Here is a 143,559-nt window from a genome sequence, read left to right as displayed (position 1 = left end):
GTTATTGACATAATGGCGAGTTGTTCAGGTCTGTTTATCAATAGCGCGGTGCCAGAAAACTTCATGGATGCGTGGATATGAGTCAGTGTTGTGTCTGCGCTGCGCCACGCATGTATGAGTGGGACAACATGGCTGTGTCTCCAAACCTAGTCACCTGCCTTCCAAGACAGCATTTGTGGGCATGGTGCGTGCAGCATTATGGGCATCATAGAGAACTGCAGTAACGTTGGGGCATTAGGTGCATAGAGCATTTTTGGCCAACATTGACTCAAAGCATTTTTGGGCATATGTGCTTGCAACCGGTTTGGGAATCATGAATTTTTGAATGGTTTAATTGGGCTTTTTTTTTTTTTTTTTTTTGCATTAGGTGCATGTGCAGCTTGCTGTGAGCACCATAAGCATATTTTAGACATATTTTATAGCTAATTTTCACAGAAGTGTGCAGAATTTGCGGCCGTCATTCACAAGTGAGTAGAGCATTTTTAAGAATCATAGACTATTTTTTTTGGATATCATATGTGCTTGCAGCTTTTTTGGACACTTTCGTTGGGAAGCATTTTCGACATTATACACTTGTGCAGCTTGCGCATCATACAGCATATTTTAGGCATATTCCATGGATAATTTTCTGAGCATCATAAATTTATGCGGCGTTTTTGAGTATTATAGACACATGCCACATTTTTTTGGCATCATAGACATGCAGAATTGTTTGTGCATCATAGGCCCTTGCAGAATTTTTTGGCATCGCAAGCTCATGTCATTTTTTAGTCATGTAGAGATTTTTAGGGATCAGGCACAGTGCCATTCTATCACTGATATACCAGTTTTTATTAATATTATTTAATTGTAACTGTTTTCATTTTAATTTTGTTAAAGTTTTAGTAATGATGTTGTCATTTTAATTAGTTTTTGTGTTTAAAAAAAATGTCTAGGCCTTTATAATAATTTTTATTTCAGTTTTAGTTATTTTAGTACATTGTTCAACTAGAATTTAACTATTGAAATTAGATTTGTAAACAATCTGCATATAACCTGAAGTTAGATAAATAATTGACTGCTCTTTGAGTGCTCTGTTCACTGGTCACCAAGTGCTCACCATTGAACTGTCACTAAAATGATCAGCAGCGAGTTGTGAGAGCATCGGCTTGTTGGCACCACGTTTGTTTGCATCCATGCTGCCGTTTGGACGGGCCTGCGAGTGGCCGTGAAGCCTCAGTGAGCTCAGTATGTCTCACGGCCACTGCTCATTAAGCTCAAATAATGAATGGATGCAGATGTGATTATGTACGCTCAGATGAAACACGGCAGAGGGCTTGAGGGATGTGGGATGGTTTAATGATGAGAAGAGCGGAGGTCCACGGCCGCATCACTTCGTCTGACCATGACACACTTCATTTGCTGAAGTGCAGGGCGATTGTCTAATATAGTTTAGTTTGAAACATCTGAAAAGGTGTCCTGTTGTGGAAGGAGCTTTGTCCTTTAAACCTGTAAAGCCTGACGTATGAATAAGTCATTTTTTTATGGAAGAGTTTATTGAAGCTTTAGACAAAATATAAAAAAAACACATCTAAACTAAAGTTTGCAGAGTGTCATATTTGATACAGCAGGCAATTATAACTCATATTGCAGGCTATTATCTAGGAGAATATGGATATCGAGAAGGAAAAAAACACCTCAACTTAGTTCAGAGGCCAAAATTGAGCAAAAATATAAAATTTAGTGCAGTAGTGCTGATATTTATGGTCAAAATGTAAGATGAAATTCTGATAGCTTTTAAAGTAAACCAATGAAACAAGTATTGCAGACTAATGCCTTTGGCTTGCTCAGTTGGGGATATTTGGGATATTTAATTTAATTAATCAATCAACAATACTATTGATCAGCATTACCAAACGTGGACATTTTCCACTAGAAACAAGCATTGATGTATTATTTTAATTTAATACTGTGAAGCTGCTTTGATACAATCTGTATTGTGAAAAACGCTATATAAATAAACTTGACTTGACTTGACTTAATGCATATAAATATCAGTTGTCACTCTATATCTCCCAATAATGTCTTAGTAAAATGCTTATTTAATGACCAAAGCTCTGTAATTTTAATTATGGGGGCAATACATACAATACAACTATGATTGAGAGATAGACATCCCTCAAAAGTCTGACGTATCATATTTAAGTCACATTTTATTTTAACATGATTTTTCTAAAAAGAAAATGCATGGATAATCAAGTAAACCTCAGTTGCTTTAATCCAGTTAGTGTTCATCTTGAAATATTACTAAAAATATAAAAAGTTATTCTTAAATCAGTAAAGATTTCACAGCAAAAAGACAAGTGTACCACAACCTGAAGTGGGACTTACACTAAAAGGGCTTTCACTTGCTAAAAAAAAGTGTAAACTGTCAATAAGATGACAGAGGCATAGAAGATAAGAGGCCTTAGATATTTGCGTATCAACTATGGTACAGTAGGTTTTTTTAGTGAACTAGCCTAAAAGATATTAGACTGTGGACGGGTCATAGGGTCAGCACATGTATACACGTCCGACCGTCCCCTTGATTTTGTCCCCAACAAGAGCATTGGCTAGTATCGCACTACGCTCACACGGATGGCCGACTGCCTGATTACCCGTGTCACATGCTCTGGTTTTCATGGAGATGGATGGCAGATTTAAAATGGCTGAGTTCTGGAAGCCACACACAGTTGTCAGCTTTTTGGCGGGACCGATATATGACCTCTGGTGGTCAGCTCGACATGGAAAAACAAAGGAATGGCTGCTTGGAAGAACGAATGATGACGATTTTGTATAATTGTTCCCCCCTCAGATAGGATCCTGTTAATATTGTGCATGTTTGTCATGTCAAACAGAAGCGCTCTGGCTTGTTTCCTTTCTGTTAATCTTTTTTCGCTGGCGTTGTTGTTGTTGTTCTTTGCTCTGCTTCCTGTTCTGAATTTGAATGAGAGGCAAGTACAGTGTCATAACGGAGGGATGCTGTCAGATACATTTAGCAGCTGGAGTTATCGGATGACGCCCTGGGGTGTTAGAAACAAATTGTTCAATGCGCTTACCCAACATGGTACAGCATTTAGATAAGGCATCAAGTACAAACCATGATAAGGCTGATTTTGAGAAACAGGACTGACAGTTCCATGGCAAAAAATAGTGTTGGCATAGAATGACGCCCACTGTGTATCCAATCTATAGATAGTATGGTACAGCACATCCTTTAGCATCTGACTGCTTGTGTGTTTCCAGCTTATTGATTTGAACACAAACTGATTTTACATTGAACTGATATTTGCACCTCCCGGGAGATAGAATTTCAAACTTTTGGGGCCTCATTTATAAAATGTTTTGTAAAAACAATCTTACATTTGATCTTACTATCATTTCTCAAATGTGCATCCGTGTGATTCAGAGAACATGCGTACGCCTCTATCTCGGATGTGAAATTTATAAATCACAAATGATCTTGAAATTGTGCGCAGCTGAATGGATCTCTGCCTTGTAAATGGCACATAATTCATGTAATTAACATATAAAGAGCAACCGTCAACGTCCAAACGCTTTACTTGTGAATGGTCAAAGACCGCTTTTATAAATATGATAATTGGCGTGGATTTTAGCGTATGCATCAAATCTGTGCAAATAGGCACATTTTATAAATAAGGCCATGGATGTTTACAACTGATTTGCAAATTTTTTCAGAGGAAACAGATTTAATTCGCCAATGTAGTGCACTTCTTTCAGAGGTATTACAGTGCACTACATCGACAGCCCAGACTGGTCATCACCACATTTCATAATCCCATTTATTTCCCCCCCAATGTGCCATCCTTGAGAGGGCACAGTTCAAATACCGCCTGCCAAGCCACTTAAATCAAATGCAGCACAATAAAATGATCACAGAAAGACTGTGCACCTGTGTGACACGCCGTTCTGAATACTAAATACTGATTGTGCTGTTGTATTATTCCAGCATCTGGAACAGCCGTTTAATGGTACAATATTTTGTTCTGCCTAACAGAGACGGATGGCATACGCTTATTAAAATAACTGTTTAAAATGTTGTTGTTTTGTACTCTAACAGAAGCTTTAAAACTTTGTTTCCTACACCACAAACCATAATGATTTTATAATATTTTATTTAGCTGGTTAGATTATCTACTGACATTATCTTTTTTTCTCAGTAATATAAGGAAATGAAGTGAATGACTTCAAATTTATATTATATTGATTAAATTGATTATATTATCAATATAATATAATCAATAAAATTATATTGAATATTCTATTATTTATATCAGATTTAACAAGATATTTTTTCTGAAGTACTGTATGTGAGTTGTGAATGCCCATGCAAAACGTGCCACCACAATTTTGGTGTTGTGGTTGTCGTATAGTTTTATCTTTATTGTTGTTGTGTGTTGCTAGGGTATTGCTAGATGGTTTCTAAGATGATCTGAGTGGTAGCTTACTGGCCAAGTGAAATGAGTTTACTCTCAAGTGTCCGACATATTTAGGTTTCGCTTAAATGCCATGTAACTATATGGTATTTTCTCATGAGATCTGACATGTGAATTGGCTAAAAAGTCGTAAAAAGTGGTTGGTTCAAATCAATAATATGAGCAATAGTAACAGTGTTGCTTGCCTTAGCAATAACTACTGATTGGTATAGTATCATTAAGCCTTTTTTTTTACTCATTGCACAGAATTACCTCAAATACAAAACATAATTGGATTCTGAAGAAGCATTAGGGAGTTCCATTGTATTCTGTGGAGTGGAACTCGTGCTGTTAGGTTCCTCAAAATACACCATTATGCTACATTGTATATCCTGCCGTCAACAGCCGCAGTGTTGCATTAGCAGATACAAATGACAGTACTTTGTACATACAATATTTTGAGAGGTAGAGAGCAGGTGCAGTGACCTTCATTGGGTTGCCCTCTCCTCCTGAGAGAGGACAATATGTTTCTTCAGCACTGGATTGGGGAAACATCACTATAGAAACACCAAATGGTCTAATTTAACCCGATGCAGTGGGACTCGTTTAGAGCCAGTAAACATAGCTGTTTATCCAAGAGAAAAATGTTATTGCTCGGGGGTTGCTCTATAGCTCAGGAGACAGGATTCTCAGCTATGTTTCATTCATCAACTTTGTCTGAGATGTTTCTCCTAAATAAAAAGAGAAATTAGTCTTGACATTGTAAAGAGCTAAACATTTTTTTAAAAATTTTTATTAGAAATGTTCATATTGAAATTTCTGAATCTGATTGCAGAATTTGACATCTTTGATATCAAACTCTATAGGAGACGGAGCGTTTGTCTGAAAAAGCAGGTTACTTTCACCCTAAGGATAGTTCACCAAAAGAAAAAAAATTATTTACTCACCCTTATTTTGTTCTAAACCTGTATGACTTTCTTCTGTAGAACAAAAAAATATATATTTTGAAGAATTATTTGAACTGTATCTGTCCATGCAGTGGAAGTCAATGGGGTCCAAATCAATGCTGGACTACACTGACTTTCATATATAGACCAAAACACACACACACACACACACAACCATTTTCAAAATAGCGTCTTTAAAAATCAAGGTACATTTACAAAAATAATTCATGCTGTTTTTTAATTGCAGGCCTTTAATTGCATCCTTTTAGAAGATCCTAAATTTAGCATCGAAGCCCAAGTCGAGACTATTCTGTAGCTACAGTCCTGCAGTTGCTAAGTGATTTGTTTGCCTTTGCCCCATACCCCACATGGGACACAGCAGCACCTTGCCTACAGCAACTATCTTAAATTACTGCCCTGAACCATCTGCCACCATGCCCTGTGTGTGTGAGTGTTGTGCATTAGTAGTTGTGAGAAAAAGTACAGTTAGGGACAGAGAGGTTTGTTGTCACTGACAGAGACAGGGGAAAATAAAGGGACTAGCTTATATATTTTTCCCCACTGATCTGTTTATGTATAATTGAAGAATCACCTTTATGTTGACTCTTTTGCTCACAAAAGCTCCTTTGGCTGATTGACTGACAGTTTTGGATGTGCCCCTTTCACTCCAGATAAGCATGGTTGACCTTTAGGCTGCATATCTCCAAACAGCTGCATTATTTATGCCCACTATTGGTTGTTATGCCACATGAGTCAGTGGAGATGGAGAATTTTATGACTCACCTGTAATTGAACTGCAGTGAAGAGAAGGTGGCATAAAAAAGCTTCAGGAGTGACGTACACATCCATAAATCATTCGTAGACTGAGAGAAGGATCATAATATTTGCAATTGCTCATCAGGTTTGCACTTTTTCAACTGTAAAATATTAATGTTACTTTGAGTGAAAAGTTAATTAGAGATGTATCTAACTTATTTAAAGGTCCCGTTCTTCGTGATCCCATGTTTCAAACTTTAGTTAGTGTGTAATGTTGTTGTTAGAGTATAAATAATATCTGTAAAATTATAAAGCTCAAAGTTCAATGCCAAGCGAGATATTTTATTTAAAGGGGACATATCATGCCAAATGCACTTTTTTAGCCCTTAAATGCATTTTGTTGTATATTTGGAGTGTTTAGAAGTACAGAAAATATGAAATTATTCTCTTCAGGTGCTTCGTTGATATCTTTATATTCTGTTTTGGTCATATTTTTCAACCTGTTCCGATTTTTCTGTTATCTATGACGTTTTTTGAACTATTACGTCACAGTATTTGCAGTGGAACTGCCAAATAAGGACATTGACTTCCGGCCCAACACTTCGAGCAATCCGCCATTTTTATTTCTCGCTGCAATTTTGTAGTCCAAGCTAAAGGATGCAGAAGTTACGAGAGGGTAAGTTAAAATGTTCGGTTGTTGGATGTAGTAACCCACACACTTCATTACACCGTTTAATGTAGATGAACTGCCGCGCTTGTTACAGGACGCATGTTTAACTGAAAGAACGAGCAGAGAGAGAGACCCGGTCGCGCGCGCGCTCACTCTCTCTCTTCAGAGCCAGGCGAAAGTGTAAACAAGACATCACCGTCTCCAAACTAGACGCTGTCTTGCTCTCTCGCACATATTAATCAAAATAAATCGACACGGTGGTAAAAGGTCGGAAGACCAAAGTTTCATGTGTAAATACAGTACACACCATTGCGATACATCCATATGAAGACGTTGTTCTACAGGTTCGTCGTCTTCATTTTCATCTCGCTCCTGCTCCGACTCTGGCTCGAACATGTAAGGCTGGCTGGACAAGTCTTCCGTTGTTGACATTTTGTTAATAACGTGTGAATAAAAAGTTTCTGTGCCGCTAGATAATCGTATCTCTGCTATCAAACTACAAAAATGGCCGAACGGGGTGGAGTTGAACCGAGTGTGGGCGGGGTATGAAGTGTCTCAATTGTATTTAAAGAGACCGCACCAAAACGAGTTGCTCTCAGATGCACATCAGAAAATGGGTAGAAAAGGGGCCTGTGGAGCTATAATAATGAGGAATTCAAACCCAAGCATTGCAGTTCCGCTTTATATAGACTGCAAATGTATGATTTATATGTAAAAAGGAACAATTTAAAAGTATGATATGTCTCCTTTAACAGAAGTCGCCTACATACATCGAACGGCCCGTTTGGACTACATCCCTCTACTTCCTTCTTTAATGACGTCACTAGAACCGTTTTTTGACTAACCTCCGCCCACAGGAATGCTCCCTCAACTCTACCGAAATTCGTTTATGTACTTGCGCACTTCTTATAACTTACTGTGTTTACTCAGCTCTTACGGTGATTTTCTGAAGTAAAACTGACGCTTCATCTTTTGTGTGATGTACAATAAACTTTATTAAACTCATCAGTATATGTTTGATCATCATTCGGACGGTAGACTTGTAGGCTATTAATAAATAATGGATACATACAAGCAGATGACAAATACGTTATAATAACCGTAATTAAACTACTAAACTATACCTGTTTCATCTCTATACAGCACTCTGACTCTGTAGGCATTATTGTCCGACTCGAAATGAACACCGTTACTGAGAGTTTCTGATATTATTATCATCATTCCGTGAGATGAAATTGTCCTGAGAGACTGAGCGCAAGCTCATGAAGCTCCGCCCCCTGGGTCATCCAGCAGCAGCTTATTTGCATTTAAAGGGCACACACTAAAACAGCGCGTTTTTCTGAGCCCCAAAAAATGACAATTGAAACATGCTGTAAAAAATGATCTGTTGGGTATTTTGAGCTGAAACTTCACATACACACTCTGGGGACATCAGAGACTTATTTTACATCTTGTGAAAAGGGGCATAATACGGGACCTTTAATTTCAGAATAGTATGTGGTTTATCTTCCTTTTGCTTTAATGACAAATAATGGCTGAATAATAAATATGTTCTATTTTACTACTGAAAAAAAAATCTTGTATAAGTGAATTTAGTCATCACAACAATAATATAAAGTATGAAAGATAAAGATAAATATTTATTTCTATGGAAAGCAGTATGTTTGAATCAGCATAAATAAAATAAAAGATAATCTTTAGAGGAGGGACTTTAGATATTGGTTGATAGCTGGTATTGTGTTGTTATTTATCACACAATGCATTTTAATGTGACTGACACATTTGTATTACCTTCCAAAGAGCTCCGTTATCAGCCCCTCAGTGGAAAATGAAACTATATCCATACCAACTGGGCCAGATCGGCACGGAATGGAATGGTTAAGCAACGAGAACGGTTTGTCCCGATGGTGGAAAAGATTATTTAGTTATTTTTTGTCAAGTTAACTGAAAGTAAATGAATCTTGATAACTGAAATAGCTAACTTAAAATTGCAACCCAACCCTGAATAGAAAATCAAGTAAATCCACCATCCAACTTTAAGATGAATTGACTTTGCTGTTGCATATTAAGAAAGAGCCAAATTAAGACAAAGAAAGGATCCATCCATGGCAAAGCTTCTAACCAGTTGTTATTGGCTGAATTTCGCGAGACAAGGGTTGTGAAAGCTTCCTGGTCTGTTACCAGGACAACCAATTATTCACCAGTGGTATCATCCCAGGGTTTTGATAAAGCACACTTGTAACACGCCACTTTTGTCCAGAATAAAAGGGCCGGAACATTGTTGTGAAAAGGCTAGTGTCCTTATAGGGTACTTAAAACACCCTCCCTATTCAGGTCAGTGAACAAATAACATATTAAAATTTCAGCATATTAGAATGATTTCTGAAGGATCATGTGACACTGAAGACTGGAGTAAGGATGCTGAAAATTCAGGGAGCCTATAGAGACTTGTTAAAGACATTTAAAAAAATGACCAAACTTGACTGATTATGACAGGTTCTATGTGTTTCTAAAATCTAAAGCCTACTTCTCTTTCATCTCTCAGTTCCTTCTGCCATGTCAATCTTGAAAGAATTTGCAGAGGGTCACTGGGGTGAATAAAGTCTATAAGAGACTCAAATTGAGTCATCTCTTCTTTTCTTGTTCAATCTCCGACAGTTGCCAGTACAATGTTCAGCCCCTGAAAAAAAAAGTTTTTTTCCCACCTGGGATCCATTTAAGTGCCAGACCTGTATGGCTTTGTACGTGTGTGCATTTGAGTGTGTTTGTGCATGTGTGGAATTAATCCACTGCCAATGCCCCAGTGTCCAGCACATCTCGGCTCCAAGGGTTCTCATCTCATTTGGTGGCTCTTAAAAGGAACACACACAGACTGATCTGGCTGGAATGTCAAAGACATCAGCAGTGACCACACAGGCAATCACTGTCCATCGATCACTCTGAGTGACAATGGAGAACTGATGAAAAAGATAAAGTGATAGGAGAGGCCATGAAACAAGGCCACAAAAGACATTCACTCTGTTTTCTTACTGAAGGGAAGGTAACAGCTTTAGACATGACTCTGTAAAAGATCATGAAGCAGAATTAATGTGTGTGACCTTTTGGTTTCATCACAATAATTTTGTTAGAGTTTTTTATTTTTTTATAGTCTTTAAAGTCAACATAAAGGCAAAGTAGTTTCTATGTACTTTCTTAATACATGCACCTTGTCTTATTGTGACATTTTTTTGGCTGATGTCACCTTGGCACCAAGGGTATGGAAAATAATGTTAACCAGTAGCCAAAACAGCTGTATGTAATGCAGTCTTTCTGAAGTAAGAAATAAGGTATTTGCTCTCAATTGTAAGTTTGCATTAATCTGCAAATCCTCATAGATAAGGATAAGCATCACTTCTGCTCAAGGAATAGAGAAACGGCATAGTGACAGCAGCACCTTTGCAATGTCTCCCACATTTCTTCCCTCAGCACTGCTAGACTAATCCGCAAACAGCCACATAAAAGCTACCATTCGTTGATAAGCAGAAACGTCCTCTTGGGTGGTAAATGAAGCAGGAACTGACTAATCGGACAGAAACTCAGGAGAGATTATATTCCACAGTAAACAACTGGGAAAAGAAGATACTATAAAACTATTATTTCTGAACTCAAGCCAAAGATTAAAAGTATTTTTTTGGTGTACTTTGTATTTTTCATTAATTTTAAGACTGTCTGCCCATATTTCTTATCGGCTGAGGTGCTTTTGGAAGCCCAGTTTTCTGCAACATGCTTTTGCTCTCCTGACTGGCATTAAATTGGGCCTTGTCGGAGGTTCAGGATGGGGCAGTTCTGTCCAACTTCACATTTGTACACCAAACACAGTTGGTCTCTCCCCCTCTTGAAACCCCTCTCCACTCCCACTCTCCCTCTTTAACATTTCCCTTGCCTTCCAGACTTCAAAGTCTCTATACTTCAGGGGCGTTTCCTCCGGGGAGGCAAGAGAGGCAGTGCCTCCTCAAACAATTAGATGAGAAAATAACCCTTGTTACAAAAATAATATAATCCAAATATGACAAAATGTGACATTAAAAAGGTGTATAAATCACTTGTTTTTCTAACATAACAGTGTCCAACAGGGACCCCCACAGGTAAAGTTACAGCGGGACGCCACGTCTCTCTTTGCCTCCCCTGAGCCCATTGACTTTTACAGACCCCCTAAAGCATGCAGTGGGTTTGGTGGGGGTAATTGACAATGAATAGGGGGAAGTCACCTGAGAGGAGGCAATGCCTCCAATCATATGATTGGATATGATTTGTTATGATTGGATATGATTGGTTCGTGCTATAAATCCTGCATTTTGTTGTCGTGCGCATTCGTGAATTGGTCTGAATTAACAAAATGATGGTGTTAATGGGAAGTCTAATTAAAAAGTAAGTAAATAACTCAGCCACTTAGGTATAACTGCTTTATGCCATGCCAAAATTAAACTTGAAAAGGACTGAAAACATGATGAACGTGGGGTTTTTTAGTGAGCAATCAGCTTGGTGAAATTAAAGGTACATCATACCAGTTTAACAAGCTTGATGACTGATGAAATTAAGTTGACTATTAAAAAGAACAATTGACCATCAGTTCATAAAAAATATATATTGTTTAAATTGTAACTCCAGTTAGTTATTATTTTGGAATAAATGTAAAAATGCTTAAAAACACTATGATGAGATTTATACTTGTTTTCAAAAAGATTAATTACAGAGTATTAATGAGTACAAAATAGAATTATCTTTGGTTTCACTCTCTCTCTCACTCTCTCTCTCTCTCTTTCTCTCTCTTTTTTGATGTAATGTTTTTTTAACCAGGAAAATTGTGACAACATTAAGTGTAAAGGCCCTTGCACACTGAGTTCGGAATTCGCATCCGAAATTTTCGCACGTTAAAAAATAAATACGACCTCACGTTATGTCAATCACGCTTGCACGCTGTCTCCGAAACTTTCATCCGTCATAACATTTTTTGGATCAGGTTTGATTTTCTGCCTTTTTCGCAATCGTAGCAAGCATTTTGAATGGTGTTTTGACAGTTCAGAGCCACCGAATCACGAATACGATAAAATGCATACTAAAATTTTGGACTCAGTGTGCAAGGACCTTTAGTGGGATATGAATTTACATTTGATTTATATATAAAAAAAGCCTCCTCATTTAAGAACACCACTGCTATACAGATCTACTTATTCACTTTGAACTCCTTACCACCCTTCTCTCCATCTCACACTGTGTTCCTGATGGCCTCATTGTGTGCTGTGAAGACAGAAGTTGAATGAGAGATACATGCTGGTAGACCTGATCTGTTGGTCTTAATTGAATTGTAGACATGTCAGGAGTAAAAGGAATAGGTCAAGGACGCACGTCCTGCTTACATTTAAAGCCTAATAGATTCTTTTTTTCTGTGATGTTGGTTACAAGAGCTTTACAAGATCATATTCCTCTCTGACTCTAGGTACGATCCCAGAATGCATTGTAAAACAAACTTAGCAATATGACTATGTATGTCATCAAACATCATTTTTGATTTGTATTGAGACCAGATTTCCTGATTTGATTTGCTCTTTTAATGATGTATAAGGCAGTGTAACAAGTACCTCTTCTTTTTGAAATAGCAGTCTAAAGAGTCATTGGTCACTGTATATTCTTTGTGTTATATTACCTTGGCAGTAAATTACAAAAAAACAAATTAACACTGCTGTTTGAGTGTTTCTAATACAACGGCTGAGGGAGTGATGGCATTGATCATTGCCATCATTCTCTCTTCTGACTGCTGTAATTAGTCTCTCTATATTTTTTCCCTTCTTTTGGAAAGTCGTGGAAAACGCAGTCATGATTTTCTTTTGTTTTTGGAGCAAATGGGAATACAGTTTGGGAACAAAATATTATATTTGCCATCATCTCCCATTCACCACTATAGAAGTTTACCCAACTATGACGACTTCCGCTTCTAAAAACCCTGTAAATGTGATTTTTTTTTACATCAGGGTCCAGACAACACGGTTTAGTAAGTGAGTTTATCTGAACACATTGACAGCTGTAGAACAGGAATTGACACAAATACATTTTCACGCAGCCACTGAAAATAGTGTAAAAATCAGTCTAGTGATTTCAAGAATCAATATTGGGATAGTTCAATTAATTGCAAAAATCTATATTTTTTACCAGCCCTACTGATTTGCACAAATCAGTAAATGAAGAAATAGTGATTATTTTCACACTGATTGAAATTTGGCACAGTGTGTCTCATAAGTGCATACACTATAAAACTCAGATGCATGGGCAGCAGAGCCGGACAGTAACTGAGTACATTTACTTGAGTACAGTACTTAAGTACAATTTTGAGGGATCTGTACTTTACTCGAGTATCATTTTTGGGGAGTACTCATGACTTTACTCAAGTACATTTGAGAGGCAAATATTGTACTCTTTACTCCACTACATTTCTATCCATAACTGTGAGTACCCGTTACTTCTTCTAAAAAAAAAATTAAAAAAAAGGAAAAAAGAAACATCTCGGAAACCCTCTCAAATGTGATTGGATTGTGCAGATTAGAGCATCTGATTGGGACAGCCTATCAGCAATCACCTTCAGCTTTCCGCCAAAGTCAACTCCATGGTCAGATTTAGATAAGAGACGAAACCATGGACGAAACAATGGATGAAGACGCAGCAGGTCCATCCCGGGAGCAATATTATTTTTCCCAGGATGGTAGGGGAAGACTAATGAATATTCATTAGGGAAGTCATCCCTGATTGGTCTTAACCCCAGTGACGGGTAGGTTTAGGGGCGGGGTTATGGAGGTCATAAGACCCCCAGTGACGGGTAGGTTTAGGGGTGGGGTTAGGGGTAGGTCATCAGACCAATCAGGGATGACTTCCCTAATGAATATTCATGAGTCTTCCCCTACCATCCTGAAAAAAAAAAATTCGCATCCCGGGAATGTGCCAAGCCGTGGCCCCACCTCGCCAGACTATTTCAATTTTCTGAACAAGTTAATGATAGTTTTCGCTTCAAGTGTTTGCTGTGTTTACCAATGTAAGCACTGTGGCAGTAGTAATGCAATATTTAGAAAATGTACTCTTGATACTCAAGTACTTTTAAAAACAAGTACTTTAGTACTTTTACTTAAGTAGACATCTGACTGTAGTACTTTTACTTGTACTTGAGTAAAATTTAGCAAGGGGTATCTGTACTTTTACTCAAGTAATGTAGCTGTGTACTCTGTCCGCCTCTGATGGGCAGGTGCTGCTAGTTGGATATAGTCCGGGCCTAACTAGTTTAAGATATAAAAAATAAAGGTACAATATGCTTCAGTCCTGTAGTGTAAGTTTGGCTTAAACAACAAGCCAAAAACTTGTTTATTATAGTGCCTGAAAAAAATAAGGTAGTGAGTGTCTGAATTTTCTAATAAAAAGAAATCCTTGCTTGAAGGATATTATGACATCGTGGCAAAAAACACAGTGTGTTCAACTTATTGATGTTACAACTCCCAGGTAATCACGACTCTCGCCACAGGTTCCAAAGCAATATGGGTGTAGATTAACTTCCATAAACAAACGTTGCTTTCCAATTTGAGTCGCTCTTCATTTCCTTTGCAGTTTCATGGAGGGCTCTGGAGTAATGATTGACAGATTTTGTTTCCTCTTGCACGCCGGCTCTTTGAGCAGTCACTTATTACAAAGCAGCTAACAAACGTTGGCCTGTGGGCAGGAGTGCTTGCAGAGTTTGATGGAAGCCTTTCGGATTTAAAACAATAGTGGATTGTCTCACCAGCCCCAAAGAATCAGCTTTCTAGAGCCTTGAGGCGAATGTTGTCTACCATACAGTTCATTAACCACTTAGATCTTTAATTAAACACCCCTGTCTAAAGTTAACTAATCAGAAAGATGCCAAGATTAGCAAAGCCGACAGACCACAGAATTCCAATAAAGGTCAGCGACAAAGAGGGAGTGAAATAGAGCAAGAGAAAATGAGAGTGAGAGAGAGAGAGGAGATGAATGCTCACCTCTGATTAGTCATCATGATCCCACTAAAATGACCTACCGTCAGAGGAGAAAATAGCTCTGTGGGCGACCGGGTCTCAGAATGTCTCAGATGAGTTCCTCTGAAAAGCTGCTGCTGTATTCCGTCATCATGTGCCCCTCGTCAACTATTTAGACCTGTTCAATATTTAATGAACTTTAATAACCCGAGAGCGGAGATAATGACTCATTAACACAGTGCCTCATTTGTCATTTGTGCACCCAAATATATCCATTTTCAAGGCCCTGGGCAATTTGGATTTGGTTTAATATATCTCGGATTTTGCCACAGGCAGACACATTATAAGACATAATGTCATGACAAAGTGTAAAACCCCAAAAGCATAGTGGACAACAGCTACTAAAAGACAAAGAAATGGAAACATCATTTGTCACAAAAAAATCAGTCCACTCTACACACTCTATATTGAAAAGTTTTTACTTGTTTTATTTTGTTTTATATTATGAATGAAAAATTTTAGATTAGTTTTAGTTAGTTTCATAAATAGTTGTTATATTATTTGTATCTTTAGAAAATGTTTAGTTTTATTTTGTTTTGCACTCTTTTTAGTTTTCACCCAAACAAGCTAACAGTCAGATGTTAGCTTCAAATAATAAAGAGAAACAGACCACATTTTCACTGGCCTTGGTTATGAAAGTATTCTTTAATTTTGAAAGTTTGTATATAGTTTGAATTGAATCTTTCTCTTCAGGGTTCATGGGTAATGTAGGTCTTCATCTGAATTTTTATTACTTACAATTTAACAAAAATGTGCAAAAAGCGCTGACTCCCTGCTAAAAATTCAGCATTGCTGGTCACCAGAATAAGGTATGTTTTGCATGCCGAGACCAGCTGCTGGTTTACTGGTCCCTAGCATGGTAAGCAGAATTGCTGTTGGACCAGCTACACTAGCTCAGTTTTGCTTGAGAAAAGCATGACTATGCTGGTCCACCAGCTAGAACAGCAATAAACCAGCTCTAACCAGCATTAACCCAGGACCTACATAAAATTCATGCTGGATTTTTCTGCAGGGCTGATGGCTTCAAATGAAGCATACACCATTGATTAATTAATAACCTCGGAGTTAAAAAAATAAGGCCTGTCTTGAACGTTTTACTATATCACTAGTCTCAGCCTCAGTTGTTTTTTTCTTTAAAAACAAACTTTTTTGACCATTGGACCGATTTTCACCAAAATCGTATCATATAATCTTCAGACCATGCCGGCAAAAAGTTATGGATTTTGTCTGGATAGACGAAATCGTTTTCGTATACTGCATAAACAAATTTTAAAATGCTTTGACCAATTGACACCAAACTTTGAATGCATCGGTGTCATCTTACTCTGACCACAACACATCAATTCGGTCACAGTGCCATCTATTGGTCGAAAGTGATAAACCTTTAAATCATTTTACTAGTGATGAATTTATGATTTTCAGCCATTTTGTCTAAAATCATATTAAAATGTCTTTAATTGCTTGTTGTTGCAGTTGGTCTGACGCTCCCAGCCATGTTGGCATGACTTATCGTGCCTTCTTTGTGCTTTGCCCCTTAATTGTTGCTTGCAGCTATATTTGATCATTGTTTTTCGTTAATGATAAAATCTTGCTCTGTACTCTTTATTTTGTATGGTATTTGAGGCAAACGTAATAAAAAAGGATGGAGACAGTGGTTGCCATTTGAATGGTGCGATTCACAGCTGCAGTTGCATTACATTACACCTTCGCATTAGTCTTGTCAAGAGAGCTGTTGTCCACAATACATTTCTGTTTTTGATTGCTGCTGCGAATCTATAAAGCATTAATGTATTTTATGGCTCTTTTCCCTCCTTGTCCACAGAGAGGTGTAAAAAGATGGGGAAACACAACAGCAAGCTTGCTCCTGAGGTGCTAGACGACTTGACCAAGAGTACAGAGTTCAATGAAGTTGAGCTGAAGCAGTGGTATAAGGGATTTCTGAAGGACTGTCCAACTGGCATCCTCAATCTGGAAGAATTCCAGCAACTTTATGTCAAGGTGAACGTTGTCTATACACCCAAAGGGATACTTTACTCAGACGATATAGTTACTTTATCCATATGACCCTAAGGTGCATAAAATAAATTACAAGCATAATTAAAAATAATCTCAAAACAATTGTTTAAAGGGATAGATCACCTAAATATGAAAATTCTGTCATGATTTACTGGCACTCATGCTGTTCCAAACCAGTATGAATTTGTGTTTAAAGTTTGCATTTGTGTTTTTTTTTTGTGTATCATATTTATTACATTTGGCTTTTATATAGTATGATATAAGGAGAACATGGAGCTCTAGCTCAAAGAGCAGGAAAAACACTCCATTTAATTCAGATGCCCAAACTAAAGGTTTTATAATTATACTGAAAGGCATTTTACTTGCAAAAAAAAAAAAAAGGTAAAAACTATCAACTGACAAAAAGCATGTAGTAGATTGTGTACAACAGGTTTTTCAGCAAAGTTTTGATCGTGTTAATTAAGAGGTCTTGGAAATGTGTTTATCAAATTCAATACAGTAGGCTTTATAGGGCGTATGATGAAATAATTATCATTTAAGGATCTCTATGTAGTTAGGTTACAAAAAAGTGTACTAAAAAGTCAGTTGCCATATCTGTTTTGTATCTTCCAGTTCTTCCCTTATGGCGATGCTTCAAAATTCGCTCAGCATGCCTTTCGGACATTTGACAAAAATGGTGACGGTACCATTGACTTCAGAGAGTTCATCTGCGCACTGTCCATCACTTCCAGGGGAAGTTTTGAGCAGAAACTCAACTGGGCCTTCAACATGTACGACCTAGACGGAGATGGCAAGATCACACGCATGGAGATGCTGGAGATCATTGAGGTGAGGTATTCAGAGAAGCAATTGCTTCACATACTCAAATATGTGTTTGCTTTAGAAATGTGTTCACCCCATCGATTCGGGATGTCTCTGATGTCCAGGCAATCTACAAGATGGTTGGAACGGTGATCATGATGCGTATGAACGAGGACGGGCTGACCCCACAGCAGCGTGTGGACAAAATCTTCAGCAAGATGGACAAGGACCACAACGATGAGATCACGCTGGAGGAGTTCAAAGAGGCGGCCAAGAGCGACCCCTCCATTGTTCTTTTACTGCAATGTGACATGCAGAAGTAAGAAAGGAGAGGAGGAAGATGAGTGAAGGGGGCTGGGGGGTGTAGGGAGGGGAGGAGAACCATGTACAGACTTCTAGAGAGATGTAGGTAATAGATGCTGAGAGAAAATATACTGTTGAACAGAAGTTAGACTGCATGGTAATCTTGGGAGTGCAAAGGCAATGATTATGGCCATTTGGAATGATTAGTGAAAGTAATGCAAGAGAGAGTATTTTCAATCCTGTATCACTTGTTACACATTCTGTCTGCTTTCCAGCCCATAGAGATAGTCAGAAAGTTTGAAAGCTTGAATCATTAATACAAGACATTTCTTTCCTCAGAAAAGTCACTTTTGAGCCAAAAGACAGGCATCCGTCTCTTTCAGAAGTTTAATTTAATAATTATAAATAAATAATAATAATAATAATAAATAATCAATTTTAACACATTTTAATCCAAGATAAAGATAAAAAAGGCAAAGGATGAAAATATGGATTAAGGATGCACAATATGTCTGTAGCTAGATATCTGCTGATATTATTTTTATTTATTTATTTGTTGATCGCCCATTATTTGTATATATAATTGTGCATGCTCATTTACCTCATTTTTACTTAATTTTTTCTGTCATCCAACACTCTTTAAAAACACTAATAATTTAATAAATGCAATATTTAGCAAATCTCAAAATGAATATCCATTACACATTATAATGTGATGTCCAGAATCTGTGTTTTACTTTTAATTTATTTAGACAAACTAGAACTGAATATTTATGTTCATTTATCTACTGAAGAAGTGTCAAGTTCACAAAAAAGGAAAAAAGAAAACTGCATGGCTTCTTAGGGCTTCCATATTTATTGTTTATTGGCCATAACAATAATTATTTGCTTACTGGTATCAGCCAAATATTTAAACCGTGCATACCTATTAAATATTATATAATCTTTGGAATTCATTTTTTCTGTACTGAAAATGTCAGAGCAGCAACATGCCTTGTGCCTGAGGAAGAGCATTAGAGAGGGGAAATGTAGAAAGCACAGAGTTCTGGGCAGGACTGAATCCTTTGACATTTGCGGGTGCCTTCATATACAGCGCTCTACCCCACTCGAGTAATACTGTTAGAAAAAACATTGCCATAATCTGATGATACCATCACAAAGCATAGCCATCTTCTAATCGTGTTATTGTCTGAGATAAAACTAAAAAGCCATGGCTCAGTAAAAGGGTGATATTTAGTGATGGATCATGCCAGAAAATGAGGAATAGCGTTTATTAGATAGAGAACTGACAATATATGTACATGAATACATTTTGTACATAATGCCTATACACATGCTTAATATGTACATGTAAATGTTTCTCTTAGAACTGCTTTCGTATTCTGACACAGCTGCAATGATTTGTGTGCTAACACAAAAAAACTTTACTGTACTTATGTATGTGGGTCTGTCTGTGAAAGAGGGAAACTAATGTGTGCATTTTTTTTTCTTTGCAATCTGGTGTGAAAGCCGCAGTGTGTGAGTGTGAGTTCACGTAAGAGAACACAAATGCCTCAACCTTTGTATTAATTCTTTCTTATGATCTTCACGCCAGTGCTAGGAGTATTACGCCGCCGTGTTTGTTGTCACCTGGTATGGCTGGTGAGCTGTTTTAGTTTAGTTCAGTCTTCATTAATTCATCTCCTATTTCACAAGCTTAGCAAAGTGTCAGCCAAAAGGATTTTAATTGTATGAATATTGTCAATGTTGAATTACCTTTCTTTACTCTTGTAATATAAGTGGACACAAATGTAAACCAGACACAGAATGTGTAGTACCTGTCAATGTTACTATTGCGCTATAACATGAGAATACTGTTGCACTACATTGTGAGTAGAGGCAATTCAGCTTTAGTTTTAGACTGCCTCCCTGTGGTGAAAGATGTTATTGTTGTTAACTTGCCTGGTTAACTTCAGCAGCAGACCCTCAAAAAGACTATTGCTGAATTTGAGCTACATAGCCTTACTATTTCTACCATAGAAAGATATGATAAGAGTAGTATGCTAGTATGTGGTTCTGATTTCAGCATATGTTTTTAATCAGAACTAGGGCTGTCTGGGCTTTCAGGGGGTCCAAATAAGATCCCCATGTGATATAGGTCCAGGGGGCACCCATTCAAATCTGTGAATTTTAGCAAGAATCCCTTTCAAAACCATTAAATACTTCTAGATCGCAATGAGGATGTCTTACTGGAACATTGTGCTACACAATAGCAATGATTATTCATGTTTAGATAATCATTTTAGCTTTATCTAAGTGACTTATTTTTCAATAGTGAAAGTAGTTTAGCAATAGATCACTTTAATCCTGCAGTTCATTTTGCAGCATATCTTGTGATGTTACATTTTCAGTAACAGGAGTTTCAGCAGTTTCTTTAATTACATTTTGTCACAACTACTACTCACAATATTGTGAAATCCACGTGGGATGCATTTCCTGTCACATTCGCATTCTGTCGCTGTTTTACGACAGTGTAATCTCTTTTATGTTATGTTACATTGTAGGTTTCTTGTGCTGAATGTGCCTTGTGAAAAAGTAGGCTATAAAATGTAAAGTTTTACTTTATAGTACATTTTAAATCACTGTGTTTTAATAATCTTTTAAAAGTACACTTCAACAGAAATTACATGTAGTGAATACATGCTTGTCAGCACTTTAAACAAATTTCAGACAAAAGAAGAAATTATGAAAATACATATAAAGATGTAGCCTACTTAAAGTGGGCCAAAAAGCACTGTACTTCAGCTAATTGCATTTAATTTCAACATGCAATTAAGAGTCCAAATCAATACATTCACTTTGCATTTAAGTACCTATTCTTTCCGTAATAATAAAGTATTCTAAAGTGTACTTCTTTTTCACAAGGGACAGTCATATTTAATGGCAGCACTTTTCAAGACATTGAATTTTATCTACTACCGCAGTTCAGATCTGTACCAGCGTGACTCAATGTATGGTCTGAAATCTTGACCATCTTAATGATCACTGTGATTAGATTACATAAACACAGTTATAGTCACGGGTAATGATTATGGGAAGTGCAAAATGGGCCTGGTGGATGTTGTGCAATGTGCACCACTAAAGTGACTATACATGCCACTGCTAAAGTCCAGTGAGAGATTTTTTTTTGTGTGCCAAAGACTTTATAAAGCATAAAATTGGATATAGGGTTAATAAGATGTAATTATATATATATATATATATATATATATATATATATATATACACACACACACACACACACACACATATATATATATATATATATATATATATATATATATATGCACACATTTATAATACAGCTTGAAAAATGTAATGTAAGTTCACATGTATAACCATCCAGTGCAGATTCTGATTATGTCCCCAAAAAAATACTATAAAGGGATTAATTGTGTCCAGTCATGCAATACAATTCGCTTTCTGTACTGTATGTGTTGATGTGCATTTCTAAATGTCTGGTTTTCTGTTCACTTTTTCAATATCGTAAAGCTCCTTGAACAAAGACGTGTACTTATTTTTGTTACATAGAGAATTAAATATGTGGATGTCTACTGAATCGTCTGGCTGTGTGTTGTTTGTCATCCTTACTGATTAGGTAAATGCTGTCAGACAAACGCATACATTTTTGTAATTTTCTCTCTCTCTCTCTCTCTCTCTCTCTCTCTCTCTCTCATTTTCATGCACACAAACCGTTCACTTTTTATGCAGACCTGTGCAGTATGAGTCACTCTAGGGAGGTGATGTCATGATAAATGCTGTTGTCATGGCAGCAGGGCAGTAGCACATCTGAAGTGTGATGGGAGAATTGTGTAAATGTAGACCTTCCATCAGGGACACACATTTTCACTAGTGCAATTTCCCAACAAATCGGTACACTTTAAGGCCACTCTGAGCTTTGTGCCAATCATTTCACCCCTGCTGAAAAATGACTTCAACCAGCCTAAACTGGTTTGTGGTTTTGCAGTAAGGTCAGTCTAGTCTGGGTTTTTGGTGTCCGACCACATAACAAATTATGAATGAAAGGTCATATTATTAATTTTCATTTTAGACAGAACTTAGATAATTATATTCTGGTAGTGGTGAGACATTGTCATTCACTGTTTTTGTGAAAAAGACTAAAAATAATGATATCCGGATATAACAACAGGGTAAAAGTTACTTAAATATTAAAATATTTTATTTGTTGAACAACATTACTCACAACAGTCAGGGATGAGTAGTCTTTTTTGATGACGTCGTCTTCCCTCTGGTATATTGCAAATTCATTGCCTTTTATATTAATCCGGCTGTTTGCGTTCACCCACAGTGATTTGCTGAAAACAAAACGACAGGTGTGCATTAGCCAATGGCATTAAAACTTGCACTTTAGCAAAGCAAAAGCAATCGGCTGGCAAGGCTTTCCGTTTTCAAATATTTTCCTCGATTTGTCACAAAATAAACTTCTTAAATGCAATTATTGTTCCACATTTGTCTCCCCAATTATAATTGTTGAGTGTTAGAGTAAGTAGATGAAAATATATACCAGTATCTGCCCTTTCATAAGAGATGCTGATCTCATTTTATGCCTGTCAGCAGTGCTGGGTAGTAAATCAGTAACTGATTACATGTAATCTGGATTACGTAATCAGATTCCAAAAATGAAGTACTTGTAATTAGATTATATTAAGTTTTAAAATACTCATAATCAGACTACAGTTACTTTTTTATTGATTATATGATTACATATTATTCAAACAATGGCAGTAAATCATTCATAATTTATTGATTCTCCCTAATTCTTCTTTGTCATGGCTTAAATTTTCCTTTCTAAAAAAGCATATCGCTTATACATCCAGAAAGTATTCTAGTTTTGTGAAATTGCACACACAGACCAGCCACTAGTCAGGTGGCTACATGGAAAATTGAGAGGCCACAAAACATTTGAACATTTATCTTTTAAGAAGCGTTTTTTTTCAACACTGCAACATTGCATATTGAATCAACTCGTGATGAACACATTAACTATTATTTGAATTAACCATCGATAAGTCATTTAACCATGCATTACTTTCTATGGAGTAATGCAAGCTTTTGTCTTTCAAACTATTTTATTATAATTTTTATAATTTTATTTATTTTAATTTATGTTTGTGTTTATGATTTAATTAAGATTTTCATTAACCCTAAGCCACCCAATTAGCTTCTATATATATATATATACACACACACACACACAAACCACATTGTATAATAAACAAACAACAAATAACAACAATTTGATAAACCAGAGGGTTGTTCCATAAAAGACGCTTAGAAAAGCGGGGATTAAACTCCAAAACCGGACTTGAATGAGCCTAACAAATAAGTTGGGGCTAAAGTGGTTCCATAAAAGGTAATTGAAGTTCACGCAATCTCACTAATTTGATCCAGGTTTATCTAGTCTAGATAATTGCGTGTGCACGCGTTTCTTAAGCAGCCCTAGAGGTCGATCGTGGATCAAATCGATCAAACAGCGTATATTTTGTGCTGTTTTATGCGTTTTGTGACATGTTTTTTTCCCCTCAGTGCAAAACTTACATTTTACAGTTATATTCTCCATCTGTAAATGTTATAAAGTCATGCAAATGTATCCATTTTGCTGCTAATCTTCATATTGAACGAGCGCTGCTGCGCGCATGCGCGCCAAATAGGAGCGCAATAATTCTGACTAAAATATACATTTTGCTTGGAAAATTAATATGCGATATTTAATAACACTAGAAATATCTTCTAATTATAATAATTTATCTTTAGGATGTTGGATAAGTTCAGGCCCGGCAGCAGGATGAAATGACTGAGGGGGCATGTGAAATTGTTAAGGGGGCTTAACTTTATACAGTGAGGAAAATAAGTATTTGAACACCCTGCTATTTTGCAAGTTCTCCCACTTGGAAATCATGGAGGGGTCTGAAATTGTCATCGTAGGTGCATGTCCACTGTGAGAGACATAATCGAAAAAAAATAATCCAGAAATCACAATATATGATTTTTTAACTATTTATTTGTATGATACAGCTGCAAATAAGTATTTGAACACCTGTCTATCAGCTAGAATTCTGACCCTCAAAGACCTGTTAGTCTGCCTTTAAAATGTCCACCTCCACTCCATTTATTATCCTAAATTAGATGCACCTGTTTGAGGTCGTTAGCTGCATAAAGACACCTGTCCACCCCATACAATCAGTAAGAATCCAACTACTAACATGGCCAAGACCAAAGAGCTGTCCAAAGACACTAGAGACAAAATTGTACACCTCCACAAGGCTGGAAAGGGCTACGGGGAAATTGCCAAGCAGCTTGGTGAAAAAAGGTCCACTGTTGGAGCAATCATTAGAAAATGGAAGAAGCTAAAGATGACTGTCAATCTCCCTTGGACTGGGGCTCCATGCAAGATCTCACCTCGTGGGGTCTCAATGATCCTAAGAAAGGTGAGAAATCAGCCCAGAAATACACGGGAGGAGCTGGTCAATGACCTGAAAAGAGCTGGGACCACCGTTTCCAAGTTTACTGTTGGTAATACACTAAGACGTCATGGTTTGAAATCATGCATGGCACGGAAGGTTCCCCTGCTTAAACCAGCACATGTCAAGGCCCGTCTTAAGTTTGCCAATGACCATTTGGATGATCCAGAGGAGTCATGGGAGAAAGTCATGTGGTCAGATGAGACCAAAATAGAACTTTTTGGTCATAATTCCACTAAACGTGTTTGGAGGAAGAAGAATGATGAGTACCATGCCAAGAACACCATCCCTACTGTGAAGCATGGGGGTGGTAGCATCATGCTTTGGGGGTGTTTTTCTGCACATGGGACAGGGCGACTGCACTGTATTAAGGAGAGGATGACCGGGGCCATGTATTGCGAGATTTTGGGGAACAACCTCCTTCCCTCAGTTAGAGCATTGAAGATGGGTCGAGGCTGGGTCTTCCAACATGACAATGACCCGAAGCACACAGCCAGGATAACCAAGGAGTGGCTCTGTAAGAAGCATATCAAGGTTCTGGCGTGGCCTAGCCAGTCTCCAGACCTAAACCCAATAGAGAATCTTTGGAGGGAGCTCAAACTCCGTGTTTCTCAGCGACAGCCCAGAAACCTGACTGATCTAGAGAAGATCTGTGTGGAGGAGTGGGCCAAAATCCCTCCTGCAGTGTGTGCAAACCTGGTGAAAAACTACAGGAAACGTTTGACCTCTGTAATTGCAAACAAAAGCTACTGTACCAAATATTAACATTGATTTTCTCAGGTGTTCAAATACTTATTTGCAGCTGTATCATACAAATAAATAGTTAAAAAATCATACATTGTGATTTCTGGATTTTTTTTTTAGATTATGTCTCTCACAGTGGACATGTACCTACGATGACAATTTCAGATCCCTCCATGATTTCTAAGTGGGAGAACTTGCAAAATAGCAGGGTGTTCAAATACTTATTTTCCTCACTGTACCATCAATGAACAATACACACTGATAACTTGCTTAGTAAAAAAGATAAGCCAGCGTCATTTATTATGCATATATTAACCCTTTCACGCTTAATTTTAATATTTTGGCTCCCCATAGTGTTTTTCAAGGCGACTGTTATTTTAGAACGTTCCCCCTTAATGTTTCCATGGCGACGCGTCATATTTGTCACGTGACACACCGCAGCCACAATAACACTGTTGACAGATGTATTGCTTTTATTTCCTTTTCACTTTTTATTCAAAATATTCACAAACTTGCTTACCATGTCATCAACTATCTGATATTCCGATTCTCAAAAATGTGTATGTGAGTGTGTTTGGTCATTTAAAAACCTTTATAAATAATCTTGATTTAATCTAATCTTGAAATGGCTGTTTCAATTGCGCCGCAGTTCAGAGAATCCTGTGAGTCATCAGTTTCTCCCGAAATACATGCAAGAAAGTGGCCGGTGAACTGTGAGAAGAATAGAGTAAACTTTATAGTTAACGTTACTTCCAATGTGTTTGTCTGATATATAACCCACGTCGGCAAATTATATTTGAATAGATTGTTATTGCTGCTTCCACAGGCATCGGTGTGTATTTTATAAACTCCAAATGTATTGTTTTACTAGTGCTTATGCGTATTTAAATGTCTGAAACCTAAAACAAACATTGTGAGGTTGAAAACACTGCATAATTGTGATATATGACAGCGCTGAGCGCGTCCGTCTCTGGCTCAGCGCCAAACAACGCGCGAACGCACAGTTTGAATCTGGCAGTTATGTCGTCATTGAACATTCTAAATCCCATATGTGGGACCGTCACCGTACTCTCAGGGGCACTGAAATAAAAATCCCATATATGGGACTGGACCGCTCAAAAGGTTAAACATTTCATTTGTAACCATGAATACAAAAATGAAACTGAGGGGGCACAAATCAGATCTGAGGGGGCAATGCCCCCTTTTGCCCCCTCGTGGCGCCGGGCCTGGATAAGTTGCAGTGAACTTCTAGCGAACAGAAGTACTTCAGTGAACATGAAGTAGCCTAATTCAGGGAAGATTTTTTTTAAGAAACTAAATATATAAAGATACAAAATATAGTTTTGGGTATAGGACCTATGCTACTTAATAAAGATGAGGTATACTTATTTAGAATGCTGAGAATTACAGCTTTTAATGCAATAATTTTTTGGAGAAAGCAAGAATCCCCAGTTTTAAATGAGTGGTTAGATTTAGTTTCTAAAGTACATTATGGAGAGGATAACATGAAATTAAGAGCAAATGTAGTGTAAATGTGCAACTCTAAAATCAAAGAATATTCCATAAAATAAAGGAATAAATATTAGCCTACATTAACTACATTTTTATATAACCCTCCCTCCCTTTTATTTCTAGTTATTTGTTATTTTATTGATTTACTTATTTAATATTAAATATTTGATATTCAAATAATATTACTTGAATAACTATTAGGAATTAAATATAAATATGTGAATGTTCAATTTTTATTAATATTTATTTCTTGTTTTTTGTCTTTCCCCCCTTAAATCATATGTAAGTGTCTAACTATGTACTTTTTGGTTATTGTTCTAATCATGTGCTTTTTAGGGGGAAAATATGATGTCTTTAAAGGAACTGTCAATTTGTATAATTGTGTTAAATGTGTTTGAATTGAAAGACATAATAAAGTATATATATATATATATATATATATATATGCTAAAATATTTGTTATTTGGACATTAGATGTCTCTTATTTAGAATTTTAAACCTACAAGTGTATTTTTATGATAGCAATAACTGTAAAGGGACTATTGTAATGGGGTAAATCAAATGTAGGCTAATATACTGTCAATTACTAAGCTCAGATTCATCTTACCAGTTAAAATTTATACTGTGCTTTTGTAATTATTTATTTTTTCATTTTGTGATTTTAACTTCTGCTTTACAAAGGTTTTTTTTAGATTGTGTTCTAATGTTCTTCTAATAATCATACACATGTACAACAGCTGCCAAACAAAACCAGAGAGAAAGGTATTCATAAATCTTTGAAACAATCTAATTAAATCTTAAAATATATATATATATAGGTCTATTGACTAATTTATTTATCATTGTAGCCTTATTTAAGTTAATTTTCTGTATACTGTGTATTTATTTTTTGACTAATAGTGGTTAATAAAGTCCAATAATGGTATGAGAGAGTGTCAGTGGTAGTGATGGGCGATACTGCAAATTTCGGTATCGATCCGATACCAAGTAAATACAGGGCCAGTATCACCGATATCGATACCGATACCAATACTTTTTTATTTTAAAAGCATGCACTTGAACTTGTATGCACTTTCCTGTGCTAGAGCCGTGTGTCATGATTTATGAGGTGAATGCATCATTAATATGCTAAATCTGAATACGTTTTCATAACTACTAGCCCTAAATATTTTGTGCTCTCAACTCGCCTGTAATTAGTCAGTGACTTTTACAAAACTACCCTAATTATAGTACTAGCCTACTACTAGCCTACTGTTCAAAAGTTTGGGGTCTGTAAGATTTTTAATTCTCTTCTGCATTTATTTGATCAAAAATAGCCTACAGTAAAAACTGTAATATTACAATTTAACATAGGCTATCTGTTTTCTATGCCATAGTAAACTGTAATTTATCCATGTGATCAAAGCTGAATTTTCGGCATCATTAATCCAGTCATGATGATATTTCATTTTAATATGCTGATTTGCTGCTCAGGAAACATTTCTTATTATTATCAATGTTGAAAACAGTTTCATAATTTTGTGGAAACCATGATACATTTATACAGAAATATTTGATGAACAAAGTTGAAAGAACAGCATTTATATGAAGTAGATTTTTTTTTAACAGTCTACCTTGACTGTCACTTTTGATCAAATTAATGCATCGATCCTTGTTGAATAAAAATATTAATTTCATTAAAAAAATCTTACTGACGTCAACATTTTGAACCGTTATGTACACTTTTGGCTTGTTTATTGCGAAATAACCCGATTGTTTCTCTGTCATCTAAGCAAGGCTTCGTTTCCCAAACGCACTGGGCCTGTGAGCTCAGCGAAGCACCAGCATCGAACGCTCTCTGTGATTGATTGGTTTCGTCTTGTATCCAGATGACTAGGAGAAAAAGTTCTATCCTACACATAGACAGTATATAAATGATCCTACACAATTATCCGCTAACATTCGATTATTTTTCCACTTAGAAGCTTATTTTATGCACTGAATTGCGTGCTAAATTAATAAAAAATTACTGGTAAAAAAACACATTTGGATCGATATTTTTATGTGAGGATCGATCCTTTTCGATACCACGTCAGTATCGAAGTATCGATACTTAAGGATCGATCCGCCCATCACTAGTCAGTGGTAATATCATTGTGTTCTTGTCGGTCAGTGTTAGAGGATCTGTGTAACAGCTGAGGCTTAGCCTGACAGTTAGCCTGCCCTGGACCAGGCTAGTTTCCCAGCATAAGTTGCCAGGGTAACTGAGTTTGAACTATTTTAAGTTTGCTTTATGAAACAGAATCCACCGACAATAAGTCTGACTAACCAAAATAAGCCTGGCTTGTATTCTAATCTTGTTTTATGGAACAACCCTCAGCTATGAACGCAACATTATTTTGAAATCGCAATTTATTTTGAGATTCTGAGAACATGACATCACTTCCTAGTAGCAAAGCACCGTTTTGGGATTAGCTAGCTGTTTAGCTAGCCATGTCCCTATAACCGGTGTGTGGGATAAAATAGCATAAATAACACTTAAGTCGCCGAACTACCACAGTTATCCGTTAAAAGTAAGGTGTTTAATCCTTTGCATTTCCTATGCACTGCTGCTATTCATATTTGGTGTTAGTTTTTTCCCTGGAATTATCAACCGATTAACAACTGTTGTTAGCCTGGTAACGTTAGCCTACATATTGTAGCAGTGGTGTTTAGTTTAACAACCGCAATAATGTATGACTAGTGTAAAATATTTTTGTTTTTAATAATAGGTGTGGTTATTTTTGCTTATACGCAGTATTAAAATGAAGTACGCCAATGTGGATTGTATTTATTATATGGGTGTTACGATGTTTGTTATTTTTCACCCATCTGTATTGATAGCATCTAGGTTTTAGCACTAGTACGTTAGCGCCCGACGTTACTATAGAGACACAATGAGAACTGAACCCTCCTATTAAATTCAACGAAGCTGCATTGCCAGCTTACGACGTTTCTATTGCGACAAAATACGTGTTAAAACTAGTAACGTCAGTCAGCTTCTTTGATTTAAATGGGTTCTGATTTTATCGCTAGCAGTGTAGATGATGTGTTACATAGCAGTTAATTGGTAATATAAAAGCTTGCGATCATTTTTGGAAACATTCTTCATCTTCTCGTCTTGTTAAAGAAACTTCAAGTCATGGAGGAACCAGGAGCCGTAGAGGTGACCGTGAAAACTCTAGATTCCCAGAGCAGGACGTTCACTGTCAGGGGAGAGGTGTGTGTTCTAGTTTAATCAGTCAATAGGAATTCATTTACGCTATGATTATTTTGTATGAGTAACCCAAATACCTTAGTTCACAAAGTGTCATTGTAGAGTATGAACCAATACTGCTGAAAAATACACTTTACATTGATAAATCATTTACGTTGAAGTTCACCATGTGATTGTCACCTCTCTTTCTTTCTCTCAGTGGACAGTGAAGCAGTTTAAAGAGCACATTGCTTCCTCAGTTGAAATCCCGGTGGATAAACAGAGGTTGATTTACCAGGGTAAAGTGCTGCAGGATGAAAGGACACTTGCAGAATACAGTGAGTCACGGCTTGATGTGTGTTTTCGCTCGTTGTGTGTTGATGTGTGTTTTCGCTCGTATTATATATTATAATATTTTCATTGACAAAATCAGACAAAGTATGGCTGCGTGATTAGTTGTATTTTAAACGTGGGTTGCTGCTGCTTTCAATTAATTAAGAATAATCATCTGTTATTATCATCTGCTGGTTATTTATCCTTTTTGGTTATTTTTTTCATTTGACATTTCCATGATCTTGCATTGGTTTAAAGTCGAAATCCCCAATAAGAGTTATTTTCTTTTTTGAATACCTTTTCCACCCAATTTTCCACAAATGTTTACTTAATCTTCCCAACCTTGAAACCATGAGCACATGCTCTCTCTGCACAGCAAAATTAAAAAAGCACTAATGATCTGAAAAAAGTTTAGTGATCCCTACTGTGATTATCTGTGTTCCTTCACATGGCTGCTTGTGCTCCAAACATGAATCTTGATTATATTGTTTGTGTTAGTGGTTGCTTATTAAATGCACTTACGTACTCTGTACAACAATACAAGCAATACTTTTTGATGTTATAATATAAAAATGTGAACATAATTCAGAATGATGGGAATTAGCCTAATATTAGGAATTTTGCTGTTTTAGCAGTTTTCATAATGTAGAGAGTGTGTTAATTCATGTGATAAAAATAATAAATCAGGAACTAGGTGAGGTTATATAAAACCTGCGTATGACTTTGTTCTCTTAAGGTGTGCTCATGTGAAAGTTCCATAATTATGCTCAAATGTAAAAAGAAACTTCTCAGCTTATAATTTTTGAGCAAAATTATCATGATTATCAGTTTTACTGTTATCGTACAGCCCTAAGACAAAGATCGGTATAGTTTTTTTTTTTTTCGTCTGTGTGCGAATAATTTTCTATCAAGCATGTTTCTATCACAGCCTTTCTGTTTTTCAGATGTTGATGGGAAGGTCATTCATCTTGTGGAGCGAGCACCTCCTCAGAGCAATCAGTCTGGGGGTGGAGGGGGTGGAGTTTCTGGCTCCTCGGGTGCAACGGATGGGGGATCCACCTCCTCTCAATCCACCACTTTTCCAGGAACTTCACATGACCGTAATGCAAACAACTATGTCATGCTGGGCACTTTTAACCTGCCTGTGAACATCATGGACTCACAGCAAATACAGGTTACAGTGCTTTCCTTACGTTAAGAGACACATGTTTGCAATACATGATCACTTAACCTCAGACATCCACTGTAATATATACATGAGTGATTCTGCTATCAAAGAAAATATACATTTCTTCACCCCTCTAGATGTCAATGCAGCAGATGTTGGCTGGTGTTGGAGAAATGGGACGTAATGTTAGAGTAAGCACTAGCACTGGAGTAAGTCATCCTAATTTCACCTATTATACACTGCCCTCTGCCCTGCCAAAAAAAAAATTAGCTGTTTGGATTTAAATAGGCAAATGCTTAAAGAGATCATGAACTGGCTTTTTAAATTTTTTTATATTGTTGTCTGAGGTCAACTTATGACGTTCGCTTGGTTTTTACATTCAAAAACATCAAAATGAATAAGTAATAGGCTATTTTCTACCCTGGTTTTGAGCCTAGCTCCTGAAACGCTCGGTTTTTATGGGCGTGCCGCATTGAAGACTTGGAAGTAAACGCCCACTGCTGTGATTGGATAACAGTTTTGCATATTATAATGAGTTTCATGTAAAGCGCGAATCGGTGGGCGGGGCTAAACAGGCAGTGTTGAAGTAGGCGTTGATCTTCTTCTTCGGCGGCGGTGTTTGATACCCTTTGACGTCATAGATCGTCGTTCGCTGTGCCTGGTGTCAATAAAAGCTTTTATTGGACTAACAAGGAAGTTTTCAGTTCTGAAACTTACAGGATATTCTTATAGTATGATGACCTCTTATATGTCAAAAGCTCAAGGAAAATTTGATTTCTCAGTTCATCACCCCTTTAAGAGTCTATGACTGGATCATTATTGCAGTGATGATTATGTTTCTAGCATGTTATATGTTTGGCAACAGTTCTTCTTTCTAACCCTAACTGATGGATCGTGTAGTTTTTCATTTCTGAAGTAGACTTTACAGAATGCTCGACTCCTGCATTGTCAGTACAAGATCTTTTAAAAACAATTGACACCTCTTGATGGAAATAAATGTTGTGATGTTATTTCCATCAAGAGGTGCATTCATTTTTGGTCAATATCTTGTATTGACAATGCAAGAGTACAGCATTCTGTAAAGTCTACTTCAGCACATCCCAAAGACTTTCAATGAATTTAAGGTCTGGACTCTGAGGTGCCAATTCATGTGTGAAAAATGATTCTTCATGCTCCCTCCCAACCATTCTTTCACAATTTGAGCCTGATGATTCTTGACATTGTTATTCTGGAATATGGCCATGATGTGTCTTCCTACATGGTTGTTTAAGAAATGAAAAGCTACACACTCCATCAATTAGGGTTAGAATAACTGTTGCCAAACATACAACATGCTAGAAACATAATAATCACAGCAAGAATGGGCCAGTCAGACTCTAAAGCATTTGCCTTTTTAAACCCAAACAGCGACTTTTTTGGCCGGGCAGTGTATATTTACATAATAATGAACGTTATAAGCAGTGTTCCTGAATGTTTGTCTCAGTAGCACTTGTGCTTTGTGTTGTCGCAGCCTATTGTTTAAAACAAAAGGTTATCTCTGGACACATCTACAGTCATTTATTTCCTCTCACAGAGCAGTGGCTCTGTGGATGTCCATATCAACGTGGACCAATCAGTGCAGAGCGAGCCTAGGATGAGGCTCCAGCTGGCTGAAAGCTTGCTGCGAGAGACTCAGGCTTTAATCCACAGACTTGAGGTACAGAACAAACATTTATATCAAGTAAAACAATCTTATTTGATTTCTTACTTGTACATAAATAATGTTTCAGGATGATGCTTATTTTCAGGGTCAATCAAATCAACCGTCATCTCAGCAGGAGACACCACCTTCTCAGCCATCATCATCATCATTCTCAGCACAACCAATGGACAGCTCCCCACCTCCACTCTCCTCCTCCTCCTCTCCTTCACAGACAGAAGGAGCAACTCATTCTGGACCCAAGTAAGAGAAGTATATTAGGGTCAAAGACAAATAAAGAGTGTTCATGATAAAGAACAGGAAAAAGACATACCAAGCGCTTAATGTACTTGTCGTATTCATGTTGTTTCGAATGCTGCTTAATGTTTTTGTGAAAACCGTGATGCATTGATTTCAGGACTCTTTGAATAGAAAGTTCAATAGAAAAGTGTTTATTTGAAATAGAAATCTTTTGTAACATTATTAAAGTCTTTACTTTTACTTTTGTCCTTGCTTAATGCATCATTGCTGAATGACAGTATTATCCATTTTTTGATTGTGTCAAAGATCACATGTCTCCAATACATTTTTATTTGTCTCAACAGTCACCCAAGCCCTTTAGAGTTGGTGGAGGTTCTTTCAGAGGTGCGAAGGGTGGAGGAGCGCCTTCGTCCTTTCATGGAAAGAACACATTCCATCCTTGGAGCGGCTAGTTCTGCTGACTACAATAACAATGTATGCTCTAGATAGTTAGAATGCTACATAATTGACATGTGCTATACAAATCAGTGTTCATGTTCTGAAAAGCTGTTTTCTCGGACAGACTCAAGAACGCGAGGAAGATCAGCGCACTCTTAATTTGATTGGAGAGTCACTCCATCTCCTTGGCAATACATTGGTGTCTCTGAGTGATCTTCGGTGCAATTTATCTGCTCAGCCTCCCCGCCACTTACATGTGGTGCGACCGATGTCTCACTACACCACCTCCCCTGTCGTGCTGCAGAGTGGACTGCCCCATATTCCCATTCCGGTGAGCTAACCACTATACGTTCAAAACTAATTTATAATGTTCATATCAAACAGTCAACCTTGCAAAATATGTCATCTTCCAGGTGAACCTAGGTTCCACTATGACCATGACTTCAAACAGCAGACAGACAAGCGAGGGTCAGGCCCAACCCTCACAGCCCAGCAACCAATCAGAGCCTCAGGGTCAGGCACCTCCTCCTCCTCCACCAAATGGAGCCAGTCAACAGGCAGGTCACGGTCAGGGGACTCCAAGAGTGATCAGAATCACTCACCAAACCATGGAGCCAGTGGTCATGATGCAGATGAACCTGGATGGTATGCCAACAAACCAACCCACACAATCAGACCCCAGTGACTTTAGCACTGTGTTTCAGCCATGCTGCCCATTCCTGATCTGCTTCACTTCTAAAGATCCCAAATAATTTTCTTCATCAATCTGATTTTTACGATTTAAAATAGTTGCTTTCAGAAAATGAATTTTTCAGACCTGGAATGGGTGGCTGTAGTGTAACTGCCAGCCACTGATCTGTGCATTTCTGTGCAGCAGATTCAGACAGTGGATCGCAGGGCCAAAGGCAACAGAACCCCAGCGCTGCTGGAGAGACTGGTTAGTTTCCACCTCTCTCTGTAGTCAGTAACCTGCTGTGCCAACATTAACATGTGATATGTAACATGTTATAACATGTCATAAGGAATAGTTCACTCAAAAAATTGCATTTTACCATCCTTTGCAGGCCCTCATGTTTTTTAAAACTCATTTCACTTCCTGTCTTCCATGGGACACAAAACAGGAAATATTTCCATAATTTCTAGTGTGCTTGTTGTCCATACAATAAAACTAAATCTGGACCGGGGCTGATGAGCTTACAAATGAGCTTCATTTGAAGAAGTAAAAGCTCTCTGTTATTTTAGTATTATTTATCTGTATTAAATATTAATATTATCTTTGATATCATTTCAGTTTTCATCTTCATTTAAAATGAAATAAAGCAATTGTGTTATGTGCCTTTTTCATTTTTATTATTTTTTGTTTATTTAAATATTCCTATTTAGCTTTGTTTTTTTTTTATTTTTATTTTTTTTTATTAGTTTTTGAGTAATTTTAGTGTTTTAAATTTAACTTTATTCCTATTTTCCAAGGTAACATTTCAAAGGTTTTTTAGGTGTAAGTTTTTGAACTAACATTTATATTTTATCTTTTCAATTAATGAACTCTTTTTAATAGTTTTAGTTAACAACACTGCTCTGGACATTCTTCAAAAGTCCTCCTTTAGTGTTCCATGGAAAAACGAAAGTCATAGAGGTTTGGAACAACATGAGGGTGAGAAAAGGATGTCAGTTTGAGTGGTGATTAAGCACTATTTGTGCACTGGGATGTAAAGCAGCTATTGTTAGTCAGTTGTCTGTAGTCTTGTGTGTAGAATTCAGACTTACAGCAGTTTCATTTGTCAGCATTGTTAATAGGATCTCTTCACTGAATTCTGTGTATCTGTTCTCTAAAGGCACCACGGCGCCAATGCACGTTCCAGGTCTGCCGCCAGAGTTCATGCAGGCCATCATGCATCAGATCTCCCAGCAGGCTGTCGCCATGGCAACTGCAGCCTCTGCTGGACATCAGGGGCAGCAGCAGGGCACTGCTGGCACAAATGCCCAGAGTGGAGAAAGCCATGCCCCTCCGCCACCTCAGGCCAGGGTGGTTATCACGCGCCCCTCCTTATCCCCACGCATCCCCCAACCCATGAACACCAGGGGGACCACCATCAACCTGCGCGCAACAGTGCCTCCCTCAGCAGGACAACAGACTAATCAAGTATGAACCTTTATGCTACATTACAGGGCTCAATTCTAATTATTTTTCTACTGGCCTAGTGGGAACAGTAGTTCAGATTTTTACTTGCACTTCCAAAATTTTCAATGGGCCCCACTGCAAAAAACAAATAAATAAATCAAATAAAAGAGTCACTGTTTACATTGTTTCAGACCCATGTAACTTTGCATTCTCATAAATAAGATTATGACACCAAAAGTTTAGATGCCAGTGAAATTCTCAATTCCAATTTCAATAACATAGCAAAAACTACAAGACCAATTAATATAAATTTCAAACATTATTAAAGACAAGGAAGCAGTCACCAATAAATTAAGAACAAATAAACAAATTAGAAGCAACATCACAAAGAAATATAACAGTAAAATAGTGCTTTAAGTTTTTCGGATTGGTCTAGTATTCAGGTTTAATTAAATAAAGTAATCAAATGTAAAATAACACTGCATCTTCACTTCACTTCTGCTGTCACTTTAATCCAATTCACACCATGCCGACAGTCACCAGATTACAGCACGTCACTTTACAGACATTCTAATTCCAATTCAGCATGTATAATCGGCGAAAAGGCGGCAACAGACTCCAAAAGGGGTAACGCACTGGTCCGACAAAACTCACCAAAGTGTCTGTTGCCGTCTATCAGTGCAGTGTGAATTGGCCTTAAGACCTAATGCACAGGTCCAATATAATATACACATGCATTTTCTTTCTCAACTGTTTATGTTCACTTATGACATAACTGACTGTGTTTATAATGGTACTCATTTTGACATAATTTTGTGGGTGTTTGTCCGTTCAAGTGCAAGAAGACACGAAAGAGAACTCATCGGGCTCAATCGGGCCAGTGACAATTCAGTCATGAGCGTCTTTCACGCTGACCAAGGGCCATCAGGCAGTCCTTATTGTCGAGTCCTGCATTATTGTATTTTGGAGACATGTAAAACTCATAGTTCCATTTTCATTCCTCAATCAAGGGCAACCCTATGATGTCCTCTCCTCTCACGCAGATGGTCAGTGGTTTGGTTGGGCAGCTTTTGATGCCATTGCACACAGGTAAGTTGTCCTTACCTATTCAGTTCCTGTGTTAAGCAACACCAAGCTTATAAACATATTATGTTTTCCATTGTCAGGGGACCAGACATCCTCTACCTCATCCTCCCAGTCTTTCTCTTTCTCTACTTCTGCATCTTCCTCGTCCTCTTCTTCCTCCTCTTCCTCCTCTTTCTCTTCTTCCACTGCTCCTCCAACCTCTGCCAACACGTCCGGTCAGACGTCCACCCATACCACCAGCACTGCGACTGTGGGTCAGTCCCAAGAGGGCAACCCAGGAGATAACCTAGCTCAGCTTCTGGGCTCTCTCCTGGGAGGAGTTGCGGGAGCTGGTGGAGGGGTGTCTGGAGGTGCTGCTCCCTCCATTACAGTGACTATTCCAGGTGTCCCTACGTTTATCCAAGGCTTGTCTGAGTTCATTCAGGTTGGTATTTTTTTTTGTGGTATACCGATATATCGGCAAATAGTACAGGGTTTTTCCTGCATAGAGAATTATGAGGCGGCCGCCTCCGTCAAATTTCGTGCCGCCTCCGGCTCTCGACAAAACTCGGACAGACAGTCACATGGTCAGATACACTTTTTCCACCGTGATGGTTCTGTTGCTGTTACCGCTTGTGTCCATTCTCAAACCGTATAGTGCTGCGCGGATAATCCGCGGGTCGGGCGGGCCGAGTAATACAAATATTCCATTCCAATTAATCGAGGGTGGATGACAGATAAATCATTATAATGTGTTGACTGAGTTTAATAAAGACATGGAACTCTCATCACTGTAAAACACAATGAACGTGTGTGACTCTTTTACTTTCGTTTTCAACAATGTAATTCTCTTCAGGGAAAACCAATCAAGGAAAACATATCAAGGCTCGAGTAACGCTTATCAGGGACCATAGACTGTGTCCGGGACACGTGTGGTTTTTTTTTTCTTTTTTTGAAGGGAAAAGTGAGAGAGAATTGTAGGCCTACTACTCGCCCAACCGGACAAATGCCCCGATTAAAACAATTTTTAATAAAAAATAAAAAAAATAACTAGGGAATCACCGAAAACGTGAGGATTATTCTGTTTTATTTAATTTAATGTAAGTGGCGATTGATAGCCTATAGTTGATAATAATATAGTCCTACCTAATGTACTGACGGTAACAATGTTGCGCTGTTGAGGCTCGCGCAGTTATTTATAACATATTATAGTTAAGAAACAATATATAGCCTAGGCTACACACGACCAGAGAGCTGTTTTCCTGAATGCCATCAAGATTGAAACCTTGACGGATTTCATAACAGTTCAATAAACAAATAGTTAAAATTAAGTCACTTACATTTTAGACGCAATGACTGTTTTTGTTCTGTTTCAGCAGCGAAAATAGTTCCAAACAAAGATCACAGCAGAACCATCGCGCATCTCACATTGCATCACTGAATGATTCGGCGTTTTGAACGAATCGGTTGAGTCACAGATTCAATTACCCATTCATAAACTGCCTCATTCTGAATAAATCAGTCGTTTGAACGAATCGTTTGAATGAATGACTCAATGACTCGCTCATTAAGACGGTCGCCTGCCGCCTCCTACTGGCGGTTTAGTTTCATAAAGTATCATTCTTTTCAACATTCCTTATTTGTATATTCAAAAATATTTAAAATAATCAAATTTAATACAGTTATAATTTTTCAATGTAAATTATTTAATTTGATTGGTAAAAGCCTAGTGTCTTATTATTTTAATTGAATATATTGATCAAATTTAAGAATTAAATTAATAAATGCCCTTTATAAAGGTACAAAAAAATATTCTGAGTGTTTTCAAACAGTGATGTAATTAAACATTGACAATTTAAGTTTGAAGGGAGTAAAGCCTCTGTTTAGGCTATTAAGGAAATGTAATTTTGCCAAAAGAGGAACTTTTATATTAAATAAATGTTCATTTTAAATCAGCCTACTTCAGTGTGATATGTTACCATATTGTGATGATCAGATGCAGATATCTAAATCAAAGAATATGGACGGTTTACGGGTGGATTATTTATTTTTAACAGCGGATTCGGGTGGCTCAAAGTGCACCAGATTAATGAATTTATCTTTAAAATGTACAAAATTTTCTTCTGGGGGGGCATGCCCACGGACCCCCCTAGAGGTACCAAGCTCCACCAACAAACAAAAAAAGTGGGAAACACATTAGGCTATATGATGATCTACAAAAAATACACATTTAATTATCTTATTATTAAAATACATTTTTAGGATTTTGCCACCTCTGCCTCATTTTGAGCCAGGAAAAACCCTGTAGTATATAGCATTTTTCAATTATTGGCATCGGCCGATAAGTTTTTCTGTTTGCACGATGTGATGGGAGCGGGATTTTTTTGACAACGCATCAGTTAAACAAAGAAATGTTTTTGAATATCTAATAAACATCTAGTTTTGCAAACTTTTGAGATCCAGCTGTGAGATCTTCTGAAGTGTGCAATTTTAGACTGCATAAAAATGTGTAATGGTCAGTCCGTGTGAATTGTATACAAAGAGGAGAGTTTAGCTGTCTCTGAACACACATGATCGACAAACTTTAAATCCTTGATTCAAACTATTCTGTGCTATATCCATTTGGCCGCTATGTTGTATTCATGTCAAATTCGCTGTGTACTGTCAGTAAAATGAGTCTTTATTTGAAAAAATAGGATTCCCAGTGCAACATAGACATACCAGATTATTGAGTACACTGTTGGTTACAGTGTTTACTTCCTTTTTACTCATTTGTGTTTTCTTTATTTGTGTAAAATACTATAATAGGATTACAGAATCAAGAATTTGCCATCTAAGGCATAAATCTGTTTATTTTACAGATTTTTTTTTTAAATCAAGTTCAAATGCTTTTTTTTCTTCATATAAATTTCAAATTATTTAGTAATTATGTAAAATAAATATAAATTTAATTTCAGAAATTATGCATGTGTTTTTACCATCTTTAAATTAAATATTGTATATCTGTTTTATATCAGCCATCTGCCACCCTGCTCTTTAAGATATCGGTATCGGCCATCAGAAAATCAATATCGGGGCGATGGATCACTAGTGCTTTTCTCTGTGTCTTTGCAGTCTGATCTTACCAAATGTGTCCATTTGAATGCCCTGTTTTCTTTCCAGTCTGGTCAGCCTGTGTTTCCTCCACCAAACCAGCAGCCTCCACCCTCACAAGCCACACCCCCTGCCCCTTCAGGAGCCGCCCCCACTACTGCCCCTCAGCCTCCCAGTGGAGGCGGAGAGACCCTCAGCCCCGAGCTTTTCACTGGTATCGTGCAGGGTGTCCTGTCCACCATGATGGGCTCTCTGGGGGCTGGCCAAGGCAACACTGAGAGCATCGCCCAGTTTATCCAGAGACTTTCTCAGACCAGCAACCTCTTCACGCCTGGAGCTGGAGATGCAGTGGGTAAGGGCTTCTGTGTTCCTGTAGTGCAACTCAAAGCACAGCACAATGCCACAATTTATGACTCACTGTCTGTGTTGGTTTGGTAGGGTTTTTTGGAGATCTGCTGTCTCTGGTTTGTCAGAGTTTCTCAATGGTGGACATGGTTCTGCTGCTGCATGGTAATCCTCAGCCTCTGAGCCGCATCCAGCCCCTACTCACAGCCTTCTTCACTGAGCACTATCTGCAGGGCCGAGAGCCCAATGATGCCAACATAGCTGTGAGTCTGAGCTCATGCCACTTTCATACGTGACCTTCATTACATCAGTTCTACATGAAGATCTCATATACTGTCAGATATGTTCAAACTTTTAGCGGTATTTACCTAAAGCCGTCTCCCAAATCAATTTAGCACTCCAGTCACGAGTGCATGAGTTTTTTTATGTAGTAATTTATACAATAGATTGCTTTAAAGCTTTGTCGCTTTCAATTATAATTACATTTTAAGTTTCTACTATAAAGCAGCTCTCCAGTGTGTTCATGTTTTCACTTATTACGTAATCGCCATGGACCAATGGTAGTTTGAAGGGGGGTTTTTTTTACCAGCTGGAGCAAACTTTTCTGGAAAGTTTGCTTTTGGCAAGCTGTTTCAAACTACTGTCATCATCTTTTATGTCAAATTTTTAAGTTCAAATTGAAGTTGCGCTGCGCAGAACGATTGGTCTATGATATCAAAGTACTGCGAGAGTAATTAGATAGCAGACAGCTCTGTATGCTTTAAAATCGCTCTTGGGATATTTTGATGTCATACGGTCTGTGCAGCGCCACTTCAAGTCGAACACACCTATTTATTCAAAAGATTTGTTCAAAACGGTTGATTCATTCAAAAACAAACCAAGTGAGCATTTTCATGAATGGGTTATTTGAAACATTCACTCAAAAGATTTGTTAAAAAAATGCAGATTCATTGAATAACGAAACACCAGTGTGTTGCTCGGAGATGCACAACAGTTCTGCTGTGGCTTTGTTTGGAACATTTTTCATTGCTTTCAAATGACTACATCACAGTGAATGTGTGCACTCTCAAGTGAGTGACATAGTCTGTAATGTCAGGTTGCACATTGTTAAAACAGTAATTATGATTTTATCCTTGATGATACATATCACAGCCCTAAAGGGGACATTTGAGTCATGATGCAAACAAATCATTCATACAGTCTTTTGATCCACTGATTCATTGAATTGGACACTTCGAAAGAACTGATCCATAAAAATGAATACAATTTCTTATCAGTATCACAAACAGAGTAAAACTGATCTTTACACTTATAAAACAACACTTCCCCATTGAATGAATGTTGCAAAGGCTGATGTTATTGTTTCTGTTATTTAGAGTGCTTCTGAGGATCTGATCAATGGACTAGAGGAGTACATTGCAGAGAGTTTTGTAAGTCTTGTTTGCTGATTTATCCTGTAACATTTTATTCATCAGACACTAACTGATTGTCCCTGTGCCTTATTTGTTTCAAGTCCACTGTGACTGTTCGAGAGAGGGTGGACATCATCCAAACCAACATGTCCTTCCTGAGACAACAGTTCACTCGCATAGCTACTCACGTTCTGCGCTGTACAGGTGACCACCACACTATACACACAAACACAGACCCAAAAACTGCTCTCACCCTAACATTCAAATTCCACTTCACAAACATTGTGTTTGAAACTTTCTCATCAGTGTTTAGTATTATTTATAAACAATTATAGTATTTATTAAAAATTTTAATTAGCATTTATTTTATGACTTTTTATGTCTTCATCATTTAATTTTTACTATTGATGTGCTTTTTCCATTTTTTTTTTATTAGTTTTAGTTTTAGTATTTTTAATATTCCTATATAGCTTTAAGGGGTCATTAGTTAAAAATCCAATTTCCCTTAATCTTTTGACATATAAGAGGTCATTGTACAATACAAATATCCTGTAAGTTTCAGAACTCAAAACTTCCTTGTTAGGCCAAAAACAGTTTTTATTGAAACCAAGCTCCCAAAATGACTCGTTTAAGATATTGCTTTGTCTGTTAGCCTTAAGATCGTTTGATATGAACTCACTTTACTTAAAATGATGAACGATGAATATAAGAACGATAGTGCATTCATTCATTATTCGTTTACATGAAGCACCACAAGTTATCCTGTCAGCTATAACATTGGTAACTTCAAGTACTTAAACTTTATTTGCCACAACCAAGACATACATATAAATGTTTTACAGTTGCCAAATGTTTCAACTTTGTAACAATAAAAATGCCTTTCTGGGCCATCTTCGTTTTAACACTAATATAATGCAATAAAATACAATACTACCTCACAAATACATAAGGAATGAATATAAATTAAGATGGCTAATGAATGACCATGATATCACAGACTGGAGTATCATTGGTATTTGAGGTGCAGGTTTGTCCTCTGATTCGAATCAGACTCTAGCTCAAACATGTATGGCAAACATCATTACAAATTATTTTATTATGCAAATCTGTTACCCAATCAAAGCAGTGGGCGTGTACTTCAAAGCGACCCTTCATGACCCCTTGCATTTATTTTTGTTTTAGTTTTAGTCATTTTAGCCAAGTTTTTCCAAATAATACTTCTATTATATTTTATTTCAGCTTGATTTTAAATGAACAAAAACAATTTGTAATAGTTTTGGTTAACAACAACACTGTTGCTAATGTGTTTCCAGATAACACGTTTGGCCAGCGCTTGCTGTACCTGTGCACTCAGGGTCTGTTTGAGTGTTTGGCCCTCAATCTGTTCTGCTTAAGAGGAGAGCAAAGAGCTTTAACCACTGTCATCAACCACCGAATTGTAAGATCCATTGATTCATCCACATGAAGATGGTTTGGTGTTGCATAAAATGCATATCTTTTGATGCATTCATGTTTTGTTCCTTGCTCATCAGAGGAGAATGTCAGCAGAAGTGAACCCCAGTCTGGTGAACTGGTTGACCAGTATGATGACCATGAGGCTGCATGTGATTTTAGAGCACAACCCAATCACTGAAGACCAGATCCAGAATTATGTCATCTATACACAGGTCCTTAATTTAGATCATGTGTGTCCAATTCTCCTCTTGGAGGGCCAACATCCAGCAAACCCACTTTCTTGAAAATTTCTAGGCTGTGTTCCAAATCGCCCCTATACCCTCAATCACTATTCCCTACATTACTCCACTAATATAGTCCACTTGAAGGAGTGAATGAAAACGAGTGAGCGAATTCAGACACAGTGCGCCGGAAGGGCTGCCACTTTTGCATAGTTTGTGCTTGCTGTTTAATAATCATTTGAAACTTTGCAAACTGTCCGCTCCAGTAGTATTGAAAAGATTTATGTTAAACTCTGTCATGGAAACTAGCATGTATAAACGTTAATTAAGCAATTTAATAATCAATTAAAAATAAATTTATACCTGTATGATGACACTACAAATGGCTGTCACAAATAGTGACCGACACATTTCAGATTTCAGACAGCCCTTGATTAGCTGATTCAGGTGTTTTTAGTTCATGTTGGAGTTGAACTCTGCAGGATAGTGGCCCTCCGGGAGCAGGTTTGGACATCTCTGATTTAGATGCACACCCTCATCAGGATTCACTCCCAAACTGAGCCACAGAATACAGAACTGAAAATGCTTCTGTTATCTTTTTCATGTACAGAGCGAGTCGTCTCAGAGAACAGAGTCAGATGCACAAGCAAGCCACCAGTCAGATGACATGAGTATTGAGGTATGTTTCAACAGGAGAGTAAGTCACAGAAAATTATTATGAGTGCAACATATGAAAATATATGCAACTTTATATACACACTTAATTATATACACTATATGACTTTATTGTGATTAAAAAAAAAGTTTGAAATCAGTAAGATTTTTTTGTAAGAATTTTTTTTTTTTTCAGCAAGAACACATTAAATAGACTAAAGGTGACAGTAAATGCATTTATAATGTTACAAAAGATGTGTTTCCACAAAAAAATTAACTAGCAAAACTGATTTAAACATTGATAATACATCTGGGTGTGGGTCTGCACTATTAACTGTACGATAGTAAAATGTAATTATATATTCCAGATGGAAGAGGGTCTGTCTCCTGCTCCTGCCACCACTGCAGAGGAAGTCATGGCATCCTCAGGAGACACTGCTGATGGTGATGAACCACCCGGCAGGCCATCGTTAGAAGAGCTGCGAGGAGCGGTAGCCATGGCAACCGCGGACAGGGAGGAGTCAACTGGAGAGGCGGAGCCATGGGCAGCAACTGTTCCACCCGTGAGACTCAATTGTCTACTGTGTCTATTGATTCAGTGTATCTGCTAAAAGTTTGTCAGCATTTGTTGTACACTAAATGACCTCAAAGATAACAGAGCTAGAATGCACTGATATACAAATTCTGGCTAATACCAATAATTATAAGAATAATCATGACTCTATTTTGTTTATTTGTTTATTATTCCTAGTCTATAAGTAATAATGAGAATGTTTGTATATTTGTGTTAATCAGGAGTGGGTACCCATCATAAGACATGACATGTTGACGCAGAGAAAGATGAAAGCACAGCCTCCTCTGTCTGATGCTTATTTTCATGGGATGCCAGCCAAGAGGAGGAAGGTCTGTACACCAACTGCATTCACTACAATAGTGAATGAATGAATGAACGAACAATTCATTGAAACTACATTGCACTGATCAGATATCCTTCCTTTGCATTCATGTGGCTCACAGACCGCACAGGGAGAGGGTCCTCACCTCTCTTTAGCCGAAGCCGTGAGTCGAGCTGCCAGGACAGCAGGTGTACGACCTGTTACTGCCCCAGACAGCCTACAGGGGGAGCTGGAGGCACCAGAGCTGCAGGAAGCATACACACAACAAGTAAGAAACTAAACCCACACCTAATCCATCCTGAGAACATTGTAGTATTTATTGATATTTTGAATTAGTTTTTATTTTTATAGTTTCATTTTCATTTTAGTTGAATTTTGGGTCATTTTGTTATGTGCTTTTGTCATTTTTATTCTTTTTTATTTATTTGTATTTAGAATACATTTTTAAAAGTTTTTCATCTAATATTTTTAATATTTTTTTATTTCAGTTACAAATTATTGTTATAGTTTTAGTCTTAGTCTTCTTCCATCCCGCTCCTGTGAGTTTCATCTTATTCCCATAGAATTTCATATCCACCCCATTCCCACAATTCCACATTATTAGTTCAGGATATTAAAGTGCCCTGTTTATGCTATTTTAAAGGTTCCTAATTTTGTTTTGTGGGTCTCTTACAATAGGTGCAACAAAGGTCAAAAATACTTTAATTTTCTCATTATATTCATTGCAGCATCACCTCTTTTCTCACAGTGTCTCTTTAAAAGGACTCAGTCTCTTAAAAACCCTTCTTTCTGAGATCATACTCTGCTTTGATTGGTCTACTGCTAACAGTGCATGTCGGAAACGAAACGTCCATCTGAATTTCAGCTCCGGATGCTTCCTCAGCACTTGTATACACAGTGATATGAACAGTAATTGTCCTCGTACATGCAAAGTTGATTTGCTCTTGCAGCGCAGAAAACGGCATTTTCTCAACATGTCGACAGCACAAACCAAACTCTTCCAGGCCTCAGCTACAACTACAGTGTTTGAGGGCGGGTCAAAGTAGATGTTGTTCGCGGGCAGCCAATAAAGTCCCACAGGCTGGCATTATGCAGATTTGTTAGAAACCTACATGGGTTTTTAACGGGAAGTGAGACTGGAATTACTGACGTCTCTTTTCAGGCAGTTTAGAATCTGTTCTTTCTTTTGTGAGACGGTAACTCAATTTATTGGGCACTTCTTTGAAACTTTACAGACCTTTTACATTAACAAACGGCGATATAACTCACTACATAGATCGAATCTGAAAAAAGCACAACGTGGCATTTTAAAGCTACAAATCTTGCAATTTGTCAGATCTTACGGGAAAGCAGACCATGCAGATTCATTGTGACCTTGCTCTCTGAATGTCCTTAAACCTTTAAAACCCTTTTCATCCTTAATTGTCTTCCAGGTGAAGAGTGATATAAAGAAAAGACTGAGTGAGGATCCAGACTACAACCACCAGCGCTTTCCCAACACCCACAGAGCTTTTTCTGAAGACTGTTAAACCGACTTCTCCGTTTACACATCTATCTTGTCATCTGTCAAGCTCACAGTCATGACCGTAACGTCTCGAATGGAACAGCCAATAGTGTCATGCCTTGAGGGAACCCAGTTGTTTTGAAATCGGTAATTGACACATAACTCGGATGTCTACCATAGTCAAATGTGTGGATAGTGACTAAATATAGAGCCGGTGAACTAGACCGGCCATAGAGGCAGAAGAAACTAGTCTTTCTTCCGTCTACATGGCGTCCATCTTATAGTCTTTGTAGATGTCACCAGTCATCACAGTCAGTTTCACACTGACGGGATTCATGGATGTCCATTGTATATTAGCTGTACATTGTTGTACTAAGTTGTTTTAATATTGACAATAATAGCAGTTGTATTAGACACATTTACATGAAGAAAGCCTAATTCATTCCAGCTTGACCTGCTCAATGTGTAGATAAAGAGGATGCCAAGATGAATGTTTACAAGGTGCAGACATGTTGATCATGATTAGATGTACAGCACTGCACATTCGTCACTGAGGACTGGAAGTGTTTTAGTCATAGTGATGACATAGAGCTGTTACTTGTTATTATTTTTTGCATGCCAAAAACATCATGTTGTCCATGAATGTGGCTGTTATGAATAAAATGATCCAAGTCTAGAATTACTTCTAGTTTTAAAAACAGCCGTGTCTGCCTCCATGTTTGGTCACTAATATTAAAGAAACACCTTTGCTATGGTTTAGTTTTTAAAACACACACAATGACTTTCAAGTGGTTTCTAGTTAGCATTGCATTACCTTTTTTAAGATGTAAAATTGTGGGATAATTTGGAGGGAGACTGTTTTGTCGATTTTTGCATATATTGTTTCATCTAGCTGAAACATTAAACTCTGATAAAATAAAATAAATAAATTAACAAACAAATGTTTTTCTTTAATTTATGGGAAACATAAGTTAATCAATAACTACAAACCAACATTTGGTCCCTACTGAACAACAACTTAATCTGGGCTTAATTTGTAACCCTGTTACCAATATTAAATTCATTTTCTAGCAATAAATGTACCATCAAAATCAAGAGATTTAAACTGTATAAAAATAAATAAAAACATAAAATAAAAAGTTTAAGGTGGGTACATTTTATGTTTTCATGTTCTTGAAAGAAGTTTCTTATGCTCATCAAGACTACATTTATTTCAACAAAAATATTTATTAAAATATTATTTTATTATACAATTTAATATATATATATATATATATATATATATATGTATTTTAATGCAATTTATTAAATGCAAAGCTGAATTTTCAGCAGCCATTACAATTACGTGATCCTTATTATCATTAAGGATATCTTACCAATACTGAAAACGTTGTGTGCGCTTTTTTTGTGTGGAAACTGTCATACATTTATTAATATTCTGTGATGAATAGAAAGTTCAAAAGAACAGTGTTTATTTTAAATAGTTTGTTTTAATAATGTAAAAGTCTTTACTAGCATTTTTGGTTAATTGAATGCATAGCTGAAAAAAAAAGTATTAATCAAAAAATGTTACCTTATGAAAAATGCCTTTATATGCAGCTAATTAAACTAATTATTTGGCAGTTAATCTAATTATCTAAATGAAACTGGGTGAGGCACAAGAACAGAGAGCAAAGATGACAGTATGTATTTTATTTGTCCCACAACATATTCAGGTTTTTGGGTAATTAGCGCAGAACTAATCACAGCAAAACAATGACTCAGCCATGTTTTTTATGGTTCTGTTTCAACCTTTGAATCTGAATTGCAGATTGCAGTGATAACGTTTCATGCTTTATTGTCCACTTAAAAGCGCAAGCACTTGAGAAAGATGAGTTCTGACTACTTTGTGATACAGGATAAGTTGATTAAAATGTTTGGTTTATGTCTTTACCACAGGATGTCAAAGCAGTTGAAAACATTTGTTAAAACACACAGTACTTTATGTGGGTGGACAGCATGTGTTATCACACCAAATGCACTGAAAGTCAAATATTGAACCAATGAAAGGACTCCTGAACTGAACCGACCAATTAACCTGGAGACAAATTTTGCATCTGCAAAACTCTGTTCTTAACAATGTATGGGTTATGCATTAAGGATAGAGTTTTGCATATGGAAATACACTCCTGAACTTATCTGAATGAAAAAGAATTTGAAAGCATCAACTGTGGACTTAAGAGTGTTTAAATTTACATGGACGGCATGACTTTTTAAGTAAGACCAGTGCAGATTTGGCAATGTTATTATGCAGGGAACTTGATAACTTATACAATTTGATTTGTGCATTGAAAACGATGAGCAAACAAGAACAAGTCCGGAACAACTAAACTCTACCCTCAAAAGGCAGTCCTTGGCATCACTTTCCCTCAAAGGTCATGAAAAAGGCAGCAACCCTGACGTCTTTCATTGGTTTTCGCTACTAAATGAAACCGCTGCAAGCAGGTACCAGTCTCTACAACATTTAAATCAATGCAACTGATGAAAACTCAATCAATATATAAATATAATAAAAAATATATAATTATTACCACAATGTACGCCGATCAAGAATAACCGTGTTAGTCCACCACCTCTACTGATTTATTACTGTCACTGAGAAGAACTTCATCATCCCCATGTACTTAAAAGCCATAAAGTTTTACAGCGTCAGTCCCAGCAGACTTATTTACAATGACCTTGAATTTACCTCTACAGTAATGTACTGGGTCATCAAAAACCTATTTGTTAAAGAGTTGTGCGTTTTAACCTCCTAATTAGTGATGGCTCAAATGATAGGCTAGTGGGTTATCCTGCCTTATAGTGGAGTACATATATTAGCCAGGCTCTGAAACCTGTTACAATGCAAACCATAGTGTAGAGGTAACTGATTCCAGTTTGGAGATATTTAAATAATGGAAAGAGCGCACACAGAAGATTGTTTCAAGTGAGAACAGTTTTAACTTATTTGTTCTTGTTCCTGCAAATATTCCACCATCTCATTCACTCAACCCACACAATACAGCGCTGCATCTTTTTCAGTCTTTTTAATGGTGTGACCAAACTTAAGTTCTTCTGAGCATACACGTCTAGCTCTGCGGCTCATGCTCGGGCCTGTCGGAGGGAAGACAGGAGGAGTGGGAGCAGGTTGAGGGCAGGCCGGTGTTCCTGAATGCCCAGGGCCACCAGAGCCCCGGCCAGCACTGATGTCACTTTGGGAAGCAAGGGGGGACGAGCCTCCATAACCTGCCAACATAGATAAACAGCAAGTTTAATGTTACGGTTTACCAGAGGCGACACAATAAAGCAGTGTTTCTCAACCAGAGGGCATAAGTAAACTTCTTTTGGGGCAGTTGTGGCCTAATGGTTAGAGAGTCAGACTTGCTCCCCGGGCGCCACTGTGAAATGGCTGCCCACTGCTCTGGGTGTGTGTGTGTGTGTCCACACTACTCACTGCTCCTAATATGTGTGCACTAAATTGGATGGGTTAAATGCAGAGGACAAATTCCAAGTATGGGTTACCATACGTAGCCTTCACTTAAATTCGGTAAGGGCAGGGGGTCCAATCCCGCTCCTGGAGGGCTACTATCCTGCAGAGTTTAGCTCCAACTTGCCTTTACACACCTGCCTGGAAGTTTCTAGTCTGCCTAGTAAGACACAGATTAGCTGGTTCAGGTGTGTTTGATTGGAGCTAAGCTCTGCAGAACAGTGGGCCTCCAGGAGCAGGATTGGACACCCCTGGGTTAGGGTTCGGGTTATTAGAATAATTTGACAGACAGACAAAGTTACTTAAAGTCAGTAGAATGTCAGTTGGGGGATTATCAAAATAAAGTGTTAACAGATATAAAGCAGACAGTCTACTAATGGCGCTTTTCCACTACACAGTACCAGCTCGCCTCGGCTCGACTTGACTCGGCTCTGTTTGGTTTTCCACTGTGTAAAAGTTGTACCTGTACCTGCTTCCAGGTACTTTTTTTCGTACCACCTCCGGCGAGGTTCCAAGCGGGCTGAGGCGAGCTGAGGCGATACTAAAATGTGACGTGAAAACACGACAGATTGCTGATTGGTCAGAAAGAATCGTCACTATTCACTGCGTCATCATTGCACGCGCCAGAAGGAGTATCCTGAATAAAAAAACAGCAAAAACAAAAATAAAAACATCCAAAAACAGCATACACTCGATTTCCTCCATTGTCCTGTGTGTGGGGGTAGCGGGTGTGTCTCGCGCGTCTCGCGTAAAAGATTAAGTCACGGCAGTTTCCTGCGGCGTCGCTATGACGACCAGGTACTATTGTGGAGGTACTATCTGCAATGGAAAACGGAGCGAAAAGCGAGCCGAGCCGAGCTGAGGCGAGTCGAGTCGAGTTGGTACTGGTAATGGAAAAGCGCCATAATACTCTAATGACATGACTGCTAGTTGACATGTAGTTGTAAAATGACTTGTAGCAAGTAGTATGTCTAACTATTTCGATAAGTCGACTATAGAAGTAAAGTGTTACCAAACATATAGTTCTTGAAACCTCTGGAATCATAACATGAATTGTGTTTGAAGTCATGATTAAACGGAGGTAGCAACAGATTTTTTTCATATTGTGACATACAGCCGAGTGTAATGGATTATCGAAAAAGAACAAAATGTGGGGCAGGGACTTAGTTCTATGCGTCGGTTGTTGATTGGAAGTTGAGATGTAGGCGTTGCACTCTAAAGTGGAGGCATATGAATGTGAGCTTGAAATTGATAAACGAACTGGTGTGACGTCATTTAGAACAAAATCAGGCCAAAACGAAGTTCGTGTGAAGTTTTTCCAGGAAGTCGAAACTTACTAGACTGGAAAAACTGGAAGATGCCGAGCCGCCTAAACAGAGGAACAACTACTCCCAGAGAAAACAAAGGATGTTTCTGGAAATTAACATTTGAACTCTCTCTTGCAAAAGTAGCATCCTCACCCAAGACGCAATCACCTCAGTATTGTCTTAATTTACATTTCATTTCCTTTCCCCCATCTCTTCTCTCCACATGCTGAAATTCACCCAAAAATCTATATGGTTTAATATGAACAATTATCATACAACACTATACATGTTTGGTATCATTTGAAATGTCTCAGTGCGACTGGTACAAAAGTCTCATTCCCACAGAAGTAAACCAAAAGGTAAAGGTTTTTTTTTTTTTTCATGCAAATTACTTTCTGTCCCCAAAAGGTGTAAACTACCCAGTCTGGGACCTTGAGTAATGCAGATTCCCATTGTTAGCTTGTGTTTTCCATTTGAAAGAGGTTTCTGTCTTGGTCTGAGTATTTAAGGAAAAGCTGCAAAGGGCTCAGGGAGATTTGTAGTCAGATCAGCCCGTAATGCTTAAGTGTCTTTCAGACACTCAGCATTAAGTATACTATTTTCCTGAGGTCAGGTATGCATCTTTTACTCTTTATTTCAGAGCATTTGATGTTATGTATTATTGATTATCTTTGAATTGGTTATGTAATTGGCATGATCCATTTACCTGACTAATAATAAATTGTTGCATTTTATTTTTATTCTGACTTACTCTGAAATTATTAACTCTAGTAGATTACGTTAAGTCCATAATGCCACAATTCTACGATCAGGTTAGTAAACGGACTGAAATTCAGCTTAGGTGGAGCAGAGAAGCACACTGACTGATGTTTTAGAGCTCCGCCTAACACACTGGCATTAGTCCTGTATACTTAAGCCCTATTCGGACGGGACTAATTTAACATGGAGAGGTGGAGTAAAGTAATAATTTTTTTTTGTCCCGTCCGAATTTGCCATCTCAGTAATCATTACGGACAATGTCAGTAAAGATTACGGCGACTTTTTACCTTCAGTAAAAAGGTCCGGAAAAATTACCTCAGGTAATACTAATCCCATGCGAATAGACCCGCTGTAAATATGTACGTAAATATCTTGTCATTTCGTGTTTACAAGTAGTTTCCTGCATTTTTTAAGTATGGAGGCGCTTGAAAAAGCATTCAGTTGTGTTCTAGACGCTGGGACAAGTCTGTGGCAAAACTCGAGTGTTTTCCGTTTAGAACAACAGAGTTTTGTTAGACGAATCTAAATAGGGTGAGCCTCAACCTCTGATTATTGTAATATTATTCTAAATAAGTGTATGTGGGAAACCATGGCATGATTATACAAAGTTACCATTAGAAGTAGTTAAAGGAACACTCCACCGTTTTTTGAAATAGGGCTTATTCACCGTCTTTCCTACATTTAGATAGGTGGGCAAAAGCATTTTTGTCTCAGTGCATGCATTGTTTTAGTTTGGCAGCGCCGCCGATAGCTTAGCTTAGCATAATGAATGGAATCCTTTGTTGCCAGCTAGCATGTCATGAGTAAAAGTGATAAGTGATAAAAAATAAAAAAATAAAAAAAACGAATTACTTCTTGTGGCCTGCGTATTCACAACGAGTACAAATAGCAATGCAGATTAAGACTAGGCGATTTCCTAGGCAGATATTGACTTGGGACTATATTGGGGGGAAGCACAGGCGAAGCACTGCTACTTGGGCGCCATAAGAATATGGATATTCTGAAAATATGGCATTACAAGCAAACCACACCTTTTCAACTTTATGGCGGTGTATTCGTCCATCAGAGCCAACATAAAAGGTGGAGAATGCATCATATGTTCTGAAAAGAAAAATAAATACAGTTACACAAAGAGGAGCACAGGGCATGGCTTTGACAGGCTATCACAGCATGACTCACCTGTAGAGATGGTTCTTGTCTTTCTTGTAGAAGAACACCAGAATGGAGTGGAAGGGCAGGCCTTTGATTCTCCAGCGAGCTTTGATTGAGCCATCTTCTGGATGCTTGGTCAGCTTCAGCACTTCCAGCTGAGCCTCCGCATAGTAACACAGACACATCAACCGCCAAACCGTCAGAGTCAGCTGGTACGCTATACGACCCCTTCAGATATAGAAATAGAGGCATACTAATCAGCAATGCTATTTCAAATGTACCAGTGCACTGGTAACAAGCCAAAACCAGTCAATTTGTTTGCAGTTAGCAAACAACAACACCAATTTGTTTAGTATTAAAGTCCAAACCAAAGCCATGTGCTGAAAATCGATTTTTTATGTTGTTTATGTGGTGTTTTTAATGTTTAAAAGTTTAAGAACACAGCTGCCAACTCTCACGCATTCACCGTAAGACACACGCAAGTTACACTTTTCACACGCTCTCATGCCACATAGATTTTCTCACGCACAGAAAAATCGCGGAGACCGACAGAATAGACAGACAGCAGGTTACTTATGATATAAAAAAATCTCAGCTCTCAGATTCTGTCACTTTTATTACGAAATTCAAACAATAAATACCTTTTTGGCGCTTGTAAATATGACGCGACAGATCCCTAGCAGCACGTGAACCGATCAGCTAATAGTAAATAAACACGAATGAACATTTGAAAGATACAGTACAACTTACAGAAATGTATATTCCTCATACATAATATCGACCAATCATTCAAACAAAGGGGTCAATAAAACCGCTGGAGAACAATTATGTCACATAACATTTACCTCAGGAAAGCCATTTAATGACTATAATAGGCTATAGCACGTTAGTTGGCTAGAAAAAAAAGAGCTATAGAGAGTATTTTGCTAAATATGTGTACTATATTACATATTTATTATATTTTTACTTATATCATTAAATAAAGTTGTTATTATAATAAAAAAACGCATTATATTTAATTTGAGTTATTTTTAACCTTAAATAATACTAGCAGCTGATAGGGCTCTCTGTATGTTTACAGCATTAGGTGAGTTGTTTTTTTCTTGAGAAAAATCAATGCCTATCTTGTGTAGCCTACCTAATATTTATCCAAATGAGTCAATATTAAATCAAATCACAATAATTGAATTGAATTGAAATAATAAAAAAGTGTAGCTTACCAGAAATTGTACCATGTAAACATTGTAACATGTTGTCACTAAACCTAATAAAATTCAGTTTAGTTACTAAAATCACTTATTACACAATACACTTATTGTGATGCAATATTTTTTTTTACCCCCCCCATGAAAAAAAAACATGAACAAATTCATAAGTCAACACCACTGCTGAGTATTTTCTCCTTAAAACTGTAGTGTACCCAAGACAGTCACAAAATCGCGGTTTGAAATCGCTGGCGTTTCTGACGTCTCAGACTACCTTGTAACCAATCACGTCAACGTGTGATCGTCAACGAGTGGATCTCTGAGCTGGTGTGAGTGAGTGGAGGCGGGGCTAATTTGCATATTCATAGAACCACATATTCTAAATGAAACAAGGGTGTAGTTATATTCAAGCTATTTTAAGGCATTAAGAATTTTAAGTGATAAAATTATTGACAACAGGGGGACTTTAGAACGTTTTGCTTGCAAATGTTTTTCTTTTGTATTTCAAAAAATTTTGCTTAAAGTATTTTGATGTGCTTGCAAACAAAACGTTATCCAACATAAAAGAAAAAGGTTCTGAAAACAAACTTGAGACAATCAAAACATCTTGATGGAACAGAAATGTATAAATTTATGTAATGTATAAAAAGTTGAGAACAAAACTTGAGACAATAAAAAAAGGGAACAAAAATTAATAGTTTTGCTTGCAAAACATTTTTTGATTATTTCTAGATTAGCCATGATTATTGTGATCTCATGATTTTTTTATTTTATTGTGTTGGCAATTAAGTCTTGTAGACCTATAAGCTGTTAACACAAGTTCATTACAGTTTACCACACCCATTTATTAGCAGTATGCAAACAACAGAGTTTGAAGAAGTCATAGGGGTTAAGTGACAGCAAGTAAAAGTGACCTAAAATTTATAATAACATGCATCTAGGAACTCTTTACCTTGTCTTTGTGTTCAGAAGACCATTGATGAACTCAACATCTTCAGAGTATATGCTGTAGTCATGACTTTTCACAAAGAAACTGGGCAACTGAAACACAATGTGGAGCCTAAACTATGAGTCAAGATTATATTGCATATTTAAAATCAATAATACAATACAAAAAATATATTGTTTAGCTTAAATAAAAAACTGTATTTTTCAGGATAATCCAAATATTGTGTGGGCCTCCATATTGAGCATTATCATTTCTCCCATTCATTTTTCTACAAGTGGTCCATCACATTCCCCTTAAACTCATCTTACCTCCACCCTCAGCTTTTCATACATCAGGGCCAGTTTCTCCTCATTCTCCATGTCTCCCTGGCTAGAGCTGTTGTCCACTCTCTCAGTCTCAGCATGGCTGCAATGTGTGACACGGAGGGCTGGATAGAAGCTCTGCTCGTCCAGTCCCTTTCCTGATTTGTCCCCAATCTCTGAGACAGACTTCATCCCGGGGCAGTGAAAGCAAAAGAAGCGAGATCCCAACATAAACGGCGCAGGGCATCCCTCAGTCTCAAACAGACTCCTGAAGGAACCTCTCTCCGTGTCTGTCCCTACCTTTCCGGTAATGCTAATATCATCCTCTCTGCTCCCATCGACAGTGGTTAAAGGAAAAAGTAAGTCAAAGGGTCTGTTGGGTCCCAAGGCAAGGAACTCGCTTAGTTTGGCCGGCCCAAAAAAGGGCACTTCCACCAGAGTGTGCTGCTCATCGGTCTCACAGGGTTTGAGCAGGATGCGCAAGCTGACAGCCTCTTCCCATTCCTCTTCCTCTAGGTTGGCCGCTTGGTTTGGCTGGCATGCGTGGTGGAAGGGATGGGACAGGGATGGCTGTTTAATAGACAGGTAACGTAGACTGTTTGGAGGAGCCAAGGCCCATGATGCACTGCTCAGGCTCCTACAGTTGTCATTCAAGTGGAACTCGGTTGTCTGCAAATCAGAAAAATAAGAGAAAAATAGACAGTGTAAAGATATTCACACATGGGTCAATGACCAATATGGGTATCCAAAGGATTTTTTTTTTTTTAATATATATAGTTTTGTTCCAAGTTTTTAGAAATGCACTTTTTATATTCATGTTGATTCCATATGGTTCTGAAATATTTTATAGCATTTAAGAATAAAGTTTCAATGTAATGAAAAATGTCATGTGGTGTAACCATCAAAAAAAAAAGTAATAACACACGGCCAAGGATGCATTTATTTGATCAAAAACACATTCAAAATAGCAATACTGTGAAATAATATTACAATTAAAAATGTTTATTAAACAATTATTATCAATTAAACAATAATTAAAAGAACATCATATGATGCTTTTTAATGTTTTCCATTTTCTTTAGTGTGCAATGTATCTATTTGTGCATGTATACGATCTGAAAAGTTACAAAGCTCATAGTCTCCCACAAAGTGATTTATTCTATTGAAAAGAGAACACTAACCCCTTTAATATATTTTAAAATGTAATGTATTCCTGTGATGGCAAAGCTGAATTTGTGTCTTCAGTCTTCAGTGTCACATGATCCTTCAGAAATCATTCTAATATGCTGATTTGTTTAAGAAACATTTATAATTATCAATGTTGAAAACGGTTGTGCTGCTTAATATTTTGAGTGTCAACATCTTAAATTTTATTTTCAAAAATGTATTTAAATTATTTTTTGTGGTTAAAAAAAAAACTTTTTACAAATACCACGGCATGAATTATTAATTCAGAAATATCATTACATTTTTGGTGAGTTGCACCACATTACTTTGATTTGATGGACAGAAGTTTTTCAAATATTAATTTGTGTACCTGACATAAATTCCAGCACTGCTTCTTCATTGGTTGCCTGCCGCCATGGTTCCTGACACACCCCACCCAAAGAGAGACACCCCCTCTGCACACAGCCATTCAAGTCAGGGTGCTGAGGCAACCTCGATGGAGTCTCAGAAAGATGACATCATCCAGCTACTCAAGAGGAGGAAACGCGAACTCTCCCATCCACCGCTGCCTCTGGTTACTCACTCATTCACAGTGCAACTTCAGTCCTTCAAAACCTTGCTAGGGCAGGGGGGAAAAGACATTTAAATCACACTTACAAGACATTAAATTCTTTACATTTACATATATGCATCTGGTAGACATGTTTATCCAAAGCAACTTACAATGCATTGAAGTCTACATTTGATCAGTTTGTGAGTTTCCCAGTAATCTAACTCATGGCATTACCCACATTGCTCTATTATTTGAGTTACACTACCATTCAAAAGTTTGGGGTCTGTAACATGTAGTAATGTTCTTGAAAAATATATGTTATGCTCACCAATGCTGCATGTATTTGATCAAAAATACAGTAAAATAGAAATATTGTGAAATATTACTACAATTTAAACTGTTTTCAATTGCAATACATTTTAAAATGTAATTATTTCCTTGTGATGGCAAAGCTGAATTTCCAGCATCATCACTCCAGTCTTCAGTCACATGATCCCTCAGAAATCATTTGAATATGCTGATTTAGTGCTCAGGAAGCATTTCTTATTATTATCAATGTTGAAAAAAAGTTGTGCAGTTTAATTTTTGTGGAAACCATGATATTCTTTTTCAGGATTCTTTGATGAATGCTGTCTGAGAAAGCAGCTAACTAAGTTAGAGTGAATGGCAGCAGCAAGTGTGAGACAGAAAAGGTGCAAAAGTTTAACACAACGTCAGTATCTCAAAACCTAGTCAACTGCCGACCTAAACTGCATTTTAGAGCGTCTAAATATGCAGCAGACAACAGTACTGGCACATTAGTATTTTCACCATAAAAATAGTTTAAATAAAACCATTTTTGGGGGGTGAAAATACTAACGTGCCTAAGAATTTTGCACAGTAATGTATGATGGCCATGCTGCATTTCTGGACGCCCAAAAATGCCCTCTAAAGGCATTCTCAGGACCTTAATTACGAAATAATAATATAAAACTGTTGAAGGAGCTTATGTATTGCTCAATCATCTGTTTAAATTAAACTACGCCTCGTATCCACGATATGTATTACCTAAATATACTATATTTACAGTTGGGCAGGTATTGACAGTGATCAGACGCAGCCTGACACATGCACATCACGCTTGGGTCACACTTCACAAATCAACACATTCAACCCAGAGCTGACAATCTGACTAAACTCTTTCAAAACGAGGTAAACAAACTGAACGATAATAAAGAGGGTCGTGTTTCAGCTGAAAGTTATCAAGGATCATAGGTTTCCTGTCTGAGTTGGACAGATAATAGTTATTCTGTTAGTCTTCATATCTATAACGTTACATGCCAGTCAGTCAGTCAGTTAGCTGTCCTGCTTGTAAATATTAAATGCATACCTGTCCTCAGAGAATCAGATGAAATGATGTAGAGCGTCAGCTCACTGTGCAGAGATGCGAGAGTGTATCCAAATCTGATTGACGCAAATTCCTGTGTGATTTAGAAAGAATATGAATCTGTTTTTAACGTTATACAAATGTCACTCTCCTTATGTCCTTGCCCAGTGCCAGTCTGTGGCACTGCGCATGCGTCCTCCACCTTCTAGAAGCGGAATCTGCCAGTTATAGCGGCATCCAGCGGCGGACACGATGAACTGCAATACTCCCACGACCGCTGCGAACTATGGCGGCTTTTTCTTTTCAAAATAAAAGTCTGAAACGCAGGACAGTTAGTGGTCCATAATTGTCATGATAGATCCAAAACTGTATATTCAGATTTATGTAAATTCAGATTTGGATTTTTTAGCTTCTCAGTGGAATTCATTAAACAATCTTTTGTATTATATTATATTATATTATATTATATTATATTATATTATATTATATTATATTATATTATATTATATTATAAGTCACACTTTATTTTTAGGAGTCCTTTTTACAGTATTATTACACCAATACAGTAATATTAATTAGCAGCTTACTAAAGGGTTAGGGTTGGGGACTAAAATGTTGTTATATTATATTATATTATATTATATTATATTATTTTATATTATATTATATTATATTATATTATATTATATTATATTATATTATATTATATTATATTATATTATATTATATTACATTATATTATATTATATTATATTACACTTCATTTTAAGAAGTCCTTGTTATAGCACCAATACGTACTGAGTAATATTAATTATTAACATGTACCTACTAAAGGGTTAGGGTTTGGTTTACGATTAGTTGCTTGTAATTATGCATAATGTTCTGTCCCTACCATAGTAAGTAGTACATGTAACGTGTAACAAGGACACTAAAATAAATCATGATGTAATTAATAAATCATATTAAATTACTTCAATTTTCTGATTTTTCAATAAAATATTTAAGTGTTTTAAAGAAACAAGGTTTTCTAGAATAAAGACCTATTAACACACCAGCACAATTTCCACGGTAACAACTTTTTCTTTGAAATCGATCATTTTAGGTAAACCGGTGCAATACCTTTGGCGGTCTGTATGTGGATATGGCGCTGTCGCAAACCGAACTCCCGGCGTTTGCATGTCTGTGGCAGTGCGCAGATAGGCCGCGTGTGATGTGAGCCACAGTGTGCTCGTGTTCATTGTCAGCTGTGATACATCCCTGAGACACGTCTAACACACTGCATTTTATTGCCTTGTGAGGGAAAAGGTTTAGCAGAAAAATGCCTAAGAAATCAAAAGAAGTAGCGGAGTGGGAGGGTGATGATGAGCAACAACAACAACAGCAACAAACAGGTAAAGATTATGGATTTCTGTTACACCACAGCCTAATAATAATAGCGACATGAATATGATGCAACTATATTGAAATAGTTTCTATGATGACAGCTATGTTTTTAAATACATTTTCCTTTTATTTTGTTTAATGTAGATATAGGGGCTATGTTTTATTATATTGCTGGTATATTTTGCTTAGCCCATTAGCTTCGGTGCGGAGTTTGATGTTTCACTGTCATCACTGCCATATTCGCTTTTCGATCCATGTTTCTACTGTGCGCAAGGGTTAACTGCTGATATAGTAGTGGCTTTGTTTCAAAACCTAGTGAGCTGCAGTCCTTAACAGCATTTTGGGAACGTTCAAATGTGCCTAACCTCATATGATGCCCAAAATGCTGACTATTTTTGAGACAGCCGTTTTTATCCTGTACACATGACATTCTTTCTGTGGCATTGTCATTCTTTTGTCGGTGTGCATACTGTGCATGTTTATTCCAGCCTGCTTTGTCTGTCAGGTGTGTTTGTGACTGTATTTATGTTGACAGAAGTGCTTACCATAATGATATTTCTTTGTTTAGACAAACATATCAAAAAAGGAAAGAAGGATAAGAAGGGGAAAAAGAGTGTAAGTCTCCATTCACAACTTTGGTCTGTTATAACTTTAATTCTAAATATTTTGTTTCTTCAAGTACATTAAAATATGTAATGCAAATCAAAACGTAGCTATTTATGCATTATATATAGGAATATTTTTGCCAGTTACTAATATTTATTTAGTTATTTAATATTATCTGAGCAACTAGCAGCACCAAACGCAATGTAGCCTATTATATACTTATACCTCTGAATTGTTTATGCATATTTCTAATTTTATCTTGCAGTTTTTTGAGGAGCTGGCATCAGATAATAAACCAGACAAAGAGCAGCCACCAGTGAAAGAGGCACAAGGGAAACAGGTGCATTATTTTAATTAATGCCAGTGTTAAAATAAATTCTAATAAGTACAAATATATTTAATGAAATTATACTCAAATAAGTTATGTTTTTGTATTTCCTTGTCATTTACTGTTAGCCTCAGAAGAAAAAGAAAGACAGACGAAAAGGGAAAGGAGGAGACGACGACGACGATGATGATGATGATTCAGAGGTCATGCAGCGTCTCAAGAAACTGTCAGTCCAAGCCAGTGATGAGGATGAGGAAGAGGGTAATGTCATAAACTTAGCTTGCGCCGGTATGTCACGCATCACAGGACATGTTTAACATTGTGGCTTATTTCTATTTTGCAGTTGTTGCTCCAGTCAAAGGAGGAAAGCGAAACAAAGTAAGTTGCTTTGATGTTTTTTGTGGTATTTCCCTGGGATGCAGAAAAGAGTCATTTTCTCCTGCTGCACCATGTATAGAACAGTGCAATTTAAGCCATGTGATCCACGACATCAGCGTCTCTATTCATCCACTAGTGCAGGGGTTTTCAAACTGTGGGTCGGGCAAAGTCACTTGGCTGCAGCTAAATTTGCGTTTCAGTGAATGACACAAACACACAAACAGTTTAGTCTAGGGCTGCCCGATATACCAACATTAAATAGAAATCGTAATATTGGCCGTGATTTAATTATATAAGAAGAGTATAACGTTTTTTCATTCGTTCGTGTGCATTTGGCTACCTACCAACACATAAGGAAAAAGCATCTCACAATGTACACACATGGAACAAGCATGATGGCGATGAGTTTAACAACACTCGCAGAGCAGATTACAGTTCATATTCGGACCAGAGTGAGCGTGTTTCAAGTTTTTATGGATATATTTCATACTCCTTAACATATGTAAATGAAGAGATTAAAACGTAAATATTAGTATTGACATTTTACAGTTGTACTATCAAATAAAATGTATTCTTTTTATTAAATACTCGATCTCTGTCATATGATTTAACTTTTTGATAAAGATTGCGCTTTAGTAATGTCTTTTCTTAGCACAAATATTTTGGTGGGTCATGAGATAGATTAGATAATATTTTTCTAGGTGGGTCCTGTAATGGAAACATTTGGGAACCCCTGCACTAGTGGCAGGACTAATCTAGATGGTGAAACCCATCGCTCAGATTTTTTTTTCTACTATTAGGGTGGCAACATATTTGCTGCTCTGAGTCAGGGGAAAAGTGATGATGACGATGAAGAAGACGGTGGAGATGATGATGATGATGATGATGATGACGACGAGAAGCCCCAAAACAAGAAGAGCTCTAAGGTGGGTTATTTCAGAGTCAGTCATTGTAGATTGAGTCTGTGTGTCTAATATATATATATATATATATATATGTATATATATATATATATATATGTGTGTAATGATATCAGTGTGAGTGTCACAAAATTTAGTTTCATATTCATGCAATAATAATTTTTTTAGATATCAGGATTGTTTTTGTTTACCATTTTAGTGTTTTACCCTCAGTAGTTAATTTTAAAATGACAACATACAGCAAAAGTGCAAATACACTTATTTGAAACTGTTTAAAATAGTTTTATATGAGTATAAAATCACACTTTTCTACTTCTCAAAAGTATTTCATGCAACTACCAGTATAAATATTATTTAGAACTATTTTATTTTCATTTGTTTTTTTTGTTTTTTTGTGTAGAGATTTGCATGGAAATCAGTGTTTGTTAGTTTCATATTTACATATTGTCTTTTTAGTCATCTGTGGCTGTCTATACCATCACTATTCATAATATTATCTTTATAGCATTGTCAAATTTGATGTACCTAACCATAATACATATGCATCACCCACCACATAACTCATCCTCTCTAATATTCTGTTGATTCATCTTTCAGTCCCACTCCAGCCATCCCTCATGTCCTTTCTCTCGCTTCATGACATTCCCAGTGGAATTCGTTTCATTTTGCATTCATTCCTTTTCCAGACCGGTTCCAGTGCTCTCATTGTTTCAGTCATTAAAAATTACGTTTCTTAATGAAATCATGTGATATTGGCACTCATCTGTCTTGGTTCAGGGTTTTCATCTTTTGTGCGAGGCTGATTTTGCACATCATTTTATTCACACTGTATGTGTTTGATACGGAAGGAAAGATTAGGCTGCATATTGAATATTTCTACATTTATAAGGACTGTTTCTGTGTATGTATGTATGTGATTCAGGAAGTTGAGAAGGTAACCAAGGGCAAGAAAAAAGATAAGGCTAAACCTAAGATAATGAAGGTGGGTACATGGGATTGTTTCTTAAGCTTCTTTATACTCTTATTCCTTGTTTTCCTTCTTCAAAATTCACATCGTCTACCTTTCTTCTAACTTGCAGTTTTTTTTTTGTATTGCTACATGACAGCAGTGCTTCAGTCATCACAGAAACTAACCCCTTTCTGCACATTCAAATCTGCTTTACTAACAATATATTGCACGGTGCGCAGTGCTTTGGTCACACATTTCCTATAGGATCTTTGGTTTATTGAGTTCTCTCAAAAACAGGAGGTCTCAGAGGATGAACAAGATGAAGGGATGGAGAAAAAAGATGAGAATGAAAAGAAAGGAGGGAAAAAGGGCAAGAAAGCTGCTGCTAAACCATCTAAGGTGGGTGTCTCTTGTTTTGATGAATGTGCTGTTTTGACAAGCCAGTGAAGGTGTAATTGTGTCTAACCTATAGGACGTTCTAATGTTGACAGGAGGAAGATAAAGTTGAAGTGAAAGAACAAGAGAAGTCTCAGAAGAAAGACGAAGTTGAAGTGAAAGAACAAGAGAAGTCTCAGAAGAAAGACGAAGTTGAAGTGAAAGAACAAGAGAAGTCTCAGAAGAAAGGCAAGAAGGAGCAGCCCAAGGTCAGAAAAACATATATATATATATATATATATATATATATATACTACAATTTAAAAGTTTTAGTAAAATGTTTATTTTTAAAGGCCTCTTTATTCAGTAGCCCCTTTCACACATACAGTCTTTACTGGTAAATTATTGGTAATTTACCATTAATAGATCATGTGTGAACAGTAAACAGTGGCAATTTACCAGTATGAGAAGTTGTAACATTAAGAGTTAATTTACTGGTATGATGCATGTGAACAAAGAATAAAGATAACCCATATGAGCATGCACGAGGTGCACTGACGTAAAAATTCTGCTTTAAGCCAACCATAAAGTTCTTATGGAGATGACGTGATTATTTTGTGCTTTTTACAGTAATCTCCGCTTCTTTTTTAAAGTTTTTCTATGTGAAAACTAAATATGCAACATCTTTGACTCACAGCTTTTTCAGCATGTCGCGCTCGAGACCCACCTTTTTTTTTCCATTCATCAGCGCTGTGGCTCTGCAGTTGGATACTTTGAGCGTCTCTTGTTTTAAGAGCAAAAACGAGTTCTGTTTGAGCATCCCCTTATGTCTGTCTCTCAGACGTCATAAAAACTAAAGCACTTCTCCTCAAGCGGGTGAATGAAGACAACAGCGCAGCATTTAAAGATCATTTAAGATGTTTGACATCACAGAATTTAGCTGTATTTTGGTGCTGATGTGTTAATGGTCTCTTAACTGTAAAAAGCCAGAACGCCGTTGCTTGTGTGAACGGCATATTTGTGTATTTACTGGCAAAGTAATTCTGGTAATTTTATGGTAATTTACTGTGTGAAAGGGACTAATGTGTTGACGTAATTTCCACTGAAGCAGGAAGATAGGGCGGGACATATCAAGCAGCTCCTCCCCTTTTTTTTAAATGGCCAATAGCATTCCGTTTATATCACAGCTCAGCCTGAATAACAAAAAGTTATAGTAACTGTTTTATTTAAATAGTTATTTTACCTTTTGAAAATGAAAATATAAAATGAATGAAATTAGTTAATTATTAATTATATATAAAAAATTGCCGCTAGGGGTCGCTAACCTCTTACATTAACAAAGGCGTAGGTTGATGACGCATAAGCGGAATTATGGAACTTGCCTTCTTGCCGATGGATCTAATAATGTTTATAAATGAGTGAAAACATTCATGTTTTTTAACATGACTGTGGTATGAAGCAGGTCGCGATTGCTAATAAGAGACAGCAGATATCAGCGCCACACGCGAGTATCACGGATATAAAGGAATAAGGATATTTCATTCCACCGAATGCAAGTGCTGAATTACTACTCGCACAGGTCAGTTTATTTGACGAATTAAACTTGAGGCAACGCAGCACTGTTTCACTTGGCCTAACGTTACACTATCATACTAAACAACATTTGAGTGTGTTGAAAATGTTATTCTATGTGTTAGTTTGTTGGCTGTATGAGACTAGCAGTAAGCTAGATCAACATTAGAATAACATACTGATCATATTCTAACATTTCATCATGTTGTTGAGCTATATAAATTTGATTTGATTTATGTACATTTGCTCACCTGTCTATTTAAGTACATGCAAGAGCGGTGTCTCTGTCAAGTCGAAGTTAGTCGCGGACATGGAGCTATCGGCATTTGGAAAACGCCACGCTGATATTGATCCTCGTTTTAGTTCTTGTTCTTGTCATGGTCCATAATGTTTGAACGAAACAACAACAGAGTGAGCGTGCCGCTAGACGCAACGCAGTTGTCCACGTCTGTCGCCATGGTTACTATGGCAGTACGATTGGAAACCAGGAATAATGGGGATATTACGTCATTGGCAGGGGACAATGACCAGGGATGAGCCATTATTTAAAATTGGAATTTCTCTGAAATTAAAAATCTTTGGGAACTTTTGGGATATTGTACACAACTGCAGGATATATATCACACTGCAAGTGATTTTTGGATATTTTATTATAAAAATCGTACATATTGTACCTTTAAATAACATGTAGCCTTCAAATATTGTTACATTAAGTAAATTCTTCATTAAAAAGATAAAGTTAGTAATAAAATGAAAACAAAGAAGTACATTACAGGTAACAGAATAAGTGGCACGTCTATTGCACTTACACTAAGACTTTATGCACAGGGGCCAGTTGCATAAACTTAGCCACTATGTTAAGACTTGTTCATAAGACAGTTTAAACAAACAAGCAGTTAGATAATAGGTAATCAGTCTTACTTATCCAATTCAAACTAGACCATTCTACATTTTTATGTAACTTACTTCAAAAAGTTTGGACCAATCTTGAAGAAAAAATGAGATGACTCCGTTGCTACATGAAAACATCTGAAACGCCTGTGTATTGGACAGATACAAACCACTTTATCTGTGATGAAATACGCAAACACCGCGCATGCTTCACTAAGGGCAGCAGAAATTGTCTGACATCATGTCTCTCCATGACTGCAAGCAGCAAATCTTGCAGATCAGTTTAATCCAGCATTTAAAATGTTACAAAATACTTCTATTTCAAATAAATGATGTTCGTTTGTACTTACTTTCTATTCAGTGAAGAGTCCTAAAAAAATGTATCACGGTTTCCACAAAGTATTAAGCAGCACAACTGTTTTCGACATTGATAATAATATGTGACCCTGGATCACAAAACCAGTCACAAGTCGCACGGGTATATTTGTGGCAATAGCCAACAATACATTGTATGGGTCAAAATTAGCGATTTTCCTTTTATGCCAATAATCATTAGAATATTAAGTAAAGATCATGTTCCATGAAGATATTTTGTAAATTTCCTACCGTAAATATATAAAACATTTATTTTTGTGAGTGAATGCAGCAAAAGCGCGAACATTAAAGGCGATTTTCTCAATGTTTCGATTTTTTTGCTCCCTCAGATTCCAGATATTCTAATAGTTGTATCTCGTCCAAATATTGTCCTATCCTAACAAACCATTCATCAGTGGAAAGCTTATTTATTGATTGTCATATCAAAAAATGTACCCATGTGACTGGTTTTGTGGTCCAGGGTCACATATTAGAATGATTTCTGAAGGATCGTCTGACACCAAAGACTGGACTAAATTCTGAGTGTTTTGGTGTGTTTTCAGAAAGGGAAGCCTGCTCAGCCTGCTCGCCCTCCTCCTCCTCCTAGTGATGATGATGAAGAGGAGGAAGAAAAGAGTGATGACAATGACACAATGATGGTACAAAAATATTCTCTTATTTTGTATTCCTAATATACGAAATATCCAAGTGTTCATTAATCCACTTTCATTTCTATCATCTTATCCTATTTCCTGTCCCATAGAGTGCAGAGGATGGGCTTGCGGCTGAGCAAGCCAAAGAGAAACCGGACGACCCTTTTGCTAACTTGAGTAAAAAAGAGAAGAAGAAGAAAAAGAAAATGGTATCGTATGCAAATTTTGAATACTCTAATTAATGTTTATATTATAGAAGGACAGATTGCTCTCAATCATTGTGATGTTTGAAAATTACATTTCTTTTATTTGAATATTTTCAGTCTTCATTTACATTTAATACTTTAGTTTTTTTTAGTAGTTTTAGTACTTAAACTTATTTTTTTTTATGCTCGTCATCTAACATTAATTTTATTTCAGCTTTTTCAATGAACAAATTTTTTTTAATAGTTTTAGTTAACAATAGTAACACTGATTGTAGACACTTCCTCCTGTGTTGTACAGATGGAGTATCAGCGTCAGGTGGATAGTCTGCGTGTTCAGGACGCTATAGAGGGAGACTTCTCCGTCTCTCAGGCTGAGCTGTCCTCTCGACAGGCCATGCTGGAAAATGCCTCGGACATCAAGGTTAGACGACTGGGAAACTTTCCACTGAGCCGTTTGATAACACTTAGCACTGTGTACTAAATGATTGCCATTTTATGTTTTAGTTAGAAAGATTCAGCATTTCAGCCCACGGTAAGGAGCTGTTTGTTAACGCAGACCTTCTGATTGTGGCTGGGAGAAGATACGGTCTGGTTGGACCAAATGGGTGGGTTGATGGTTTTAATTTGACACATTACTACATTGCACTTAAGATTTAGGTTGCTTGTAAAACTGGTTTCTTTACTCCTGTTTTAATCAGGAAAGGGAAGACCACTCTACTGAAGCACATCGCTAATAGAGCTCTCAGCATTCCTCCCAATATTGATGTCCTGCTTTGTGAGCAAGGTACAGTACAGCAGTGTTATGCTAAATCAGATATATTTACAATATATGTGTACAATATAACAGTTTTCGGAAAAAATAACATTACGATGTCCAGAAATAAATTTTAGTAGTATACTGAGAACAGTGCCGAGAATTTTCACGTGAATGAATGGCTAGATCCACGAGACCTGCATACATACTTCAATGGTCTTGTGGTAGAACTTTTGCCAAGCGTGTCAGAGGTTCTGGGTTCTAATCCGCACTTGTAGGGCCTATAGTTTTTAAAAAAACGAATGTTTATCAGTGGCTGTATATCAAGCAGGGGCACGTTTGTGTGCATTTTGTTTTGTGATTTCTTTGTGATTTCACTGGAACAAACAGAGTTTCCGCAACGGCGTTAAGCGATAGATTGAAGCGCGCGTCTGAGAGCAACACTGTAGAACACAAAAGAACACTGTATCCGCACCAGTGATAGCAGTGACAACGAGCTCAGCAGCTTGATTTAAAAAACAACACATTTCAGCGCTAGAACGCCTCTTATTTAACACACTAACAAAATGAATGCTCTGCTGCTAGTTAACTGGAGATGTTTTATTTATTTGTATTAGATACACCCGTGCCGCGAGATGTTTCAAAAAGTGATGGGGATAATATCGACCCTGGCAAAAAGTGGTGGGGACATGTCGCACCCGCAAATTACGACTATGATTTTACTTAATATTAAAGTCATTTTCTTTTGTTTTTGACAGTTTTGTATAATTTTTATTAATTTTTATTTCATATTGCGGTATTTTAGTACATCAAGTTAAACTAAATGTAAATGTTCATTTTAATTTTACTTGATTACTAAAAAAAATTCTCGTTTGCTTTTGTCATTTTTGTCAGTTGTTTTGTTGTTATAGTTTTTATTATTTTTAATTTCATATTCAATTATTTTATGACAAAGTTAAACTAATGAAAATGTTCATTTTAATTTTACTTAATATTTTTGTAATTTTCTTGTTTGTTTTGTCAGTTTTATATATCGTTTTAGTTTTTTATTCATTTTAATTTCACATTTAGTGATTTTAGTACATCAAGTTAAACTAAATGAAAATGTTGCTTTTGGCAACTAGCATTTCAGTTAACATTTCTTTCATCTCAAGTAACACTTTTATGGGTTTAATTAGGGTCAAACCAATACCTGAACGACTCAGATACCGATACTTCATTTTTGGTACTCGCCAATACCGAGTACCAATACCTGTATTTTCATTGATTTTACCATTTTTTTTCATGCTTAATTATGCCTGTTAAAATGTATTGTACGACACATCCGACCGAATTACAAACTTACGATATCCGCGAGAAAGGGATGTGTGCTGGGTACGCACGCGCATCTATGCCGCTGCACGCTCAATTCACTTAGTGTGCTTCACTCATCAGCTCTCGCACAGCAGCTATACAGGCGTATTCTGTTAATTAGATACATTTACTGCATACACATCTTTAATCTATGATATCTCCATATCTTTGTCTGCCTATTCCCAATTTTGTTTATCCCGACTTTCCTATTTGAGCTGTCTATTATTGGTATGATATGATACCGATTGTGAAATCCCTTACTACTTTTTTCTTTGTTGTTCCTCAGAGGTGGTAGCGGACGACACTCCTGCAGTTCAGGCGGTGCTGAAGGCAGACACACGCAGACTGAAGCTCCTGGAGGATGAACGGCAGCTACAGAGTCGACTGGAGAAAGGAGACGACAGCGTTGCCGAGAGGCTCGATAAGGTCAGATGAGAGCAGCCTGCTGAGATCCTGTAAATATGCTGATCCATGGAGTTGTGAATGATACCTGTGTGTGTGTGTGTGTGTCGCTCACAGGTGTATGAGGAGTTGAGGGTGATCGGAGCAGCGGCAGCGGAGGCTAAAGCTCGTAGGATCTTGGCTGGTCTGTCTTTTACTCCAGAGATGCAGAACAGACCCACCAGGAAGTTCTCTGGTGGATGGAGGATGAGAGTGTCCCTGGCTAGGTGTGAATATATTCATTTTATACATGTTAATTAAAGTCTTCACTCATTGTCATGAGAAATGATATATTATTGTTTTTCTGTGCAGAGCGCTGTTCATGGAGCCCACTCTGCTGATGCTGGACGAGCCCACTAACCACCTGGACCTTAACGCTGTCATCTGGCTTAACAAGTAATTATTCTGCTTTAAGTATCAAAACAAATCCATCTAGTTGATGTATTTATATTTCATGCAAATTATAAATGGCCTGCTTTTTCATAAATGTTCCCAGTTGATGGTGTCTTTTGATCATATTAAGGGTAGTTCACACTGATTAGATCACTGGAGGTCGTCAGTCACTTTATATCACGTTTGATCTTATCATATTTTCCAGAAAATAAGTCGCAATGCCACGATGGGTCTTAATTGCATTGTTAGCAGGGGGGAAACACAGATTAGTGTCTAAGTCACATTTTATTATTACATTCAGAAATCATGCAAAAATACAGGTAAATTAAACAAAACGTTTACAAACATAAACACTATAAACATAAACATATTTTAGTTCCCCCTCATTAAAAAATGTAACGTTATTCAGAACAGAACAGGTATTAAAAAGTATAAAACAAACATAAATTATATTGACATTCATAATGAGCTACATGTATTATAAACGTAAGCCTTAAAATAATTTATTTGTGCTGACAACAAATAGGATGTACTAGCTCTGAATATAAATTTAATTTAATTTTTTACAAATAAACAGTTGCCTCTAAAAATAACAAATATAATAAAAATATAACAAAAATATTGCATCCTATCATGAACAACATTACTTTATTGTTAATATATTTGCTGTTTAACACAATTAAAGGGTTTGTTCACAAAAAATGGAAAATTCTGTCATTTACTGAATGAAAGTCTTGACAGTTGAGTAAAAAATTACAATTTTCATTTTTGGGTGAACTAAACTTTTAATGCAGTTAACACAGCATTTGTTATTTCAAATTCAACCTTTAAAAAAAACAAACATCACCCAACATACTATATATAAGGTTCTGTAATTATTGATAAATTATTGATAAACTAATTTTAATTATACTGGCTATTATTACTTATTTTATCCATAGACATTGAACAAAAAAAATTAACAGAAGCATCAGTATTGATATATGTGATACTGTCTGTCATTCATAGTACTGCTATTAAACCGATATTTAAAACATAAAATATTTAAAATGTTGTTGCCACATTAATTAGTAAGTCATGATTAATCACGATTTATTACAGAAATATCTGCAATGTATGACAACCCTATTTTATATACTTATTATTATATCCTTTCATGTAGGCAGTAATAAAGGTTTATTACTGCCTACATGAAAGGATATAATAATAAGTATATAAAATAGGGTTGTCATACATTGCAGATGTTTCTGTAATAAATCGTGATTAATGGTTTAACACTCTAACACTCTAAATTTCTTACATTTGACTACAGTCTTTTCATCTATTGATAGTAGCTGTTCATTTTCATAATGTTAAACGTTGTATCGCTGGACACACAATGCATCACAAATGGTTGCTGTCAATCATGTTGCCACTGCTCGGCAACTCTCTTGTGACAATGATTTTTGGTCATAATAATTGCTATATGGTGCTCAAGAATCACCTCGCATCTCATTTTCTCTTTTAGTTACTTGCAGAGCTGGAAGAAAACGCTTCTAATTGTGTCCCACGACCAGAGTTTCTTAGATGACGTCTGTACAGATATCATGCACCTGGACAACCAGAAACTCTACTACTATAGGGGCAACTATCGTGAGTTACATTTTTGATTGCCGACACTAATTAAAACTGCTCAAAGAAGTTTAGTTATCTAACTGTATCTTTTGTTTGCTTGATGTGTCTTAGTAACGTTTAAGAAGATGTACGTACAGAAACAAAAAGAACTTCTGAAGCAGTACGAGAAACAAGAGAAAAAGCTCAAAGACCTGAAGGCTGGAGGAAAGTCCACAAAACAAGCTGTGAGTCCTTGACATTTTCCTTGATTTTTATTTTATTTTTTTCTTCTGAAGTACTGCTACTCATTCTCCATTCTCCATTCTTCATTTTCAGGAGAAACAGACGAAAGACATATTGACGAGGAAACAGCAGAAGGGTAAGAAGAAAGGCCAGGAGGAGGAGAGCCGTGAGATGCCAGAGCTCCTCAAGAGGCCGAAAGAATACACAGTCAAATTCACTTTCCCCAACCCTCCTCCACTCTCACCACCAATTCTAGGCCTTTACTGTGAGTTAATTTCTATTTTTCCTGTCTCTTATAACTTTCACTCTGTAGAATCATGTTTTTATTAAACCTGTTGGGAATTGGTGAAAAGTTTGTTGTTCCCTCTCAATCACTCACAGGTGTTGACTTTGGTTATGAAGGCCAGAAGCCTCTGTTCAAGAATGTGGACTTTGGAATTGACATGGAGTCTAGAAGTAAGTCGCATATGTCTACAGACATTATGACTGGCAGGTTAATGATGGTGGAAAATATGCTCACAAGAGATTGTTTGAAAATGAGCCTGAGATCATTTTTCTGTTTCAGTATGTATTGTTGGGCCAAATGGAGTTGGTAAGAGTACACTCCTCCTGCTTTTGACCGGAAAATTAAATCCTGTAAGTACCAGTTATATTTATGAAATATTTCGTATTTGTAAAAAAAAATAAAAAATCCCCCTCCTCCCCCAAGTTTGTTGATTTCTTAAATGGCACTAATTAAGTTCTTTTTTTATTTTAGACTAAAGGAGAGATGAGGAAGAATCATCGATTGGTAGGCCAAATGTTTAAAATCATTTTTATTATTTTCCTTTTGTTGACTTTTGGGTAATTGGTTAATTCTTCTGTCTGTGCCTGTAGAAAGTGGGGTTCTTCAACCAGCAGTATGCTGATCAGTTGAACATGGAGGAGTCTCCCACAGAATATCTCCAGAGGAATTTCAATCTCCAGTACCAGGATGCCAGGAAGTGCCTGGGTCGCTTTGGGTTAGAGAGCCATGCACACACCATCCAGATCTCCAAACTGTCTGGTAAGCACTATAGAAATGCATTCATGTATGATTTTCAAAATCATTTGTCCTTGGTAGACATTTTTTTTTTTTTTTTTAGGTGGTCAGAAAGCAAGAGTGGTATTTGCTGAACTTTCTTGTCGGCAACCTGACGTCCTCATCTTGGTAAGGAGTTATGTTGTTTTAAATGTCTTATTCAAGATTTTTCTACTAAAATGAGTGGTTTAACATTCTTTCTCAACCTCTCCATGCAAATGTACAGGATGAGCCCACAAATAACTTGGACATTGAGTCGATTGATGCATTGTCAGAAGCAGTCAATGAATACAAAGGGGGTATGTTTCCTTCTGTATTGGTTTCCAAAATAGCACAACGCTGCGTCTAATATTATTGATCTCATATGCCTTTTTTTATTATTAATAATCTTGTGTGCATGTATACCGATTCATTGATATTAATATACCTTGTATCTGCAAGATTTGACCTGTATTAGTGATTTTTAAGGTAGAAACCAGAGGGTAAAATTTTAACATCTAATTATTATTATTATTTTTTTTAGCTGTGATAATTGTGAGCCATGATGCCAGGCTGATCACAGAGACCCAGTGCCATATGTGGGTAGTGGAGGACCAGTCAATCAACCAAATTGATGGAGACTTTGAAGACTACAAGAGAGAAGTTCTGGAGGCCCTTGGAGAAACCCTGGTCAACAAGCCTAAAAATGAATAACGGCTGGTATTAATAACAAGATTGTCAGACTACATCACTAAAGGGCTTTTTTGTTGCATCTAAGTTGCAAATTCTAATAGAACCAAAAAGTTTCTTGTTAAATTAACTGATCATTCAAACTCAGCACCTGCATGCAAACTCTGTTGGGTGATGTATACAAACCCTAGAGTCACAGTGTTGGTGTAGGATGTTTTTCCCCCATGCCTTTTAGGTTAAGAAGAATCTGAATCAGTATTTTTACATACAATTTATACACACAGCGCTTGTTCTTTAGTCATGATGTCTGACATTCTTGTATTAATCTTGCATTCAGGCCATATCATTACCAGCTGTTTATCTCTGATGCAATGCTATAAAACATATGTCCCATCACATGTGAACAGAGGGGACTAGAAGTGTGCAGTTTGATGTGTCTGACTGCTGATGCATATATTTAGTGTTAAACTGCCTTTGTAGAATGAGCACTTTGGTTTAGATCATTAAATCATCATGGTCTCATACTAAACCAGCCCCAAAGAGTTTACCATATATATATACATATATGTGAGTTCAAGCAATGATGATACCTGTAGTTCATCTGTCTTGAATGATGATATTAACACATGACTATTAATTAACTTGATTTGAATATATAGTGTACATCCAAATTTCATGGAAAAGCAAATAAATGATTTTTTGCAACAAAGTCAAGTTTGTTGTAGAGCTTTTATTTAAACAAGTTAAATGTATTTTATACTCAGTTGGACAGAATGTAACAACAAATGGGAAATGTACATTTTCGTGTTGCTCATTTTAAATCCTGTTATGGAAATGTTTAAATTCAATTACTCTTTCTGTAGACCTTTGGCAAGGTAGCACCCCATTTAGTTTTTGACAAGAATGAAAACAAGTCTGAGGGTGCCAATTGTTTAGCAGACAAAAAAAAATTCCATATAACAGTTTTGAAAATGATGTTTGATCTTGGACCTTTATTCATTGCATGCCATTGTAAAGACTAAGTCTATCTCTCACAACCTCGTTTTCACCCACGTAAAGTTCAGTATGCCGTCTACCCTGGCTAAGGTCTTATTACAACAAGATTCAAACATTCGGTTTCAGGTATTCTTTGTAGATTCGCTTCACTCTTGCCAGTTCTCGCTCGTCTGCTTTTATACTACCATACCATGAGTACCACATTTCTCCAGAGCTGAGAGAAAATGGAGCAGGGGTTGGTGCAACAGCACCATGGGTGTTTGAATAGTCCTCTTTAGAGTAGTCCACATGAGGTAACTGGACAGGAAGTAAACCTTAAAGGGAAAAAAATTCTAATTACATAAAGCTCTTATGCATCAGCTCCTATCTTATTTTATTAATGGATTATCTGTGTGTAAATTAGTACTTAAAGGGATAGTTCATCCAAATAAAAATTCTGTCATTAATTACTCACCCTCATGTCGTTCCAAACCCATAAGACTTTCGTTCATCTTCGGAACACAAATGAAGATCTTTTTGATGAAATCTGAGAACTTTGTCCCTCCAGTGGCAGCTACGCAACTAGCACTGTGACACTTCAAAAAGTTCATAAAGAGATTGTAAAACTAATTAATATGAATTGAGCGGTTAAGTAAAAATTTTCTGAAGAGACTCAATTGCTTTATATGATGAACAGATTGAATTTAGGCTTTTATTCACATAAACATTCATCAATAGATATGGTAAAAGAAAGCTCAAGCATGTTCGCTTGACGTGCGAGAACCAATGAGGTTCATTCTCGTGTGTTATGCAGCACATTTGAGCTTCCGCGTCAAGCAAGTATGGTTGAGCTTCTGTTTATGTTCACTGCTCAATGTTTATATTAGAATAAAAGCCTAAATTCAATCTGTTCATCATAAAGCAACCGAATCTCTTCAGAAAATGTAGACTTTAAACCGCTTAATTCATATGGATTAGTTTTACGATCTCTTTATTAAAGCATCAAAGTGGTAGTTGCGTAGACTGTCAATGGAGGGACCGAAAGCTCTCAGATTTCATTAAAAAGATCTTCATTTGTGTTCTGGAGATGAATGAAAGACTCACAGATTTGGAATGACAAGAGGGGGGAGTAATTAATGACAGCATTTTTATTTTTAGGTGAACTATCCCTTTAAAACGTAAATTTACCATGATCTCTAGCAGTATCAACAGCCTTGTTAAGTAGTTTCAGTTGTTTCATACACACACCTGAGGAAACAATTAAAGATGAAGAGAAAAGTGGTGATCAGATAAGGACCATATTAGAAATATGACAATTGAATCTTTTGAGAAATTTGTTACCGGTTCGAGTGGGATCATACACCATTCCAGTTTGAGGACTAACGAACTGCTGCAACAGGTTCACATTCTGCAGGGGGAAAAATACTGTATATTAAAGCAAATAACTTTAAAGTGTAGTATTAACACAGTTCAAATGAAATAAAGAATCGAAAAACAAACCTTGTAATGGACAATGATATTTGGATCACGACAGATGGGACAAGCGTTCGCACATATCTTATCTCCTCTCTATATGGTAATTGAAAATCACTTTCATTAATTCAAAGTTTATGGACTGAGAAAAGAATCTGAATAAGAATATGAAACCGAAACAAGTGTGTACTTACAATACATGTCTTTCTTGTCTTTTGAGGTGGGACGCCCCCCTTATGGTTCCTCCTGTAGTTGGACCACACAGGCTTTGATCCATAGCGTTCAATGTATTCTAAATAGAGAGCTATTATAGCCACCGTTTGACCACAATTACTGTTTTTCAATCATCTAATGATCATATTTACCTTCACTTTCTATGTATTCCCATGGTCTATCTGCATATCTAGACACTAGTGTCTTAGCTGAATCGGTGCTATCAGCAGATGATGATGATGTTGTACAAAAATTCACACGCAGCACTGGAGCAGCACTTGAAGTTATTTTCCAATCACGAATTAGCTGCAATACAAAACGTGTAAATTGTCCTTCATGTCTGTATCGTCATTTTGAGCTGTTGGCATGCCTTCACTGAACTGTAACCACAACAGGCTTAATATTCTTACATAAACAACATTTATTAAAATGATTTTATTCAACCAACCTGTCTTTGAAGATTTCGTTGTAAAATAACAGGAAATGAGCGGCAGATAACTATTCCAATGCGTTGCAAGGAGGCTGCCATTTTGTCTTTGTAGCAAACAAGGAAGTTGTTGAGAGGTCAAAGTGTACTGTGACGGAAGTGCTCAACTTTGTTGTTCTCACTTTTTCTCGTTTTAAAGAGATAAATAAATTCATACATTTTACTTTGCCAAATACTTCTTACAGATGTATTTACAATCGATCTTTACAAATCGATGTAAAATATACTTTTTGTGAAACCTTTACTAAAACAACCCTGGTGCATAAAACATCTTATTGGTGTTATTTGTGGTTATATAAATTAATGAATGTTTTATAATATTGTCTACGTTATGTTGTATGTAATGTTTTATTGTTGAAAATCTAAATTTGTTTAAGTCCATCGTAGATTTATTGAAAGGATAAGCATTGCATAATCAAACATCTGTCGATAAAGACTGAACTTTTTAATACTGTCTAACCCTATTTTGCCCTCTTTTTTCTTTTTCTATCCTTTGTATATTTCTCATTTTAACCCAGACTTTGAACATAATAGTGTTACAGTAATTTACATAAACGTTTAATCCAAATTACAATATCTAGTTTTTGAATGTATAAAGGAATATGCCTATATTCGTGTACAAATCCAAATTCCAACAAATTAATTATTATCCTTGCACAGAAAGCCCGTAAACAACAACCGGAAAACGGAGTGGGGGATGGGCTCGTCCTTGAACACAAAAGGTCGTTTCGAGTGAGTGCGCGCGAGAGGACCGCGTGATCGTCAACTCCATTTTGTGTTGAAATAAACGCCCGAAAGCGCGCTCACGACACCGGGATGACGCAAAAACACGTCAGAACTATATATACTGAGTCCCACCCTTCTAGAGCATTCCTGGATTTGTCTGAGGTAAGTGTCATATCGGAGGACGTCTCTCCCTCTTTTTGCGATTTAAAGACGATTTTTTTTTGTCCCAAAGTCCGGCTACCTCAGTTTTAGCAGCAAAAACTACTTTTTGACCGTTATCTGGATTTCCGCCGCCAAACACTCGCTTTTTTCTAATGTCTCTTTGTGCTGTTGTTTCGTTTCAGGTCTGAGTCTGTCTCAGTGAAGATCTGGCGTCGAGGATTTTTCAACTGTGTACGAAGATCAAACCCCAAAAAACTCAATTTTTCTACTCGAGTAACGGACATTCGCTTACTGCTTTTTTGCTCCAGATTGTTCAAGAAGGAAAAGCTCAATTTCAGCCACCACAATCCCGCCCATTATGCCATTTTTCAGCCAATAATGCTAAAGTCATGACAGTTTACGTTATCTTAAACTGTTAAAAAGCTGAAAATTGTTGCTGTTAAGCACAATATATTAATAGCAACCCGAGACGCAGAGGAGAGGTATTAATAGTAAGTGTTCTTTCAAACCAATTTGAATCGAAATTACGTACGTTAACCAATTGTCTTTGTTGAAAATGATTCCAGATATAAATAGAGAGAAAACTTATAGAAAGATCTCGAATGTGGCGACCTAAATGCGCCACAGTTTCTAGAGGCAGACAGCATGCTGAGATAAAGCGAGACAGCTAGCTATAGCGTATGAGCTCACATTGCAAAGCCAAAGCAGCGGCTTCAACGCCCTGCTTCTCTTTGTGTGTGAGACGGAGTAATCCTAATGATAATTAAAGTAACGATAAATCATCGAATAATAAGCTAGCCATCGCTGATCATAAGCAATCTGTACATAAAGATTGCCATAGGCAGAGCCAGGAAGTGACTGCATTCAATTGGGGCTTTTTTTTATAAACTGCATTCTTTTCAAAGGAGAGCTCACTGGAACAATCAACGCAATCTACACATAAAGATTGCCAAGTGGCGCCTGTGGATTTAGCCGAACGGAAAGAAAAAAAACCCAGACTGAAATGCAACATTTTGTTCATAATGTCGTTAGGTGTTATTAGTTGGCGGAGCTGGATACAGTTTGATTAAATAAACCTCCCCAGGCAATGATAAATTTATAAAATGCATAGCAGTCTGACTATAAAGATTGCCTTTTTTGTGTGTTTTACGAGTGCGTAGATAGGGTATTATTTGTCTTGTTGATTTTGCTTTAAAATGGCGGACGGGTTGTCCTTTGCTCGGATCACTCGAGGCAATGGTGGCTTTGTTTTTCTGACTGGATCTACGGGAAATACTGTAGTTCGGAACGGCTGTCTCGCGTTGCCATCATCCCCATATACAGCTCGAGGTATCGTCTTAACATCAGTGAGTCGCTAGCGGGGTAAATATAGTAGCACTTTGTAAACGAGGAAGACAAATGGCAGGCGTGGGGAATATAGCCGTTGTATTTTTAAAAAACTTGTTGGAATTCAAAGATGGCGACCGGGCACCCGTTCTATCTAGCGAACACGAAGACAAGTGGTTAAACATAGTGGGCGTGGCTTAGCTCCTTCTCCAGCCAATCAGAGGAGCCGTTGTCAGCTCAGGGCGAGCTGTTATATGAGAGAGGGAGACTTCGACAGATGGCAAATCAAATCCCCCTGTGGCCACTATTGAGTAGATGCATAAATTCATATAACTGGCCTTTAGTTAGACCAACACTGGATGCTCTGTTTTGACGAGTTATAACACAAAACCTTTAAGCAATTTGCTTAAAGATGTCAGTTTGTTGCACTAGATTAACTGTTGAAAGTAGGTAGCATGGGGTTGAACTTGTGCTGTAGGAAGGTTATTATACAGGAAAGTGTGGAATATAATCAGTTTCAGATTTATTTTTAAAAGTTAGACTAGTTTTATCACATCTACATTTCATCAAAAAAACTTGACCGATACAATGTTAATATTTTCTTTACAGTAAATGTACAATCTTGTTGACTTTTTCTTGTTTGTTATGACAACTGACGTTTCCAGGAATTGTGTGTATTGTTCCGTGTTTAAGGAGTTCGGTTGTGACTATAAAAAGTTCTTCAACAACAGTGTTACGGGTAAGACAAAACCTGATTTCTCACACGATCAAAAGTGAGTAAATTCTAAGTTTTTCGATTCAGCCATTAGTAGACATTTTCACTGTCTTTGAAATTATGTAGAACATAAATTAAAACGTTGCTAAACATTTGCATGCTTAACAGTCGTAAAAAAAAAAAAAAAAAAAATACATTCAGTGTATATATTCATGTTTAACTCGCCGCGTTGTTCAATTTCTGCTGTAGTTAGTTAGTAGTCTCGTCGGTGTCCAGTCAAGTGTGCTGTGGTGAGAGGAACTGAAGAGAGAAATACTCGCTGTTGCTCCGCGTGGGCAGGGCAAATGACGTGATCTCTCTCTCTCTCTCTCTCTCTCTCTCTCTCTCTCTCTCTCTCTCTCTCTCTCCACCAGAAACACTTCCCTCCCTCAAACGTTCTTTGTAATTGACTTGACTACCTCAGATATTTTTAGTACTGACATATGTTCATCTATTTTTTCTAAAAATGTACAATTTTTATTGCATAAATTGTACGTGTTTCTTTATTTTGTTATATCTTGATCACATTTGATACTTGCATTTCTTATATTGCTTCGTGGCATACACCGTTTTTGTATATATATTCTGTATATTTAGAAATAACCACATGGTGGCGACATAACACTTTGAAAGCATTGTGCTCAGTTTCAAGTTAACCCTTGTTGATCATACTCTTACAATTATAATTTCTAAACATAATTATACTCGAGGAGTTTCTTGCAATTGGACACTGATTCACAAGGTGGAAACAAAGTCTTCCAGAGTCTATTTCCTTCGTTATGTATTTGTATTTATTTTATTTTTTTATATATATTACTTTTTTGGCATCTATATATATATATATATATATATAGGATGGAAAATATGGAGAAACAAAATTTCCAACTTTTTTGTGGGGTATGAAACATTTTTTTGTCATGAAATACAGAAAAAAAATATAATGAGGAAATAGTCTCAGGAAGCCACTAAGGCACAAAATTGTGTTTTGTTTCTGGAATTCTGTAGGTCTATACTTAAAACATAAATAAAAAGGTCCAGTTAATATATTGAGTTTCCAAAACCTGCAGTATGTCTTTGTAAAATATTTAAAGCTTACTCTTTAAAATTAGTTACACAAAGTTACAAAGTGGTCCCACTTTATCTAAGGTAAAAAAAAAAAAATGGTACAATGTACTTAATGTGTTCATTTTGTATTGTAAAACACTTTTCCTGACATGGAAAGGGAGACGTGTAGGGGTACAGGTTTAAGGGCTAGAGTCAAAAGTTACAGAAATTTATTGTAGATATGCAAGTATTTTTTAAATACAAGTAGAATGTAAAACCTGTATGTACATAGTAAGTGCATTGTATCAAGTGATTAATTTAAATGTTAGTACACTTAAAGACACTTGATATAAAGTGAGTCCTACACATTTTATGTCCATCAGGCCCATAGCAATGAGAATAGTGGATATGTGTATTTATAAAATTGTTCTTTTTTTATTTACATGTGTATATATATACATAATGTAAAGGTTTTGGTTAATTTAATGTTCCTATTTACAAACATGATCTTGTTTTACCTATGTATCTATAGATGTTAAGTTGGAATAGACAGATGGATCGCAGCAGTGTCAAACGAGGAAGACAGAAAGTGTATTAATGCCAGAGTCCCTGTTGGTTCCCAGCTGTCAGTGGGACAGTGCTTTTCTGTTAAACAAGAAAATCCTGTCAATCATTTGCACACTTCTACTGTTACTTCCCTAGTGTGTCTTGAAGAATTTTTGATAAATGGTATTAGAAACACTATTAATTGAACTTTGAGGATTACAAGGATTATCATTATACAAATTACTTAATTACTAATAAAAAAATTGTAAAAACAATGTTCAACTGTAAGTGCATTCTCAAATATATTTTTTTAATTGTCTTTTCCCCCCTCCTATCTCTACTTGTGTATAATTATTATTAGTATTCAAATGATATAATAATTTGAATGCACATTACTGATCACAGCCATTATATTCTGTTCCATAACTAAGTCCTTTGTACCTGAGATGTTTACTTTGTGTAATGTACAGTGTATAAAGCAGGTGGGTTTATGACATTGACATAACACATGTAATGTTAAATTTTACTTTTACGTTCATCTTTCATCATTTCAGATATGAACTGAATTATACAACGCTCCCGTAACCACTCATCCATTTTCTAGTATAATTAATAAAAGTGACACACTTATTGGATTATATTAGAAAGACTGGTAACATGAATGTTGTATAATTCAGTCTACAATCGTCTGTTAAGCTATAACAGTTATACTTGCTGCCCCTTTTCTAGTGGCAGAAAGTCCAGTTAATATCGACAGCCCAATAGATGTCATATATTAAACATTTTGTTCATTAGAAAGGGAACTTTGTAGTCAGCTGCACTGTAATATTTAATTTCTTGACATTACAACAGTTTTTAGGATCTAGTAATCAAAGTCACAACTTTTTATGTAATTACATAATTTTCTGAGTGATGAAACATAAATTTGAGCAACAGCTGTTGTTTAATGTAGTGTGTTTATTAATGAATACATGACTTTGTTCCTATTGCTGTTGAAGGGAACGGACACTGCTTTCTCTGTGGTTATGAATGCCCTTGTGTTTTCAATTCATATCTGATGTGAATCGGAAAACTGCTGATAAGATGCCCATATCTGATTCAGTGGAATATATATATAAGAAAATCTGGAACTTTCTCTACTCCATTTTTGTTGGCATATTACTCAATATCTTCAGAGCTTGTTGTTTCCAAGTTGCTTCAGATCCATAGTCGCCTGTCTGGGTAAACATTAATGGGAATAACTTGTGAAAGATTCAGCATTGTCCTTTTGCTGTTCCAGTGAGCTCTCCTTAAGCGCCATCTAATTCTTTCAGTATTGATAGGATGATTTTATGCCATATCCCAGATTCTCCCCAGTGGCATAAGCACATGAATAACCCCTGTTTTCTCTCCCTCTGTCAGTAAGCAGTTATGGCCGTGGGCCCGGTGGACCCCAGAGAGGTGCTGAAAGGAGTGGAAGCTCTGCTGGGGAAGGATGGAGAGCTACGTAGTCTTGAGGGAGTCGCTAAAGTCTTCAGGTGAGATGCTTATACCATTTTAACTTTCTGGACTTCTTTAAAAGCCATTCATTCAATGAACCAATAGTTTTTCTATAACTTATTTCCCTCTTTCCAACCTTTTTTTAAACAGTCTCATGAAGGCCTCGCATAAAATGGTCAGCAGGTGCATGTATCTGAACATCTTACTCCAGACAAAATCACATGATGTACTTAATCGGTAAGAGTAATATCCATTGAAAACACTCTTTGTTGAAACACTTTTGTTTTCAAGGTTGTGCTTAACTCTTTCTCTTCCACTCAGATTCATTCGAGTTGGAGGCTACAAGTTGTTGAACTCATGGCTCACTTACTCAAAGACCACAACCAACACCCCCCTGCTGCAGCTCATACTGCTCACCTTGCAGAAACTCCCTCTGACTGTGGACCACCTCAAACAGGTACTTCACCACACCACAGCCCAGAAAACTCACACACATGTCCCCGCTGTCTTATAACACCTGTTCTCTGCATGTTTGTTTCTCTCTCTCTCCTTATAGAACAACACAGCCAAGCTGGTGAAACATCTGAGCAAGAGCGGTGAGACAGAAGGTAAGAGCACATGTTGCATAAAACAATGCCAGACAATTTGCTTACAGTGTTCCACAGCTCAGGTTTCAACTCTGTCACTTCTCTTTCTCCCAGAGCTGAGGAAGCTGGCGTCAGTGCTGGTGGAAGGCTGGATGGCTATTATCCGCTCTCAGAGCGTCGCCAGTGGAGTGTCACCCAATGGTAGGGCTTCTCATTTGCATTGTCTTCTGTGTATCTCTGTTTTCTGTTAAAGTAGACTTGCTGCACTTTTAACGTGAATTATAGCCAAGTGGGGTTTCCATTATTGGCGCATAACCCAACTCTGTTTTCCATCAGACAAGAAACGAAAAAAGGAGGATGGAAAAGTACGTCCAGAGGTGAAGCCCAAAGAAAAGGTTGCAGATGAGGAGAAGAAGAAAGACAAACCAAAAGCTTATGCTCCAAGTCACGCAAAGATCCGCTCTACAGGTTAGTCACTTTTATTTATCTATTTTAGTATCTATTCGTGGTTTTTTTTTTTTTTGATTTAGTTATATATAGTTCTATTTAACTTATTTTTATTTCAGTTTTAATTTTAGTATTTAAACAGATGCTTAAAATGTTGCAGTAAAAGTTTAAGTTTTTTAAGTCTAATATTTAATCTTTATGCTTTGTTTTACATTGTTTTAGCTGCCTAAAAAAACTAAATTATTAATTGATGGATTATAAATGTATTTTTTTTTGTATCAGTAACATTTACACCTGTCTTTAAAGGTTCTTGTGTCTCATTAACACATTTGAAAAGTGATCTGTCTGAATTGACTGAATACATGGTATCTGCAGGTTTGGAGGTTGAGAGCATAGCTCCAGTTCCTGTAAAGAAGACCCCCAGTGCACCACAACTTGGAGACAAATACAACATCAAGCCAGCTATGCTTAAAAGACCAAGGTAAACAAACACTTCCTTTCTTTTTTGCCAATAATGAGCAGTCACATGTAATCCATTCTCATTTGATTCATGATTTGAATGAATATGAATGCGGTTTTACTTTGGAGGATTTGAAATGAATCATTAAACTCTGACTTTCTTCCCTCAGCACATCGCCGAATGACGCACCACCAGTGGAGAAGAAGTACAAGCCGCTTAACACCACCCCCAACTCTACCAAAGAGATCAAAGTCAAACTTATACCCGCGCAGCGTGAGTATGCCCATTCAGCACTTCAACTCAAGTAATATGATTATGATCATCTTTGAATTAGGTGGAGAGAGTAGAGTTTCCCCCTTGACTAGTGCTAAATATCCATCTCTTTTCCTTTCAGCGATGGAGGCCACTGGATTTTTGGATGCCCTCAACTCCGCTCCAGTGCCTGGCATCAAGATCAAGAAAAAGAAACCAAAAGCCGTTTCCCCTACCACTAATAAGGTGTGGTACATCAGACTACCCTCATTTGTTTATGCTTCACAGAATTAAAAAAAAAAAAAATTCCTCCAAACCTCCAAAAGCACAAATCCACTAACTGTATTTTTTTCTCTTGTGCTCCACAGCCCTGTCCATTTGACGGCAGGCCACAGCCATACTCTGGCTCACAGGCCAAACCGTCTTCCCCTGAGACTCCTTCATCTCAGACCCCTCCTCATGAAACCCCAGACCTGGAGCAGCCCGGCACACCTGTGCCCACCGAGGACCCTGAAGCCATGGACACGGGTGAGTCCTGTTGCGTTTAAATTGGCCACAGCTTCACTGAGAGCTGTATGAATGTATGTGCTGAATTTAAAATGCTTTATTTAATGTTTTCAGGTGAGAAACCCAATGCTCTGTCTGAACCTCGTGGCGAGGAGGAGACTCTAACTAAGAAAGGAAAGAAAAAGAAAAGCGTTCGGTGGGCGGAAGAGGATCATCTCAAAGAGTACTTCTACTTTGACCTGGATGAGACTGAGAGAGGTAAAACAACACTTTCTGCACTTACACTATTGTTCATAAGTTTGTGGTTTGTAAGATTTTTTTTTTTCCCTTTGAGTCTCCTATGCTCACCAAGGTTGTATTTATTAGATTTAGAAAGTACTGTAATATTGTGAAATATTATTACAGTATAATTTAGCAGTTTTCTGTTTGAATATATTTAAAATCTAATTAATTCCTGTGATGGCAAAGCTGAATTTTCAGCATCATTACTCCAGTCTTCAGTGTCACATGATCCTTAAGAAATCATTCTAATATACTGATTTGGTGCTCAAGAAACATTTCTTATTATCAATGTTGAAAACGGTTGTGCTGCTTAATAAAATTTTTGTGGAAACCATTATACATTTTTAGGATTCTTTGATGAATAGAAAGTTCAAAAGAACAGCATTTACTTGAGAAAAAAAATCTTACTGACCCCAAACATTGTGTATGTTCTATTTTATCACACATAAAATATTTGTGGGATTTGTTCACTAGTAATCATCACTCTTTATCCCTCTACCTCAGTGAACGTCAATAAAATTAAGGACTTCGGTGAGGCTGCTAAACGGGAGCTGATGATGGACAGGCATACGTTTGAAATGGCTCGTCGTATTTCTCACGACACCATGGAGGAGAGGGTGCCCTGGACTCCACCGCGACCCTTGACCCTTATAGGCTGCCTGGTCACTGCAGGTGGCAGCAGCAAAGAGAAGATGATTCAGAGAGACCGAGAGATGGGCATTCTGCAGGAGATCTTCCTCAGCAAGGAGAGGTAAGACAACACTTTGATGCCTTTTCTCTTGTAGTGTGTCATGTTTAGTGATTGTGTTGCGAATGTTGTTTCATGATGTGAACATTTAATGCACATAATGTGGCGTATATAGACCCACATAATGTTGGCTGGGAATCCATCTGGAATTTTTTGCATTGTTAAAAGTGGGACTTTACTGCTTATGCAATAACATGCAAAAATATGTGTTGTTTTAGTATTATTTATATAGTTTTTTTATTCAAATTAAAATGTAGCTTTTATATTTTCATTTTCATTTAATATTCAGAAATGAAATGCTATTGTCATTTTTATTAGTTTGTTCTTTTTTTAATATTACTATTTAGGTTTAATTTATTTAGTTTGAGTTTTAGTTTTTATTTCCAGTTAGTGCTGCCTTCAACTCAAACTCATTTCAGTTAGTTTCTAAAGCAACATTTCTATTCATTGTTTTAATATTAATTTTAGCATTTTCATTTCATATTTATATTTTTATTTTATTTCAGCTTTATTTTAATTGAACAAAAATGTGTTTAATAGTTTTAGTTAACAATAAAAATCCTGGCACAAAGGAATCGTCCACGTTTATGAAGTAAATAGGGAATTCATTGATAATTTTGTTGTCTTTAAAAACATGATAATTGTTGAACTTTAAATGGATATTCCTCTCTCTGCAGTGTTCCAGACAGTCCTCATGAACCAGACCCTGAGCCGTATGAGCCCATGCCGCCTCGTCTCATCCCATTGGATGAGGTAAGACAGCCAATGACCTTTTTACATGCTTTCCCCTTCTATTTCTTTGTTCTTTATTTTAGAAGTATCAGCTGTGGTATGGGATTTGACCCCTTTCTCATTCTGTGGTGTTGTAGGACAGCAATATGATGGAGGAAAATTACATGGAGCCCGTTGACAGTGCTCTCTCTGGTGGCTCTTCTGGCCCTAATGAAGGCTCCAAGCTTCCTCCTGTTCTAGCCAACCTCATGGGCAGCCTGGGCAACAGCGGCCGCAGCCCTCAGGCGCAAGGCAGTGCCCCACCAGCCAATAATAACCCCTCTGTTAATGTCCAGGAACTGCTCTCATCTATTATGGTAAGACAAAATACACATCTACATTTTATTTACCATGAGATTGTGCAAAGGCTTTGTTTTTTAAGCTTCTCTGCTTGTTTTCAGGGTGCTCAGGGATCTAACCAATCTCCAGAGGACCTGATCAAACAGCCTGATTTCTCTGACAAGATCAAGCAGCTTTTGGGCTCTCTGCAACAGAACCAGAACCAGAATCAGAACCCGCCTCCCAATGCTCCACCAAGTACGTGTTTGCTCTCTTTAAGCTATGTGACAGTTTTGTTTTAGTTATGATGTTTTAAAATGATATTTTGAATTGGCTTTTATTTGTATTTTTTCAGTTTTAATTTAAATTTGGTTTGTTTTAGTAATTTTGTTATGTGCTTGTAATTTTTGTGGTGGTTGTTGTTGTTTATTTAAAAAAAAATGTAAAGTTATATTTTTATTTCAGTTTTACTTTAAATGTTATGTGAAAAAGTTTGTGTATATTAATAATTTTTAATATTTTTATATAGCTTTAATTTATTTTTATTTGAGCTTCAGTCTATGTATCTTTATTTATTTTAACTTTTTTCAGATTTTTTTCGATTGACATAAACCTGTTTTAGTTTAGCTTATATATCCATGTCCTTGTAAAAAAAAAAAAAATATTAGTTTTTGTTTTGTAAAACTGTTTTTATTTCAGTTTCAGTTGTTATTTTAGTACTTCAACTTATTTTATTCCTATTAGTTGCCAAGGCGACGTTTCTATTTCATTCGTTTTTTGGGGGTTTTTTTATTTTTATTTTTATTTTTATATTTATATTTTTTATTTTATACTTTCATTTTCAAACTGCTTTATTTCAATTAACAAAAACCTTCAAAAGTTTTAGTTAACCATAACAACACTGCTGTGTTGAGGAAAAATTGCATGATGGTTAAACAACATGCTTAATGTTCTGTTTCTCTCAATTCGTAGTGAACACCGGTCTGCTTGGTCATGGCCCCGGCATGAACATGAACAACATGAACAACATGCAGATGCCCATGAATGGTGGTTTCCCTCCCAACAAGCCCCCTGGACCACATTTCAACCATCCTCCACCTCCTCCTCCACACGGCCATGGCCCACCACCCTTCAACCCTGGCGGCCCGCGCATGATGGGTCCCCCACCCGGTCCACAGGGCCGTGGGGCGGACAACGGCAATTACTGGGGCGATGACTCCATGAGAGGAGGCCCACACCGAGGAGGTCACTTCCACCGGGGACGAGGGAGAGGAGGAGATCCGGGATTCAGAGGACGAGGGGGGCGCGGAGGACCACGTGGAGGACATAACAGCATGGGTGGTGAGTTTGAACACCGAAAGCATTCATTTTTCAAAATTTAAAATGAGCTTGTAAGTAACGTCAAACTGTTTCTTTCATTTCAGACATGTCAAAGAGGCCAGTGTGTCGCCATTTCATGATGAAAGGAAACTGTCGGTATGAAAATAATTGTGCGTTTTACCACCCTGGTGTGAATGGACCACCTCTTCCTCCCCAGCACGGACACTAACACACTGAAAAGCTGCAATTCCTTGAACTTGCCACTAGTGGGCAGCAGGACTCAAAATGAGCCTCGTGTACAGGGACTGAACCTGACTCACAGAAACGGTATGATGCGGAGGGGGATGTTTGCGTCTGTGACAGCACAATCCCATCTGCTTCCTCCGCCTGTACAGTTGCTTCATCGGGATCTGAACAAAAACAGTTTCTTCTTGATTCTACACCACTTTCCCTGATCTGGAAAGCTGGGGAGAAGATCTGAGATCCTCTATGAAGAGTCAGACAGTGACTAAACCCATTACTTGACTTTGGGGCCTACATGTAAATACTCATTTCTGGAGATGGTGATTCATATGTATATTTTTTATTGTGATTCTGTGTATCACTGACCTGACTGCTAAAGATTGTACTACATTGCTCTGTAACCACTAGGAATCGTCTTCACCCAGTGGTTACTTCAGCTTCCTCTGGTGCCCAAAACCCCAAGATACTGATGTGCAATTTTCTAAATTATAATTTGCACATCAGATATTAGTGCAACTAGGATTTGCATAACGAAATTGACACTTTCAGAAGTTCTAAGAGCACAGAAATTTTATTTTAAGATTCTTCTGGTTGAATTCAGTCCGTCGGAAGCTGCCAGAAGATGGCGTGTCGTTTGATGTTTTATTTCCAGCTTTCTATAGAAGAGGGAGAAACTATCCTTCTATGAAATGTGTACATGCTTTAAAACGGGCTGATTTTCAGTCAGCTGGCATGAAAAGAGCCTCAAGTCATTTTCACACCTGGTCCTTCTTTTTTCAATGGTTTTCAGTTCCAAAAAACACCCGACCGATACTCGTCTATATATTGTAGCACTGAATTGTATTTATGAATTGGCATCATGTTCCCTGTATGCCCGAATTGGAAATATTGAGGGGTTAATACCATTAAGAACAATTACCTTTTGCGCCTGGGCACAAAATACAACGTTTTCGAAGTCCCTTTGCATACTTGAATTGATAGGAAAAGTGATCCTAGCCTGCTAAAGAAATATCAACCAGTTGTTCTTTGTAGTGTGACAATCAGGAGAATTAGTTGTGATTATTTCCTACTTGATGTTGATGCTCTCATTTGATTTGCTGTGTGCGTTGATGTTCTCATGCTGTCAGACCCTCAGTCCACCTCGGATGTGGGTCTGTCCTGCTCTATCAGTGTTCAACTGAGCCTAAACCTGGGCTACAAACCACTATCAAGGCCAAACGTATTCAGGTGTTTTCTGTGAAAACAGCGGCCATTGTCTCTTGTGGGACTCGATTTTTCTTTTTTCTTTTCTTTTGGTTTGATTCACTTATTTTTCCATGATTTTATTTTGATACAAGTCTGATGATGTTTTTTTTTTTCTATTATTATTTGAAAGATGTCTATGTGTCAGAGCGCCGCATAAACAATAAAAGGCACATTCAGAAATGTACGATTTTTTTCTACATGTAAATTAATAAACGTTAAAAAAAAAATCACCAGAATGTGCAGTTCTTTCTGAAATTAACTTTTTATTTTCAGTCTCCCGACTCGCATTAGATCGTATGCATATATAATCACCACTCTCACTCAGTTCCGGTTTGCTCTTTTAACCTCTAAATGCTTCATTGTTTGTGCATCTCAAACAGGGTTGCGTTAGAATTCTAGACAATTGCACTGAATTTCTCCTCCCCCACTTATGCCAATCCAGTCCTAACAGTGCGTTTGCCTTCCTGCATGACAGATCCGTGTTCTCAGGGCGGAATCGGGTGCAGATGGCTGCTGTAGTGTGTGTGACAAGGAGTGGCCTGTGCACCCAGCCCTCAAGGGCAAATATTGACTTGAGGTTCATAGAATTTCTGCCTGCATGGAAAGTGGAGGACACCTAAATTACAGTTAAGGACACCTCAGCAATTCATTCATCCTGTGTCATTTTCACAAACATTGAGTGTTTCCTCTGGAACGTACAGGAAAATTGTTTAAAAAAAAAAAAATATATATATCCATTTGTCTTGTGAGCATGATACTTGAATGCTTTCGATAAATATATATAGCCTATATATATATATATATATATATATATATATATATGCATACATATTTAATGTTTATTGCCAGAAAATATAACTAACTCAAACAAATATGTTTTAAGCTGTATTCAGACAAGTCACACATCTTGGTAATAGAATATTATTATGCTATATTTGCAAATAAATGTGAACATGCACACTACCATTCAATTGTTTTTTGTTTTTCAACAAGGATTCCTTAAATTGTCAAGACAGTAAAGACTTTTACATTGCTACAAAATATTTATTTTTCAAGTAAATGCTGTTTAAAAAATATTAAGCAGCACAACATTGTCATTGATAATAACAAAGAAATCAGCATATTAGAATGATTTCTGAAGGATTATGTGACACTGAACAATGATGCTGAAAATTTAAGTTTACCATCACATTCTAAAATATATTTAAATCGAAAATTTCAAATTAGGGACTTCTTTCAAAAGGGATAAGAGACTTCTTTCAAAAAATCTTACAGATTATTTTTATTATTTATTAAATTATTAAAATATATATTATATTTTTAAAAATACCATATTATAATGCAATTATATTGTTTAAAGTTATATGATATTCTATGTTATTTCATTATTATATTAATATAATATTTGAATAATTAAAGATTATTATAAACAACATTTTCTGAAGGTTTAACACCTTGTCTTAAATGTAGAGCACATCCTCTGCTTTAGTCTCCTGCATGCCTTTTGTTTGTGATGAATCTTTAGTTTGTCAAACCTGTCATTTTCAGCACAATGGCAGAAATATAGTGACAGAGAAATGTCCACCTGAAGGACACAGAGAGTGAAGTCATAAAAAGACTTGATTCATTCAGTCTGAGTGGTGTTGGTTGTCGTAGAGGCCTTGAGTTGATTCCACTCTGCACAAAGACACCATTGATCCTCCACTGGTCACATTATCCCAGAGCTGCTAGTGGAAAGGGACTTTGTCAGGCCTGAATTACAACATTATTTTCAGAGAGAGTCATTTTTCAGAGAAGATGAAATTAGCTAAGCATTCACCAGCACAGATGCTATATGACTTGCTCCGGAAATTTGAACATTCGACATTTGAGCAACTCAACAGAGGATGTTACACAATAACGCCCGCAACTGACATGTTATACAGTTATCAGTATCATTTCCAAATGATCAAACAAAATGTCAATGGTGATGGCTTCACTGTAATGTAATGTATAATAAATAAAATAATAATGATAAATAAATATATTAAATTTAAACGAAATGAAATATGAAAAAATAATACATATTTAATATAAATATATAAATAATAAATAAATATGATTGGAAATGAATGAAAATAAACCGAATGAAATTTAAAAAAATAATCATATAAGGTTACACAGAAAAAAAGTGAGTCTCAAAAATGAAAATGTGCTGTTAATTTACTCACCCTCAGGCCATTCAAGGTGTAGGCGACTTTATTCTTCAGTTGAACAGTAAAGAAGATTTTTAGTTGAAACTGTTTACCTTGGTGATTTGTATAATGCAAGTCAATAGTCACTTTGAGAGTAAAAAAAATAATACCCATGGCTCCTGACAGTTTCAGCTACAGTTTCAGCTAAAAATCGTCTTTACTGTTCAATTGAAGATTTTTTTTTGGAAAACCTACATCTTGGATGGCCTTAAGGAGAGTAAATTAACAGCAAATTTAGATTTTTGGGTGAACTATCCCTTTAAAGACGCGCATTTTTTTTTTTTTTTTTTAAACATCATTTTTTAGCACAATAAAAGAAAAGAAAAAAAAAAAAAAAAGAATTGAAAAATATTATTAAATAAATAATAATAAATGTATAAATAACGCACATTTTTGAAAATGAATGAAAATAAACTGAATATTTTAAAATAATAATAATAATAAAAGGTTACACAGAAAAAAAAGTTACACCAAAAGTCTTCCTCATAATCAGCCGTCTTAAGGACACGTCAGAATTCAAGAAACTTCCTTTTGAGCGCTTCATTAAACAAATGTTTGAGGGGTAGGATTTCACCGGCAAACTAGACTTTGCATAAAGACTATAAATCCACACCCTATTATATTACAGATATCAGATTAATTATAATGCACCAGTTATAATGTCCAAATGGTTCTTCATACAAATAGTAGATTTCCTATGCTGTTCAATGATAATTTGTATTAGTATAGTATTTGACAAAATGGGCCATTAAGATATTAATGCATAACATTGGTTTCTCATTCTAACACCACGTCATGCCTCAAATTACGAAACCCCATTAATGTACCCCTCTGACGTCACGGATTAGAGCTCAGCCAATCCTAAGAAGCCCAATCATACTAGTCTTCGAAAGCTTATCACACTTACATCTGCCGACCTGTCCTTGGCCCCAGGCCAAATAAATAAGTTAATGAAAGTTGGCATGCAAAATGGGGCTGACCAGCACCAAAGCGCAGAATGGCATTCCAGAGCAGGAGAGGGGTGGGCGGAGCCTCAGGTTAACAGGTGTATAAGTGTCGAACAGGTGAGAGAGGGTGGAAACAGAGGACCAGGAGTCTGAGCCGGAACACATACACAGCAGGGAACCTGAGAACAGGTGAGGACCCGTCATTAAAGGGACATTGTGCTTGTATATTTTCCAGAAGGCTTTGCTAAAAATCGCTTTCTAGCATGCAACTGCTGGGACGGTTGTTATAATCATGCTTTGTCATTTCCTAACAGCTATATATTGAAATGCTTTGTTCTTTCAGCTCGTGAAGATGCTTAAAGGATTACTATCAGTGCTCTTGGTCCTGGTGGCCTTGTCCTCTGCCATGGGGAAGCCTGAGAAGACCACTCCGAAGAAGGAGAAGAGGATTCCTCAGACTCTCTCTAGAGGTCAGCTTCATGAAAACATCTCGACACATTCTTTTAAACAATTTTGCATAATATGACTAAGCAGGTGTGCTGTCGTTATCTGTCATACTAGCAAAACTAAAGCTACATAATGAACTGTATACGCAGAAAGTAGTAAAGGATCATTTTCATTGAGATTACTTTTAGAAATATTCTAGTTCTTTATTGTGTGAAATACAACTCCAGACCTCGCTTTGTGCAATATTGATTTGAATGGCCTGTAGTAGAAGTCATCCACATTGGCTAAGTAGATTTTGTTTTTTATGATTCATATTGTGTATTCTTTTCTTTTCAGGATGGGGCGATCAGTTGATTTGGGCACAGACGTACGAGGAAGCTCTGTTTTGGTCACGATCCAAGTGAGAAAAGCTTGTATTATATAGAATTATAGAGTATATGGTGTTCAATAATCAGTAATTTTGTGTGTATAGAAGATCTGCTGATGATTTTTGATATGATTTTTTGTTTTTGGTTACACTTTATTTTAAGTGTAATTGTGTAGGCTAATTATACATTTAAGTACTGAGTAATATGAATTAAAACATGGGTTTGGGTTAGTTGCATGTAATTATGCATAATTGTCGTTACTGTAGAAAGTACATGTAATGTGTAACAAGGACACTGTAAAATAAAGTGTTACCTTTTTTCTATGATCTTTTTTAATATTTTGTACAACTTGTATTATCTGTTTAATTAGGAACAAGCCCCTCATGGTCATCTTTCACCTGGAGGACTGTCCACACAGCCAGGGTAAGCTGGACTTTTATTTTGACATTTCCATTGACTGGTAGTTTAAAATTCTTAGTTTGTTCTTCATGTTTGTATTATTTAATTAGCTCTAAAGAAGGCCTTTGCTGAGGATAAAGACATCCAGAAGTTGGTCGATGAGGAATTCGTGATCTTGAATCTGGTGGTGAGTAAAATCACTAACACTTTACATTTGTTAACATTAGTTAAACTAACTAACAATGAAAAATTAGTCTAAAGCATTATTAATCTTAATTAATGCTTATTTACTAACTCATAATTAAAATCAAATCTGTATCTGTTAATATGCTATTTAATGGACCAGAGCTAACATGAACTAACAAGGGAGGGTTGTATTTTTATTAACAACAGTTAACAAAAATGAATAAATCATGTAACAAATGTATTGCTCATTGTTAATAAATTAACAGCATTAAAGTGTCCTGGTCTGTCTGTTATGTGTATTGTGAATGTCTGTAAATTGAACTGGGATTCATGTTTTTTACAGTACGAGACCACAGATAAGCACTTGTCTCCTGATGGACAGTATGTTCCCAGAATCCTCTTTGTTGGTGAGTTGATTTAATTATGACAGACAGATAAATGATGCTACACTGTAAAAATGTTTTTACTGCCTTACATTTTTAAGTATAATCAACTTGGCTATTTAAGTCATTTCAACTTAAATTAAACTGACTTAAAAAAAAAAAAAATGAGTTGAATCTTGTAACGTTAGCTATAACTTACAAAAAAAGTTGAGAACTGCAACTTATTTTGATGAGTTAAAGCAATGTAAAAATATAAAGTTTGTAATAACTCATTGGTCATGTCATTTTAACAGTGTACACAACACATTAAGTCGGCATAAATGATTCAAATCGTTCCTGTTTTTCAGATCCCTCCATGACCGTTCGTGCAGACATCACAGGCCGCTATTCCAACCGCATGTACGCCTATGAGCCGGCTGACATGAAACTCTGTAAGTCTGAAAGCAATTTTAATGCCAAGATAAGTTATTACACAACATCATCATCATCGTCATACTGACAGGGTCACTTGTTTGGTTTTGTTTCCACAGTGTTAAGCAACATGCAAAGAGCCCTGAAGTTTTTGAAGACAGAGTTGTGAACACAAAAATCTAGTATTTTTGTCCGCCGAGAGGATATTACTTCCCTGAGAGCCACTATTATTCTGTCATTTGTTCACTGACGGCATGAACCGCACTGTAAAGCTCTGTACAAATTTGAAATACTTTCTTTGAATAGATTCTGTTACGGTTAACCGTCAGGCTTTCATTTCCATGTTTGCTTTTTTCAATAAATGAAGTTGTACAAAAAGTTGGTGCTCGTAGTAATTTGTGTACGCAGCGACGTTTGCACAGTTTATTCAAAGCAGAGGCTATGTGGTTTTCCAGCTAACGGAGTCTCCGGTTTGTATCCTGGTGGGAGGAGTCCGAGTAACTGGTGGCACTGTGTTTTCCTGAGTCATATTGTTGCCTAGTTACTAGCTGAGCTGGCCCGAGCGTGTCAGTTTCTGATTGGTTTAGGTTAGAGGAAGTTGCTCTCCTGAAATAATGGAAGGGGATTTCAGAGAATAAAAGCATTAGGCATAACCCAACAATTAAGTTATACAAAAGACAAAATTGGCCAAAGTACAATTGTGTCCACAGAGTCTTTATTTTTTCTGATTTCAAATGCTTGAGAGAGCAGTTCACAGAACCATTGGATATAGATGTACATTTCAATGAGGAATTCATGCAAGAAGCAAAAACAATACACGAAATCAAGTCAGTGAAACTAACACACACACACACATAATGAAAATGGGCAGGTAAATATGTAATATGAAATCCGAGATCATTAAACATTGCTCAAAAAACATTCATCCATTAATCTTTTTAAGTAATTGAGTTCTTTAAATTTTTCACTCATTTTGAAGTCCAAATAATGCATCTAGCATACTAACAGTTTCCGAGCAACTTTTACTGTCATCCATGCTAATTGTAAATGTGTGCATTTATTATCAGAAATCAATGTGGAATTGAAACATTCTGATATTGTCAATATTTATATATAAACAACACAAATAGTGTCATGCTCACACTGCACGTCTTGATCACAGCAGCTCATTTTCTGTTAATGTGTTTTACCACATAAGATAAAACTGTTAACATAAAATCAAATGGTCTTTGTTGTTTAGCCCATTAGTGTAAGTACTGCATACTAGTATTTGGTGTTCTGTTCTTTCGTAGAGAGGAATTCTTATAAGTACAGCCTCATGATAGTACATTCACACTGTACTCTTGAAAAATCAAGCACATAATAATATATAGCAGCAAGAACACGCAGGCTGGTCTCCTCTTCTGTAAAAGCAAACACACACACTCTTTAACAGCTCCAATGAGAATTCCAGTGGTCAGACGACATAATACGATTCAAATCTACAGGAAGGCGCTTGGATTCGCCCGTGGGTCCTTTTGGTTTCTGTACCTATATGTCAGCCAAACACCCAGAATCTGAAATAACCAGAATGATGGGAGGAAAAACAAACACACTGTAAATGTTCTGTTAAATGTACAGTAAAAAACTGGCAGCTGTGGTTGCTAGAAATGTTCTGTAAAAAAATACAGTGACAGTGTTCAGGTGTTATGGGATGGCAAATTGGTAACTGTATATTTTTTTTACTAGTATATTTCGTTAAAGGAATAGTTCACTTAAAAAAGAAAATTCTGTCATCATTTACTCACCCTCAAGTTGTTTCAAACCTGTATGAATTTCATTCTTCTGCTGAACACAAAATAAGATATTTTGAAGAATGTCTGTAACCAAACAGTTGATGAAGCCAATGGGGTATATCAACTGTTTGGTTACTGACATTCTTCAAAATATCTTCTTTTGTGTTCAGCAGAAGAAAGAAATCCATACAGGTTTGAAACAACTTGAGGGTGAGTAAATGATGACAGAATTTTCATTTTTAAGTGAACTATTACTTTAAGTGATAAAATGTTAAAATACTACTTTATAAACTAAAATGTACTGATAACCACCATAATAATACAATCATATATAATTTTAACAATAATTTACTTTAAAAATAATAATAATTTTTTTTATTATATAGATTTTAAGTGTAAATTATTTTGTCATATTGTAATTAATTAATTCATTCTTTTTGCTTCCAAAAACCATACATTTTAGGCAAAGCAAGGCAAGGCAAGTTTATTTATAAAGCACATTTCATACACTATGGCAATTCAAAGTGCTTTACATAGAAAGGAATTAAAATACCACACTATGGCAATTCAAAGTGCTTTGCATAGAAAATAAGCCCAAAATGAAAGCAAGGGAAATTAAAACAGGAATTAAAAGAGATAAATTATACAGTTATAAAATTAATTAGGGTAAAATAAATTAAAGTAGTAAAAAAAATGATACATAGAATAAACTTCTCATCTGTCAAAACACCGGTTTATCTTATTTTGCTCTTACCCAATTCTCAGTTTAGAATCAAAAGGAAGAATACAGTGGTAGTCAGTCGGACGTACAGTGGATACAGTTATAAAAAAAATTAAAAGAGATAACCTGGCAAAACTCTGGTGTATCATATTTTGTACAGCTGCTTGTTATACTGTGAGATTATCCCATGTGGATTGTACTGTGTCTGTGGTGATCTTTCGACGCGCCTAAAAATCTATTTGACGTCTCCAAAAGACCAGATTTTTCCCTAAAATCGGACAGGAGGAGCTCTAGGACTGACTCCTTGGGTTCACTGCCCCATCAGTCCGCACCCCAAAAAACCCATTTGTTCGGAAGCTCTAGGAATGGAGTTTTACAATACAATTTTACAGTATTTTACAGTAAAATTGCAATGTAATGCAACGTTAAACTTTTTTTATTCACTGAATATGGTGAGTTAACTTGCAGTTAACCTGTTCCCTTTCGAAAGGGAACTCGCACTGTGTCGATTGACGGTTTGGGGGAAAGCCTCAGGCGTGACAGGTGTCTGAAATCACTATCAAATCACGGCAATCACATTGACTGGCGACAGCCGCTGACTTCATTAACGTGCAACCTGGAAGTATAAAAGGGTGCCTTGCAAACATGACAATCACCTTTTCGTCATCAAGGGCTGTTCTGTCTGTAAGCTCATGAGATTACGGTAAGAAAAATGAAATGCACTGAGAATGCTTCCAGAAGTGTGCGGACTCATGCCCAAGATACTTGACGCCGCCTGACACACACAAATTGTGGATTTTTTGTATGGGTAAAGAGCACGCACAGGCAGTTCTCGAGGGAGCGTTTTCCCTTGAGAACACCCCGCTCTCATCTGGCCCTCTTCTCGAGTGAAGAGGGTTCAGCGTCTGGACCTCGTGGTTATAACCCTCTCAGACGATTCGGCGGCTGACGAGGGTGAGCTGCAGGTGGAGGATTTCTCTCCTCCTCTTAGCCCAGCAGTAAATGCTCTTCAGGATCAGCAGGAGATGGCTGATGAGGGTGATGATAATCAGATAGATTCTGAACCCTCTCAGCCACTCTGCCCGGTGTATGCTGAACTGATGGCAGCGCGTTAGGGGAGAGATCGCTCACAGTAAACCACCAGCTCAGGTGAGCCTTCCATTCCTTCTCGATCTTCATACTGAGATCGAGAGGGCATGGAAGAACCCATATTCTGCCCGTATCCACTGACATCAGCGGGCTAGTTTCGCTGATGTTGAGGGGATAGGAGAACATGGGTATGTGTCAATGCTGCCCATCAACGAGTCGTTTGCGAGCTATCTTGCATGCGGGCGGGCATCAACACTGAGAGCTCCAACCCTGCCACCCAAACCACTGAAGACAACGTCACGTTTGACATCAGTGGGTCAGGCCAGTGCTGCCCTGCACACCATGGCGATGTTGCTGGCATACCAGGCCAATCTGCTGGGGGACCTCGACCAGGGGGCAGTCTGTCCCTGAGGCGGTTGCTGAGCTGCACCACACCACAGATCTACCTCTCCGGGCCACTAAACAAACTGCTGCTGCGATTGGCTGGTCGATGGCGGCGATGGTGGCCACGGAGAGATATGCTTATTGGCTGGCCCTCACCAGGGCAGCCTCAATAGCTGGCCTAGGCTATACTAGGGATAGTGAAGTCATTCTGCTAAAGCATTTTCTGCCTCTGGCCCTTAACCATGTCAATGTAGGCTTTTTAGCATCCCTATATGAGAGCCTCCTCCCAATAGGGAGTCGTTCAGCCAAGGCCCGCCCCCTTCTCTGCATTCAGGGGTGAGAAGAGTAATGCAGGTTGGTGTAGAGGCGTGATTGATAAAGACCTAGGGTTAGGCCTCCAATAAGGCCTACCCAGTACAATGGGTCTTTTTGGGCAGAGCTAGCATATGGACTTGGGCCTCCAGAGTAGGCTCCACTCAGCTCGCTGAGGCACTGCTCAAGCGATGGGTTGAAGGTGGTTGGCTTCCAAGCAAGCCCCACTCCCCTAGGCTGGGCGGTCACCTCTACATTTTCGGTCACCTCTATAGCCACTGGCAGGCCCACACCCTGTTAAATTCTCAGGAGCAAGTGGTTGGTACTCCCCTGTTGATACAGGGTAGTTCTGAGTACTCCACTCTCAGCTCTGTATCATTCTACCGCACACCACTATGGCTCGGGTCGAGTGGAAAGTTCTAACCTTCACTTCATTTTGGTTTTCGAAGTACGCTCCCTTGAATCCAGACCATTGCCATGAGCTGACACCCATGCGTATAGATGGTAGGCTCCTCAATCTGGGGCCTCCATTGAGGCAGGGTGGCGTATGTTGTACTCCCCTTGCATAAGGGGTGTTGCGTTTTTGCTGAGTACACTGCCATGGGCAATGTGGTTAGGTACCAGGATACTGTAGGCCAGGGGTGTCAAACTCAGTTCCTGGAGGGCCACAGCCCTGCAGAGTTTAGCTTCAACCCTAATTAAACACACCTGATCAGCTAATCAAGTCCTTCAGGCTTTTTTGAATACTGCAGGTGTGTGTGTGTGTTGAAGCAGGGTTGGAACAAAACTCTGTAGGGCTGTGGCCCTCCAGGAACTGAGTTTGACACCTGTGCTGTAGGCGCTGTGTAAACAGCTTATCTGCCAACGAAGGCTGCGCTGTCAAGTCGTAGGCCTCAGTAGGCCTCCTTGACAGGCAGCCCCCAAAAGGGCTCTTTAGGCCAGCTTGCCTCAGGTGGTTGGCCTTAGTAGTTCGGGCAGTAGACTCACTGACGGGTAGAAGGCCTTAACAGGCCTCCTCGGAAGAGAGTCCCAATGTTGTGGGACATGCATTAAAGCTGCGACCAGGTAGCCAGCCTCAAGAGGCTTCCTGTGGGTGGCCCTAATGTTTGAGTTGGTATAGTATGGTTCCCAACAGTGTTGTGTTCATAGCAGAATAGACTTGCTATCAGTTAGTAGGCCCTACCAGGCCTCCCTGAAAGCGTGTCCCCAGCAGTATGGGTAGATGGCTGACAGCACTGGCGTGCCTCAGGCCGAGTAGGCTTCTCATGAGTTTTCGAGTGATGGGGTACACAGCCAGCAGATAGGGTGCTTGGCTGTTAAATTCACTGGCCAATCAGACAATTGGCTTCAGTGGGCCTCTCTGGAGGCGAGCCCCGATCATGATCAACCAAATAAGATTTGCCACTGTATGGTTGGCCGTTTAGACCTCCCAGAAGGCAAACCCCCAACAGAGTGGGTAATTTTTGCCAGCTAGTAAGACCAATGTCAGGAGGTTGGCCTTATCAGGCCACCATGAAGCTCAGTCCTCAACCTTATTGGTTCATGGCAGTCAGTTTCTTACCTAAGAAAACTTTCAGGCGGCCGGCCTTAACAGACCACTCCGAGACTGAGCCCCAGGACTGGGCAGCTGGCCTTAGCAGGCAACTCTGGGACTGACACCCGGAATCAGGGTTCATAGCAACCAGTTTTCTAGCTTGCTATCAGGTAGTAGGGCTCTCCAGGCCTCCCTGAAGGTGAATTCCCACATACAATTTCCCAGCGTAACAGCTTCCTGATATAGAGAATATAAGCTTTGCAGACTCTTTCATGCTTAAACAGCAACATTACACACTAAAGAAAGCTCAAGAAACACCAGAAAACATTCTGGATGTCAAATTCACTGAAGAATTTCAAAGAAGAGATCAAAGCAGAAGTTAGTTTAGCAGGCTGACCTCAGTGAAGCTGAAGAAGAGACCGATCCCTCCGACGAAGCGCAGCACCTCACCGGCGTGCTCCTGGATCTTTGCTGCACATGTGGTACAAGTGCTGTAATGGAAGCAGGGCTGCACAGAAGCAGAACAGACATTGACAAGAGCAGTGAGTTATTTATAACACTTTATTTTGATGGTCCCTTTTGAACGTTCTGTTTGACTATGAGTAACTTTGCAACGCCTGTCAACTAACTCTCAAAGGAGTATTAGTAGACTGTCTGCTTAATATCTGCTAACTTTTTATTGTGATGCTCTCCCAAGTAAATATTCTACTGACTATAAGTAACTTTGCAAGTACATGTTAACTTATTCTAACCCTAAACCAACCAGTCTACTAATACTCTACTAACACTCTAATGAGAGTTAGTTGACATATACGTGTAACATCACTTCTAGTCAACAGAGTTTGTTAAAAGGGACCATAAAAATAAAGTGAAACAGAGTTATTATAATAGAACAAATAATGTAACTGCTTAACTTATGCTATCATAATAAGCATGCAAATGATTAACACAGTCATTATCATCCACACAGGTGTCATTTATATAGTTCAGCACAAGCAATTCTTCAAGAACATAACAAAACAACAATGAAGAGTGTGTATCAGAGGAAATTACTGCGGCACAGCTTCCATTGATGTCCATGTGAGAGAAACCGCAGCAGTTCAGACTCTTCTCCACGTCCCTCTGAGTGGTCAGAGAGTTATTCCAGCCCACCTCCAGAAGGTGATTCTACACACAGGTATGAAACACATGACAACTTATGAGAAAACACAAAATCGAACAAACAACAATAATAATAAATAAACAAATAAAAAGACAACCATTTACATGCATCAAAGTTTAGGGTTGGGGTTCATTTTAGTCATTTTAGTTTTAGTTCATTTTAGACCCAGTTTTTTTTAAAGAAGTCTCTTATGCTCACCAATGTTGCATTTATTTGATCAAAAACACAGTAAAAACACTAATATTGTGAAATATTATTACCATTTAAAATAACTGTTTTCTATTTAAATATGTTTGAAAATGTAATTTATTCCAGCTATGGCAAAGCTGAATTTGACTCCAGTCTTCAGTGTCACATGATCCTTCGGAAATCATTCTAATTTGCTGATTTTCTGCTCAAGAAACATTTATTATTATTATCATCCATGTTGAAAACAGTTTATATTTCAGGATTCTTTGATGAATAAAAAGTTCAAAAGAACAGCATTTATTTGAAATAGATATATTTTGTAACATTATAAAAGCATTTATTTAGTTTAATTTATTCAATTTAATGCATCCTTGCGAATATTTTTTTAATTCTTTCAAAATTATTTTTATTTGTAGCACATTTCAAAAGACTACAAACCACCAAAGTGGATTTATGCAAGTATATACAGTATACTGAAGTACAGTGATCAATCTTACCTGCTGGTCCTCATTGATAGCCAGACACGCACTAGACACTGAAAACTGAACTACAAACACCAGGAAGAGGATAATCATATACTATTCAACAAATTAAGGATTAAAACACAGAATCCAATTCAGAAATATTCAGAGTAAAATCACTGAAGAATACACACACACACACATATATATATACATATATATATATATATATATATATATATATATATATATATATATATATATATATATATATATACACATATATATATATATATATATATATATATATATATATATATATATATACACACACACACATATATATATATACACACACATATATATATATATATATATATATATATATATATATATATATATACACATACATATATATATACATACATATATACACATACATATATATATACATAAATATATGTATATATACATATATATATATATATATATATATATGTGTATATATATATATATATATATATGTGTGTATATATATATATATATATATATATATATATATATACACACACACATATATATATATATATACACACATATATATATATACACACATATATATATATACACATATATATATATATACACACATACATATATATATACACATACATATATATATACACATACATATATATATATATACACATACATATATATATACACATACATATATATATACACATACATATATATATATACACATACATATATATATACATACATATATGTATATATACATATATATATATATATATATATATATATATATATATATATATATATACACACACACATGTTATAAATACTATTCTAAACTGTTAACACCAAGTCTACCACTATCTGCAAATTCAGACGTTATATATTAAATATCTAAACTTTAAATAAAAACAAAAGATTCAACAAGACATAATATAAATCAAGGCACATATAGTGGTTGGAATCCAATAATAAATGGCAATGACATACAAAATTGTATTACACTGTAAGCTATGCTTAAAAAAACATGATTATTTTATGTTTTATTGAGTAAGAAAGAAATTGTATATACTAAAATAGTTTCCCATTGTTACAAGCGAGGCTCCCGCACCGTCTCCTTCGCACCACCAGAGAGAGCCATCACCTGAATATTGACTTTCTCATTTGGACTTCATTTCCTATAGGCCCTCATTCCTGGGACTTATTGCACTCTCGCCTGCATTTCATCACACACACACACACACACACACACACACACACACACACACACACACACACACACACACACACACACACACACACATTACTTAAGCAGATCACACCCGCACATACTTTGCAAAGTCTTGATTTGCCTCGGTGACCGATTATACCCTTGCTTGATTCTTTGCCGCCTGCCCTGGACTCTTCTTGCCTTTGGACGCTGTAGGCCTACGTTTGCTGCCTGTCCGGACTACTGCCTGTTTCTGTTTACACTATTGTCTCGTCCTCGCAATTGTCTTCACTGTAGATTGCACCTTTACTGCATAACTCTGGTTTTCAATAAAACTGCAGATGGATCCTAATCCTGTAGACCCGTCATTACACCCATATCCATTAACAGACTGGAATAATCATGCAATAATTCCTCCTTGAGTATCAGAGTGTAATACAAGCTTCCTATAAACATTTTTAGTAATGACCCAAATTCATCTCAGGATTACTTCATTTAATTTAGTTTAAGAGACCTTTTTACATAAGTAGTACACTGATGTGCACTCTCATTTGTCATGTTAACTGCACCACTCTATGGAAACAGAGTGAAATACATTACATGAGCAGATCATAACCCTGTCTCATTTCCAAGAGCAATGAAGACAAACACAGAGCACTTCATGTAATGAAAGACAAATACCTGACACACATTAGAGTTTGTTTGCATGAGGCCATTGAAAATATGTATATGAACATTAATAAACGGTTTGATCCCATTAGAAAAAAGCATTTCAACCAATTAATATAAATAACTAGCTATTTTAGTTTCAGTTAATTATTTTTGGACTGATTACATAGGGTGGTTCCAGTGGTGTTCAGTTTACAGAAGGATCTTACAACATGCACCAAGAAAATGAATATTTAAGAAAATTGGCTGCTTCTGATATCGCATACTATATAGTAGGCGAAAAACAGTATGTGACAAAAGAAGCATGTCCGAATTCACAGTACTCATAAAAGAGTAGGCAAAAAGTACCCGGATGACCTACTACTTTCTGAAGTGTGCATACAATGGACACTTTACTATCCCATGAGGCCACGGGAGAGGATCTGTGAATGGCGGTGAAGCGACGCTGGTAGGTCGCATGATACTGACAACATGGTGAATGTAGTGCACCTGGATTCATACTATATACAGTGAGGAAAATAAGTATTTGAACACCCTGCTATTTTGCAAGTTCTCCCATGGAAATCATGGAGGGGTCTGAAATTGTCATCGTAGGTGCATGTTCACTGTGAGAGACATAATCTAAAAAAAAATAATCCAGAAATCACAATATATGATTTTTTAACTATTTATTTGTATGATACAGCTGCAAATAAGTATTTGAACACCTGTCTATCAGCTAGAATTCTGACCCTCAAAGACCTGTTAGTCTGCCTTTAAAATGTCCACCTCCACTCCATTTATTATCCTAAATTAGATGCACCTGTTTGAGGTCGTTAGCTGCATAAAGACACCTGTCCACCCCATACAATCAGTAAGAATCCAACTACTAACATGGCCAAGACCAAAGAGCTGTCCAAAGACACTAGAGACAAAATTGTACACCTCCACAAGGCTGGAAAGGGCTACGGGGAAATTGCCAAGCAGCTTGGTGAAAAAAGGTCCACTGTTGGAGCAATCATTAGAAAATGGAAGAAGCTAAACATGACTGTCAATCTCCCTCGGACTGGGGCTCCATGCAAGATCTCACCTCGTGGGGTCTCAATGATCCTAAGAAAGGTGAGAAATCAGCCCAGAACTACACGGGAGGAGCTGGTCAATGACCTGAAAAGAGCTGGGACCACCGTTTCCAAGGTTACTGTTGGTAATACACTAAGACGTCATGGTTTGAAATCATGCATGGCACGGAAGGTTCCCCTGCTTAAACCAGCACATGTCAAGGCCCGTCTTAAGTTTGCCAATGACCATTTGGATGATCCAGAGGAGTCATGGGAGAAAGTCATGTGGTCAGATGAGACCAAAATAGAACTTTTTGGTCATAATTCCACTAAACGTGTTTGGAGGAAGAAGAATGATGAGTACCATCCCAAGAACACCATCCCTACTTTGAAGCATGGGGGTGGTAGCATCATGCTTTGGGGTGTTTTTCTGCACATGGGACAGGGCGACTGCACTGTATTAAGGAGAGGATGACCGGGGCCATGTATTGCGAGATTTGGGGGGGGATTTTTGAGATTTTAGATTTTGCTCTAACTTCCCTCAGTTAGAGCATTGAAGATGGGTCGAGGCTGGGTCTTCCAACATGACAATGACCCGAAGCACACAGCCAGGATAACCAAGGAGTGGCTCTGTAAGAAGCATATCAAGGTTCTGGCGTGGCCTAGCCAGTCTCCAGACCTAAACCCAATAGAGAATCTTTGGAGGGAGCTCAAACTCCGTGTTTCTCAGCGACAGCCCAGAAACCTGACTGATCTAGAGAAGATCTGTGTGGAGGAGTGGGCCAAAATCCCTCCTGCAGTGTGTGCAAACCTGGTGAAAAACTACAGGAAACGTTTGACCTCTGTAATTGCAAACAAAGGCTACTGTACCAAATATTAACATTGATTTTCTCAGGTGTTCATATACTTATTTGCAGCTGTATCATACAAATAAATAGTTAAAAAATCATACATTGTGATTTCTGTATTTTTTTTTTTAGATTATGTCTCTCACAGTGGACATGCACCTACGATGACAATTTCAGACCCCTCCATGATTTCTGAGTGGGAGAACTTGCAAAATAGCAGGGTGTTCAAATACATATTTTCCTCACTGTAGAACACAATTTCAGATGCAGCCACAAACTTTCAGCTAATTCCAGCCCACTAATATAATTGCACAGTACAGTTAAAATGATTTATTCATTCTGCTTGACATACATACTAATGTCTAAACACTGCACTACAACTGCTATGTTCACTGTCTATTTATGATCACAGTAAAGGATACAAAGAACAGCAGAACCTGGTGGTGCTTCATGGCACCAATAAGTCCAGCAAGGGCAACAAAGAAGAGGAAGACCCCCACTCCAATGATGCCACCCACCACCTGGAAGCTCGACACCAGCCCAAAACACTTCCCCCAGGCAGCGATGCCAATCATCAGCAAGCTCACCATCTGAAGTCAGGGAGGAACAGTGGTGTTATTGTAAAATTGTAAATGTAAAATAAATCTACATAAACTTTCATTGAATTGCTTTCATTAACTGAAATAAATCTGAAATAAAATATTAGATGGAAAAACTTTTACAAAAATTAAATGAAATTACAAGTATTGCCTTAACCACTACTTAAAATAAATAAGTTTAATTGGAAGTAACAATAAATATTTAAACTGAAATAAATATAAAGCTAAAAAGAAGTATTAAAATACAAAAACTAACACAAATGTCCTAAACGCATAAAAATACTAAATCTAAATTAAAATGAAAACATAGAAATAAAAGCTAATTCAAAATATTAATAAAAACTATTCGTATATAAAAAAAAATAATGCTAAAATAACTGGTGAGGAAGCTAAGAGAATATAAGAAATCATTGAGGAAAACAGGGATAAAGACAAGACACTTTTGAAACATTAAGTAATCATCATCATTATTCTTTTTTATATTATGTTTCGATTCTCATCAATATTCAATAGGCCTATAACATTTTCCCACTTCAGTGTCAAATAAGCTAAAAGGAGAGTTCATGCTGCATTCACGCCATAATTTAAAGATCTACACGTGACGCTGTATTCGGAGCTGTCCACGGATTCTGACTTATAAGTTATTATTATTAATATACGTTTAAATTCTATTGCACTAATAACTCCAAAATAAATCTGCAGTGGTCACGTCACTCGCGTGGTACAGCGGTCACGTGGTACAAGTCGTAGCTCCCAGAAAATTAGTCACGTGAATGTTTTTTTGTCAGAATCTGGTCAGAATAGTTACGGTAATTACACGAGAATGGCGTGAACCATATTCATTCATTCATTTTTTTTTATTTATTTTTTTTAATAAATGGCAGATTCTTAAACAATTCCCTAAATCCTAAAAGTTATTGCATTGTGTATTGCACACAGTAAACAAAGTTTTTTTTTTTTTTTTTTTTTTTTTTTTTTTCCAAAAAGGTTCAGTTTCATTTGAGTTATGTCAGTGATGATTCAAGGGAGTAAATGGCAGGCAAATGGCGAGAAAGACCCAACAGCTGTGATGTCACTTGAGAATAAAACAGTCACATCATCATAACACAAAATGTTTATACAAAAGGCTATTCATTCCTCAAAAGCACAAATGATTCTTTAGAGGTTAGTCCATGTGACAATGAGAAATTACCCCGATCTCTAAATAACAAGTGAATGATCACAGCTGATTATGTTTTCTTAGTTTCTACTTTAATGAAGATAAGAACTTAATCACCACCACAATATCAGCTCGAGACTAATGAAGCAGGATATCTGCATAAGTAGAACAAAAGCAGGATGTGACTTTGCCAAAAACAGACGAGTTGCGAGGAAACCGGGATGTTATTCTACAGGCTGTGCGTGAAACCAGAACCGCTCATCGGCCTCATTCCACACAAAGAATCTCCCTAAATAATTCACATGAGCCCTGAGACGCCGAGAACTGTAATACAGCCGCACAGAAACACCTCTTGTATGAGCATTTATAAAACACATGTGCAAATGTTAGGATAAAGGCTGATAAAGATGTTCCATATGGTTGCTTCCCTTCATGCATTGGTTACTCACAACATAGAGGATGTTGAGCGCGCACAGGGAATTCTTGGAGCAGGTGAATCCAGCGCAACCCATCTTGAATGTTTTTTTGTTTTTTTCCGGACAAAAGCTTTCACCTGTATAAATTTCCGTCTCTGGAAATGTCAGTTACATGACAAGCAAATCGAACAATTTAAGAGAAGAAATTGTAGTTGAGCAAGGAGAAAATACGCTTGTGGTTCAGACCAATTCACAGTGAACGCTGATGCGTGAGAGGTTGCCAGATCCCACCAAATAAAATCCATCCTTTTTTTTTAGGATGATGGAGGGCTGCTCTGGGGTGCGTTTCCCAAAAGCATCGTTAGCCAACTATGGTCGCAAGTTCCACTGTAATGACAGAACTTACGACCATAGTTTGCTTTTGGAAACGCACCCCAGAGCTGCTTTTAAGCCTATTGGATTTTGGACTGCAAATGTATTAATACTACTACTACTACTACTAATAATAATAATAATAATAATAATAATGTTATTAACACTACCACTGCAACACACACACACACACACACACACACACACACACACACACACACACACACACACACACACTAGATGCCTCTTTATAATAATTACAGATGCAAATTAATTCTGTCAATCTATAAAAACAATAACTTAGGCTACTAATGAGTCAGATACAATATTAAGCAGTATGAATTTATATTCTAAAAAAAATATTTATATAGGTCTACACAACATTTCAATGAGGGCTTTGCTCCGAAATGGCAACCATTTAAGGAGGCGGAACTGGCCGTTTGCGGTAAAATTGATTGGTCAGTTTTTTTCTGAATAATGATTGCACAGACTGTGGTTTTCACGTATTCCCGCCTCCCCTTAGTAACAGTTGCGATGAGAAGCATTTATTCTCCAAGATAACAATAATGGATAAGAAGTGTTAGATGGAAAACAGCTAGACAGGCTACATTATTGTCATTATTGTTATTGCTTTTGTCAAAAGCTGTGTATTTTTGTGATGTAGGCCTATATAACTAGTATATAGTATATACTGCAGTTTAATGAGTAGTAGCCAACAAACAGCCTATGATATTTCAGTACACACACACACACACACACAAATCTGCACGTCACAGACAACTTTCATCATTTTTAGATTTTATATACCCCCATTGCAAATCAGGTTTATTGGCAAAATTTACAGACTTTCAGATGCTTGCAATGAACAAATCAAACAAATGATGTTTTATTAACGAAGTTCGGGAGGAGCACATTCAAATAATCCATCCAATCAACTCGTCATCAGCAATGCCACGTCTATCCTATCAGCATGAGAGGACGCCTATACAGAGTCGACTCACCAACATTCCTTGACAGTTTTCAGCATCCCTCAAACACCCCGACTCCTCACTCTTGGTTTGTTTCTAGCACAGTCAGGAATACGGTGGGGGAGTACTCTGGGTTCGGGCCAAAATACCAAGCTCGGAGCCCTCTCCTCGGACAGCATGCCAAATACGCATACCATTTATTCTGACTTATTTGTAAGTGTGAACTTGTGAAATTAATTGAAATAGCTCAACATGTTTCAAGTGGTTTCCCCAAACTCAAATGCAACTTTTAATGACTTGCAGTCTCAAAATTATTCAACCTCTTCATGGCAAGCATCTTTATTTAGTATTTAGTAGAACACCTTTTTGCTGTTATGACCTGATGAAAATTAGATGTATAACCAGACACCAGCTTCTGGCAGCGTTTCTGAGGAATCTTAGCCCATTCCTCATGAGCAATGGCCTCCAGTTCAGTAATATTCTTGAGTTTGCGTGCTGCAACCGCCTTCTTCAAATCCCACCAGAGATTTTCTATGGGGTTAAAATCAGGTGACTCTGATTGCCAGTGTAGAACCTTCTGACTTCTTCCGCAACCAAGGTTTGGTGGAATTTGAGGTATGCTTGGGAAGGGATCATTGTCCTGTTAGAAGGTCCAATGACGCCCAAGATTCAGCTTCCTCAATGACGGCATGGCGTTTTCTCCTAGGATTTCCTAATATACAAAAATGCATCCATCTGGCCTTCCACACGCTGCAGGTTTCCAGTGCCAGAGGATGCAAAGCAGCCGAGGACTAGCCTCAGTGCTTGTGGCCACCAGGTCTTGCTGCAGGTCTTTTGCAGTCACTCGAGGGTTTTTCTGAACCTGCCTTCTCAGAAATCTGTTTGCAACTGTTGATAGCTTCCTTTTTTTCTGCCCCGTCCAGGTAGTGTAACCACTGTTCCTTTAACTTTGAACCTGCAAACTATGCTTCCAACGGTGTCTCTAGGAACATTTAGTGCCTTCGCTATCTTGTGTATCCTGTTCCTTGTTTGTTAAGGGTGATGATATCTTCTCTTAACTTTATGGACCAATCTTTTGACTTAGCCATATTTCTAACATGCAGTCAAGTGTGTGACACTCAACAAACCTAGCCAGTTCAGATATTTCATGTGTTCTAGCTCAAGCACACTTGGTGCAACTAATGAAGCCCTTGTTTAATTGCATCAGGTGTGCTAGAGAAAACACCTGTTTTGCAGATTTGTGCTCTTGTGAGGGATTCTATTGAGGGGGTTGAATAATTTTGAGACTGCATAAGTCATTAAAAGTTGCATTTTCAGTTGAATTTGGGGACACCACTTGGGGACACCACATTTGTTGTGTTGAGAGCTATTTCCATGACGTTTTGTTTGATTTGTTCATTGCAAACAGCTGAAAGTCTGTAAATTTTGCTATATATATATATTCACATAGCATATTAGGTTTCAGTCTTCCATTCTTATTTTAATTAATTACTGTAAAGTAGAATACAGTAGTATACAGTTAATACAGTTAATTGAGCACAGGCTGACTTTTGTGAAAACATGACAATATGTGCTATAATTTGTCACAATGGCCTACAGTATTATAGGCTTTTAAGAAAAAATTAAATTGTAAAACAATATTGAAACAAAACAATTTAAACAACAAAAAATAAAAGGTAAGATTCTTGTCTGAATAATATGCAGATGTGATTTTCTAAAAAAATATTTAAAATGTTTCTATATGTTATAGATGTTATATAGATATAATTATATTAAATAGATGTTTACAGATGTATAATGTTTATTATACATGTTTATACTTTTTAGAATAATTAAATTATCCTAATTTAAGAGGTTTTTCATACAACATCTACGAGAAAAATACATGTTTGCTTCATTCAATTTTTGACTCCAAAACGTATTACTGAGATACCATCATCATGTGACAACTAGCCCTGATCTGATATGTAAGGTGGTAAAACACATGCCAATAGAAAAAACACCAGCAAATTAAGAAATTTCACCAGTTTGACAACAATTTGTTGGTTATTTGGTTGCGTTGTGAGTATTTGCAGCCCGTATCTGTATATGGTTGCTTTGTGAGTATTTGCAGCGCATATCTGTATTGGGTTGCATTGTGAGCCCACATGGAAATAACCTATATAAACATGTATGTTTTAATATAGGTTTTGATATAGGTTTTTAATATATGTGACATATATAAAATTGGCCGTTTTCCTATATTATATGTACATATATGCACATATATGCACCTATATGTTCACCTATATATGCACCTATATGTTTACCTATATATTAGTAAAATTATTAAAATCCATAGCTACTAGGCCTAAATAAAAATCCTGTATACAAATGGTAAATCTCTGGCAGCAAAGTTTCCAGACGGATTCCGATAAATTACAGCAAATAACCATTTCACAAAATTACAGGCAAAAACCGTGAAAACACAGAATTGATTTTACAGTCAAAATTAATTAAATTACAGTACATTACTGTTGATTATTAAACCGTGGAAAAACGGATAAATGATGTCAAATTACATAAAAAATATTTAACTTTCAAGTTAAACTGTAAATTTAGGGTTTTATAAAGTTATTTTATAATAATGCTATCTATCTACAGTAATTATCTTTTAATATATAGTTTTTCTGTGTATAATACAATTATAGGAGACCTATATGGCCTGTATATGCACATATGCACCTCAATTTTGCCTATATGTGGCATATATACGCCTATATGCAGCATATATATTATCATATATGTGCATATATGTTGTATATATGCAGCATATATGTGCATATAAACTGCATATAGGTTTCATATATGCGCATATATCCTCATATAGGTTCTTTCCATGTGGGAGTACTTGCTACGTGTTTCTGTGTTTGGTTGCATTGTGAGTATTTGCAGCGCGTTTCTGTATTTGGTTGCGTTGTGAGTATTTGCAGTGCATTTCTGTATTTGGTTGCGTTGTGAGTATTTGCATTGTGTATCTGTATTTGGTTGCGTTGTGAGTATTTGCAGCGTGTATTTGCAGCGTGTATCTGTATTTGGTTGCGTTGTGAGTATTTGCAGCGTGTATCTGTATTTGGTTGCATCGTGAGCATTTTCAGCACGTGTTGTCAAACTGATGAAGATGTTTTCTTAATTTGCTGGTGTTCTTTCTATTTTGAATGTGTTTTCTTCAGTTGCAGCGCGTTGAGCTCTCTGGGCCTCTGTATGTAACATATTTTAGAGCCTAAATAATGTAGCATGTAATACATTAGCCTAGATAACTTAAAGCTGCAGTCCGTAGTTTTTCCTCTTTGCCGTCATCACTGTTTGAAATCTGCAATTGTAGTTATTCACGGAATTATCAACTTTACATGGGTTGTGCCTCGGCACGGTGCGGATGAATCCAATGTTTTGAGAAGAATGTGGGGCTGTCAGTCAGCGGTGTGGATTTCGTCATTCGAAACCACAGATTCTACTTTTTGGAAGTATGACCAACATAAGAATTTTCACCGGAAAATGTCGTCTGAACAAGTAAGTAACATCCACTTTCGCTCTGATCGACCAACTAAGGGAAAAAAAGCATTGCAGTAAATCGTGCTGGTTAAATCTAACAATCCCTTATCTTATCATATCACGTCAAACCGTGCAAATTATACTTTGTTCTCAAATTGTTAATGCTAAAAACATCAGCATTGCGTGAAAACATATAATGCCCTTCCGATATTTATCCTTGTTTTCGCATGGGCCCGGTTGCAGTCTCTTTTTTCCTGTAGCCACTAACGAAGTCTTTTGCATTTTACAACAGGTGAATCTCCAGTGTCCAGTTGTCACTGGTGATTGTCGCTTGAACCTTTCTGGATCCGCCATCAAATTGATAAGTTTAATTATATCAAGTGCTGTGAGAAAAGGCTATAAATCTCCACCGCAACATCCTCATACGCAACATAGCCTACTAGCTGAGACCCCTTCTTTATGTGTACAGATGTGACGTAATGACGCAAAGACATGCTCGGATTTCCCGCGGAAATCCACCAGTACCACTGGAATTAAAAACATTATTACAAGCTTACCGTTTTGAATCGAGCCAAGGCAAGCAGATAGTATTGAACACTGTCTGGTTATGTACTTGCTCAAACATATATTTTGGATAATTTTTAACCCAAAAAAGTTACGGAATGCAGCTTTAAAGTAATAATATAATGATAACTGTATAATCACATCCCAGGACCCAGGGCATTATAAATGTGTATACTAAATATTTAACTCTAAATTGAGATTAAGATTTACTTTTAGATTCAACATCTATAGTTATCTTACTAATGGCATGAAACAGAATTTTGTGATAGTCTTTTCTTCCCTATTAATGGTGTACTGTAAATCCGAGTTTAAAGGCTTCTCGAACAAGAAAAAATGTAGTACGGTCACTACGGGACTTGATTTTGTCCATCAGGAATTTACTGGATCGTTGTTGTTTGCTGTCGCTGTGATCTCATGACTGGTTTACCGCCCTCACGCCAGTAAACGTTATCAGAGAAGAGATGAGAAGTCGCTGCAAGAGGGAGGGGAAGTTATTTTGATTAAAGATTATGAGGGCACATGAATAATTATTTAATTTTTTTTAAAATTAACGATGTTCACAGATAAATCATTTATAATAAATACTGCGATATTCTTATTTAAAAAAATATATATATTTCATGGTGACTGTAATGAAGTAATTCACTGCAATGAAATTTGACATTTTTTTTGGACTAAATATTTAATGATGCAATCTGAAATAACCTACGTGAGTGTAAATTCCTCTTCAATCGATGTACTACAAGACATGCTTTTCAGTCACTAGAGGGCAGACGCCTGCTCCAGTCAAGATCTACAACTTTTCCTGAGGCACAGAGATAATAAGATCAGAGTAAAGCTGACCTGCCAGTGAGAGAACAGAAGCAGGTCGTGTTAAAATCTTAAAGGCCCCTGGGGCACGTACACAGTCAAAGAGTAGGCCTATAGGATGAGAAGGGCTTCCAAAGTGCTTATTTTAGCTGAAATGAAAGAATGAAATCGTGGGAATGAAATTGATAATGTGAACGTTCTTTTGTGGCCCTTTATTATAGCAGGATTCTGGGAGGAATACACCACGTGTTCCAAATGTTCAGTCATGGTGATGAAAATAGAAAAATAATGACAAAATACAAACACACTGCACAATTGTTCAACAGCATTTTAATCTATTGACCACTAGGTGGCAGCAGAGCCATCTGTTATTGAAGATGTCCTGAGTACCACTTTCATTTTCTTATAAAATACCAGATAGTAAAACAAATACAAATGACACATTCATATTTAATTGATTGTATTACAGTCTATATGGCACAAACATTGTCATGACAGCTGGTCTTAACCTTTCAGTTCTAAATGTGACTTATATTAGAGGTCATCCAATCAGGATAAGCACTGCCTATCACTTTAGTTTTTAAATGGCACAGATCTAAAAGGTGATTTAAAATGTTGTGTATGAGGTTAAAAATAGTGGTATCCTCTCTTAAAGATTCGCTAGACAGTACAGATGTCACAATTTCTCAGCTGCTGTTGTGAACTCATTATCACCTTTTTATGTTGTCAGTTCTGCTTATATGTGTCTCACATTTGATCACGGAGGGAAAAAAAGGTGATAAAATGTTCCTGTTTTCTGAGCTCAGTATTAAAGCGTGACGATTGCGGAGAACATTAGTTTCTGGTTTGCCCTTGAGAGGGAGATAAGTTCTAGATTTGGCACCCGTACTTATTCAGTGTGTCCTATTTTAGCCACTATAAAGGGGTAAAAAGAAATCACACTAACCGCCCTGAATCTGTCAAAATCTTGTCCACACTGCTGGCTCTAACAGAAAATCATAGTATAATCCTTGGAAATGGCCACTATGTTATTGCCTTAAAGGCAACAGAGGGAAAGGGCTTGTTCAGCAACTAGGCGAGATTAAAGCCTAAGAGTTCTTTGCCTGTCTTACAAAATTATGTCTTTCATGGAATGCACATTCCAAAAATGTGCAAATGTGCATGTTCTAAAAGATTTCTATTTCAAATTAAATGCTGCTCATGTGAACTTTCACTTGATTTCATACTTTTGAACTTAAATTTCATATAAACTTTAATCGCGATAATTGATTTGACAGCATATATATATATATATATATATATATAGGGGCGTAATTTGTGGGTGGGGGGGGGTGGGTATATATATATATATATATATATAGGGGGTATATATATATTGCTGTCGAATCGATTAATCACGATTAATCACATCTAACATAAAAGTTTTTGTTATAATATGTATATATATTTTTATTATAATTATACAGTATATACATGCATGTCTCTCTGTGTGTGTGTGTATATACACACATATTCATACATATATATGTGATATGTGTGTATGCGTATATGATGGGAAATCATAGTAGTTACCATGACAACCAAGGAGAAGCGGGAAAACTAAATAAAGGAAAACAGGAACTGATGAATGCAAACTAAAAGTCCATAAAAACGAAACTGAACACACAGACACACAAATAATGTATATAAATATAATACACACACACACACACACACACACACACACAGACACACACACACACACACGTCTGGTTCACTATCTTTGTGTATATCTTTCTATATATATATATGAAGACTTCAGATGCAAAAGCCTCTAGGTCCATCTAAAGTTGTTGTTTAATAATAACATTTTTATAAGGCTCTTTTTATAGGTTTCTACCACCAAGTATAGATAGATATATAGATAGATAAATATATAGAAATATATAGAGGCTACATCAAACTTCACTAGTGCTGTGTCATCCAAGATCACATTCAGTAATCTAGTCTGCCTAAATTACAGTGAACAAATGAACAGAACAGACAATTTCCAGCAGTTAAGAGTATTTTTAAAGATTACAGATCATGATTCATAATCTGTCTTCTAAAATAAGACCCCGTTGACAGATCTGAGCCCCCTGATGTTTATGAGAAGATAAAGGATGATCTCTGTGCTTTTCTGTTTATTTTATTCATACTTTTTTGATGACATGCGCTGCAAGCACATTTGAAATAAAACTCCCGTTACTACTGAATGAATGAGAAATCTATGTGATGTGCCCCTCTCCATCTCTCCGGGGTCCTGCAGGCTTTTTTTTAAATCTGGTGATGGTACATTAACGCTCTCAGAAGTCCCCTGGCGGCACATTCTTTCACTTATGTCACGGCCACACAGATTTTTTACGGACCTGTTATATCAAGAGAGGACTTCAAAAGCTTTCAGAAGGCAAGACACCATCCATTTACAATGAGAAACACAGTCTGGAGTCTTAGAAGCTCACCCTCGACCTCCTTTCCCTCCTCTACGCCAACGCTTTTGACTTGGGCCCATTAGAGTGCAAGAAGAGTTAGAATAGATTCACATCAATATTACAGTCAGTTATAGCTGAAAAATGTATCAGTAAACAATAGCTTAGGGTCAGGGATTCGAACAAACCTCTAACCTAAAGTTTTAAACTTTGATGCGTAACTCGTCCTGCTCTGTTTGTGCTTCAAACCTGAATGGAATCACAAATCAAACAGCTTGTTGAGAAGAGGAGACATGTGATCCTTTCAAAGTACTTTACTTGGATTTTTGGCTGTTGCAGGATAAAATGGATCGTATTTTTAGAGAGCTTTTGTGACAAAACCACCTAGCAAGCACCCATAACACCCTAGCAACAACCAAACAATGCCTTATACCTCCCACAAGACCCTGGAAATTGTGTCGGCAAGTTCTGCACAGGCAAACCCCACGCATATTTTCTTTAGAAAATGCAAAAATCTAGCTGATGTAATTGCATTGTAAAATACCTTCAGAAAAGATATTTGATTTGTTTTTCACCTTCAGATTCAATATATTTTACAAAATATACTTTAAAGGGCGAGGAAATTTCCATGTTAAAATACAAATTTCAGTAAATGAAAAAGTATAAATATATGCTACTGTTCAAAAGTTTGGGGTTGGTAAGATTTTTTAAAAATGTTTTTGATGGTCTCTTATGTTCATCAAGACTGCATTTATTTGATCAAAAATAGAGTAAAAAATTATATTGTGAAATATTATAACACCTGTTTTTATTCGAATATATTTATATATATATATATATATATATTCCTGTAATGGCAAAACTGAATTTTCAGCATCATTACTCCAGTCTTCAGTGTCACATGATCCTTCAGAAATTATTCTAATATGCTGATTTTTGTGCTCAAGAAACATTTCTTATTATTATCAGTGTTGAAAACAGTTGTGCTGCTTAATATTTTTGTCAAAAACGTGAAGTCTTTGATAAATAGAAAGTTCAAAAGAACAGTATTTATTGAAATGTACATCTTTTGTAACATCATAAATGTCTTTACTTTTATTTTTGATTAATAAATGCATCCTTGCTGAATAAAAGTATTAAACTCTATTAAAAAAAAAACGGAACCCGAACTTTTGAAAGGTAGCGTATTTAGATTAAAATATATTATCAAACATATATTTATGTAAATATATTTTGCAATATATAAAAAAAAAATATTCGCATTGCCATACTGGCAATATGGACAATGGATGCGAAGTCACTACATGAATTGATATTCCGCTTTGCTCTTTGCTGTCTTTCAACCCTGTGCTCTAAAAGGTCATTTACACCCTCTATCCTCCGAGTGTTTGTGTCTTTGGCAGGCACTGAACGCGGGGGTGTGCATTTGTGCTCGTGAACACGGTCAGCCTGACATTGAGACAAGACTCGAGGGTGATAACCATACTCAAGGTCTTGCTGTCAAGTGCTGAGGGCTCTTGTTGATTCGTTGACAAGCGATTAGGATCAGGCACAGTCTGGCCTGGTACGTGTGGCATAGTTTACTCATGGTGCTCTCCTTCCTTTCTGTTCTGGTTAATCTCCACTGTAGGCCGTTGATGATTTACATTAGGCTCATATTCAGCCTAGCTTTTGAATTATGCAAATACACACACACCACGGTCCGTTGCCTGTTCGCATCTTATCAGCGTCTGCTCTTTGAAAATGCGCAGCGTGTGAGCGATAATTAGTACCTTTAGCGTTCGAGGTTCCCCCAAGGGAACTGCGCAACTAATGTCACTGACCTTGCAGATACTTAAATGTCTACTCGGTTTCAATACATATAGATCGCCTAAAGTCAGGAGGGAGAAGAGAAATCTGTTTGGATGGGCTAATCTTGATGCACGAGTAATTATAAAGTCTTTTAATGCTCTGGCACACTTCCCAATGAAGGCCTACAGTGAGTGACATGAATGACAAACACCACATGGAGGCCACCTAAAGGACGGGACAAATTGGAAGTAAGAAGAAAAGGAAATTACTAGCTATTAACCCTAATTTGGTCGGCTGCACAGTAGTTCATGTGAGGCTACGCGGCTTCATAGCTTACGGAATACGCCGGCTGAATCGTGACTTGAGGTATATGGCTGAGTTCATGAGCAAAGTAAATCTGGCAGTATGCCATTTACTTCAAACCATGCCTGCGGCTCCCTCAAACTGCTTGTCGACATTGTGTGTTTTGAATGTGTCAGGTGGACCAGCAGAGTAAAAAAGAAAGATAGTAGATACCACAAGCATTCACCCAAACCAAAGGCAAAGCCTGTCTGATCCAATTAGACAAAGTCACTTGAGAGAATGTTTCAATCAAGTCAATCAAACAACTTGAAGTAAGAATGTTCACACATCATGGCACACATCCTGATGGACATTGTGTCAAAGTCTCTGTAATGTAAACCTTTACAGTTAATCATTAAGGAGTGGTTTCCAGGACAGGGTTTAAATTAAGACAGGAGTAGGCCTTAATCTAGAATAGTTAATCGTGTCATAAAAAATGGCTTTCTGAAACACTGATTAAGTACAGATTACTAACACTTGGACTATGGAGTCCTAAACTAAAATAAACCAGATTAATTTAAAACCAACTGTGCTAATCTGAATTAGCATGACAAAAGTTGCCTATAAAACATGGAATGGACCATAAAAAGCATGGGCGTCGGAACCATTGTATGTGGGTGGGACAAGACCCACCCACTTTTTAAGACCATGATATTGGACCCACTCACTTTTACATTCAGCGCATATGTCTGTTCACTTTTCAGAGCGTCGTCAGTCAAATCCATTCCACTTGAGGAATGCCCTAATGAATTAAACTCCATTTCCGCTAAAATAGCTACATTATATTTCTCAACGAGCCGCAACTGACGAAAAAAACGCCCGTTGTACCCTTCCAGTCAAATATTGCAAACATCGCTTTAAGTTGTCAATGCTGGCAAATGACCATGGTATCAGCAGGTTAATCCACGGATAGCTGTGGATTTAATGCACAATGTGGTGGCGAGTTTAGTTTACTTGTTTAATTAAAAGGCATCAGAATACATGAAATTTTATTAGTAACATTTTTCTGGGGGAGGACCCACCCACTTTTTTTTTGCTTCCGACGCCCATGATAAAAAGCTTAAAATTGCATGGAACTGAGAATCCAATCACAAATTCAAGGAAAACAATGACAGCAGAAAAAGACAGCAATCAACATAAATTACTCAACAAGAGAAAACTCTTTTAAAGCAAATGGCGGCTGTGGAATCTACAAAGCCCCTAAAGGGACATGGTGAAGGAAAAATAATATGAGATGGGAGAAAAAAATATGCGTCAATGCAATAGTGTTCTCTCACAAATGTTTTGCGTTCCCTGGAGAAACTTTTCGTTCGCTCGCAAAATGTTTTGCGTTCCCTCAAGAAACTTTGCGTTCACTCGCAAAATGTTTTGTGTTCCCTCGAGAAACTTCATTTACAAAAACATTGTGAGCAAATGGAAAGTTTCCCACTCTACCCACTCTGAACTGGATTTGAACCCAGGTCTCTAGTGTGGAAGGCAGACATGCTAACAAGGATGCTAGTCTGTGGTGCCAGTTGTTAATGTAGCCTACTGTATATATACACACACATGTGTATATATTGATCTTTACTTACATAGTCCAAGTAATACATGTGTTTTCTTTGAAACATGGTGTTAATCTGAAGTTAAACCTGCCTCCAAGTAGGTTTAATTTAAGCTCTAATCTTCCTCCGGGAAATCAGTTTATTAAACTCTGGACTTAAACCAAGTCTAGGACTATTTAAAACCAAGACAGAGAAAGCAGATTTCTGTTAATCTGGTTTAAAAGGCCATTAAAGGCTTTATCTCTGTCTGGGAAACCCCCCCTAAATGTATAAATCTGCTCATACAAACCAGAGAAGATGAGATCGTTAGCCTATGTCATATGAGTCCATTTGCAAAAAACGATAAAAGTGATGAACTGACTGCAGTGTGTTATTCTCTACATATAACACGTTCTGAACCCTAAACATGTTTTGTCACAAAAGCCGGGCTTGTCCACTGTAAAGGCAAAGCGAGTTCATGTTTTATACAGTCTATGGTTTTACAGCAGAAACCGACAAGCACCTTGTTGTTTGTGAACAGCACAACCATGGAGCACAACCAGAGAATGTCTAATAGGAAGAGAATTGGCACTCTCTGCTTACTTCCGGTTTCTGGACTGGCTGCAGTAACACGTCTCTGTCCATGCGGGGGCGCTCGCAGGCGAGTGCAGAATGAATGGAGGTCTATGGCAAAATACCCCTCAAAATCCACTTTTCTCAGGATATAATTTTTTGTCTAGTAATTTGAATGTTGTATTCGAAAGGAGATGCAAATAAATTACACATTGCTGGGTGTTAGATTTTTTAGAGTCACTTATTTGCTTTAAAAAGTCTTTTAAAATGTCAATGACGTCATACACATCGTACGACCAGACATACAGCTTTACGGCAATCCTTCAGTCACTTTGGTGCTTTCGCGCTCTGCACTTTCTTTTCACTCGAGGCATCGACAACACAGCTGACACAGGTAAATACACGTGCTAGAAGAGTTTTTGTTTTGTTTGTTTCTGGTCCCGCTTCGGATGCCACGATGCCATCAAGCGGTATCTCTGGTCGTAATCAGTCCTTCACTGACCAATCAGCGTTCATTAGCAGAATGCTAGCGTGTTATGGGCAACAACAACTCAACCTGTAAGAAATCGAAAGGACATAAGTACTCGTTCATTCAACTTTCGACCTATAACCCATGTTGAACTTGCAAAACCTACAATAAAATCTGAGATTTCTCAACGACAATCGGGTGAAAGCTACACATTTAGCCGTATAGCCCCATAGACTCCCATTCAGTCTGCACTCGCCCGCGATCACCTCCAGTGGAATTCTAATGGAACTGCAACCAAGATCTATACAATGGGGCTAATAGGGAGTGCCAAGGCTCTCCGTAGACGGGCTCTGGCACAACCCGATAAATCCGGTTTAGCGAATCAGCGCGCAGTATTCAGGTCAGGTGACAAGGCACTTCGAAAAGACGCGCTAGGGCTAGCTGAGACGAGGAATTTCATCAAAGTTGAAAAGCGATCGAGGATGGATCATTTCAACGAACTTGATGGACCCGTGATATCTTCTTCGGGGCGTAAAAGAAAAATAAAAGCTGAAACTTTTTCACGGAACCTTGCTAAAGCAGCACGTTACAGTGGTGAGGGGACCGAAAAGCTCTTTCGCGTGTAGTCACAACAACAAAGTTTGTCAGGCGTTTATGTTAGCTGAGGAGATTAACTTTACAACGATTAACCGAGTGTTTTATTATATATCGTTGCAATTACTTTTTTGTTGTTACTTTGGTTTTGTTTAACTCTGAAACATGAAATGTGGACTTGTCTGCTTTTGCTAAAAAACAAACTTGTAGGCTAATATATAAAAAACTTTTAATGAACTTTAATTTTGTAAGTTTTAGTTATTATTAGGCTACTTAATAAAAACAACCTGGCTGCAGTTTGATTGATATTACTTGGAATGCACAATAAAAAAAAACCCATGAAATTTATGAAAATTAACTAAAAAAAACAACAAACCAAATCAGTTATCTGCTTTTGCAAATGAATTCTTCTTATGTTTCACAATTGTTTCGTTTATATGTATGTAATCGCATTGCTGCCGAGACTGTAGCAAGATCTGAGACTTTTCTTTCTTCTAAAATATCTGTCCATCTATTTGTATCATTTTTGCTCTGAACTCCTTGAGATTCCCTGTAACACATAAAAGGGGTGAACTTGCAAACTATGATTTGAAATCATTATGAGGCTCTCAAATGTCATTTATCACTACTCTCTAATTGCTCATTATAATTTCATGACACCATCTTTTATAATTTAGTACTCACCATCTCTAGCAACTCTCTTTTCAAAACCAGCCCTTTATTTTCTTGAACCTGACTCAAATCCAGCTCGATACTCCCAGTGTGCATTGCACTTTAACATTAAGTATCGCAGCAACCAAACTGAGAAATCACAAACCATTAGAAGACATTCTTGCAGTACGGATCATTATTAAGGAAACTGCAATTTCAGGCTCTGAACCTGCAGAGAACATCTGTATTTTTCCCGATCTCTCTTTATCATTACAGGTATGCTGGTGAAAGAGCTTAACTATGCAGCGGATAAAGACTCCAGACTCGCACTATATCGAAACTGATCAAAGAGAGAGCGGGAAAAGCACATTACACATGGCATTTCACTCTCAGTACATGTTTGTGCTTGCGTGGAAAAGCATTGAAAATGTTTTTCACTTCAGGTGATTATTCCAGCATCATTAGCATCTTGTGCTTTTTTTGGTTTCTCAAGAAACACATCTAGCCCGGGGCCCTTAAGCAGGTTAAAGGGAATCAAACCCTGTGCTGATTAATTATCTGATCTCCTGTAAAGCTGTGACATGTTGAGAAGTGTGTTATACAGGCACTTCAAAAAGCAGCGCTGTATTATTCCACATCAAAGACAGCATCGGGAGTGCTAATTTTAACTTATTTTCAAAAAAAAATAAAAATTCAATATTCAGCTTTCCTTTGGGTCAAACTGATTGCATGGTTTGAAGTTATTTTTAAATATTCATTTTTACTTTAACAAACCTTTGAGAAGCTTTCTCAGATGAATCCATGCACACATCTGTCTTATATTAAGGAATTCATTCCAAGAGAAGAAAAAAAAAACAGGATACAGAGAGATATTAATATGATGAATGACCTTCGTCTGGGATGTCGGGTCATTGGGAGAAATAAGTGCAACAATTCCTCTCAGCGAGATCTGCCCTCTAATTTGGCTTGAAATGGCTATTCATTGGCTTCACAATGTGAAGTCAGAGCCTGATGTGCAGCTCCAACATCAGTGCTTCCAGGAAAACAATACCACAGCAGTTAATAAAACCATGGAAGCTTTTCTCATACTGCTTGATTACTAGTTATGTTACTGTACTGTTCCGTCATTACTGAATAACTAAACAGGAATAAATGCAACGCAATAGTACCAATCTGTAACTACTATTTACCAGTGTTGGGGGGTAACGCATTACAAGTAATCAGATTACTTTTCAAGTAACTTATAAAGTAACATATTACTTTTAAATTTAAAACATAATATCTGAAAATATCTTTTTTAAATAAGTAATGCAAGTTACTTTGTTTTCCCATTTATTGCCTGACATGTTGAAAAAAATCGCGAGTAAGGTGCAGAGGCGTTGTGTGTGTGAACATGATGGTTATTGTAGTTCTATACTAAATGTGATTATGCATTTACTCATCGCACAAAAACAGATTCAGTATTCCTCAAAATGAATAAAAATAGTGAAATGCATATTTAAAGTATTACGCAAACCTGCAATATTTTATGTATAACACATACTTTATGTATGTAATCTCACTTTATTAACTTTATTAATGTCTTTGCTGCTGACCTTCGACGAACCAATTCAACTATATACTAATAAGCAAAACGCACTTTTTAAACATCACATTTGTGTTTCATTATTGTTTTGTTTTTATTGCTGAAGTAGGAGTGCAGAACTTTCTTCTCCTGTGTCCTATATTTCCTGTGCCAAAAATATATATTTTTTGTTATTAAAAAACAAATAAGCAAGCCCAGCCCAGGTGAAAAAAGTATAGCATTAGAAAAAGTAATGCATTACTTTCCATAAAAAGTAACTAATTAACACAATTAGTAACTTTTTATAAGGAGTAACGCAATATTGTAACACATACTTTTAAAATTAACGAGTACACTTTATTTTAAGGTGACGTAGTTACATTGTACTTAAGTGCTGGTTAATATTAATTAACTACATTTACTTAAAGTTATGGTTAGGGTTTGGTTAGTTACTTATTACTTGGTTAGTTACAGTACGTAATTATGCATATGTACTGTTATTACTATAGTAAGTACATGTAGTAACGTGTAACTACGTCACCTTAAAATAAAGTGTTAATGAAGTAACTTTTCCCAACACTGCTAACTATCATGACACTCTGATTAACGAATTTGTAATAGCACTCAGTTGAATGCGTATAGTTCACTATTAGCTAATCAATAACTACTATTTTTTCCAAACCTCCCTGAGAACAACTAAGAAACTATATTCCCTTATTTATAAATTTACAGCTTACATTACAAGGAGATATCATATTTTTCCACTTAAGAATACTGTTCAAAATAATTAGCAATTCCTTCTGAAGGATTTGCACTATTTGAGTCATTAGTAATGGTTTACCATGATCTTTACTTTAGAATTAATTATGCATGATGCACAATAATAATATTTCGAAGTATTTTTGGCGATATAAAAATTAGCTAATGGTGAACAACCACATTCAATTGAGTGCTATTTCTTACTAATTTGTTAATCAGAGTACTATAAAATTCACTCTTAGCATGTGTTAATACACTCAATTATTTTTCCTGTGTAGTAATGTGAAACGTATTACCACTGTATTTATATTGAAAGATGTGTTCTATAGATTTCAGTTAACTCAGCTTAAAATTTCCTTTGAAATGCACTTCCTAAACATAATTGATGTATAATTTGTCAGCTATCAGCAGAGCAGAAGAGATTTGTTAAATGTGTTGCTACATATAGCTTATAAAAAAATTGGAAGTGTTTGCCTCAGGTCACAGGATGTTTTGTCACAAGTTTCCTGCTAACAGGTGCTGAGAAGATGATAATTTTTTTTGAGGGAACAACATACTGAAATATGATAAAAGAACTCACTCAATTATCTTCAAATGCTTTTTAAATAAAAGGATGTGACAGAAACAACAGGGAAATAAACAGTGTAAACAAACAAACAAAGTAAGCAAGTAAGAAAGTAAGCAAGTAAATCTATGGGCTTACCCATAAATATTTTGTCTTGCATGGGCCCTGTGAATTTAAACAATGGCCCTGGAAAAGAGAGAATGAGAGCGATAAAGCAGCACAAACAAAATATATATAGCCAAGCCCAGCCAAGCTCAAAGGCCACAGCAGTCAGCAGCCACTTCTTTACGAGTTTGAATAGTCTGACATGCACAAACAGAGTGTGTTAACCTTGAGCGAGGCTGAGGGGTAAAGGGGAGCGGAGGGTGGTGGTAGTGGTGCTAAAGACCTAAGCAGGTGTGACAGTTCTGAAAGCTTTCACTGGACAAAAAGGTTTCACTGGCCTCCTAGCAATGCTGAGCCACAGCTGACCTCACTGCTCGCTAGCACAGGCACTGTGAAGCTGTGTTTACAGTAAAGAGCCATGAAGGAAAACAAGCACAGATGAGTTTAAATGAAGGATGCCCTGAAAATAATAATAGTGTAATAGCATGGATTCAAAATTTGATAGAATATGCCAGGATTGTCTTGTAAATGTAATGAATACATAAGCATGTAAATCATGCTAAAATCATTGCTATATTATAATTTATTGTTCAATGGATAGGCAAATTTGTCATGTTTACAATTTTGCCATATCAGTACTGACCAAACTTGGTACTTGGATTTCACCACCAACCCCTGGATGTAATTAATTTTCCATTTTTATCCAGAGGGGGGCAGCAAACATTACATTATGTAGTGTGCGCTATCCCTTCATAATGTTAATGTACCACTTAGATGAGCCCAGAAGCTTATGCAAACCTTTGTGGATGTCTCCAAAAACCAGACAGCATAGCAGCATATTAATTCATGCATAACAGCCTTACATTTAGTGGAAGAACATAGATCATTTTTCTATGACCAGTCCAGCACTGTTATGTGTGTGTGTGTGTGTGTGTGTGTAATTTAATATACTTCATAATGAACACATGTAATTTCAGCCATTTTAGATTATTATATTATTAGTGTGTGTGTGTGTGTGTGTCTGTGTGTCTGTGTGAAATAATGACTAGGACAGACAGCCTCTATCCAAAGCAAAATCAAATTTGAATAGACATTCTAAAAACTTTTACATCAAAGTGGGCGGTTCCATACGTCTAGTCTTCGTGACGTAATTTCCGCTCGTTCAAGTCATTTGCGCTCGTCTCAAGCTTTTGTTCATCTGTTTCCAGCCGCACCGCGGAGAACAGGAGCCATTGCGACTCACCACGGTCTTCAGCAGCAGTCACGCGTGTGTTCTTATTACCTCTTGCAGGACGTGGATACTAAAATAGTTTCATCGTCGGACGTTTGGTGTTTAAATCTTCATTTACTTACAAACTCAACATGGAGAGCGAGAACAAATACCTCCCGCAGCTGCTGGCGGAACGAGACACCCTGGACGCGTCGTTCACACACGCCACGAAACTTATATCAGCAGGTAAAAGCCGATTGTCAAAATGAAGGAGGGAGACATGCACTTGTAACCGAGTAACTTTTAGGGATGCAAGTTAGATAAATAGCAGTTTTGTTTGGAGGGAAGCGGAGCGACTGTAGTCGTTCGTGGGACGGAGGGCGACCGTTACAAAGTCTCGTTTCAGTGCGCGAGGAAGGGGGTTCGTGTACTTAACGTTAGCTTGAACCAGGCACGTGCTGTCGAAGACATTTTCGGTGTGTAGCTCAAGATTTAATTTTCCCGGAGGGAAAAAACTCTACTTTTCCTGGATGATATCAGTTATTTGTATCATCCTCCACTGTGCACGGTCGAAAGCCGTAATGCTGTATAGTTTTACCCCGTCATCCCCCGGGCAGCATTCCCATTTCCGCTCGAGTACATTGTGAGCCGCGTGCTGGATTGGGTTTAACCGAAAGTGTACAAATTAGTTGTTGTTGTTTTTTTTTTTTTACAACTTTACGATACCTAATTATTCTTATTTATTTTTTTAAAACTGATCATATTCAATGTAAAAATAAAATTACACAGTCGTGATTTAAGTGAGTCGTACTACAATATCGCAATACAATTAAGGAAAAAAGTTTTACCTCACATTATTGTTTGTTTGCTCTGTATCTAATGGGTCAACGTGGCGTTTCTTTGTACACATCCAGTCCTAGCCTACATGCGCTTATCGCGTTTGTCTAGACTGAAAGATCTGGAAAGCTTTAGATGAAATCGTCCAAGCCCGATTAATTTAAATTGAAGCCGGCTGAAAATCTTAAGTTTGGGATTTGTCGTAGTAATAAAAACCATGTTCCTTACCATATGTGCCTTTAGTGTGGGAAGTGTTGCATCTGGAGATGAAATGGATTTTTTTTGGTGTAGGAAATGTCTTTTCCTGGCCTCGTTTCACCACGTCTTATATCATCAGTGAAGTGGGAGTTTAACTGTATCTTGTGGTTTATATTAGCAGATCGGTTCCATAAGTTACATTTGCAGAGGCGTGTAAATGTTCAGTGTTTAGCATCAGACTTGCATTGAAAAGTTCCCTTGTGAAGCTGAGTCTATTGATTGGTGTTTCCTCCCAGGCAAGCACTTTACTTTACAACCTGAAGCAAACACTTAAATCTCAGGCATACATTTGCCATTGAAGTAAAATGACCTGGAGAATATTTCAGGCCTATACATTTGTAATCATCATCCAGTATTTCATGTTATGAGGAGAAACAGTTAATGTATGTTATCAGTGAATATATGATCCCTGTTGAGTATGATGCATTCATACTCAGGGTTTTAATTTTAAAAGGGGCAAAACTGCTTTTTGCTGATTTTAACTCTGCAATAAGTTTCTGACCTTGTTGTCTAATGTGGAAGGCAAGAAATGTGTGCTAATGTCTTTAGTGGAATCAGTTTGAAAAATGTATTTTAGTTGATTGGTAAAGTGTCTTCAAATATCTAATAGTTTTAGTATTTACATTTAAATGTTCAAATCTCATGCCTAATAATGTATCTTGTGATTTTTAGAAATTGAAAGGGTTCAAAATGGGGAGACCGAGAAAGATACAGAAAGCTACCTGGACCTCTTTACGACTAAAAACATCAAACTGAAGGAAAGGGTTCTCATACCAGTCAAGCAGTACCCTAAGGTGAGTGTCATTGTGGTATTTGGGAACATGTCTGCTGTGCAGATTTACTCGATTACATGTGTGCTGCTTCCGATCTGGTGTTGAAGGAATGTGTAACACCTCAGTAATCGCAAGCAAAGGTTACCTGAGGATTCTTGGGAGGTATTATATTTGTACAAACATTTGAGATGAAGTAGAACTTGTTTTATAGAATTTAATTAGTTTTGAAAAGCGCTAATAGAGTGAAATGGTACGTCTACAATCCCCAGGGATGCATTTTGACAAATTTGCAAACCTTTGATTGCCAAAACCTGTGAAAGGCCTGTAATTTGTCATGAAGGGGCTTAAGATATTTTCGAAATGCATGTTTCTTTGTGCATGTCCTGTGATCGCTTGCCTGCCAGAGGTGATCCGACCGTTTGATTGAGTCCTCTGCTGTTTTAGAGAGCATGGCAGTGTTTTTCTTTGACCTTCCGTGTTTAAAGTTTGCTTGCCAGATCAGTTGAAATTAGCTGAATTTAACTTTTTTTTTTTTGGTATGTGAATCAGATTGGTATGTGATCATGCATGACTGATTATGCTGCTTAATTCTTTCGGTGTCTTTTAAGATCTTTGATTTATGACCTTTGTCTCACACCTGTCAGCTGCACCTCTTACTGCTGTTACCATGAATTTAAATATTGGACTTTTTCCCCTTTCTTTTTGTTGAGTGGCACTTGTTGATATGTGCACAAATCCGATGTTTTCTGCTGTTTTTTTTGCCCTCCCATTTTAGTTGTCCTCATGCGTTTTAACAGACCACCTAATGTTACCCCTCGCTTTGGTGTCGAGGAGAGCACAACTCCAGCCTTTGATCTGTTTGCATTCCATTTAATCTTGTCCTGTTCAGGAAGATCAAAACTATTGAGTTTTTAGTCCTTGAAAACAAGTACAGTCAGGCTAAGTTAAGAGCTGTAGATTTCCTCAAATGCTGTGGGTTTAATATTTAATTTTCTGTTGCTTTGTGCAGTTTAACTTTGTTGGAAAGATCCTTGGACCACAGGGGAACACCATCAAGAGACTGCAGGAGGAGACGGGCGCTAAGATCTCTGTGCTGGGGAAAGGATCCATGAGGGACAAAACCAAGGTAAAGTGTTATTGAGGTTATTTTTAAAGGTATGAATGATTGCTGCAAGAGCAACTTTTTTTCTAAGGTAGCTTTAAACTTGAAAAAATAAAGATGGTTTTAGGCTGTTTGATTCATCACATTTTGGTTGTCTTGCTGTGTGTGAGTGAAGGTTAAAAGACACAACTAAGGGTAAATTGGATCTGCTGAATTTTTGTTCTTCAGGAGGATGGCTTGAGAAAAAGTGGAGAGCCGAAGTACGCACACTTGTCCATGGAGCTTCATGTGTTCATCGAGGTGTTTGCTCCTGTTCCTGAGGCGTACATGCGCATGGCTCATGCCATGGAGGAGATCAAAAAGTTCTTGTTCCCTGTAAGTACTAAAATTTGCTCTGGATTCAAGAAAGGCAGCCCAGAGATCATGTTTTGCAGTGAAGTGCTGATAATGTGTTTTGTCTAAGCTTTCTTTGTTTATAGTGCTGTGATTTATGAATTCCAAATGAGCCATTGTTTAAGTCCAAAACGCCTGTGTTGTTGGACTGTAACTCTACTTGCTTTGCCCGTGGTGGCAGATTAATATTTAATCTGATAAATCGGTTGTTTTTGTGCTCACTCCTGTAGCTGGACTGAAAGGTTTTGCAAAACAATGTTTCCCCTTTGAGAGCAAACTTCTGTGCCCTGTTCTAATGGCCTCATGTGAGCTATGCAAGTTTGTTTCTCAAGGCCTAATGCTGGTTCTTCATTGTTAAGAGATATAGTTGTGTTGTCCAGCTCTTTAAGCATTGGATTTTGTAGATTTTTGTTTTGTTTTTTAATTTCTTATATTCTGAGACAGATGTTCTTGTGAAGTGTCTTTATTGTTGTCATGTTAGTGAGCTGTGTGCCTGTCTCACAGGACATGATGGATGACATTTGCCAGGAGCAGTTCATGGAGATGAAGTATCTAAATGGGGGTCAGGAACATGGGGGTAGAGGCCGAGGAGGGCCACCCATCAGAGGCCGTGGAGGTCTTCCTCCTCCTGGGGCACCCAGGTAACATACACCTATTTAATATTCATTGTGACCGTTAGTTTGAGCTGCTAAACCTGATTTTTAATGCAATGAGAACTTCCATTTTGTAGATTTAGGTGAGTAGAACATTAACACTTTTTACACTTGCAGGGGTCGTGGTATGCCCCCACGTGGAGGTGGCCGTGGTGGTCCCCCTCGAGGTGGAGCCGCAAGGGGAGCTCCTGCAGGTAGAGGTGGACCATCAGCCCAGCCGCCCAGAGGAGCAGCTTCCAACCGTGCCCGTCCACCAGCCCCGTCTCAGCGAATGCCCCCTGCACCAGCCCCGCACCCTCCGGCCCAAGACTCATACGAAGACTATGTATGTTTCTTTGTTAGAAAATATATCTTATGAGTTTGCTTTGGAGATGTTGAGTGCACTGATTGTATTTTCCGTTTCCTCAGTCTTATGACGAGAGCTACACAGAGCCAGGATATGAATCCTATGACAGCTACTACAGCCAGCCACAAGCGTAAGTTGATTGAACACACAATATTATTACTGCTGGTTTGGGACTTCAAAAAGTCCAAGTTTCCTCAAAAAGATCAACTTTGCCTATAATTATTGGGGTTTATGGAGGCTTTTTGGAAACATCCCAGTGTCTTAAAAGCACAATGTGCTTGGCTAAGTATGTTATTTTTGGAAATTTAGGCCGGTTTCTCTTAAGAGTTAGTTTGAACAGTGTTTGTTCTTTTTCTAGAGAACCAGAGTACTATGATTATGGACACGGAGAGACACAGGAGGGGTATGAAAACTACGGTAAGATTTTTGCGTTTGAATTTAAGGTTTTTTTTTCCTGATCTGTCACTGAGTTGGGTCAATTAAGTTGTAACCCCTCATTTGCTGTTGATAATGGTTTCAAACATTTATTGTAGTTAATGAAAGGGTGAGATTTTGTTATAGCTATTACAATTGATAATGCTAGTGTAACAGAACAGGTACCTTATTTTTGGATAATTCCTGTAAATTTGAGTTTAAAACCACCCAAACACAGACTTGCCTTGGTATTTTGATCAGTAACGTTTTTAAGCTGAGGCTTCATGAAAGCTCAGTTATTTAAACATCTTGGTAAGCTATTGTTTGCTTGCTTTATCTTAACTTTTTGCACTGTTGTGTTTGCTCCCATAGCTCAAGATGACTGGAACGGGACACAGCGCGCTGTTGGTGGTGGAAAAGCTCCCACTCAGAGACCGACTAAGCCTGGATTCAGGGAACCCCCCTATGGACGATACTAAGTCTGACTAGCGGAAAGTCACCCAACGCGTCGCCATAACTGTCTCCCATGGCAGCTCACACTTTAAGCTACCCGACAAAAGTAATTGTCTGTTTGTTTTTTTTCTCGTTTTTTTTTTTCTTTTCTTTTTTCTCGTTTTGTGTTTTTTACTCCGGACTTTAAAGAAACTTGACGGAATGGCATTCGAATGCCTCAAGAATCGATATAACTTTTAGAAGGGATTAAAGTTTAAACATTGCTGTTTTTTTATTTGTTTTTGCAAATATCTTTTCCTCTGCTCATACCTACCCTTGCTTTTTTGCATTTGTCGATGGTAAAAGTTTGTCAAATGATTGGAAAAAGTATTTAGTTGAAAGGTAAACCCTAACAACTGTACAGCCACTTTTTGTGTCTCAGGACACCACTTTAATTTGTGTTACCTTAAAAACTCTGCTGAGGTGCAGTTGCAGATTCCCATGTAGGCTACATTTCAAAATTCTGTTTAATACTAGCATATCAAATAGACCCTAAACTTAATGTCTGTTTTGTAATAAGGAATATAAATTACTGAAAGTCAAAATGTCTTTAATGGTATTTCCAACAGCCATTGATTATTCCTCATTTGATTTAAATAGTCTTAAAAGCTGTAAATGTAGATTTAGGCCTCAATATTTTTCCTTGTATTTTAGAGTTTTGAAATATAGCCCAATTAGACGCTGTTGAGATGGAATGTCCTCAAATCCTTAATTTGTTAAAATAAGATGTTACTCTTCAAAACTGTTCTGTAGAATAACCCATGTTTGGCTACTTATGTAAAACATAATAATCAAAAGTCAGATTATCATGGATGCCACCATGCTATATAAACTGCATGCAAAAACTGCTTTAAAAAAAAGGATTTGGACAACAATCTCCACAAGGGTCATCTCTTTCTTATGTAAAGGGATACTGCAGCTAAAACCGACTATTGTATATAATTTAAAAAAGGAAAAAGAAAAAAACAACTCACATCCAAACTGTACTTTACTGCCATTTAGTATTTGTATCCTCTCCATAAAATGCAGAATGACATGTGTAAGCTTGCCTAAATAGGTAACTAAATCTGTCCAAAACATGTTTTGCAGCAGTTGTCAATAAAGCCTAGATTGTTTTTTATGAAACTTTAACCTGGTTTTATTTTTCTTTGTCTTCATAAAATCTGAAATGGCCTTTTAAATAACTCATAACCTTCGGTTCCAATCATTCTTCCTCTTCAAAAACAGATTTTAAATTTAAAACAATGCATGTAGTCTGAAGACGTAAACTACACTAAAGGAGTCTGTTTAAAGTGTTTGATCTGACAATTAAAAGCACACCTTTAATGTTTCTCTCTCTTTTTATACTTAAAAAGGACCCTAGAGGTAAGACCTGTGCTCTTTAAAATAACCTGGATAGCTTCCTAATGTCTATAGAGAGAACTAAAGCATTCGATGCTTGGGTATGTATTAAACTTTTCTTGAATGACATTCTATTTTTGGTCTCTCTCAGAATGGGAAATGTATTATAGCCTGAAATAATTTGAATTTAAAAGTTAAGCTTGCAGGGGCCATATTTGTCAAGTCTGATGCAAAGACACGTTGGCTGCTTTTAGTAAAGAGGGCAGGAGAGGACTGTTAAACTTAAGTGCAGCATTGTAAAGGTAACCCTAACCCTAAATTTGTGAGTAATGTTACATTTATTTACTTAAAAGTATTTGGTGACGGCGTGCAATGATTTAAAATATTCAGTCGTTTAAAAATATAAAAGTAAAGTGGAAAAAAATATACAAACACGCAGTAATAGATTTTGCTTATAATAATATTTGTGTACTAACATTCTAGAGCAGAATTGTAATGCAACTCATGCTAAAAGTGCTCAGTGTCAAATCTAGATCCATCTATGTTTGTAATGCTGCTCCTGTTTTTTTCTTTTGCGATTTGTTTAACGTATTGAAAAACTCAATGTCCTAACTGAAAATGTGACCTGGGAAAGCTTGAGTTGCATGACTCAATCTTGGAAGATTGCATGAGTTTATTCTATACAATATAGTTTATCATAGCAATGTTTGGTTGTACGCTCATAGTGTTCTCTCTTCCCTCAGGTTGTGATGCCTGGAAATTCCTGGAAATGGAAAGTTTAAACAAGAATATCAGACCTCTCCCCAGGTCAGTTATCCTTTCTTTATTCTGTTGTTCTCTGTAGTTTGTCCATTCCTGTTCTGATGAGTCAAAGCTTTCTAAATCTGCCTGTTTTGCAAGAAGCTCTGAATGGTATGAAGTTGCACTGCCTTAATGGGCTTGCTTCCGGTTTCCACTATGTACTCAGCTCAGTAATTACTGGTAGCTTCAGTGGCCTAATGTGATTGTGATACCATACAAGATTAATCAGATGTTTGGCTCAGTTGTGTGTGTGCGTGTGCTCCTCCCCCTTTTGGTCACTTTGCTGATTGATTTATAATTCTCCTACAGGAAAAGACAAGTGTTTGTTTGCAGTGTAAGAGCAATCTTACCTTTGCACACCAGCAGTCTTTATGGAACCATGGACGGTCTGACTGGACAGCTTCTGAACGGGGTGGAATGGCAGAAATCGCTGGTCCTGTCAGCTAAAGTTTAAACCAGCAACCTCTTAAAAGGGTTGAAAAGTCTTGAGGTCTGGTGCTGTGTATATCTGCTCTCCAGTGGTTATGCAAAGTCATTTCTGTACTAAAAAGTTTCTTTTTACTGTTCACCTCAAGTGCTTTCTAAGCACACTTAACTTTAAATGTTCATCTTTAAATTGACCTTCTGCTCATGTTGGCCAAGAAATCATTTTAACAAGCTCGAAAAATTCTGTCCGGGCTCTCTAAACGTCTACCTCAGACAATACTCAAGTGCTTTATTCTGCAAGACAAGCATGTCTTCCCCAGTTCCTCGCTCGGAGAAACGTACATGCTAATTTAGAGCTGTCCGGCCCCTATCTCTTAGCAAAGACTTTGTCCTTTAATTGCCATGGTAATTTTTGTCTTGCTCTCGAGTAGATATGTTTGGATGGGTTTAAGCTGCCGGAACTCTTGCAGTTTGTGTGAATCACAATTGAATTTTCCATCTCATGAACCAAACACAAAAATCTCCAGGGGTTTGCAACAGTGCAACTGTTCATAACTACATACTAACCTTAAATTCTGGATAAAGGTCTTTCTTGCTCTAATTGAGAGCTTTCCATAAATTCAGCTTTTTCTAATCCTTGCTGTGCTGAGTCTGAATTTAGCACTGCATGGCTTTTGTGCATGTCACTGTCAGTATGTATTGCTGTAGCTTTCATCTTTTTTCCCCTCAGCACACATATGATTCGAGCACGTCATTCTGACCAATTACCGCCGATGACAGTGTGTCCGTCCCCCGCGGAGCCGCTACTGGTTGCCGACTGGCTAACAGGACTAATGCCTTATTGCATTAGAGACAAATCTGTCCTCAGCACAGATTTTAATAAGCATCAGCCACTGCTCAAGTGGTGTCGAACAATGGGTCCACATGGGTAGGAGGTTGACCGATGTGTATGCAGGCTTCACCATAATGAGAAATCGCAAAAGCAGATAATGGAAATATTTATTTTCTGGACAGATGCTAGGGGGTAAAGAAAACTCGAAGTCTCAAGGAGGTGGAAATGCTCAACCCAACCCAACTGTGTGTACTAAATGGGTCTTTGTTTACAGTCATATCTGTTTGCGTTGGACATGCGTGGCCTACAGCTGCTGGGAAAATGCCTCTGGGGTAATGTGCAAGACATGTGGTGGTCTAAAATCGACACATTGTGCATGCTGAATACAGGAAGCATGGCTTTACAAATGCAAATTAAATGCTCACATCAATGTCTGTCTGTCTGTCTTCCTGCATGGCTATTTTGCTAGTTTCACACCTAACCAGTATACACTCTCCAGGGAGTCAGGGTTTTGAGTGCACAGGGAGGAGTTGTGATGTTTTCTGGCTCATGTCCTGGAGAACCATGGCTGCTGGCCACCTCCTTCAGTGTGAAATGCTGGTAATAACTTAGCCTCCTAAAGGTCTCTCTCAATGTGCTGTGATGAAAATGAATTAAATCCATCCATGTGGAATCTGGCTCGAGTAATCCGTAGCCCTCCAGGACAAAGCGTTGGACACCTCCACCTTGGCTGTCGCTGAAGTAACATTCCATTGCATGTTTTCCAGCATCCACATAAGCAGACACGCCTAAAACAATGTCGGGAAACCATGGGAATTGCTTGGGATTAGTGATGAAATACAAGTGCCAGGAGTCTGTATTCTTTTGTTTCTTAAGGAGATTGACGAGCCTGTATTTCAATGCAACTAAACTGGATTTAAGCTCATTGAAGTGCTCGTCTTTCAGCATAGCTGTTGGCCTTATTTCTATAGAAGCAAACTAATGCCTTTGGGGCTGTAGAAACCTTTCGGTGACTTAAGGGAGCGGACAGAATTTTTCACTTTTGAAAGTTATTCAAACTTGTTTGGAAGTTGGTGCATCCAAAAGCACTCGTGCGCTCACAGCCTGCAAATGATTACGTACTACTACAAAGAGTACCTAATAAATTGGCATTTGTTTTTACCTATTTTGTAATGTCAAAAATAAAAATAATTAAATTCTAGACCTGGCTCCTGTGTCTCTTTCAAAGCTCATGTCTTCATGTTTCTTGATGGCTCGTTCTCCTCAGGTTTTTGGACTGAATAAATGGACGCAAATGCGACAATGTTCAACGGTAATTTAAAATCTAGTTGCCATTGTTGGTAATCAGGAAAGGTTTTTTGTCTGTATGTAGTTTCCTGCATGTAGCATCTTCGGGTGATATTAAATCATTTATTCTATAATAAAAATGTGCAGTAGCTCAAACAGTAAAACAATGTACTCAGTCAACTACTATCTGTATCAAACGATTCTAATTTGTCAAGCTATTTAGCTTTTAATTATTTCATGCTGGGTGTCAGTGGCTGTTTTTTTGTCTTTAGCCCTAAAACCTTCAACTTTGCTCTTGGAGACCCACTGTCTATGGGATTGAATGAGCGCGCTCGATAATGTGGATATGGTTTCAGACACAACTACAAATGGCTGTCCCCTCAAAAAGGGTTCTGGCACGTGCTGTAAAATCTGGAAAATGTATTATTTTTCCAGTCCTGGAAAATACATGTAAAATGATTATTTTAATCATGTTCTTGTGTTTTTCTTTAGCCGAGAAAGTAGTTTATCACACCATGAAACAATTATTGTTCGTAGCAGAAAGTGCTGTTCACGGATGCTGAGTCTTGACACGTGAGAGAAGTATTTTGGATAATGATGTTTAGTCATGTGTAGGTCCTTGCAGCAGTTAGCTTACAGCAGGCACACAGGCTTTTTTTTATCTAGTTCGGATTGTTGGCAAAAGTAGCAGTACTTTGGTACCAAGTTGATACTGAAGTTTAAAAAAAAAAATTGATACCAGCCTTTCTGCAGTGCTGGTGGTACAGAGTACTGGGTCAATCTGGTATACCCACTGATAGGTGGCAGCTTTCAGACACTCCCGTTCATATTTATGTGAGAACTCTGAAGAGTTTCAAATGTTTCCGTATAAAATATTTTTGCAGCATTAAGCATTGTAGCCAGTGTTGAACACCTGAATGCAATGACCAATCAGGGGTGTTCAAGTTGTTCAGAATCATTTCATTATAACCAACAAAGTGTAAACGTAAATAAGAGATTCATTGTGCAGTGTAGCCAGCTTCATTGATTATAATGGGAGTTTTCACAAGAGTGCAGAACTCTGTGAGCAGGCTATACAACCAACCCATGCCAATTTTGAATGAAAGTTTTAATTTTCAATTGTCATAATGTATAATTAAGAACTCGTATTAAAAAAACAACAACTGATTTTAGAGTTGTCATGGCCATGAACTGTACGTCTTCTAAAGGCTTTAGGGCATGATCCTTGTCTTTTATTCCTGCTAGTGAAATTGAAAATGATCACTGAAAAAGAGTGGGAACCCGTACTATATAAGGGTATATGTGGTGATTTTTAGGATACAGCCTGGGTCTCCAGATTTCTCTGGCTAAAGGAACATTTATGGTCAAATACAGCTATGCTTTTAATATGGTTAAGTTCTATAGACGGCATCAGTTGGATGTTGATTACCACAGAAAATAATTTTGGCTTGTACCTCAAGTTTGTAAAATCAGCAGAAATGCATTTGTAAAGGATGTCCGTGTGTATGGAATCCTCATAGACTTCCATTGAAAGTGCAAGCAACAATCAGACAATCTGCGTAATGACTACTTGTCCTGCTGGTTGCTGATACCAGTGAGGATAAATAAGACATCTGCATTGTGTGGCCCTCATGAATAATTGAAGACTCCCATTTAGTCTTGAATACTTTTAATGCACAACGAGGATGTGCTCTCACGGGCCGGGCACTTAGAAAACTATGTTTGGACCAAACCTTGATGTAAGCAGGGCCTGTTGAGTGATTGTGGTGTTTTAATGGAATGTGTGTTTAATGCAAGTGCGCTCAGGTATCTGATGCAACAGATGAGAATCAATGAGACTTGCAGGGTGCTACGCAGCTTGAAGGAAAGTGGGCGCCAGTCTGCCCTTTGGCTGTGCTCAACAAGCATTAAGTTTTAGAGCAAGTATCATGTCTTCCTTGTGATAAACAGTGTTTGCAGAAGAACCATAGCATTGAATCTTCTATGTATTTATAGACGAGTAATTGCTTCCATCCTTGTGTTTTCAGTGCCTAGCCTGGCAAAGTTAAATGACTAAAAAGGAAACTGTTCTCATGTTGACCTACAACCCACGCCGACGGTACAAATCTGCCTGCTCTCATCCTTCCTCTTCACTGGTCTGCTGCCAATATGTTCGCTCGAAGTGAGACTGAAATGGCAGCAAAGCCTCGGGAGCATTTTCATGTGGAAAGTTGTTGCAGTTGATGTAGTTTATTCTTTTTATCGTTAGCGTTTCCAAGCAAATCCGCCTCCTCGAGCTAACCCCAGAATCACCTTTTAAAGATCGCTGCTTGTTGGGAATGTAGTTTAAACACAACGGTCTGTCACAGGTCACCGCTGTGGTCTGCGCTGACATGTCCGCGCATGCAGCTCCTCTTCTTGCCTGTTCACATGGAAACCCTGGGCCTCATTAGCTCACGCACTTGACTCTAGACCCCTGTCTGCGCTTCCAGGGAAGCGAATCCCTCGGAAGCAATTTAGGGCTCGATATAAATCAATTTTTATGTTAAATAGTTGCCTTGAAAAGGAGGTGTGGGGGTGGGAATGTGTGCGCTTTACCGAGCCGTAGGCTTCCCACACGTCCCTTGCGCTTTAGTCACAACTCTGACCACCGCAGGCTGTCTCTGCCTTCCTTTCTCTCGCTCTACTATACAGGTCTTAGTAATTCACATCACCTGCTCATTCTCTCCTTCCAACCTGCAGTTTTCTTCCTCTTCTTCTCTCTGGTCTCATGTTTGACCCTCTGCGGTTGTTGTGTCTTGCCTTCGGCTCAGCTCTAATTTTAGTAGGATTGAAGAAAGTCTAGCAGGGGAAGGGCAAGGGGGTCTTTCTGCGAGACTCAGACTTCCAACCTAATTACCCATCCTGTTACCTCGGTATCAGCCTCCCTGCAGCAAACCCAGCCGGCAGACGCAGTGGTGACTCAGTCACCTCTCCATAGATCAGAGCTTTTCACTGAGAATAATGGTCGGATATCTAGTGCAATTGCCATTGGTATCGGAGTGTGAATTGAAAATATTATTGGAGTAAATTGGAGCTGTGATGGATATTTTATCACATACCCATTAAAAATTGCAAGGGAGATTAATAGAAAGAAATAAGGTGAATAGAAGCAATTTCCATGCCTTTAAGAATACAGTGATGCATAATGATGTCACATTGACAGCAATTTGTAGTGACTGAAATTACATTGCAAGTAGATATGTTCCAATAAAAGTTGGCAATTTGTAGAGACGTGTGATAATGTTGGTAAGCGGGTGACAAGGTGGACTTTGAAACAGACTACATCCAGGAAGGCAGACCGAGGTAATGGTCTGATGATGTAGCAAAGTTGCATACCTATAGCTCAAATAAAGCATGGTGCCAGCAACACCAAGGTCATGGGTTGCATCTTCTAACCTTAAATCACTTTGGATAAGTGTCTGGCAAATGCATTAATGCCACATTAGGGTTGACTTTATTTATACATGTATAAAGCAATGGGAGTGAAGAGTCTTGAAGTTGAATAGCAACCAACAGAACACCAACTACTAGCGATTTAACTGCTGTTCACTGAAAAATTAAAATTCATCATTTACTTCCCTCAAGTTGTTCCATATATCTGTTTGAATTTCTTTCATCTGCTGAACACAAAATAAGATATTTTGAGGAATGTCGGTAACCAAACTGTTTATTTTATGGAAGTCAATGGGGCCCATCAGCTGTTTTGGTTACCGACATTCTTCAAAAAGTCATCTTTTGTGTTCAGCAGAAGAAAGAAATTCATACAGGTTTGGAACAAGTGCACTCTCTCTGGGCTGAAGTGTGCCATTACCTCGGTCTGCCTTCCTGGATGTAGTCTGTTTCAAAGTCCACCTTGTCACCCGCTTACCAACACCCTGACGGCCTGTTTTCTGCCAGTCTATACCCGAGGCTGAGCTCCAGAGGAGGGGAGAACGGATCTGACTGTGCCTGGGACTGAGGCACCCTCCCTGGGCTCGAGGGGAAGGTCAGAGAGCATGGATGTTTGGCCCAATATGTAATTTTTGACAATTTTCTGAGGAGAATATTCCTCCAGGGCATCTGGTGAACCATCCATTTAATTGTCAATTTATCAGTTAGTCACTACACCTTATACCATATTATACCCAATTTGTCACCTGGGAGACTACTGACCTTGCAGTTTGAGTCTTATTTTCCCTCTTGCTAAGGAGTACCATAATAATGAAATAAGCTTTTAATTACAAAATTTATCATTCCTGTTAATCTAGATGAGCAGAGCTAGTGGTTAAATGGTTTATGTCTGGGGGCTTTTGAGTTCAAAACTGATAAGAGAGCTGCTAATTTGAGTCATTTGCATTTATATAGTATGTAGATGCTACTGAGATTAATTTTATTCTGCAATCTTCTATGATGTGCTTATTAATGGTGCTTTCTAAGGCAAGCATATTGATCATATTTTGGATTTGGGCTTCGAACCCAAAAGTATTACAACTAAGTATTAAACTTTGGTGCCTAACTCACTAAATCATGTGAATTGTGTGGAGAGATCTGCCTTTTCTAAAGCCGCTCACATGCTACATGCCACAGTTAAAAAAAAAAAGAAAAAGTAGTTGGCTAAGTGTAAGTTAGCCAAGTAGTTAAATTTGTACTCAATATAAGAAAAAGCACAATTTACATAATCAAGTTGAAAACAGTATATAGTACAGGCTCTGCATTTAATACTTTACTACTATATAAACAGTCAAACGAATAGTAAATTCTTAGTATTCAAAAAGTAGCCGCAAAGTACCTGGATTACACTACTACTGGCGAGATTCTGAAGTGAGCATTCAATGGACGCTTTACTATCCCATGAGGCCACGGGAGAGCAGTTGTGAATGGCATTGTTATTCCTTCAGAAGTTAAAAAATGTAGCGTTGGAATCCAGAATACCACTTGATAAAGTAGTACTAGAAAAGCTACACTATTTTGAATATAACTGAACAAGTCACGCTACTGAAAAATATTGTCAAGTTAGCATTGCTAATTTTAGTTAGTTACTCCCAAACAGTGCTAGGATTGTAGCAGTGACTTTTTTATTTGGAGTCTGTCACTGAATGGACAAGATCTTTGAGGAATCGTCAGAGTATCACATATTTTTTATTCCACTGAAGAACATAATTGATGGGAATTTTCTGTTTTCTTGAGCTGTTCCATTAAAGAAGACATGACAGCTTTCAGAAAATGTAAAAAACACATTTAATTAAATATTCTTTTATTTATTCACATATGCATTGATTTCAGTACTGTAGACATGACTAATAAGTGTTTTTTTTTTTCATCTTAATAAATGGCCAAATACATTCACCAGGAAAAATGTGCATGGAAACAGTGTCCTGCTTTCACATGACTTGGCTGCAGCAACCCTTTTAATCAATGCTTGGAGTGCG

The 143,559-nt window shown here is 37.3% G+C and overlaps 9 protein-coding genes across 18 annotated transcripts in view; 6 read left to right on the top strand and 3 right to left on the bottom strand.

Moving 5' to 3' along the window:
• The window catches only part of hpcal4 (hippocalcin like 4), a 22,169-nt gene extending 558 nt beyond the window's left edge, over positions 1-21,611 (top strand). Inside the window, exons 2-4 of the mRNA XM_084131927.1 lie at positions 16,716-16,891; positions 17,522-17,737; positions 17,836-21,611. Of these exons, the coding sequence (XP_083988053.1) occupies positions 16,730-16,891; positions 17,522-17,737; positions 17,836-18,033 (576 nt within the window). The 5' untranslated portion in view covers positions 16,716-16,729 and the 3' untranslated portion in view covers positions 18,034-21,611. The remainder of the gene's footprint in view (positions 1-16,715; positions 16,892-17,521; positions 17,738-17,835) is intronic.
• Positions 21,612-29,220: 7,609 nt separating this feature from the next.
• Positions 29,221-47,346, top strand: bag6l (BCL2 associated athanogene 6, like). 6 transcript variants are annotated; one of them, XM_084130902.1, is made up of 25 exons: positions 29,221-29,342; positions 29,939-30,028; positions 30,225-30,342; positions 31,282-31,511; positions 31,643-31,714; positions 33,079-33,201; positions 33,293-33,447; positions 33,789-33,918; positions 34,007-34,213; positions 34,296-34,527; positions 34,760-34,819; positions 35,715-36,022; positions 37,012-37,090; positions 37,168-37,511; positions 40,229-40,511; positions 40,598-40,767; positions 41,881-41,934; positions 42,018-42,120; positions 43,230-43,354; positions 43,449-43,583; positions 44,203-44,271; positions 44,615-44,809; positions 45,042-45,149; positions 45,264-45,410; positions 46,576-47,346. In XM_084130902.1, exons 2-25 carry the CDS (start codon positions 29,951-29,953, stop codon positions 46,669-46,671), a joined length of 3,621 nt encoding a protein of 1,206 aa, XP_083987028.1. In that variant the 5' UTR covers positions 29,221-29,342; positions 29,939-29,950; the 3' UTR covers positions 46,672-47,346. The 6 variants fall into 6 exon arrangements, with proteins under 6 accessions (XP_083987028.1, XP_083987027.1, XP_083987026.1 ...); XM_084130901.1 differs by having other exon boundaries at positions 29,227-29,342; positions 34,757-34,819; XM_084130900.1 differs by having other exon boundaries at positions 29,227-29,342; positions 33,275-33,447.
• A 977-nt stretch (positions 47,347-48,323) lies between these two features.
• cUnh6orf136 (chromosome Un C6orf136 homolog) lies at positions 48,324-59,111 on the bottom strand. 2 transcript variants are annotated; one of them, XM_084130451.1, is made up of 7 exons: positions 58,915-59,111; positions 57,363-57,607; positions 55,832-56,494; positions 55,527-55,615; positions 53,397-53,597; positions 53,249-53,318; positions 48,324-49,910 (listed from the first exon to the last, which is right to left on the bottom strand). In XM_084130451.1, exons 2-7 carry the CDS (start codon positions 57,459-57,461, stop codon positions 49,767-49,769), a joined length of 1,266 nt encoding a protein of 421 aa, XP_083986577.1. In that variant the 5' UTR covers positions 57,462-57,607; positions 58,915-59,111; the 3' UTR covers positions 48,324-49,766. The 2 variants fall into 2 exon arrangements, with proteins under 2 accessions (XP_083986577.1, XP_083986576.1); XM_084130450.1 differs by having other exon boundaries at positions 49,240-49,910; positions 57,363-57,611.
• A 984-nt stretch (positions 59,112-60,095) lies between these two features.
• On the top strand, positions 60,096-74,741 carry abcf1 (ATP-binding cassette, sub-family F (GCN20), member 1). 2 transcript variants are annotated; one of them, XM_084130445.1, is made up of 27 exons: positions 60,096-60,302; positions 60,863-60,909; positions 61,166-61,240; positions 61,357-61,489; positions 61,572-61,606; positions 62,407-62,532; positions 63,449-63,508; positions 63,773-63,874; positions 63,967-64,119; positions 67,231-67,326; positions 67,431-67,529; positions 67,825-67,947; positions 68,031-68,131; positions 68,225-68,310; positions 69,920-70,059; positions 70,153-70,301; positions 70,387-70,470; positions 71,975-72,099; positions 72,193-72,305; positions 72,397-72,568; positions 72,685-72,759; positions 72,869-72,939; positions 73,061-73,093; positions 73,180-73,348; positions 73,428-73,492; positions 73,590-73,662; positions 73,887-74,741. In XM_084130445.1, exons 1-27 carry the CDS (start codon positions 60,230-60,232, stop codon positions 74,054-74,056), a joined length of 2,748 nt encoding a protein of 915 aa, XP_083986571.1. In that variant the 5' UTR covers positions 60,096-60,229; the 3' UTR covers positions 74,057-74,741. The 2 variants fall into 2 exon arrangements, with proteins under 2 accessions (XP_083986571.1, XP_083986572.1); XM_084130446.1 differs by lacking the exon at positions 63,449-63,508.
• A 6-nt stretch (positions 74,742-74,747) lies between these two features.
• mrps18b (mitochondrial ribosomal protein S18B) lies at positions 74,748-77,960 on the bottom strand. The gene is made up of 7 exons (XM_084130449.1): positions 77,142-77,960; positions 76,846-76,999; positions 76,675-76,772; positions 76,508-76,576; positions 76,349-76,415; positions 76,196-76,255; positions 74,748-75,342 (listed from the first exon to the last, which is right to left on the bottom strand). The coding sequence occupies exons 1-7, from the start codon at positions 77,220-77,222 to the stop codon at positions 75,137-75,139; spliced, it is 735 nt and encodes a 244-aa protein (XP_083986575.1). The 5' UTR covers positions 77,223-77,960; the 3' UTR covers positions 74,748-75,136.
• Positions 77,961-78,021: 61 nt separating this feature from the next.
• Positions 78,022-90,588, top strand: ppp1r10 (protein phosphatase 1, regulatory subunit 10). 2 transcript variants are annotated; one of them, XM_084130447.1, is made up of 19 exons: positions 78,022-78,068; positions 78,251-78,559; positions 83,140-83,255; positions 83,368-83,454; positions 83,539-83,674; positions 83,774-83,825; positions 83,919-84,005; positions 84,141-84,272; positions 84,627-84,732; positions 84,881-84,984; positions 85,106-85,209; positions 85,332-85,491; positions 85,585-85,728; positions 86,257-86,503; positions 87,178-87,253; positions 87,370-87,588; positions 87,673-87,808; positions 88,523-88,891; positions 88,975-90,588. In XM_084130447.1, the coding sequence occupies exons 3-19, from the start codon at positions 83,149-83,151 to the stop codon at positions 89,097-89,099; spliced, it is 2,391 nt and encodes a 796-aa protein (XP_083986573.1). In that variant the 5' UTR covers positions 78,022-78,068; positions 78,251-78,559; positions 83,140-83,148; the 3' UTR covers positions 89,100-90,588. The 2 variants fall into 2 exon arrangements, with proteins under 2 accessions (XP_083986573.1, XP_083986574.1); XM_084130448.1 differs by lacking the exons at positions 78,022-78,068; positions 78,251-78,559 and adding an exon at positions 79,674-80,133.
• A 2,935-nt stretch (positions 90,589-93,523) lies between these two features.
• agr2 (anterior gradient 2) lies at positions 93,524-96,111 on the top strand. Its single transcript, XM_084131530.1, has 8 exons — positions 93,524-93,728; positions 93,883-94,009; positions 94,323-94,386; positions 94,725-94,777; positions 94,864-94,940; positions 95,283-95,346; positions 95,670-95,753; positions 95,853-96,111. Exons 2-8 carry the CDS (start codon positions 93,892-93,894, stop codon positions 95,900-95,902), a joined length of 510 nt encoding a protein of 169 aa, XP_083987656.1. The 5' UTR covers positions 93,524-93,728; positions 93,883-93,891; the 3' UTR covers positions 95,903-96,111.
• Positions 96,112-96,426: 315 nt separating this feature from the next.
• tspan13b (tetraspanin 13b) lies at positions 96,427-109,609 on the bottom strand. The gene is made up of 6 exons (XM_084130898.1): positions 109,371-109,609; positions 107,586-107,753; positions 103,397-103,477; positions 102,602-102,715; positions 101,946-102,056; positions 96,427-97,289 (listed from the first exon to the last, which is right to left on the bottom strand). The coding sequence occupies exons 1-6, from the start codon at positions 109,431-109,433 to the stop codon at positions 97,215-97,217; spliced, it is 612 nt and encodes a 203-aa protein (XP_083987024.1). The 5' UTR covers positions 109,434-109,609; the 3' UTR covers positions 96,427-97,214.
• Positions 109,610-128,134: 18,525 nt separating this feature from the next.
• On the top strand, positions 128,135-138,044 carry khdrbs1b (KH domain containing, RNA binding, signal transduction associated 1b). Of its 2 annotated transcripts, XR_014608418.1 has the most exons (11): positions 128,135-128,421; positions 129,943-130,064; positions 131,053-131,169; positions 131,374-131,520; positions 132,043-132,179; positions 132,309-132,516; positions 132,600-132,667; positions 132,896-132,954; positions 133,324-133,510; positions 135,528-135,591; positions 135,895-138,044. XR_014608418.1 is itself a non-coding variant. In XM_084130897.1 (9 exons), exons 1-9 carry the CDS (start codon positions 128,328-128,330, stop codon positions 133,428-133,430), a joined length of 1,059 nt encoding a protein of 352 aa, XP_083987023.1. In that variant the 5' UTR covers positions 128,135-128,327; the 3' UTR covers positions 133,431-134,574. The 2 variants fall into 2 exon arrangements, 1 of the variants encoding a protein (XP_083987023.1); XM_084130897.1 differs by lacking the exons at positions 135,528-135,591; positions 135,895-138,044 and having other exon boundaries at positions 133,324-134,574.
• Positions 138,045-143,559: the final 5,515 nt, after the last annotated feature.

The sequence above is a fragment of the Abramis brama genome (assembly GCF_963993115.1).
Source record: "Abramis brama genome assembly, chromosome: 12".
Taxonomy (NCBI): domain Eukaryota; kingdom Metazoa; phylum Chordata; class Actinopteri; order Cypriniformes; family Leuciscidae; genus Abramis; species Abramis brama.
This window is presented reverse-complemented; position numbering and strand designations above follow the sequence as displayed.

Excerpts from the sequence above, each read along its gene's own strand:
- bag6l (XM_084130899.1), top strand. The coding sequence starts at position 29,951 with ATGGAGGAACCAGGAGCCGTAGAGGTGACCGTGAAAACTCTAGATTCC. Across the intron at positions 30,029-30,224 it reads CGTTCACTGTCAGGGGAGAG|TGGACAGTGAAGCAGTTTAA; the intron begins GTGTGTGTTCTA and ends TCTTTCTCTCAG. Across the intron at positions 43,584-44,202 it reads ATTATGTCATCTATACACAG|AGCGAGTCGTCTCAGAGAAC; the intron begins GTCCTTAATTTA and ends TTTCATGTACAG.
- cUnh6orf136 (XM_084130451.1), bottom strand. The coding sequence starts at position 57,461 with ATGGCTGTGTGCAGAGGGGGTGTCTCTCTTTGGGTGGGGTGTGTCAGG. Across the intron at positions 55,616-55,831 it reads ATGAAAAGCTGAGGGTGGAG|TTGCCCAGTTTCTTTGTGAA; the intron begins GTAAGATGAGTT and ends ATTGTGTTTCAG. Across the intron at positions 49,911-53,248 it reads ACCGCCATAAAGTTGAAAAG|GTTATGGAGGCTCGTCCCCC; the intron begins GTGTGGTTTGCT and ends CTATGTTGGCAG.
- abcf1 (XM_084130445.1), top strand. The coding sequence starts at position 60,230 with ATGCCTAAGAAATCAAAAGAAGTAGCGGAGTGGGAGGGTGATGATGAG. Across the intron at positions 73,493-73,589 it reads AACCTGACGTCCTCATCTTG|GATGAGCCCACAAATAACTT; the intron begins GTAAGGAGTTAT and ends GCAAATGTACAG. Across the intron at positions 73,663-73,886 it reads AGTCAATGAATACAAAGGGG|CTGTGATAATTGTGAGCCAT; the intron begins GTATGTTTCCTT and ends TATTTTTTTTAG.
- mrps18b (XM_084130449.1), bottom strand. The coding sequence starts at position 77,222 with ATGGCAGCCTCCTTGCAACGCATTGGAATAGTTATCTGCCGCTCATTT. Across the intron at positions 77,000-77,141 it reads AACGAAATCTTCAAAGACAG|CTAATTCGTGATTGGAAAAT; the intron begins GTTGGTTGAATA and ends TTTGTATTGCAG. Across the intron at positions 76,773-76,845 it reads GGAATACATAGAAAGTGAAG|AATACATTGAACGCTATGGA; the intron begins GTAAATATGATC and ends CTCTCTATTTAG.
- ppp1r10 (XM_084130447.1), top strand. The coding sequence starts at position 83,149 with ATGGCCGTGGGCCCGGTGGACCCCAGAGAGGTGCTGAAAGGAGTGGAA. Across the intron at positions 83,826-83,918 it reads CAAGAGCGGTGAGACAGAAG|AGCTGAGGAAGCTGGCGTCA; the intron begins GTAAGAGCACAT and ends TCTTTCTCCCAG. Across the intron at positions 86,504-87,177 it reads ATCTTCCTCAGCAAGGAGAG|TGTTCCAGACAGTCCTCATG; the intron begins GTAAGACAACAC and ends CTCTCTCTGCAG.
- agr2 (XM_084131530.1), top strand. The coding sequence starts at position 93,892 with ATGCTTAAAGGATTACTATCAGTGCTCTTGGTCCTGGTGGCCTTGTCC. Across the intron at positions 94,387-94,724 it reads CTGTTTTGGTCACGATCCAA|GAACAAGCCCCTCATGGTCA; the intron begins GTGAGAAAAGCT and ends CTGTTTAATTAG. Across the intron at positions 95,347-95,669 it reads TCCCAGAATCCTCTTTGTTG|ATCCCTCCATGACCGTTCGT; the intron begins GTGAGTTGATTT and ends CCTGTTTTTCAG.
- tspan13b (XM_084130898.1), bottom strand. The coding sequence starts at position 109,433 with ATGGGTTGCGCTGGATTCACCTGCTCCAAGAATTCCCTGTGCGCGCTC. Across the intron at positions 103,478-107,585 it reads ACCAGGTTCTGCTGTTCTTT|TATATGATTATCCTCTTCCT; the intron begins GTATCCTTTACT and ends TTTGTTGAATAG. Across the intron at positions 102,716-103,396 it reads CTATCAATGAGGACCAGCAG|AATCACCTTCTGGAGGTGGG; the intron begins GTAAGATTGATC and ends ACCTGTGTGTAG.
- khdrbs1b (XM_084130897.1), top strand. The coding sequence starts at position 128,328 with ATGGAGAGCGAGAACAAATACCTCCCGCAGCTGCTGGCGGAACGAGAC. Across the intron at positions 131,521-132,042 it reads TCAAAAAGTTCTTGTTCCCT|GACATGATGGATGACATTTG; the intron begins GTAAGTACTAAA and ends CCTGTCTCACAG. Across the intron at positions 132,517-132,599 it reads AAGACTCATACGAAGACTAT|TCTTATGACGAGAGCTACAC; the intron begins GTATGTTTCTTT and ends CCGTTTCCTCAG.